Below are 144,179 nucleotides of genomic sequence, written 5' to 3'. Positions count from 1 at the left end.
GGAGGTGGTGTCTGGAGACCAGCATATGCCAGACTGTCAGGATAGACATGGCAGCAATGGACCTTGCAGGTGGTTATCCCACACACCCAGCAGGGCATAGTAAAGAGGTAACATGAGATGATTGGGAGGGAGAGGGCCCAGATAGACATAGGAACTAACAATGAAGTGGAGTGAGCTATGGTGAGAACTCAGACCTTGAATGAAAGGGTGGTAGGGGATCCTGTGGAGCAAGTGAAGGGAGCACTCCAGGGGAAGCTAATAGCAGCAGAGCCAGACTTGCAAATAGCTGAAGGAGACCTGGAGTTTCAACAGGAAAAGTTTAGGGATGTCATGGAGGACCAGCATAATTTTGTGTCTCCTGGTGGAGGAAACAGAACAGGAGAGGAATCACCTGTGGGCACAGGGCAGGAGGCATCCACACCCCTGAGAGGAAGGGTATGTGATGGGGTGTCCACCCCGCACAGGACTGGAAGTGTTTAAAGTGGTGAGACAGGCCTGCACCTGAAGAAGGATACAAGGAGCAGCCCACTGATTGGAAATGGGCTCAGCTGGGCAGGAACAGGAGGGGTCTGCAGAAAGCCCAGGAGTTGTAAGCAGCAAAAGGCTGTAAGGAAGTGAACTACAGTTACTCTGGGAGGATGGAGTTTGGGTTGACAAACCCAGAAAGACAGGGCAGCAGGTTAGTGGGGAAAAGCCCAGGGAAACACCAGCAAGGGGTAGGACTGTGCGGACCTTTGTTGCTTGTTAGAGGATCGCTAGGCTGGAACCCAGTGTAGAATGTGGGCCTGTGTTCCCCTACCAGGCACTGGGAAATGACATAGCGTGTTGCAGATACCAGCTTGTCTGGAAGGACTTTGATTTCCCTGGAAGGAGAGGACCTTAGTGACTTGGCTGCAGGACCAAGCCATGAACAGGAAGCTGCAGGAGTGAAAGGGGCCTCAGTGTGAAAAAAACAACACATACTGTGCTCCTCTGGGGGCTGTCTGCTTGGCAAGAGCAAATCCCCAGAGCTGCTAGGAGGCAGCACCCCATATGGTAAGTGGACCCCATAACACTTGGAGTGATGGAGAATTTAATATCCCTTGGTAATCTGTTCCAGTGGTTAATTAACCTCATTGCTTAAAAAATGTCCATCTTAATTCCAGTTTGAACTTTGCTTACTTCAGCTCCCAGCCACTGGATTTTGTTATGGTGGATTAAAGAGTCACTCATTAGGGCTGGGAATCTTCCTGGAGCGGCTGGCGTTACTAACATCTCAAAGTGCTTGAGAGATTTGTAAAACTTAGTTCAATTTAGAAATATTTTTCCTGTAGTTTACAATGCTCTTTTCCATCTGCAAGGCTGTGGTTTTTTAAAAGCATATTTCTAGTTGAGAGTGCCTTGCCCTGTGTATTAGGGATATGTATAAGTACTCTCCACCCTTCCCCTGGCCCAAGCTGTGTATAATGGTTATATGCCATTACTTTTTTTTCTTTCATTTTGAAATTTTTCTCATCTGTCTCCCGTGTCTTTATTCTGCTGTCTCCATCAAAGGAACACAAACCCAACTGTGTTTGAATCAAACATTCAAATCCCTGATGCTCCAGTAGATTAAAAATTAGATACACCAGGTTTACCTATGCCAGGTTATAATGGGGGAAGGGAAAATAGTAACTTCATAATTCTATATTATTACTAATTAATTTTGTTATGGTAGCGGCCAGAGGTCACGATCAAGGCTCCTTTTGTTAGATGCTGTACAAACACATAGGAACACACAATCCTTGCTCCAAGGATTTTACAATTAAAAGTGCTTGATCCCAAGCTCCTTCAAGCCGACAGACAGACTCCCATTGACTTCAGTTGGCTTTGGAGCAGACCCTAAGCTTGGGGCTGTGATCCACAAGGTGCTAAACACTCTGGCCCTGATGCACCAAATCATGTATGTGACTTCAATTGGATTAATCACATACTTAAACTTAAGGACGTTCTTATGTGCTGTGCTGGATTGGAACCAGAACATTCAGCACTGTGAGGGGGTGCCCCTCTGCTGCCGCTTGCCAGATGCCTTGCTGCCTGCGAACACCTCCTCCTCCCCAGGAAGGTGTCTTGCTGCAAGGGAAAAACAGTGAATTTGGACCTCCAGGGGTTTCCTAGAGAGGCCTCCCATGATCAGCTGTAGGCAGAACCAGTGAGACTTGGCCTTGTGGTGCCAGAAGGGCGGGCAGCAGGTGGAGGCCAATCAGGGTTCAGCACCCCAGATCAAAAAGGGCTGAGTGCTTCCACTAGAGGCCAGTTCTGGGAGAAGACAGGACAGGGAAGTCTCTCCCTGCCCTAACTCAAGTAACCCAGCCTGGACAGGAATCTAATCTTGACAGTATTTGCCTTGGGTCTCTGAAGGACTAACATTTACGTTACGGGCTTTAACAGCCCGGGGGCTAGTTTGAGTTCAGTGTTAACTTGTTTTCTGTAAGGTCTGTGCTGAGCTGATACCATGAGGTACCTGGTTCAGGTCACTCCTTGACAAGCGCCTTGTGCAATGGAGGCTTTAGTGCCTTCGTTGTAGTTCTCAAGGCTGTGTGTCATAAAGATGATGCTCACCACTCCCATGGAGAGAATTCTGCTTTCTAAAGCAAGCTCGGGTCCTGACTATGGAAGTAGGAGGGAGTTCTTATTCTGGCCTGGGGCATTATGAAACATGGCAATCAGATGCTTCACATGGAAAATATGTGGAAGCTTGTTCTTAAAAGCCCCATCCTCCTCTGCTTTGGCCCTGTGACTTATGTTTTTTCCTTGGCGCGTGGTTTGCTTGAGGGGAGGGGTATGTGAATGCACAGCCCTATAACATTTAAGTTATAACTACCACATGCTCCATTTCCTATCTGGCTAAGTATATGGCTCTCATCACTGTAGTATCTGAGCAACTCACAATCATGGATTTTATCTTCACAACCCTTCTGTCAGCTAACGAGGTATCCCCAGCATTTACAGATGAAAAACTGAGACAGAGCAGGTTCAGGGATTTGCCCAAGGTCACACAGGAAGTTGGTAGCTGAGCCAGGAACTGAAGCCAGGTCTTTGAGTCCCATGCAGGCCTTGACCACTAAACTTTCCTTCCTGAACAACTCCAAGTTGAGAAAGGGGGTGGAAATAGTTACATGATGGTCGTTAGTGTGTATAAAGGGCGATGTGTATCTGGATGAGTCTGTAGGGATGTGTCCATGTGGAAAATCTTGGTCAAGATTTTAAGAAGTGGCTAGTGATTTTGGGGTTTGTTTTTTTTTGAGGGTGCCCAACTGAAGACTCCTAGAAGGTGAGAGCTCAGCACGTTCAGAAGGGCAGACTCCTTCTAGGAGTCTCAATTTGGACACCCAAACTCATGGCTCACTTAAAATCTTGGCTTTTAATTAGAATACAGGCTTGGATTCTGCAAGGTCTTTAATGACACGTAACTTTTAGCATCTAAATAGGCCCATTGAGTTTAAAGGGATTACTTGTGATTTAGTTATGCACGTGCTTTAGTACCTTGCTGAACAGGGTCTGTAGTGAACTCAATAATTGGACAAGACATCGTTTGAATATGTTTAGAGCTTCAAAAGATATTCCATAATGCTGTTGTCTCAAATGAAACTTTGGCTTTTATCTTGAAATATAATAACCATCTGTTGACATTCACATCTGCACTTTCTTTCTTTCCATTTATTCCTGTACTGAAAACAATTATGTAAGGCTTCAGATCAGTCACCACCGCTGGGACTTCATTTACAGTCAGGACCAGTTTATATAAGGAGCAAATTCACAATCAATTAGAATAGATCACTGCTGCTTCTAATCTCTTCCTATAATCGCCCTGTTTCCTCTTCTTGTTAATGGGAAGTTCCTGGAATGGTGGAATTAAGATGCGGAGGAAAAGTCCCACATTAAAACCGCCTGACTGGCTCAGCAGGGGAAAATCATGCAACCACTGCGCTGAAACAGAAACAAGTGTGCCTCTTAATCTAGTTTAACAAAGGCACAAGAGGGCACAGTTGTTCACGTTTCCATAGCAGGGAGTTATCAATTTGTCACACCTACAGGACATTGACTTCGTTTACAGCACTACCTTGTACTCTCAACGTGATGTAAACTCCATCATAGAGTTATTCAGGGATGTACATGGAATGAGTGGAATATGACACTCTCTAAATTACAGCAGTAAACGTAAGCATTTAAAAAGCAAATCAAAAGATTATGATGTGTTGGTGTAGAATGGTGGTTCTCTCTCTCACACACACACACACGCTGAGTAAAGCCTTAAGATAGGGAGACAAGAAGGGATTGTAGAGAGAGCTTCTCCTCCTCAGGGGGATGGAGAAAGGTTGGGTTCAGGCTGCCCTCCATGTTGTTCCTCTCAGGACAGGGAATACGCCAGAGCTCAGTCGCCTAATCCCATGTTTTCCTGTTCTTCCTGCCCGTCTGACTCAGCTGGTGTTCAGGTGTCACTGAGAATGGAATTTGGATTCCGAGGAAGAAGTTTGTTGCCTGAAGGCGAGTTCTGCAAGGGGGAAAAATGGCCCTGCCCTGACTCAAAAGTGACTGATAGCCTCCATAGAATAAATATGAGGGAGGAAATCTCTTTAAAAAGACGGAGTGGACAACTTGTGTCCTGCTGGGTGAAGCATTCTGAATTTATACTGATGGTCATGTGTCTATTTGGTAACCAGCTGGACCCAATACTTACCATCTACCTTCATTTATTACTCTGTTTGCCCTCTGTCTGATATGCTGTGCCTGTACTGTTGGTCTTTAATATCTTGGCTGTCCCATGCTTTCTGACCTAGTAATTAAATGTCTGCCGCTGTAGCGTACATGCTAAATGCATGGTTGCTGACTCCCACAATATTTGGTGTGTTTTCATAAAGTCCCAGCTCCTTGAGGCAAGCAGTAACATGAAAATATCACTTTAAGCTTTAATTTTTTTTTTTTTTATTTTATAGCTCTCATGGGTTTGGAGAAAGCTTGGAAATGGTACCCAAGAAGGTTAAAAACCAGAAGGCAAATAAGATTTTTAAAAAGTGTTGTGGTTTTTTTAGAAGACAGATAGTCTCATGATTTTGGGGCCTGGCACATGATATTTTGAAAAATGTTTGGGGTTCGCAATACCATGAATGTTCTAACAGTGGGTGAGCCAAGTATGTATGTCATGTAGGCAAGAATTCTGCCTGGGTGATGGGGTTCCCTAAACTCATTGGGGCCCAATTCTGCTCCCGCTGAAGTCCAGTGGGTCATCCACACAGATCTCTTTGCAAGCTTGAGGCAATAGTATGTTACACATTCAAATCTAGTCCACAAGCACCCAGTGTTCTCACTATAAAGGCATCATTTATTATAACACGGTGTGGGTTAAACAGGAATACAGAATTCAAAACATACAAAGTGCTTATGTATTTTTGAGCCTCGTTGACACGTGCTCTGTAATAGCAGCAAGACATATCTGAGTGCCATCCTATGAAGCAGGATTTGCGACTGCAACTTCTTAGTTTGCAGGTAACAAATATTCCAACTTGAGAGTGATTATATTACTTTGTGTGAACTTTGCTACAAGTGGAAGTCATCAGCATGGCCAGCATTTAAAAGCAACACAACGGTCAAGTAATTTCCTTTTAAAGGGGTATTATATACACCAAAACAAATCCATATAAATACATACATATATAAACAATCCATTGCACAAAAATATTGTTCTAAATCACTTATAAAAATCTGAATTGCCCTTGTGAGCAGATCTTATTATGTATTTAAATAAAAACTACAGGCATTTATCCTCTAACATGCATTTAAAAATAAGTTGCACCTGAACTATTATCAAGGTTATAATAAAACAGACAACAAGAAGTCACAAATAAATAGTAATAAATGCTCAATTACATTAAAAAATTGCCTTCTCTTTAAGGGTCAAATTCTGCCAGCAAATGTATGCGCGTGTCTTGACATGCATTGGAAGGAGAATTTGACCCTTTGCTCTTAGAAAATGATCACACACGTTCAAATGTTGGCTAAAACGTTAACTGTTGAGTGGTTCTTGGGCTGGTGGGTTTCAAAGTGCTTGCGTTTCTCTTGCCCTCGTGTGGAACCATAGCCCCAAATATGTCCTCATGGTATCGCTTTTGGCTCTGTAAGAAATCAGAGACAGAACAAAAACGATCAGTCTGGATTCCCATTATTTAACAAATTGGTGACTCATTTTTCAGTTCCTTTAGGTTTGTTCTACTGACTAGTGATAGTGACCTTTTGGTGGTAGGAATAAATCCTAAGGGCTCTAGGATAAGCTGAACTTTGTAGCTCTTGTCACATGGCACCATTCCAACAACACAAGGCAGCCAGCAGAGCAGGTCTAGTATCTATGTGCAGTGTTCCTTCCCTTCTCAAATTCACTGTCCGTCCTCTCTGGGCAAATAGAGCCTGAAAATGTTGAGGTTCAAGCAGGGCTGGTATAACTACTAGGCGAACTAGGCGGCTGCCTAGGGCACCAAGATTTGGGGGTGCCTAAAAGCAGTGCCCCCCAATTTTTTTTTTTACACTACAGTGGAGTCACATCTTACCTGGGGGTTAGGTTCTAACATCAGCGTGTAAGAGGAAAATAGTGTATAGTGAAAATTACCATAAAGTACAGCGTATACAGTATATACTATAACAGGGGTCCTCAACCTACAGCATGCATGCCAAAGGTGGCACGCGAGCTGATTTTTTTTTTTTTTTTTTTTTTTAAATGGCAGGCTGTGGGTCCCAGCCGCCACCTGCTGAGCCCACTGCTGGTCTAGGGTCCCAGCCGCCACCCTGCTCAGCCCGCTGCTGCTGAGTGAATGGACCCCTAGGCTGGTAGCGGGCTCAGTGGTGTCTGGGACCCACAGGCTGCCATAGGTTGAGGACCCCTGTTCTAGTATATACTGTGTACACTGTACTTTATGGTAATTTTCACTATACACGATTTTCCTCTTATGCGCTGACCTTAGATCCTAACCCCTGCGTAAGATGTGACTCCACTGTATTCATTTTTGAAAGTTTATAATAAGCGATGCTCTGGCGGAAGGGGATGAGGGGGGTGCAAGGTGGAAGTTTTGCCAATGGTGCAAAATATCCTTGCACCAGCCCTGGGTTCAGGTCATGCTGCAAAGCCTACCATAGCTATTCGTGGGCAAATCCTGCCCCTTTGAATGTCCAGGGTCAAAGTGGGGCAGGATATTGCAAATTGGTTTAGGGGGAGAATACTGTAATCAGTACATGCATTCTGAGCATTCACAACAGGTGCATTATATAAACTGAAATAAATCACCCGCCCTTGCACTCTAATTCAGAATGTCTGAAAAATGTACACAAATTTGTTTGCTATCATTGTTGCCCTGCCCACTGCATCACGATCACTACACTGAAGTCTGGTTTAACTCACGCAGGGCTATTTAGCTTGAACCCTGACTGCAGTGAGCAGGTGAGCATGCACATCTGGCTTCTACCCCTACCTTCAGCTGGAAGATGTAGGCTTCAGCCTGTTCCTCCGTCAGCTTCAGTTTCTTTGTGAACATCTCCTTCAAGGTCTGGGCAACGTCCCTGGCCATGCGCACATCCCCGCAGACGTACAAATGCCCTTCATCTTCATGTAAGACTTGGTGCACTTCTGCCTCCAGCTTGCTTTGAAGAATGTCTTGAACATAGACCTGCGGGGGGTGGTGGGGGGAGAGTCAAATAAGGTCCACTTAATGCTGTCTGAGATCATGGGTTATCTAGATTTGAAGCAGAATTACACAACCCCATAATTCCACATTAAAGCTCTGACTCCATCAGTCCAGTCAGACTATAATCTGCCCAAGAGCAGAGGGGGGAAATGGCTTTAAGCCACCTTTTATACTACCCTGATCTTGAGGCTGGGCCAGTCCCTTACATGAGTTAGAGCAGCCCGAAGGATCTGTATCCCCCTTTCTAGAGGGCAGAGGAATGAAGCTTACTTTAGCTTGGCCAGGTTGCCGGGAGTAGGCTGTGTAGACCTCTTTCAGCACTCCTTTTCTTTTCATTTCTTGAGTTTCTTCTCTGTAGAGATGATCCATGTCTGGCTGCCGGCAGCCAAACAACAATGTCATGCCGCTGCCTTTAATTCCTGAAACCAACATTAGAAAATTGTTTTAGTCTTTTAATGTTAGCTCAATTATCTGCAATTACGGTGGCAACAGAGAGCCCCGTTTTCTCAGCAGCTAGTCATGCAAGGACAGGAGGCTATTTTCCAACCTGTGTGTGTGTGTGTGTGTGTGTGAGAGCGCGAGCGACTGAGGTTCTGCTTTAAGTACACACAGCATAATTTAACTGCAAAATGTCATTGGCAGAAGCTCAACTCATCTTATATGAACAGGCAGGGACACTGCAAAATTCCAGTTGCTTGTTGAAGTGGATTGTAAGATCACAAAGAACCTTCTCTCTATGCTACGAGCCCCTGTGAAAGAGGCAGAGATGTTTGTGTTCTGCTACCTGCTAGTGCAACAGAAGGTATCAGGCATCCCAAATTGGGTGGGAAGGAGGCAGGGCTATTGAATTTTTTTTTTTTTTAAAAGGTGAAATTCTTCTCAAAGCTCTTCCTGAGTTGGTGGATGTCTGCAATGCTTCTTGCTCTGAGCTAGCACTTCCAGGCACACATTTTTACAGCATTTGTATGTTTTTTTTTCCTCTCTCTCTCTCTCATATATCATGCTCTTTCATGTCCACCCTCAGCGCCCCATGTTGCCGAGCTATGAGGATGAATTATGTGCTGCTTGTATGTCAAGTTAGTGAAAACAGCATCTTGCAATTGACGCTTCTGGATGAATGGCATCCCTGAGGGGACAGGGCTCCTCATGGGGGTATTTCCCACTGTACCTTTCTTTTCTAAGTCATAGAGGCGCTGCTGCCAGAAGCTTCTGAATGGAGCAATTCCTGTCCCCGGGCCGATCAGAATGCAGGGCTTGGCGGGGTCCTTCGGAAGCTGGAATCCACTAGCACTGTCAATAAAATGTGAGACTGGTTAGGAAAAACCTCATGTGGAATAAATCCATTCCTAGCAAGCTCCCTGAATAATGCTTACCAATTATCTATCACTAGTGGCCTGAATTTCCACTCTGTTACACTGAAAACAACAGTTACACCAGGGTAAAGCTGGTGTTTAGAAGGTGGAGAATCAGGCTTCTATTTTCAAGGCATGGTGAAAATGCTAATCCTGCCCATTCCCCTCTGATGTAGGGAAGTGTTATTACCCCTGTTTTGCGGAAGCACACACAGGGTCAAATCACAAAGTGTTGGGTTAGAGCTCAGAGTGTCTGGCTCCTAGTCCCTGATCAATCCATTAGACCATGTTGCCTTGCAATAAATATGGATATTATTATTGTTTATTAGAGATATTGTTCTATAATGGAGCTGAGCTAAGTGCTGATATTTTCCCACTGGCGTGCAATAGGAGATGTACACTCACCTGCGCACAAAGCATGGGACTGTCTCCCTGAGATCTATCGTATTCAGCCATGTGCTGCAAACACCGTGGTGCAAAGGACCTTGACCATCTAAGAGGAGGAAGGGAAAATGCATCTATGAATACTCCAAAAAATAATAATAAAACTACTTTTTTTTAGATGTTGAGCTGATATCAAAACAAAATTAGTGTGTAAATAAATTAGCGTCTACTAACTAAAACCCAAAGATTAGCTGCAGGATATTACCAGTCCAACAGTAGTGTTCCTGATTTAGACTGCAAATTTTCATTATCCATTTCTATTCTGCACGTATCAACTGATAGAGCAGTAGCATAAAATAAACTGTTAGCTAAAATGGTATGTTTTATGCCATATGGTGGACCCAGTTTACTTAATCATTGTGCCACCTAAATTGCATTGAACTAGAGAATAAATGCAAGTAACAATTACCCCTTGTCCTGTAGTTGACCACTGCAACTGTCAAATGGATCTCTCTGGGTGTCATGTCCCCTGAAGAGCTAATGGAATAGTACCGGGGTTTCAGCAAAGGCAGCTGAGTCAGTAAAAAAGACGTGGAGACTTGGGTGGAAGGAAACTCTTTCAGTACCTCCAAAATGGTGGGGCTGTTGAAAAACTTCCACTTGTTGTACTCCTCTGAACTCTGAAAGCCAAACACAGCCACAAATGTGAACAAGGAACTTTGAGTCTCATTGGGGTTAGGAGCAGGGAGACTGGAAAGGTCACTTGTGGAATAAGTTTCAGGCTTGTGGTAAGTTAAACTAATGATTGGTATCCTTCAGTTAAAAGGAGACTCCCTCAAACCTTAGTCTGCTTTAGAATGTGACTTAGACTGGTTTGAAAATGTTGAGATTTTTTTATTTAGCTTCTAGAATTAGAAGCTCTGAAATACCTCTCAGAGGTTGTTCTCCCAGACTGGCTGACTGGGCCTGGATATGGAAGTAGAAGAGGGAGCCTATTTTTTTTTTGTTTGCTTTTAGCCCTATCTTGCCAGACATCCACATAGGCATATGTGCTCTGATCCTAAAAGCTATTGAGCAGCTGTTGAACTCAACAGTTGACGCTCATCTGGACCTTGAACTTTCAGCTGGTTATTTCCACTTTGGAAAATCCAGAAATCCCTTCTCTTTGCTTTACCAAACTGTCTGCCAGTGCCCTTGGATAACACCTTCTACTTGGTGACTTCAAAATCCTCAACTGAATTAATTCTCACCCCCTCCCCCAATCACCCCAGGGACAAGGAAGTAGTATTATACCCTTTCAACAGAGGCTCAGACAAGCTACGTGACCTGCCCAGAATCACTCAGGAAATCTCCTATGGTGGGAAGTCTTTCATACACTATTTCCTGATTCCCACTCCTGGGCTTTAGCCACAAGACCATCTGTCCTATTATCAAGGATGGTCTTGGAATAATGCAGCTTACACAGTGAATGGAAAACAGCTATTCTTCCTTATTCCATGCATTTCTATAGCCTTCATCACAGCACTGGAGGGGCACTGACCCCTCAGTGCCGAAGTCAAGTCCTAACACTCACATGACATAAGACTTCCAGTCTGTGTTTGTCTCCTTCCTCTGTTGCCAGCTGGGAGAGTTTTTTAAGCAGATGTTGGGAGGGTGGTGTAGTGACATCCAGGAAATACGTCAGGGCTTGGGAAAGTGTGCAGGGCGGAATTTTCTTGTCACTGGTCCAATAGCCACCTGGAAATGTAAGGAACGCTTGAGAACACTTTTTCCAAGGAGTCTGTCAGCTGGAAGTGCTGTGCAGATCTCTGTAGTTGAAAGGAGACTGTCTGCAGTTAACCATGTAACACATCTAGAACACAGACCTCAGTTGAGAGGAGTGTCTACTAACAAAACAAACCTAGTGAAAGATAATATTGTAGGTGATCAACACCAAAAGCTATGCGATAGCAGTGCGAGGTTTTCCTAGAGGAATTTGCTCATTAAAGGCTGTAATGGAGCTAGGCTGATTTACACCAGCTGAGGATCTGGCCTTCTGTATATGATGACAGAACACGTCTTTTAAAACAAAGAGAACTGCTTAAACCACCATTTCTCTACAAAAAGGCTATCATTTAGCAAGCTTCTGCTACAAAGCAGGGAGAGACATGGAAACCTCTTTTAGGAGACTGATTATGTTATGTAGCAATGAACACCCTGTATCAATTAGCATAATTACAGTCACTAGCCAGGTTCTGATCTCAGTTACTGTGTCAATCTAGGATCACTCCATTAGCCCTTGTGATGTTACTGTGGATTTTCTTCAGTGCGACTGAAATCAGAACCTAGCATCAGAAGAATAACTAAAAAATTAGGAGTTTATAGAGTAAAACCTTTAGCAGCAACCACTTCGTGCCTAAGAACCGACTAGGAAGACAACAGAAGAACTCAATGAATACATATTTTGATTTAATGCATTTCAGTGAGCTTTTTTGCTTTAAAAGAAAACTCTTGTGGTGGATTATGGAAAATATCTATAAAACATCCATTGCCCTGTAGCTGCGGTACTGCCAACTTACCATCATTGCAGGTTTCCAGTCTGATGGTCTGATCAGTTGGTGGTGCATCCTTAATGTGCTCAATGATGCCACTGATTAATTCTTGCTGGTTGCCTGGGAAAATCCCGACATGTTCTCCAGGCAGATAGTGCACTTCCTGATTAGTCTCACAGGAAAGCTTAAGTAAGATGGTGACACGACTAAAATATAAGAAGACGAGATCAGATGAGTCACAGTTATGTTGACAGGATTTCCCTTTGACAGTGCAGAATTATACACCTTCAAAGTGGCAGTCGGCAAGGGTTAGTTTGTGTTAATTTATGGAGACTCCGTCAAACTACAGTCTGATTAAGCTAAGCATCTTAATCAAAATGAGTAAAGTCTTCAAGATCTGCTGATCAGCATCTATGAACCCAAATAGGTGAGCCACTGGAAAGGTCATGGTGCGCCAGTGAAGGCTGAGTGGTTTGCATCACTAAGCCAGACGGCTTCCTGTACGAAGACTGTATTTAGAATAAGGAAGAAAGGGGCTTATTTGAGGATACTGGGAAGTCTTTTATGGATTCTATTTCTAACACGGATATTGTTGTTGGAAATGCTTGTAACTCATCCTTTTGAGCTTGTTTGTGCATTGTTCTGGCTCAGTTTGCATTAAAGTAAAATTACAAACTAGTTATTTGAGTTATGTTTTTTCCATTCCTTTTTTCTCCAAGGAGACACATTTTTCTGAATTAACTAGCAATTCACATTAGATTTGGTGAATTAATCAGGGAGAAAGTTTCTGTCAGATTCCACGTTTTAATGTCAAAATGCTTTGTGGCGTTTGCCTGTTAGTAATGGTCTGAAATTCCAACCTCCTTCTCAAACACCTGCAAGGTCAGCAATGCTTGAATCTCAGGATTTATTTTAAACGTCTAGCAAAAGCAAATATTAAAATACCTAAAAGATCTAGGTGCCGTACCTGGATTTTAAACTTTGCAGATTATGTCTGAACTTGAGCTTCATGGGAATCACATCTTTTGCATGTATGTTTCCAAGTGCTGTGGGGGGAGGGGAGAGGTCACGGTTAATCCAAGTTTTATTGATTCAATTTATTTTAGATGTCATCATGTAATTGTAGAAAAGACCTGAGCTGCTTTTCACCCAGGGCACCTCCAGCTTTGAGTAGTTAATTGCCCTACGATGAAGACAAATGCTATGGAGATGAGCAAGTATGAGACCCTATATAAACAAACGTATTTAGAGAACACACTGCCCCACTGTTTGTGCTCCTTCTATGACAGAAAATAGATCATTCAATCCTTGGCCTTTCTTCTGAGGCTGACAACTTGGCTGCCAGTTGTGGTGTTTTTTGCAATGTCTTACAGAACTTAAAATAAGAGAGACCATGCATTAGTCCATCTAAATCAGGGCCTTGTTGCTTTTACCAACTTGGTAGAACATCAAAGCTATCATCCTGCATTGTCAGAGCTGATCTCATTCCTAAATCCTCCTTAACCTGGGCAGAAGAGATGCAGAATAGGCACAGAGAGAGAGAGAGAGGGTACCTTTACTCAAGTCCAAAGGCTGGGAGTCATATGCTATCCTGTAATTCTTGGGATTCCAGGTTTCATTTGAGGTGTAAACTTTGGGTAACTGAATAGTATTTTTTCCACGGATGTCAAAAGTCTCACAGGCAGTCTAAAAAAAAAATTAATCTGAAGGTTATTCATGTTAACTTGCCATTTTTTAATGTTCACTGATAACATTGTGCAGCTTCTATCTCAAACCATACAAATTAATAATAGTCACAGTAATTATATCAAGTCGAGTACAAGGACCAGATTTTGATTTCACTTATTCCTAACGTGAATAGATTTCTTTGCTGACATAAATGGGGTTACTGCCAATCTGCACTAGTCTAACTGAGATAGGATCTGGTTGGAAAAAACAGTAAGGGCTGATTTCTGCCCCCCTATGTATCCTACTTCACAAGTAGTCCCATTGAAATGAACTATACGCAAGGTGGCAGAACTGGGCTCTTGGAAATAAGACAGTGTCCTAAATCACTCCTGAACTTTAGGGAGTTCAAAATCCAAACCTAGATGTAGATCCTCATTCTTGCAAATAGTTCCTGTCACTATAATGAACAGAACCAAAACCCTGGATCCAAAGCAACATCCCCAACATGTTGTGGCATTGAAACCTAGATCTGAAATGTGCAGTCGGGTCCCATCATTAGTGGTAACTGTGCATTGTAGCTTTTTTTCCACAAGTTTCTTTACAGGGACAATTTTAGCTAGTGAAGAACCAGGAAAAAAATAGATGCAGTAGGTCTCGGGACAGCTGTTCTATAGTCTAGTTACCTTGAATGCATTCACTGCCCAGGTGCGAAAGGCTTCTTCCTGTCCATTGAGTTCGTCCCCTTCACCTGTTTGGGTGAGCGGCACGGCGCCTAACTGTGCAAGTTTTTGGTCAATGGCATGAGCGAAGGCACAAAACTCTGGATACATGGTTGATCCCAGGCCAAATACAGCATATCTGCACAAAGAGACATCAATGAGTCTTGGGAGGATCGAGTTAGTGCTCCTCATTGAGCAGCATGATCCATTAAAGGCAATAGATATGATCAGATGCAAATTAGAGGATATATTACCTGAATTTTTTGTTCAGCTTTTTCAAAGTGAACAAGGCATTCTTCAGTTTCTGTATAAAATAAATAAAATGTTTCATGTTGCACAAATACTTTTATTTTACATTATCTAAAGGGTCAGGCCAGATTCAAAGATTTCCCCATTGGGTTTAATGGGCTTCAGATCAGGCTCTAACACCGATTTCTCAGTTAAATGTTACCTTTCCGTTGCCTGGAGAGTCACCATTTCCAAAAGTGCTGGTCACCACTAGAAGGAGGGTTTCTTTTTCCAGGTCACTGAGCTTGTATTCATCCATGCAGAGGACCTGGAAGAGACCAAGTTTAAGATATTGTTATGGGGCATAAATGAGGACTGGCTTTAGAGAGCTACAGTATTTTCAGGTCACTGCTGACCCAGCCTGGGTGGTGGTGTAAGCTAGCCCACAGGGCAGTGGCCATAAGTTCTGTTAGTTGCTCTGCCACCATGTGACTTTGTCAAGTCACTTTGCCTCTGTTTCCCTTCCCCACCTCGTCTGTCTTTTTCTATTTAGACTGTGAGGCCTAGATCCTCAGCAGTCTTTAGGCACCTACCTCCCATTGAAATCCATGGATGTTAGGTACCTTTTGAGATCTAGGCCTGAGTTCTCAGGGAAGGGACTCTGTGTTTGTACATGTTTAGCATCTATCAGTATGGGGCCCCCCTTTTCAGCTGTGGCCTCTGAGCCGTACATATCGTAATAAATCCTCACTGTGGTCCTCAGATCCATCTGCAATTACTGCTATTTTTTTCCCCCCCACAGCAGCAATGACCTGGTTGAAGGAGAAGTGTGAAGCTTCACTAAGTTAGCATAGAGCCCCCTGACGCAGGTAGGAACGGATGAAACAAACATCATACTCTACTGCGAGGATTTGTCATTGATCCAAATTGCATGACTTCATGTGTTAGATAGGAATTTGTGCTGCAGTTGTAGTATCAGGATATTTAACTGAGTGATGCCATTAAATGAGTGTCAGAGGATGGATAATAGTGGTTCTTATTGAAACAATAGTCTGTGATTAACAAAGAATGAGTTGGAAGGTACACCGAAAATACAGATTCTGGCCTTGGGCATCTAAAATCTCCATCTTGCGACATCTTGTAGACGCTGGTAGTGCTGCGTTTTTTAACTCTTGTTCTCTAGTGGGTAACGATTTCTCTCCACACTGCATAGACGTGCAAGGGAGGTTTCAGGTTGAGGGAATAGAGTCTTACCTTGGTGTTGAAGGCGCAGTTGAACAAGCCGCACAGGTTGTTGGCCAGCGTTTCAGATTTCCCAGTCTCCGTTGCATAGATCACGGTTGCCCTGGTCCTGGCTGCTGTCGTTTTCCGCATCAATGTAGATGCAAAGAACGCAGCCCTGGGAAAAGTCATATGCAGCTTGTCATTTATTCACTAAAACATTCTGACCCGATTTACAAAAATATGGGGAAAGGCTGACTTGGAGGATGGCCTGGGGCATTCCCTTGGGGGATTCTCCAGGGGAAATATTTGAGATTGGCCTAAACAAACATATCAGATGTGGACAGCATCATATTGTGGGTAATCTGGTCCAGATCCAAATGATTCAATTGGCCCTGATTGCTGTAATGACCCAAACAAAAAACCTGGAACTGGAGTGCTTCCACCCTAACTTTTGGATGGGATGGGATGCGATGCGATGGATCTTCATGGTTCAATCCCACGTATAATATTTAAGATTTTTATCAGAGAAACTTACTTCGCCAAAACTCTAAATTTGATCTCCCTTTTCTTTGGCCTGCGTTTCTCATCATGCCAGACGTGTGTTTTCCAAGCATCCACCTGGAAAGAGACATGATATAGGTCTAAGATCTTGAAAGAACACATATGCAATTTATCTTACACAGATCGAGTCACTCCTTGAAAAGATCAGATTACTTTGGGAATCTACATCAATGATCCATTCTGCAAACCCAAGCCTGCTCCCATCTACTTTAGAAAGGCAGGATCAGCCTCTCTGATGTGTCCATGACAGTTTGGGAGTATACCCCTAATGATCTATTCTTAACAGGAACTACTGGCCTCTCTTCCCTCCCTATCCCCCCAAAATATTAGAAACCCTCCAATGACGGTATGTAGCCATCAGCTAATTTTACTTCACGGGCACTCTGACTGGCAGTTAATGCAAATGAGTGTTTTTAGCTCTGGCAGCATATTACTTATTTAGTTATTTGCATTATTGTCATGTGTAGGAGCCCCAGTAATAGACCAGGTCCCCATTGAAGTGCCGTATGATCCCTGGATAGGATGGACCTTTTGTGTTTAAGTTGTCTGCTGAGATCGTTCTGTGGCCCTTACCTGGTAATAGTAGAAAGGTGAGAGGACGTAGTTCAGCATCTCCTGGTGAAACACGGGGGTGATGCTGCCTGATATCGGAGGCACGAGCCAGACCCAGTCAGCTGGGCACCCTCCTCGAAGGCGGTACTCGTTCTGCATGTACTTCATGAAAGACTCCGCTGCGGAGTGGTGATCCATGATGGTGACGTTCTGCTTCTAAAAGAGTTGTATAGAGAAGTCCATAAGCTGATTGTGCCCTGGGTCATGGATCTTCACAGATAGGTGCAGTAACTATCTAAGGGGTTTGTTGTGTCTATCCCAGTGGTTCCCAAGTGGGCTTTATGGAACCCCCTGCTTTTCTCCCTGCACTGGTTATATATAGAAGCCTTTTCCCTGGTGGAATATGTATGAAGGGGAACTTATGCCTTACTCAGAAGCATCCATTGCTAACAGTTATTAGAGACTGGCACTGCAGTAGACAGACCCTTGACTTGTTCTGCCGCAGCTTGCTTTATAGTCCTGAAGATCCGCATTTCCCCCCTGCGGTTTATTGCCCCAGCATCAGGCGAGCAACCAATGCCTCTGATTCATCTGCCCACCCTTCGATTTTGTTCTGGCGTTGGAAACAAAGTCGTTAAAGCCTTTTAGCACCTAACTAGGAAGTTAGATTGGGATGATTGAATTTTTTCCACCTCGTCCTGTTTTTAACTGGCAGCGAGGGGAAGAACAGCTACCCCATACACACTGCATTCATGAGATGAAAATAAAGGGCCTAGTATCAATCAGGAGCAATTACGCTGGAGTCCAATTGCTGTAAAACTGTTGCAAGGGAGAGGAGAATCAGGCCCAGGGTGTATCTGTCACTAACTTACTTGGAAACTATGAAGCACAGCAACATTAATTTCTATCACCGCTCGATCTTTCCATAACGAGGAAAGTTTGTTGGTTTCCAGACCCATCCTTCTCCCTACTTCCTACATGTGGAAAAAAAAAAATAGAGGAAAAAACAAATTTTAATACTCAGGACAAAGATCTTGGTCAAAATTTGGGGTGGGGAGAGTGTTCAGATATAGGGGAGGGGGTTTCCCATTGGGTTATATGGTATTAAAGGGAGCTGTTCTCTGTTATTATTTGTATAGTTGTTGCATCTTGAAGCTCCAGGCACGGACCAGGAACCCAATGTGCTAGGCAGAGCCATCCCTAGCTATTCTGAGGCCTTATGCAGCCCCCCCATGGGGGGGCAGGGCTGGCTTGGGGGGCAGAGGAGAACCACCCCCAGCACTCACCGGCAGCACAGCTGGGGCCGGGTCGCTCCACTTCCTGCTGCTAGTCAGCGCAGGCAGGTCTGGGGCAGGAAGAGGCAGGATGGAGTGAGGTTGGGGAAGGGGTTCAGGGCTGAGGCGGGAAGAGGCGGAGCAGGGGCTGGAGCAGCACACAGCCGCACAGGATTTCCTGGTGCCCTGTGCAGCTACCTACTTTACGTATGGGTAAGGACGGCTCTGGTGCTAGGTGCTGTACAAAGATGATCCCCCCTCCACCCCCCAAAGCTTACAATATTAAAAACCAGCCACCCCTTCACGTGGGATACTAATAACACGAGTGTAGTCCAGCAGAAGAAAAGAGTTTTTAATTTGTTTTTTGCCATTAATGACTATTCCTAATCAATTTGCATTTCTCTCGGCTCTGCGCTAGTTTTCCCACTATTGCTGCCGTCAGTGGAGCTGAACTAGCACCAGTGAGACCGTTAAGAAAGCGCTTGGTAGAGGCCAGGTCCAACCTGCACGGGGCTCAGTGTAAAACCTGGTGCTCTCCCTTGCCTCTTCTACATGAGAAGGTTTTTAATGCATCTGAAAATTACCTTCAGGATATTGTAGCGCTGTACGTCACAGAAGTCTCGCACGCCTATCTCAGTCCCCATGTACCAGCCGTTAAAAGGGCAAGCGGTAAATTCCAGGCCCCCCACTTCAAGCAGCATGTTGGCCACGGCAGGCAGTGCGTACCACTTCAAATCGAGTTCCTTAAACCATTCATACCTTTTTAAAGAAACATTTGGAACCGTTGGTTAAGAACCTTCCCCCATGTCTCCTTCTGAGCACAATCAATGCCAATCAAGGAAGAGATAAGAACAATCCTGTCTGTAACTCAGCAATGCAACATGAGCTTGCACATGTTCACCGCAAACTTTTTTCACTAGCCATGTGAAAATCAAGAATTCCATGCTGAGGAAAGTGGTGCATAACATCAAGGAATTTTTGATATCTTTGCAGTCTCGTCACAAAACAAACAAGACAAGAAAAATAGACAGAAACTGAATAAATTATTTGCTCATCTCTAATCACTGTAAACTATTTGGCAAATACTACAATAGATAACACAGAACAGGAATTGTACAAAGAGGGTAGATCAGGAAATGAAACATGCAATAACCAGCTCTTCAGCTGGCGTAAATCAGCATAATTCCACAGACGGCAACAGAGTAACATTGATTTATAACAACTGAGGATCTGGTCCTATATAATGGCTCCTCTCGTGAGTCGTCAGCAGTTTCAACCTTCAGTCCCAAAGCACAGACCTGTCCCACTAGATTTTAAGGCATAAGTCTATTAGCTGGTAGCTGTTGTAGACTGCTGTCCTCAATGAGCTGCTTGGGCCCTGATTCAGCAAAGCACTTAAACACATGCTTGAGCTGGAGGGACTTCAGTAGGACTGCTTGCATGTTTAATATTAAGGCCCCAATTCAGGCCAATCTTTAACTTCCATGTGCATAAGTCCCCTTCACTTGAGTTGGATGTGACTTTAATATATGGAGATATACCTATCTCACAGAGCTGGAAGGGACCCTGAAAAGTAATCGATTCCAGCCCCCTGCCTTCAGTAGCAGGACCAACTACTGATTTTGTCCTCGATTCCTAAGTGGCCCCCTCAAGGGTTGAACTCACAACCCTGGGTTTAGCAGACCAATGCTCAAACCACTGACCTATCCCTCCTCCAACATAAGCATATGCTTAAAGGCTGTCCCAACTAGCAGTGCTTTCCTAAATCAGGCTACAAATGCTTTGCTGAACAATGTTGGTCTTGCTTAAATGCTTGGGTGAATCAGGGGCTTGTTGAGGGCAAAAAGACCCACCCTCTACAAGTGTATTACAATAGCACTCACCTGTACACTTTTAAAAAGCAATGTACTTTTGACTGACTATGACTAAAACAGAGATGAGAACTCCCAAATACTTCCTGCAAAAATGCTATTTTCCTACATTTATTTCAATGTAATTTAGCTGCTGTAACATACATTTTTATCTCCTGGGTTAATTTAACATCATTTCACCTGAACAAAGAACTAATAAAGGAACCCGCCACAGATCACAAGCTAATAAACTGGGCCTAACAATACCGTAGTAGTCAAGGTATGGCGCAGATATGATTATCTAAATCCAGCATGCTTACTTTGGATGTTCCATTGACACTTCAAGGACAAGTTCTGGCGGCAGTTCAAATATTTCTGGGTCTTGGCCATTTGCTTGAAGAACCAGTGGAACGACATCAAAGCGGCCATATTTGGGCTTCCACCCAAGCTCGATGCACAACTGTAAGTGAAGAAAGTGGGTTTTGTTTTGGGGTTTTTTTCCCCATGGGTTTGAAGACAAAAGCATGTTAACTGTTTACATGCCGTCTAATGTTAAGACTACATTCCCCCATTCCAAGAAAGCCATGTTGTGTTCACGCAGGGCTCCATTCTATGCCCTGATCGAGGGGTAGTACAAAAATTGCCTCACCCCAAAGGTAGACCTAGGAGGCAGCGTGCCTCAGAGACAACCCTCCCGTGCTCTGGGATGGAGGGACTAATTTGCTGCAGGACCCTAATAGCAATAAATTTCAGTCTCCCCTTAGGTAGGATGTGCTGGTTGGTACATTGGAGCTAAGGCTCCACCCATTCCTTTCGCCCATCCTCATTCCTCCCTCCTGCTCCAAAAAGGTACAGAACAAAAGGTGTCCACGAAGCACAATGAAAGTCTTCCATTGACTTAATGGGAGTTTGATCAGATCTGTGGAATATTTTTGACCAATAGAATATAGAAGGCCATGTAACAAAGTACCTACATTGATTAGACAGATGAATATTTAAAATCCAATAGATGAGCTAGATAAGAGGGACGGTGGTTTGGTGAGTTCTGTTTGAACACCTACCTGTGTAAACTCCACAGTAGCTGGGTCTCCCAAGATGGACCCATCTGGCATTTGGTACCCAGCATATCGGATGAGTTGGCTGTTCCACAGACGGAAATCGTGTTTCCCATCAGTCCTCTGAGGGAAGACCGTGATGGCCGATCTACCCAGAGAGATTAACTCCCATTAAAACACAGCAAGTCATATGCTTTTGGATTATTTTGTAAATTGTTCCTGCTACTAGCTAATTTACATTTTGTAAACAAATTAAAAACCCAACAAAAACCTCAAAAACCTTCCTTTTCCAGGGACTGCAACTTACAAACCTTCACGAAATGATGATACAGGATAAAGGAGGGAATTAAGGATGGAGATGGGACCAAAACTTCTGGACACTCCAGAGTTTGTGGAGGCAGGGGGAAGGAGAGTTCTGAATGTAAACCCAGATCTGGATCCAAAGCCTGGTGTTTGGAATACCAAAGCAGAGCACATACCTGATGTTTCCATTGTTTGTGGCGTATTCAAGATGACGACAGATATGTTCAAACATTTCCTTCGCTGTAGTACAGTTACGTGCATCAAACACCTATATATTCCCAGAAGAAATACATGGAAAAAATTGATTTCAGAATGATGATTTAGAATTATTTTTCTAATGAAATTCATCATCATAATTTAAGGTTAAGGTGCAATGGCTTAGACTAATATCTGGATACAGGATTTCACTTTTAGCTCATCTAAGAAGGGTTAATCTTAATCTTTGCTATATGGGCCCAATAAACATATTTGTGCTTTGCTGTAACGTACAGGAGATTTATTTCCTCCTGTTGCTTAGCAGATTTTTAATGTGTTTTGAACCATATAAAATTATTTGATTTGGCTCTGGAATGAGGAACCAGTTTGCATTGTCTGAAATACAGACCATATCCTCAGCTGGTGTAACTTGGCGTAGGTCTTTTGAAGTCAATGTCACTATGCTGCTTTACAGAAGCTGCTGATCTGCTTGCCCCTAGATTTCTATAATCAGTAAGTCACCTGTAAGTTGGACCATTGTATTCTCCCGATGCATCTCGGAGCATTTCTCCAGGCCTGTTTGGTTGCAAAAATGAGTTCATCTTTCGTCAGCTGGTAGGTTCCTGTCATTTCTATCTCTTCGGTTACCGATTGCATTCGCTGCTGATGTTCTTCTGGTTGTGGCCTGTAGAATAGGAAACAATCATCAGGAGAAGCAATGAGCTGTGCTTTAGGCAGAACTAATTTCGTTCACAAAGGTGATTGCAGAAATATTATGTTGTGGGTCAAGAGGGTGGATGGATGTAACCGAGGGCAACATTTAAGGTGTCTGATTATAGGGGACTCCTCCATTAAGCAGAGGATTTAGACAGATGGGGTTAGCTTTTGCCACAGAATAGAGAGAGAGTGCTTCATAGGATTCACTTAGGCACCTGTGCAAGTCGTCACTGGGCACATATGGAAGTTGCAAGAGAATATCTATAGTTCAACACCTGGAAATGAAATTGATCTACCCAAAATACACCATCAACGGTGAAAATATTTGCCACATCTCACAGACATCTGCGTCCTAGAGGAAACTGCTACCATGCGTCCCATCTCCCTTCTGCTGCATCTCACGCCTCTCCCCAACGTGCCATATTTCTCTGTTGTTACGATCGAATACTTAGTATTTTTAAGCAATGGAAAGAAATGGATTATCTAAGCGCAGGGCATGAGTGTGGGGGAGACAGGGCCGCTGCTATAACAACTGAGGTCAGATCATCCTAGTTCCTTTCGGCCTCCAAATCTCTGAGCTATCCTTGTTGAGTGTGAATGGCAGATTAACTAACTCAGGGGTAGGCAAGCTATGGCACGCATGGCACTCTCACTGCCCAGGGGACTCTGCATTTTAATTTAATTTTAAATGAAGCTTCTTAAACATTTTAAAAACCTTATTTACTTCATATACAACAATAGTTTAATTATATATATTATAGACTTTTAGAAAGAGACCTTCTAAATATATTAAAATGCATTACCAGCACGCGAAACCTTAAATTAGAGTGAATAAATGAAGATCCGGCACACCACTTCTGAAAGGTTGCCAACCCCTGCACTAACTTATTCAGGAGCAAACAGTACTGGAAAGGCTAAGCTGGAATGTTTTAACCTAGGTGCAGCTCAGTCCTCCGACCACTCAGCTCCCATCTCCATGACGCATAATACATCAACGTAAGCTGCCTCTTTCTGCCTAGCTTCCCACGTTAACTTGTTTAGGAAGATGTGGACTTTCCAGGTTTGTACGTTAAAATCCATGAAAGCACTGGAAATCCATGGGTGGGAAAAGGCCTGCTTTGCAGAAAGATGATGGAGGTGGCCTAATGGGTACCTGTCCTCTCTGAGTTCTATTATTTTAATACAAAAATATTTCTTTTGAGCAAAGTGTGTGTGTGAAAAAAAAAAAAAAAGCCACACCAGAGAGGAGGTGCTGGGTAGTTCTCTTGGCCAGAGAAGCTAGCCTCTCAAATCCTTTATGTTGATAACACAGAAAATGAAGACACAATATTGGGGAAATATTTATCGTGGCATAGACAAACTGGTTTGCTGGCTGATAAACAGGATGAAAATAGCCTGCACCGTCTGAGAGCACATGTAGAATTTCACCAGGATGAAAGATCAAGGGCACCGAGTGAGACAGTGTAAATCCGTGTGATCAAATAGCCAAGTAGTGAGGTCACCTCTGAGTGACTGCAGGGAGATTTTGCAAATTGAACGTTTCTGACCGTGAAAGCTGTTTTCACCTGAGATTGGGGTTTTCAGAAGGGCTCAGGTCTCAGAAATGAAGCCAGATTTTACCAGGAGCATTGAGCTGCTTTGAAAATCTGGACACTGAGCTCTTCTGAAAATGTGGCCTTAGTCCTCCTAGGACTGGATCACCCTCTCACGTGTTAGTGTGACTTCAGTGGTGTTACTTACACTGGTGTCATGAGAAAGGAATCAGAACCATAGGATTGACTTCAGTGTCTGGCAGTGGGTTCAACACTCCTTGATGTAAATGACACCAGGGGTAAATTTGGCCCATACTCATATGTGTTTGTGCTGCTGGTGTGGGAATTTGTCATCAGTAACAAATGTACATTTTACTACATTATTAGTTGATAAAGATTGTGATTCTGAAAACATTTATGTGTGCATGGAGCTTTACTCCCGTGAGTTATCCCCTTGATTTCAATGGGATTACCATGGGAGTTAAAGCAAGCATGTGCCTAAGTGTTTGCTGCATCTGGATCAAATACAAGACCAGACTCAAACTGAGTCAATGACCTGGCCAGGGGAGTGTGACTAAGAAGAAAGTAATTTACAAATTAACTAAGATGCAATGATGCCAGGAATTCCTGAAAGTGCTTGTTTCTAACCATGAGACTAAGCAATTGCAAGTTGTTTGGTGTTATGAGATTTCAAAATCCCTTGATTACTACAAGGAGTAGTTTATTATCATAACGTCACCATGAAAGCAGAACTTTAGACGTCATAAAATTGCTGCCTGGGCAGCGTAAAAAGGGGAAAGGAAGTGGCTATAAAATGATCTGCAAATCAGTCTCCTTTCATAACAGTGAATGTGCGGCAAATGTAAAATAAATAGTGTGTTAAATTCAAGAGCATCTGAATCGCCGAAGTAGCTAACTAGGAGACCTCAGGCATGATCCTGTAAAGTGCTGAGTAAGCCCTGGATGTGCTGAGCAGCTTTAATTCCCATTGGCTTCAGGAGTTGCTCAGGATCTCGTAGGATCAAACTTTTATTTACTAATCCCTAAGGCCTTGAAATGGTGGAACTTGAGATGGACTCAAATGTTCCAGCGTTTCCCACATGTTCACCCAAAGCAGTAAAATCACCTCCCTTCACCATCTGGAGAACTATAGAATACAGCATCTGTTATGATGCTAGGAAATTCACCTGAGCGTGCTCGGTAAGCCTGATGGGGAGAGAATGAGAGTATTCTGCCACACTGGATGGCAGCATGTTGCCGAGAAGACCAGCAACTTTATAAGGGCTGGTCTACATTGGGAGTGGGGGTGGGGAGGAGAGAGAGAGGAGAGACCCCCAAGGGTAAAGTGTTTGGAAGTCTTCTGGATGAAAGTGCCACATATGTGTAAGGCATTACTAGTTATTGATAGGGATAACTCTCCAAATCTGATATAGACCAATTTAAATCAGGAGTAACTTCATTGACTTTATTGGAGTTTTACTTGTGTAAATGAGACCAGAAGTAGATCTTATCTGTTTTGTTAGTTTGTTTTTTATTTGGGCATCTCTATAAGATCATTGCTGTCTGTCATTTCCATTACAAATCCTTATTTTTTGTAATGAGTGGAGAATTTTACTTTGCATAACAAAGTTGTTTTACTTCTGTTTAATCATTAACAATTTCATATTTGTATGAACCTAGGAATCATTGATTTAACAATAAATACATTTGATTTGCTCCTTTTATTTAGGTTTTTTAAGACAATATTAATTGACTTACCATAGTCCTTATGGATTCTTGAAATATGCACACCCAAGGAAAGATTTCTATCCTATTTACACTGATGCCCTTATTGTTGTTTTTATTGATATTCTATGAGCACCTCCATTGTGCTAGACACTGTCAACGCACAGGAAGACATAGTACTTATCCTGAAGAGCTTAGTCTATGAAGACAATTGACGTACTAAGAGCTGGAGAGAGGATTACAATCGAATTATATACATTTTTTTATAATAATTAAAAATATACACCTCAAGTATACCTGATTATCCCTCAGCCTAGCCATTACTGGTTAGCCAGTTTTTGTAGAGTCACAGGAGAAATGGTTCTTGAAGAGAAGATGGAGGGGTTACAGAGAAATTCAGGAAGGTCATTTAATTTGTAGTGGATACTGTTACTCTGGGCTTATACCTGTGTAACTGTCTTATCTGTCTGCTTTAGGGATTTGTACTGCTGCCCATCACCGCAGTATCTGAGCACCTTCCAGGGAAATTTGATCACTAGTAGTGAAGTCCCTAGTGGACTGCATAGAATCTCTGGCTCTTTTCCCTTGTAACTGACATCAGAATCTGGGCTGTTGTTCACAAAAGGAATGAATTGTGCTTTATGGGATGGAATACACTAACAAAATTTCATTTGGAGGAGGAGAGCCTCTTAATTTTCTCTGTTTTTCACAGATGACTACATACAGTATTGAATTGAGAAGCATCATATTTTGCCTTTTTATTTTTGCTAAATTTTAGATTATGAATGTGTCATGGCTCATAGATAAATCCTATATAATCCATGATGACTTAGAATTTAAATAGTGCTGTACCAGAGTTTCAGTTTCTTACTCGGTTTTGACTAAGGATTTTATAACATGTCTAAGTTTAAATCAAACTGTTCTATTCTCAAGGGGAAAACTGAAACTCACTCTTAGCTTTAGCTCAGGAATGCTAGCAATGATGGTATTTGGAATGGCTATACATAAATAATGTTTTCTATCATTGCAATATGTAGTCTAATTGATAAATTGCTAGATGATGCACATCTTTATGTAATTTATTTTAAAGATTGGTTCTAATAGGGGAAGGTATATTTAGGAAACAAAGGCTATACATGCACTATAAACCCCTCACCTAAATATGTTGGCAGTTTGGCTACCAGAGTAAGTCAATGAGTTGAAATTAAAACATTAAATGCCATGATATATTGTATATAGCTAAAAGACCTGTGTATTTAAAGATTGCTAAACTAGTATTAAGTCTTTCAGAGCTGTAAATTCTGGGAAAATTTGTTTCTCCAAATATAGAAAACAGAGAAATCCAAGTCTCAGAGGAAACATTAATGCCCCACTTAAGCAGTGTTAGCCTTTCATAAGCAGCAAATCTCATTCCTCTCTGGGGAGTCCCTCCTGGAACGTAAGATAACCTACACTTACCCTTGCTTTATTCAGAGTCCGTAAAACTCTACAGCTGCAGCTGACAGCAGAATATTTAAATGATATGAACAGTGTAAATGCCTCATGTTCATTTAAATAACTGAAAAATTCAATCACTTGAATGCCAATGATTATTCCTATTGGAATTTACATTTTTAAAAAGACGGCATCTGAATCCCTGTGAGAGCATTAAATTGCTATCTAATTAGCAGTTCTAAATTACATATATTTAAAAGATAATTAAAAGTTTGCAGGCTGTTCGAATAACTGGTTGTACATATAAATGAATCACTGGAAATTTGTTAGTAATATGCAAAGGTTTCTTTTATTCTTTGCTTTCAGCTTTGAAGTTAGGTAAAACGAAGCTTGTGGGTTTAAGTCTGGTAGTGTTAAGATAAAGGCAGATGTTTTTAATTATTTCAGCTGAAACCCAAAATAATTATAACCAGCTGTCAATTTTACATAATCCCAAATAAGGTCCTGAGAATACAGATAAAATTGTAAACCTAGGGGTTTTTTTTTCGGTGAAATGAATCAAATACATGTCACTTTACTAATCAACTGTGATCCAGCTAATATTATGACCAAAAACAATGTACTGTTCACCCAGTCTTGGTAGGCATGTGAGATAAAGCTGTGTTCTGTTTCTTTGGTTCCACCTTCCCCTGTACTATTTTCATATTTTCCATGTCATCTGTTTAGACATTTTCTGTATTGTTTGTAAAACACACACATATGTATGTCTTTGAGTTGGCAGAATCCTTGAACACAGGTATGGCATGAAAATGATTTTCTTGCATTACTTAGACAGAGGAATCTTACTGAATAGGGCACATCTATTTGCCCTTACTATTTTCTTGCTTGAAAAATGAAAGTTGTACATTTCCTGCTCTTCTCCCCCCTACCCCATTCTCTCCACACACGCACCATTTTAAGTAACATGGCTACCCTTGTCAGCTTTTGCAATATGGCTGGAAATGTTACAGTATGGCAGTTTCTCACTGCCAGCTGGCATGAATGATCAGTCAGAAATAACTGATCTTCATTGCCAACCATAACCTAAGAACTTCTGGATTAACATCCTAAATAATAGACTTTATGTGTGTGTCTTTCTTTTGAAAGTGAAGTTCTTTTTCACTTGTCAGAAAATAAAGAAGTCACATTCTCTTAATCTTAATCCTAGGAGTTTCCTTTATAATCACCTTTTATGACTGAACATCTCCAAGTGCTCTACAAATCCAGGGTCCAGCAGGGCTCAATAAAAGATATTTCAAAGTCACAAAATAAATGCAGGACACAAAGCACAAGTACTGCAAGAGACAAATCAGGATCATATAGCTAGGAGAAAATGCAAATAAAATAAATGGCTTAAAGGCCAGATAGCAGAGATTTAAATGGAGAAGGGATGCAGCGTCACACTCACATCCCTAGGCGGAGTGTTTCAGGGCAGTGCAGTGCATATTAACAGAATGCTCAGTCTAGGGTGACCAGATGTCCCGATTTTATAGGGACAGTTCTGATATTTGGGGCTTTTTCTTATATAGGCTCCCATTACCCCCCACCTTCTGTCCCGATTTTTNCACTAGGGCGGGGTATCGATCTAAGATATGCAACTTCTGCTACGTGAGGGATCGATGTGCGCAGCTTCCCCTGTCAACTCCACTACCACCATTCACGCTGGTGGAGTTCTAGAGTCGATGGGAGCGTTTTTGGGGATCCATATATTGCGTCTAAATGAGACGCGATATATCGATCCCTGAGAAATTGATCGCTACCCACCAATATGGCGGGTAGTCTAGATGTACCTTAAGAAGCCCTAAACCATGGGAAATGTTGACATAGCATGTACTGCCCTTGAGCAAAGGGTGCCAGAACACAGAGACAGTGCATTGAAAACAATACCAAAGTAAATGCCATATCCGCATTATAAGGCTGGTCTCAATGGGCGTTACTCCACTCTAGCGCTGTGTTACCTTTCCCTGGGAAGAAACCAGGCCTGGAGAGACTTGTTTATACATTGATGGTAACACTGTTTTTAAAGAATCTTATTTAAGCTGCATCCGCCTCAGGAGGGTTGAGACAGTTAAAACCAGATTGCACAACAAAGCACTCAAACTCCGTTCCTATATTCACTGAGGAGGGTGGGGACCTACTGGTAAAAATAGAACCTACTATGTCAGCGCATCATTTGTACAACTCACTCACTAACAGCACATAATTCTTGTCCCTTTTTTTCCTTGACTGGATGGTGTGTGGTAAGGGAGTTTGCAGCTCATGATGGAAGAATACTAAAGAGGCATTTACATCCCATAGATAGAGCAATTAATTCAAGAGTGAAGTTAAAATGGCCTTACTCTTTAAATGAATTGTAGTATTGATTGATAAATTCAATCGCCTGGGGTAAAATCTCTTCTGGTGGGACTGGGCTGTCTCTGGGGCCTTTCACCAAGCCTTTGGGGTTCATGAGGGCCCCCTGGCACGCCTTGGCCTTGCAGTTGAGAACCTGTAAAGACAGGGAAATGTTAAAAATGACAATGACACCCTGCCAGGGAAAGTTAATAATAATAGGAGATATATCAGTCTCCTAGAACTGGAAGGGACCTTGAAAGGTCATTGAGTCCAGCCCCCTGCCTTCACTAGCAGGACCAATTTTCGCCCCATATCCCTAAGTGGCCCCCTCAAGGTCTGAACTCTCAACCCTGAGTTTAGCAGACCAATGCTCAAACCACTGTGCTATCCCTCCCCCCATTAAAGTTTCATGGTCTTACCGCCTTTGCCGTCTGGTGCAACGTGTCATGAAAGCTGGTTCCATTTCCCCAGTTTTTAATTTTTAAATGCCTCGGACACCCAGATATTTGGTTCATGGGTCGGATGCCATTCTGCGGAGGTTTCTGAGCAAAGAGAAAGCGAAAATACAAATGATCTTTGAATTCATCATGTAACGTTAAAACATTGGACTAAATTTATCTCTGGTGTAAGTGCCAATCGATGGAGTTTCATGAGTGAAGACTTTGGCTCATTCCGATTGGTAAGCAGTTAATTAGGATTTAAGGGACTGATTGTGGAAACTTTATTCACCCAAGAGAGCACTTATGCATGTGAGTGTGAAATTACCCACATAGCTGGTCCTAAATGAACAAGGAGTCAGATTTTTCACATACTTCCAAGCTTGAGCAGTATTTTACTCTGCAAGTAGTCCCAGAGATTTCACTGGGATTTCTCACTGTGTGTTAATTGTGGTGGTCCAAGGGAAACGATCAACTGGATGGGCTTAGAAATAAGACCCGCTTGTAAATAAACGCTGGGATTTTCAAAAGAGACTAAGGGAGTTAGGCACTTAAATCCCACTGGAATAGGAGTTGGGCATCTAACTCCCTTAGGCACATTAAAGTTTTGGGTTGCACAAAATGAACAATTTGGTGACACTGACATGAATTTGCAGAATGTTTTGCTGTCACTGAATCTGTTCCCCCCGGGGGGTGGGAGGGAAGAAGAAAAAAAATTCAGCTGAAAAATTTCACTCAGCTGTCACTGCAACCCCTTAGCATCCAGTACCGAAGTTAGAAATAGATTGTCTCCTCTCACTGACCTCTCCTGCAGTTATGATACGCGGCATCTCATCCTGTTTGTTGTTCAGCTCATTTAGCTTAGTGGCTTCTTCTTTCGTGAAGCTTTGAAATGAATAAGCAGAATCTGATTTAGTACAAGAGGCTTTGTTTTTAACCCATTACCGTTTACTTGTGGGGTGAGTAGGGAGATGCCTAACACAGCGTCTGAAAAACAATACCAACTCGATAAACCATGTGTTCCCAACTCAAGGGAACTGGAAACAGGCAGGGGATTGTGGCCCCGTTTCCATATTGCTCAGCCCTAGAATATAAAAGGCTGAGAACCACTGCTATAAACTAAACAAAGGAAATGCATCAAGAAGCTACAACTATGAACTAGTCGTAGGAAACCGACAAAGACAAGGAAAATGTTGAGAAGATTTGTTTTCTTCGGGGAATAGCTGATTGAACCTTTCAAATAGCTCCAACCTCACGGCGCGTTAAGCATACGGCTTGCTTTCTTATGCAGGAAATGAAGGAAGTCCATGCAAAAGGCCTGGCTTTTGAACTCTTCTTTCTTTTTAATTTGGATGCAAGGTTTGAGAAGAGAGCTAGCCTGACAATCCTGGAGAAAGAGTCTGCTTTTGACTGACAGTGATGGCCTTTAGATAATGTCCGTCTAGGGCCAGATTGTGTCCTTTGCTCTGACTGGTGAGCGGTGACTCCAGTGGGAGTTAGGTTCAAAATTCTTTATTTCTGGTGTAAATACCTTTTGCTGATAATAGTGAAAAATGGGGAGCCAGGAAGGGGGGAAGACACCAAATTTTGGTGGAATGTAGGCACCAAAATGAATGAAATCCTTTGAAACGAAGGACATTGGAGAAGCGTGCAACCTTATTTTATACACAGCCTTTCATGCAAGCTGTATCCCAAATACTTTACAGAGCTAATTAGTAAAAATTACAAGGTTAATAAATAACTTTGCCAAAGTCCACAACACACACGAGTGGATCTCACCATCCATAGCTTGCACCATTATATACATCATAGAAAGCAGAGACAAATAAAAAAAGAAATATGATACTTTAAGGCAGGATGTTTTATGTCACAGTGATGTGAGTAGGTCTCATAAGGGAAAACTAAAATTTGAATCACCTGTGTCAATTGCAGCCAAGTGACCTGTAGGAAAAGCTATTCCTCAAACTTTCTCCTTTAAAATTATTGCTTTGGCAATTCTTTACTTGTAGCTCTGAAACGTCATGGTGCTTTCCTGCTTAAAGGAGGGAGAGTGTAGGAAAGCAGGAAGGGTGAAGTTGAGAGGAGATAAATCTTACCTGTGAACCTTCAGGACTGCTTTTTCCACATTATTGTTTATATCCTCTTTGGGGGATGCGTTCTGACCTCTTTGGGGCCTTAATAGGAACTGAAAAGGGCACAGCATTGTCGGTCTTTTAATTAGCCTGCTGTTTCCTAGTCTGAAATCCTGGTTTAGGTAATGAGGGGATTCTCCTAAGGAAGGAAATAAAAGGAGGTTATACATGGTGCTTAATTTGTAATCCAAGAGGAGCTGGGGGACAAGTAATTTTTTTTTTTTTTTAAACACATTCATAACTGATGCAGCAAGGCCAGAGGTACTGGGGCTATGAACTGCCAAGCCTAGAGATGCCAGGGCTCAGCCCTGGCAAAATCCTGGCACAAATTAAGCACTGGTTATAGTTATACAACCTCCCTCTTTGATAAGATGAGGGAACGCCACAGATTTATGGACCTGCTGTAATTAATATCCTATGATTGAAAGCTAAACTGCCTACTAAGGCCCTGACTCAGCAAACACCCTAGGACTCCCTAGTTCAGTGCTTTGCTAAATCAGGGCCCTAATCCTGTGGTAAACACACACCAAATAAATTAGTGGTTTTGCATGCCAATCAGAAGCTGTAGATCTGTTTTATTCTACACCTGCTGCCTATTCCTAGGACACTACAAATAAAACAAATGTTTGCAATGAGGCTCCAAAATGCTCAGCTCAAATGAAATTCAGAGCATAATTAGAGTCTGGAAAACACACAAGTGTTCCCAGTTTAGCAGAAATACCCACTAGAGTGGGGCTTTTTTGTTTGTTTTTTAAGTTTTGTTTCTCAAAGGTTTGTTGGGTGTCACAAAAATATTTTTCTTTATTTGAATCTCTCTGTTTCGCAGGAAAACAAGAGGCAAAACCTAGCCTGCATCATTCACACAACAAAGATTCTCAGCTGAAAGTTATTCTTCCCCAGGGAATGAAACCAAAAACCAACTTGCAGCACCTCAGAGACTGCAGGGCTAAATGGAATGTAAAGTTTATGGATTCAAGGTCCTGTTCTAAATGTGGAACCTTGCACGGGTTCTACATTTTTGTAAATATAGCATATCTATAACCCATGTAGTAAATTAGTCAGAGTTTAGGATGATGCTTCACTAATTGTCACAGGCTGATCCCGATTTTTGTCTTGCTATCCTTTTGGATTTGGGCTTTTCTGCTCATCTTTGATCCTAAAGTGAGTTTTTCCTCCTTGGGAAGACAGCAGCTTGATGAGTAAAAGTGAAGCTATCACATTGTTTAAGTTTTCTGTATAAGACAAATCAAAGACTGAGCTGTAGCCAAGAAGGTAAAGAGATAAGGAAAGAAAGAAAATAAAACTCTTTTTTCCTGTTATAAATTGTTTACTCTTTTTTTATTGTGGGAATACTTACAAGCCCCAGTTGTGGCCTCTGTGTTTGGTGCTGTGCACATCAAAAAACAAAGACAGTCCTGACACCCAAAAGCTCACAATCTGAGTAGGTCAGTGTAAGAATTCAGAGCCAGATTTTGATATCCCTATTCACAGTGAGTAACTCTCCCGAAAAGAATGCAACTACTTGTGCTGCAAGGTACCACTCAGTATAGGGGTATTAGACTCTGGCCCTTAATAAAGGTAAAAAAAGGAGGAAGACAAGGGTGTGTAAGAAAAATATCTGCAGAGTTACCAGACTGGAAGCAACACTAGCAATTACAGTGTGATACAAAACTAAACTCACTCTGTCATTCGTTAAAAGCATTTGGACTTTTAGGCTAATCTTCTGATGGTATAATTATTGTGGATCGGTCTTAGAACAGCAGAGCTATCCTGGGATTTTGCCTAGGAGCAGCACCTTACACTAAAAAGTTTTAGGAAATCTTGTCATACTATCTCAGTGCAGCCTGCCTAAGTGTGCTCTTTCTTCATTTCTCTTCTCCATTAATTGATGATCAAAATAAGTCCCTTCTTTCCTTAAATCCTTTTCAACAGGGTTAATTCAAAGGATATTTGTGGTACTGCTCTTACTTGTACCAAGGAGGGTAAAGGTTTCAAGGCAGGGAACCAATTTTTAAAAAAATGCTATATTAGTAAGGGGGGGAAAATAGAAACAGCAATAAAATTATTCCACTTGCAAGCAGATATAACTGCTTGACCAGCTGCTCAGTTAAACATAAATTTGCCTTACCTTGCTTCTGAGAGAAGTTTTTCCAAGTGTGCTGGGAGATAGTCTTCTCTGCCAAAGTTTCTTTCCTTTAACCTTAGAGGTACTGTGTCCCTGTTGCAAGGCAAACACATTTTATACCCTGCTGGGGTTCCGTATGCAAAGCAGGATAACACATGGATAACATTGCAAAGGGAAATCCCTGAACCTGGGCTATTTTTCAAACCGAAAGGGAGTGGCTGATGCATGCTGTCACAGAGTGTTAGCTAACAATGCAGCCACAGTTCCTGATATTTCATCAATTCTAAAACGTATGAGCATCCCCTCCTCCACTGTCCAGTTAGCTGTCTGCTTTGGTAATCACTTTAATGTGATATAATTTCCTGTGGCTCTAGCCAGCCCTTTTACAGGAAAAGCTCTAGGGCAGGGGTGGCCAACATGGGCCTGGTAAATTCTGGCTCCTTCTCAATGTACATTGCCAAAGACCCACAGTAATGCATCAGCAGCCCCACTGATCAGCACCTCCCCCTCTCTCCTTGCACCTCCTGATCAGCTGTTTCCTGACATGGGGGAGAGCCTGGCAGGCAGGAGCGAGGGCATGGCAGGCTCAGGGGAGGGGGCATGTTGGGGTGGGGGCAGGACCTGTGGCAGAGCCAGGGGTTGAGCAATGAGCACGCCCCAGCACATTGGAAAGTTGGCACCTGTAGCTCCAGCCCTGGAGTCAGTGCCTGTACAAGGAGCCTCATGTGGCTCTGGAGCCACAGGTTGGCCACCCCTGCGCTAGGGACTCTGATAGACACTGATCATCCATCTTTAAACCAAGGACACAGAATTCTCTATGAAATGCTCTAGGATAATTTAACAATTCTGGGGAAAGGAAATTCTTCTCCATAGCTTCTAGGAGTAATTTCTAGAGAAAGTTTTTAATTTGTATAGAACCCTATTGGCGTAGGCCCTGATTCAGCAAAGCACTTAAGCATGTAGTTAGTCCTGCTTAAGATGAAACATAGTCCCTGTGCTTAAGAGCTCTGCTGAATCAGGGTCTGAGTTCCTATCGAAGTCAATAGGCTTTACATAAGAATGGCCATGCTGGGTCAGACCAATGGTCCATCCAGCCCAGTATCCTGTCTACTGACAGTGACCAATGCCAGGTGCCCAGTGGATGTGAGCCTAACAGGTAATGATCAAGTGATCTCTCTCCTGCCGTCCATCTCCACCCTCTGACAAACAGAGGCTAGGGACACCATTCCTTACTCATCCTGGCTAATAGCCATTAATGGACTTAACCTCCATAATTTATCTATATCTAGCTCTTTTTTAAACCCTGTTATAGTCCTAGCCTTCAGAACCTCTTCAGGCAAGGATTTCCACAGTTAGACTGTGCGCTGTGTGAAGAAGAACTTCCTTTTATTTGTTTTAAACCTGCTGCCCATTAATTTCATTTGGTGGCCCCTAGTTCTTATATTATGGGAACAAGTAAAGAACTTTTCCTTATTCACTTTCTGCACACCACTCATGATTTTATATACTTCTATCATATCCCCCCCACCTTAGTCTCCTTTTTTCCACGCTGAAAAGTCCTAGTGTCTTTAATCTCTCCTCCTATGGGACCTGTTCCAAACCCCTAATCATTTTAGTTGCCCTTCTCTCTTTAAAATTATTCCCCCCAGACGTTTTAGTTCCTATTGCCTCTGTTGTTTTCTGAGCATTGCCCCTATGCTCATGCCCAAGGCATGAGAAACACAATAGAGAAATATTTTGTATCTCACTGACTTGATATTGCCATGCTAGCAGATGGCAATATTTGTGAAAGGCAGAGGGATGATTAAGAGAGCGAATGGGGTTTTATTGTCCAACCAGTGAATTTCAGACTTGTAATCAAAACAAGCACACACACACACACAGTTTCTACTTGAAATGTAAATCCAATAGGAATAACAGAGCAAGCCCAGTGGCATGCAGTAAAAAGGTTTTTGGCAGGCTCCGGCAGCCAGAATCAGGAACACTGCTTTGCCTGTAAAGCCTTTGGGATTTTGGCTGGAGTTACTGCTTCGTAAGAATGAGGTATGACTAAATAACATGATTTTTAAAGGTGTTAATGTTTTAGATTTTTTTTCAAGTTCTAGACAAGCCATGACTTAAATCTTCTTAGTAATATAGCTGCCAAAATCATTAATCTGATTCCACAAGAGTGTTCCTCTGTGGATGAGAGGGTGGAGCACTGGGCTGGGTTTCAATTTTGCATCTGTCCCCATCTCATTTGGGTCACCTTGTGTGAGTTACGTTCCCTGTCTGTGCCTCATTTTTCCCATCTGTAAAATGGAGCTAATGCAGCTTTGCTGACTTCGTAAAGCAGTATGAGACCTAAAAATGAAAACTCTGTGCATGAAGTAGGATTATTTATGTAGTCAGATTTCCCCTCGAATGTAACCAGACCTACACCTCAGGCAACTCCAAAAAATGTATGTTTGTTTAGACCAATCACACATCTGGTTGATGAATCATTTTCATGCTCTTTTTCTTTGGCTGTTTGCAGATATTAATGCCTGGATGTTTGCAGAATGGCTGCCCACTCAATGACCCATATTGCTATGGGAATGGGGAGATTCACTAGTTCTGATAATACCTGGCTCTTTCAAAGTGAAGAATCCCCATTTTACAAGTAGGGAAACTGAGGCAGAGGAGGCTGAAATGACTTTCCCAAGATCACCCAGAAGGCCTATGGCTGAGCCAGCAATAGAACCCAGGTCTTAAGAGTTACATTCTAGCGCTCTATCCTCTAGGCTTTCCAATGAAATGTTCTGCAAAATAGGTGTCATTTAGTGCTAAGAGATAAGCCAGTTTTGAGAGACAAGAAAGGACCATTCTCAGTTCACATGGGTCAGATTCTCCCTCACAGCCTCTTTCCCCAGTGGGGCTGCATGAGCTGCAAGAGGGTAGAATTTGGCCCCCTGTTTTTTTGTTTTGTTTTTTTTTTTACTTTTCCCCCCCTTACTGAATTCCCCCCCAGTGTTCCTCTAATGCACAATGCCTGCTCCAGTAGGTTTGCCTGGTAGGTCTTCAGATAATGCTTTTCCTCAGCATCATAGACTGATGACTAAATCCTGCCCTGTTCTGCAGGGCTGCTCTAGGGAGGTAAGAGGGTGAGCCGGGATTCTGACCTCATCACTAGGTTGGGGAACCGGTTACCATGCTGGACTGTGGGCTATGTCTCCCAAAGGTCTACTCATCTGGGGTCAGATACAAGAAGCCATCCATGCTATTACCTGCAGCATGTTGCAAGCTTACTTAGCACCTGTGCCAGACAACGTGGTATGGATGCCACCCATGGCTCCTTTTGCCCTGTGCTATGTAGCCTGCACCATTCTACCTTGGCTCGTACCCAGAATGGCAAGATTTCACCCTAGATTCAGAGGGTTTGGAGTAGTTACTTGGGTTGGAAAGCAACACCACATGAATGGGCTTGGAAGCTTTCGGTTTTCATTGGTCAATTTCACTGTGTACACACACAAACTGATGAAACAATATTTCCAATGACAATCACTGAAATTTACAGATAACATGATTTTTAAAGATGTTCATGCTTGAAAACTCAATTTGATTTAAGGTTATTTACGGAGTATACTTTGACGTGGTGTTCACAGTTTGCATTTTAATGGTTAAAGCTTTAACTGTTGGAATCTCACCATCTACTGTCATTAAATAATGTTTAAATCCCCCTCCCCCATAATTTCCCACGAATTTAAATTGATACAAATAAAAAAAAGCATAAATATCAACATTGTCCGCCAAAATTACATAAAAATCAAATTCTGCCAAGTCTACACATATATCCTAGGTCAGAGCCTGCATTTCTTAAGCACTCAAGTCAGGGAGAACTTTGAATGCAAGGAACAGGCTCACCCTGTACTGGATTTAGCTATATCCTTCTGCCTTAAAATTCCATCTGCCTTCCAGCAGGTTTCATTCCCTGCAGGGTGAATTCCAGGGTGGAATAACATTGATTTTTTCTGTATAATATGACCCTCCCCATCCTGCAATACATGGGGAAACTTTAAGGATCTAGGGCTATAAAATAGAACCCAACTCCAGTACGATCCAGTGCTCTCTGAGCAGCAAGTGGCTTTCCTTAGCCATCCTTCTTATTCCCCCATGCCTGAGCAATGCTGAAATATCTTATCCCTAGGGTAGCAGTGCTGGCTTGTACAGAAGTGCTGGTCGACTGGCTGCATTCCAGCAAGTCTGATGCTGCAAGAAGCACATTGGCAGACAGTACCGACAAGGGGTGGCGAAGGGGAAAGAAGTGAAAAAAGGGAGAATTGGCTACACATGTAGGGTGTGTGGGGATTGGAAGTGAGAGTTCAGATTGGGTGGAATGGAAGACAGGAACACCTGCCCTTTGGCCTGATGGTAAACACAAACCTTCAGCATTTTTTAAAAGGCTGCATGAAATATTCACCCTGGTTTGGTGTTTTATTCATAGTTCTGAATTCAGCCCACATTTATCAGCTACGACCTGCTCCTGAACTAAGTAACACCAATGGCAAAACTCCCTTGATTTTAATGGAACCAGAGCAATCCCTTCATTTCACTGATGGGACTGTTTACCAGAAGTCTGAGGTCCTGCATAATATCAGATGCTCTGCTTGAAAACAAACTTACTGTGGAAAATCTCATATGGCTCCCCATATAAAGCCAAGCCTTATTCTTTTCCTTGTGTTTGGGTGCAGGAACAATACAACAAAATTCAGCATCAACTTTCTCCCAGCCCTTTACTGCTCCTACGGTGCCCTCCCCATAGGTGCTCAGCCCACGTACTAGATCAGGGGTAGGCAACCTATGGCACTCGTGCTGAAGGCAACACACGAGCTGATTTTCAGTGTCACTCTCACTGGCCAGGTATGGGGAGCTCTGCATTTTAATTTAATTTTAAATGAAGCTTCTTAAACATTTTAAAAACCTTATTTACTTTACGTATAACAATAGTTTAGTTCTATATTAGAGACTTATAGAAAGAGACCTTCTAAAAACATTAAAATGTATGACTGGCACGCGAAACCTTAAATTAGAGTGAATAAATGAAGACTCGGCACCCTACTTCTGAAAGGTTGCCGACCCCTGTACTAGATTCTTTCTTCCCAGGCAGCCATACCTGTCTTCCTTATATCCAGATGACCTACTTGCCTCACTAAATCTCTTAATAGGAAGGTGGGGGTGTATCCGGCATGTACTGCCAACCAGTAAACTCTGTAAGCATCACTACAACAAGGAAGATCAACTGGGATGAACGCAATGGAGCCACCTGCAGAACTTTCTCCGCAAAGCACCCTTTGCCATTGGAATTTGCTCATTCAGCAGCCTTCAGAGAACTCCGCAATTGTTTGGTTCAATTTTGCGTTTGTTTTGCTCCTGGAAATGTGCTGGCTTGCAGTCTTAGCAGCAGGGTTTTGTGTTGCCTCATTCAAGCAGGGGTATGCTGCATATTTATAATGCTTAGTATCGCAGCAATTTGAAGTCAAGGCAATAGCAGCAATCAAGTTCCTAAAATAAGCTGCATTGGGTAACTGTTCCCTATGGAGAAGGCAACCTTGAGTTGTAGGAGAAACACCATGCAGAGATTTACAGCCTAGATGCGAAGCTTATATACATTAAGAAATTTATTTAGTAACACCAGTTGAAACACAACTTTCAGTTGTACAAACCAAGATTTTTCCCAAGTGATGGGTAATTTGGGATGCCTCGGTTTTTAGTTGGGCAGCTTGAAATGTCACAAAGGGGCCTAATTTTCAGAAAGTGCAGAGCACCCACCTTTTGAAAATCAGACCCTTTAAAATGCCTCAGATTGGGGGCCCCAAAACTGAGGCACCTAAAATCTCAAGTCACTTGGCAAAACCTTGGCCAGAGTTCACATGCTGTCACGGTGTTGTATATTATCTATACATGTGTAAAATAATTGCTCTCATCTTCATTGTGCATTTCCATTTCATAAGGAGACATGGGGACAAATTCTGTTCCCAGTTACCCACTGTGTAATTAACATCATTGACCGAGAATAGAATTTGATCCATATAGTACCAGGATCATAGCTGGTTGCATCCAAAATTATTATGGATGGTCATTTATATTGTGGTAACACTTAGGAACCCCAGTGATGGACCACTACCCCCTTTGTGCTAGGTGCTGTACAAACACAGACAAAAGAGATGATCCCTGCTCCAAGGATCTTATCTAAGTATAGGACAAGAGACAACCGATGGGAAGAGCCAAGAAACAGTGAGACAATACTGGTCAGCATGACGGGCGGTCATCTCCGTGCACCAGCTGCCTAGCAATCTAAAGCGTTGTCACTTAGTAGTACCCTAAGGATGATTCGGAAAAGAAGTAGGATCATACAAGGCAACTTGGTTCAATGTATTGGATGCTCACATTGGGCGGGATTGCACTTCACTTTGGTGAACTGAGCACTAGAGGGCGCAAAGGGTATAACTTCGGTTTACTTGTTCTTTTAAGACCATCCATCTACTCCTTCGGGGAAATCTTAGCTCAGTTAGATTCATTTGGTATGGATGTTCGTTCCTGGTTTTAAGCCAGCTGCTACCTGACTGGAGAGGAGATATTATCCACCTGGCATCTCAGTGCCATGTATCACATTTAATAAGGTCTTTGGGGCAAGTACTGATCTTTTGGTCTGTCTCTACTGTGCCTGGCACAATGGGGCCCTGATCCCTGACTGGGGCCCCTTCACACCTCTGCGATGCAAGCGGTAAATGGTGTGCGACTGGGTAGTCATAGAATCATAGAATGTCAGGGTTGAAGAGACCTCAGGAGGTCATCTAGTCCCACCTCCCTGCTCAAAGCAGGACCAATCCCCAGACAGATTTTTCCCCAGATCCCTAGCTTAGGTGCCTTATTACGATCACTCATAATTTGTATTGGGATAGCGCCTAGGGAGACCATTTACAGCCACTGTCTTTCCATCCACAAAAGTCACCTGGCAGCATTGTGACTTTTCTAGGACAAGAAAGCTCAGCCCACAAATCTGCGCATTGAAAAGCCTCAAGGCCAGCACCGGCAATGCAGAAAAGAGCCCACCAGACAAATATTTGGACAGTTTGGAAGCCGTGTGATGAGTACTCTGTTGTATCAGGTGATATGCCCACGTGTGCTTTCTTTGTCTCATCTTTCCTCAGCCCTATGCTGGCACCAGGAGTGATCTTGTACAGGCAGCATCTTTGGCTCGTTCTGTGTGGGAGTGGTTGTGAAATGTTTCATGCTCCTGGAGGGTGGAAAAAGTGATTGTGCCTTACTGTAAACGATTCCTGCCCGGGTTGTACTCAAAGTTGAAACAATTTGTTTTGGTGATTCTTGTTAATGAAATCAACACTCTGATTTCATTGAACTGGCGTTTTCTGACGGAAATATGTTTGCTGGGAAGTTTGTTGACTTTGTTACTTTCTGTCCCAAGGATGTGTGCCACAAACTCAATGCCTGTTTAAGGCGCTCACATGGTTTCCACCCAAATTGCCCCCACATGGACTCAGAACACTACCCCTGTTTGGCAGCAGGTTCACATGCTTCAGCAATTGACCCCCAGAAAAATGAACTTGTCTGATTATTATTTTTTTTTCCTTTGGAGGCGACCAGCACAGAGCAAGGCTGTGATTTCACTTTTTAAAAATTTGCATGTAAGCAGCTGATTTAGGGCATCAATTCTCAACTAGAGTGGACCATGCCCAAAGGATGCACCAAAACCCCATATGAATCAGTTCCCATTCTCCTAATGCAGGTTTTTTCAACCTCTTCTAACAATGTCCTCCGTCAGAGGTCTCAGACTGGGGAGGAAACGGAACTGGTACTTCCTCATGTCCTGACCACAAACAAGTTCTGCCCATGTAAGTCATGGAAATGGGAGATGCCACTCCCATTACCCTGTGCGGAAGTTTTAAATATAATCCTGCATACTCCCTAGGTTCCTTGAGCTGGGCTCCATCTTGATTGGGTTAAAAAAACCAAAAGTAGTGATCAGAATGCCACCCGTCTTTGAGACCAGAATGAGATGTGCTCTGTAACCCTCCATTTTCTTTTCCACATAAAGAAAGAAACCATTGACAATGCTGAGTTACCATCACTGTGTGATTGACCTCAGATGAAGGGGCCATTCACGCCTCACCATGCTATTGTTCCAGGCTCCCTGAAGGCTTATCTTGTGGGTTACACTTGACTCGCTTTTTCAGAGGTATTCTTTGTAACCACAATAGCTGGAAGCTCATTTTTCTTAAAAACGAAAGCTGAGCGTCTGGAGAACAGAACAGCAGCTTGAGCGAGAAGCTGGTATATAACCCTGCTGAAAACCGGTTGAACGCAAACCCTGCTCTGATGTCAGGATTTTCCAGAAAACCTGCACTTTGATCTCCTGTTGCTCTTTGGCAATGGGTGCAAAGGGTAACGAGGCAGTGCAGCTGACTGGGGCTATTTGTGGGGTTCCCGTCACAGTAGTAATCCCTGGTTTATGGTTTCTGGAGGGAAGCAGTAACTGAGTGAGGGTGTGTCTCACTGCCTGGAGTGGTTCATGAGTGAGAGAACCAACCTCAGGGCAGACTGTTTAAGAAGCAAGGCAGAAACCCAAACTGGCGGTGAGGTCTGTACTTAGATTTCACCAGCCAACTAACGAGTGTAAACTCCTCCAACACCATTAAGTCTGAAGATGGAGTCCCAGACAGTCCCCTTGGGTAATCTGATCTGTCTTGCCACCCAGGCAAGCTTGACGGTGTGATAGATGGTCACTTTGCAGCAAAAATCACAACAATATTCAAGTTACTCCCAGTCTCAAGGGACCAGTCGCTTACCCCAGGTCCATTGGACTCAGAATTCAAACCCAAGACAACACCAGCAGCCAATCCTGCAGCAAACTAACTAAAGATGCATGAACTGAGAAAAGAAATGAGTTATTTACCAGGTTAAAACCGGAAACACACCCACACATGAGAGTTACAGTCTGAGATTTGAAAAGGTAAATGTCTATAATAAGCAGCTCTATTTGTCCTTTAGGGCTGACCTATGCCAAGCAGCATGGGGAATCTCTTGTTTATGTTTAGGAATATTTTCTCCATAGCGTCCAGACAGCATAAAGAGACCTCAATTCGTTCTGGTCAGGCATTTTTTTTACTCCTTCCACACCAGAATTCAGGCAGATGGGATGAGTTCATGCACGGGTTTCTCCTTCCTCGAGTTAGGAATGCAATCAACAAGATCTCAATCCTTTAATGCTACACAATCCTTCCTATGCCTTCAATGGGCCATCTTGTGTGCAGGACGAGAACTCTACCTTAATTAATGCTGCTTTTCCTGTTTGGTAAGTGACACAACTAGAGCTTTACAATGCCAACTTTATGCACTGGGATACTTATGCACTGGGATACGGATATTATAAGTCGGATTAATACGTGCAGCATCCTAGAGACATTTCATAAATTCTAAACATATTCTTATAACACAACTATCTATTTTAACTACGCTAGCCCACAAATGAGCCAGATGGGTTTTCAGCTATGCATTTGTCTGTGTTCAGTGATGCCTTAGGCATTGGCATAAGCTGACACCTGGTCTGCTAGTGTCACAGGGGGTAGTAGAGAGACAGGTGTACCCTGGACAATATGGCTTCCTATCCTTTCAGAAAGTGGAAATCCTCTTTTCTGTGGCATTATCAGCCATGGATATGCAATAATCATGTCCCTTGGGTGACAGCCTGAGTTCAGCGATTATGGGAAGTGCCATTTTAAAGGGGTGACAGTAGGAGCAGAAGAAGCCATGGGGGAAAGGCTTGGAATAAAAGAAGCCAATTCCCTAGCAACAGAAGTAAGGGAAATACAGCCGGATCAGTAGTCCAACTGGTGGCACTACACACTGCCATGCAAGAGATCTGGATTGTCTGTCGAATGCAATTTATTGGCTTTTTCCTTTAAACCATTAAGCACAGCCAGCTTTTGTTGACTTTACCAGACTCCAGAAGCAATATTGAACATCCAGCTTGTAAAAACGCTTCAGCCAAGGTTTTAGTTTTGACTTTAACCTTTCAGAATAACTTCTGCTCTTTGTTCGCGTAAACCTCGCTGTGTTCCAGAAACCTACATGGGATGACTCTTCCTGCTTCCCTGTGTTGCAGAAGGACACTAGCGAGTACGGTAAAGGGGTGGCAGCCCTGAGCAATTGCTTATTAAAATACATATAGGAGAGAAAGATCAGGAAAAAAGTCTCTGCTTGCTTTGTCCTTTATCTTTAAGCGAGGTGAGGTTTGTTGCAAGGTAGAGTCATGAAAATCAAAATGACCCTATATGTCAATGGGAATGCCAGGAGCTCAGCAACTCTGAAAATCAAGCCACAGAAGTCTCTGGAGGATCTCAGTCCCACTTGTGTTTCTTCTGGAGACCATCATTCTTCTGTCCATCAAGTTTCTTTATCTATCTATCCCTTCTTCTCTAACTCTTGCCTCTCATTGGCCTGATTCTCCCTAGATTGACTTGAATGTGGCCGGTGAAAATGTTTGCATCGCTCTGTGATGTTACCATTGTATGTGTGTTGATATTATCTGAATCAAAAACTTATTTTAAAAAACACAGTCAGGTTGGCAATGGTCTGGTCTGCTTCTCAGTTCAGAGGTTAGTCAAGGAGCTGTACCAGCCAAGAGAGGAAACACGGGTTTTATTTCCAGTCCAGAGTCACCCGCTGCACAGAGCAGGAATGTTGTGGATTGGAGGGACTACACGCCACTCCCAGATGGCCTTTTAGCTGTTCAAGGAGCATATAACCTTCTTGAGACACCCCTCCACGCTTTTGACTATGGCCTTGGAACTGCCAAAGATGGGATTTTCCCAGGAGAATCCATGCTTGGTTTTACACTGAGTCGTGAGCAGGGACGACAGGAGTTTGGGAGCATTATGGAGGCTGTGTGGATACCCTTACACTGCAAAAGTTGATCAGTGAAGCTTAGTTTCTATCTCTCACTGCTGACTCTGATTCTTCACTTGGATATAAAGACCTATCCACTAAGCAAAGATATAATGGAGCAGCGTTGATGGACTTTGAGCGGTGTCTCAGCCAAATCCTTTCAACTATAGCATCGTGGCCATAATGCGGGAGTAGAAGGGCTGTAGTGTCGCTCATTTTTTACACCTTTAGCTAATTGCTCTTTAAATGCCATCTTGGCCCTCCTAATGTCTTTCTTGCATATTGCCTGTTCTCTTTTTTGTTCCTTTTTCATGGCTTGGATTTTCATTTTCCGAAGGATATTTCTTTGGCTCAGAAACTTTTAAGTTTGTTTGCCACTTAGCCATGTGGTTTATTTCTTGTCTTCCTTTCTTTAAAGGTGTGCAGGCACCTGCTGGGAATCTCATACTGTATCTTTCAAAAGTATCCCTGTCAAATCAATAAATTCATTTCTTTACTCTTGATTTTTAGGGCTTTCTTGACTAGCTTCTGCCTCGTTTGGAAATTCCCTGTTCTAAAATGTAGTGTCACTGTGCAATCTCCCCAGGGATGTTGAACTGAATTATTGTCATCTCTATTATTTAATGTTCAACTATCATTAATTCTGAGGGGTCAACGCCTGTTGTAATTAGGACTACGTTGACATAGCCTCTCTAATCTTGATAACTAGTGCTAAAGCAATAATGCATCCTATTTCCTTGTTGGGGCAAACATTTACTATAAATATGGATTTCCTTCCCTGTGGTTATTTATTGTTCCTCCATGGTGTTAAGAGCCAAAAGGAAGATCATTTGACCGAACTGATCTCTCTCACTTTGCAGATCGACCCAATCTTATGTTTCCTGCTATGCTGCACCACTATTAGGAGGTGAATAACCTCTTTAGAAGCAAATAAAGCTGCAGAAAGCTGCAAAATCTTGAGCCTGCCTTGCAATTCAAGGCGTGCAGCTCAGCCCTGCATAGTGGGTGCTTTGGCCCAGCTTTGCAACCCAAGGAGAAGACCGCTCTGCTGCAAATAGCTATCAAGTGCACTGCCTGCACTGTGGCAATGCTTCTGCATTAGCTCGGGAGGGCCAGGAGAAAGGTGTCACCAGGAGCTCAGCGAGCAATGTGGGGAGCTCAAAGATGGAAATTCTTTCTGGGGGGACCAGTTGCTCTTGGGAATTTAACCAGAGGGAGCTTGGGAAGGATTTATATCAAAGCCCATGAATGACTTGGGGCTGGTTTGGAACAGATGAAAAGCTACTGGGGGAAAAAATATTACCCGATTGTTTAATACCCATGGAGTGCATAGGAGTAAAAAAGCTTGATACTCGGAGGCTCACGCCCTTGGGCTGGGACATTTCAAAGAATCGCTGCAGTACACATATCAGTCACTGGACTGGGAGCATCTTCAGAGTACCAAGAACAACTTGGCTTGTTTGTCCAAATGACTCCAGACAGAGATGTGCTGTTGAAATCATTTCCTGTCTCCATTTCTGGTCTCATTTCCTTCTACTCCCCAATTTACGCCTTACATTCCTCTCTCAACACCGCTGCCTTTGTCTCCTTCTCTCTCTTTCTCTTGGCTTTATACCTGTTTTCATGCTGGGGCGGTGGAACCAGGTGGGCAGGCAGGCCTTGTACCCCCGCAATGGAAAACTGGGGTGGCGCGAGATTGTTTCTGCCCTTCTCCCCTCCCCCCATTGTTTTTTGCCTCTGCAAAATCTCATAGAGGTGAGAATGGGACCTGGCTGTGTTCTGGCCTTGTGCTCATTAGCAGGTGGCAAAGGTCTATTTTTGTAAATCCCACCGGCCACCTATCTGCATCTTCAGGTGCCTAAATACCTTTGCAAATCTGGCCCTTAGTTGTTAACTAAGGAAAGAATCAGATTCCTGCAGGACTTGGCTACATGAATCAGCCCTCTAGTCTGAAGTGAAATATGTCTGGCTACATTAATTACCCATTTGCTTTATTTGTTGAATGGCTATTGCCTAGTGTAATCCGGTGTTCTTAGGGCTTGCTGCTATTGGTCTATTGTAATATGATGGCTCTTTCTGCAGTCCCAGTCCATTGCATCTGTGTTTTGAGGAGCTCAGAAATTCACAGGAAAAAAAAAAAGCCTCTCAACACTCTGAGGAGAATAATTCCCTCCACTGCAGGGACCCCTTGATGAAATTCTATGGGCCATGCTGAGCAGGAGGGCAGACAAGATGGTTTAATCATCCCTTCAGCCCTGAACATCTATGTATTCTGCACATAGAGAGACATGATGGGGAAAGAAACACTTTTATTGGACCAACTTCTGTTGATGAAATGGTGAGATGCTTGTATAAGCTCCAGAGCTTCCACCTGCAGAAGTTGGTCCAATAACCTCACCCACTTTGTGTCTCCAGTATCCTGGGACTAATACAGCTGTAAAAACACTCCTGTGACTACGTAAAGTGAGGCACAGAGAACTGAAGTGACTTGCCCAATGCCATGACGCTCGTCAGTGGCTGGGTCATCCCAGGAATCCTGACTCCCGGTCCCCTGCTCTAACCACTAGACTGCGCTTCCCAAACGATACTTACATAAGAAGGATGGACTTGGGTTTATGCTGATTCTGGCTTGAGAATTGTGTGTGACACTGTTTTATTCATGTGTTTAATGGGGGAATGCTGTTTTGTGCTCCCTCTTTGAAATGTACAGTAGGTTGAACATTCCCAGATTTAAGTCAAGCATTGTTGGAATGCCCATGTTTGAGCTTGGTGGCCTCCATTGGATTTAATAGGCCCTTGAGGTTTTGTGGTTTGACTCCTGTACTGTTTTCATAAACCTTTTAGTTTTGTTCAATTTATAAATTGTAACCATGACCCTGTTGCTCATCTTCCCCTATCGTTAGAGTTGAACGTTGGTATTTACTGGTTTGTTCACACCAAGTGGCAGTTGTCACCACTGCGTTTCATTTGCCAGCATATTGTCCATTCATCTAGTGGGGTGAGATTCCCCTGAAGCTCCCCAGAGTCTGCCCTTGTCTTGAAAAATCTCAATAATTTTGTGGCATTTGCAAATGCTGCCACCTTACATCTCATTCCCTTTTCCAGATCAGCACAGATATTCTACAGTACCAATCCTGATACATAACCCTGTAGCATCCCACTGTTAACCTTTTGCCATGATGAAAATTGACCATTCATTCCTATTCTTTGTTTTCTGTCCACACAGGAATTTAATGTGGTTTAACTAATCCACTTCAAATTGATACGTTTAGCCAATCCAGTTTAATTTTTCCTGGATGTCACTGTGTAGACAAGCCCTTAGAGAGTTTCTGGTCCATGACGGCACTTGGCTTCTCATGCCATGATGGCTACAGAATTACTTCAGTATAACTACATCACACAAGGGTGTGAAAAATCCCCACCCCGGAGTGACGTAGTTATACCAACCTAAGTGCCAGTGTACACAGAGCTATACCAAAAGAAGAGCTTCTCCCACTAATGTAGCTACTAACTCTCTAGTAGAGGTGGATTAATGTATGCCAGTGGGAGAGCTCTCTCCCATTGGCATAGAGCAGCAGTTCTCGGCCTGAGGCCCCATGGTGGGCTGCGTGCAGGTTTCAGGGGGTCTGCCAAGCAGGGTCGGCATTAGACTCACTGCATCTCAGGGCAGAAAGCCAAAGCCCCACCTCCCCGAGCCTGAAGCTGAAGCCTGAGCAGCTTAGCCATGCAGTGCCCCCTGTGGCGTGGGGCCCCAGGCAATTGCCCTGCTTGCTACCCCCTAATGCAGGCCATGGTTTTTACATGCAGAAAAACAGTTGTTGTGGCACAGGTGGGCCATGGAGTTTTTATAGCACGTGTGGGGAGGGGAGGAGAGAGCTCAGAAAGGCTGAAAATCCCTGGAATAGAGAATCTTTGTTAAAGCGTAACAGCAGTGCATCTGCACTGATGCAGCATTTTAAGTGTAAACCTGCCCTAAGTTTCCTTAGTAGCCTCTTGTAAGGGACTTTCTCGAAGGCTTTTTGAAAGTCCAATTAAATTACATCAACTGCTTCATTTTAATCCACTAGTCTATTGACACATTCTAAAAGTTCTAATAGATCAGTGAGGCACAATTTTCCTGTGCAGGAGCTGTGCTATCCTATCATGTGTTTTATAATGCTATATTTAGTCATTGCTTCAGCCAATTTTCCACAAGTCTGTAATTTCCTGGCTCTCTCTCACAGCCTTTGAAAAATACATGTGTCAATTTGCTACTCTCCAGTCCTTTCGTATAGCTCTGTTTTTAATGAGAGAGCACATATATTTGTTAGCAGTTCAGCCACTTCATGTTGAAGTCCCTTCAGAATTTTTGCATGTGGGCCGTGACGGGACCTGATCCAAAACCCACTGAAGTCAATGAGACTCTTTTTCCATTGACTCAATGGGGTCTGGAGCAGATATGTGATGGTCTTCAATTTCTAAGTTTGTTCCACTGCATCTTCTTTTGACATCTCTGAGAGTAATAGAGCTGGTAAAAAATTCAACCCCCGCCCCCCCGAAAGAAAAACGGCCTGTATTTTCAATGAACTGTTTTTCTAACTTTTTTTGTTTTTAATTCAAAACGTTCCAGTATTCTGGAAAAATCAAACAAAAACCAACACCTGAAAATGTGGGGGGGGGGGGGGTTGGCATTCGAAAGTTGAAAAACAATCCCCGCCAAAGCAGGTAGGATTAGAAGCAGCAGCCTAGAGGTGAAAGGTGCACTCGGCCATTGCTCATCCTCTGAGCCAGCTGATGTAATGCTGCACATCAGATTGTGACAGTTAGATGACCAGGATATCCCCCAAAGTGAAGATCTGTGAGTGAAAATGAAGGTTGTGACGCAAAAAGGGAATGGGCTGATTCCAGGGTGAGAGGATATTGTGTCCTCTAGAACTTTGAAGCTTTTCCCATTCCTGTCAGCAAGTTCTAAAATGCGAGCAGTGTTCAGAGATGCAGCAATAACCTAAAATCCCTCCACCAGCCGGCAAGGTTGGAATTCCCATCTGCGTAAATGCAGGCACAAATGCAGAAGTAACTGATGGAAAAAAGCAACCGTATGACTGATGATCTGGGCAAGCATCACCTCGGTGCAGAAGCACATTGGGAAATGCACTGACTCACTGTGGCTTCGCTATCCCCATTCATCATCAGCAGAGAAGGCTTAATAGCAGCAGTATAGTGCCAAGAGGTAAATGAGTGGTCAGTTTCAATCTAGGCAAGGCTAACCTGTGCTCCGTTTGTGCCAGGAATAGCTTGTGGTGTTTGTGTGTGCTTGGCTGCAGATCACCACCCTGTGCTCCTTGACACGGTTTCATCACATTTAGCTTGTCAAGGAGATGTCTGCTTAGGATTACTCTGTCTGGAATATGTGGAAAACTGGCATGAGCTGGAGAACACGTACAAAATGAGGCTGCTTCCTCTGATTGGGGAGCTATTTGTTATGGCTAATGGGGGCGATTGCTTCCCCTCAGACCTTGGTTTGCACCTCCCCCCCCAAGTGGTTTACCCCACACGCCCCAAGAGATTTCCTAGGTCTACATGCTCCATTATGTAATCTGCTTTTTGCACCCTCAGACTTTGGACCCAGTCATTAGGGAAACAATAATTGCCTAGTGTCTCATCTGTGATGCTGTTTGGGACAGAGAACAAGCTCTGTGCTGACACATTTTCCCGCCTGTCCTCAGAAATTTTCTGAAATTCAAGCTGTACAACAGCTATATTGTGAAGGAAGCTGTCACCAGGGCCCCATGAGTAAGAAGGGAAACTTTTTCCCACAGATGGTGGCTTAGAAAGTTTGGAGATGTGCTCTCTCTGGAGTAAAGATGTAAAATGAATAAGGCAGCCTGCACTGAGTCAGAGTTCATGGAACACTTCTCAAGTTTTGCACGATGAGCCGAATTTCTCATCGGAGAGGTGTCAAATCTGACTCAACAGATTTTAATCATACTTTCAAAAATTATACCCCTTAAACAAAAATGGAATATCCTAGCACATAAGGAATTTAGGTTCAGGAATGACATAAGTGTCTGTGAAAAGAGGGGTTAGAATAGAAGCTGGATTTCAACCTTAAACACTTCCATTTTGCTTTGCGTTTCTATAATGCTTTCTACCCAAAGGTTTCAAAACAAAAGTAATGGTTTTAGCCTCACAATACAAACCCCACTCCATTAGTATGTACAAAAAAAAAATTACTGCTAACCAGTTACTCTCCTCTCGATCAGAAACATCCTATTAAAATTGAATAGGGTTGAAACCAATACTATAGAAACTGCTCTAAACGTTGTAAAGTTTAATAGGGAATGAAAGGTTTTCTGGAGTTTGGTTTAACCATCCTAGGGAATGCTATAGCAAGTATATAATTCTCATATCATGGAGGCTGAACAGGACACCATAATATTTCAGAAAAACCCTTGTAGTTCACATCACATGAATTTTTGAGGCGGGGGGAAAACGTGAAGTGAAAACTGCTATGTGAGGTCTCATTGAATTATTAAAGATATTCTGAGCAATGAGAAGAGACCTGAGGTTAAGGAAGAAATGTTCCTCTAACACTGATAGCTGAAATTTGGCCATTTTGGTGGCTCTCTTGGATCCCTATTCTAAACAAATGACTGCCCACGTTTACCCCACATTTGCAGTCCCCACAGATGATCACTTTGGATGAAACACAAATGTGGCCATCTCCAAGGTTTCACAGAGATGGATAAATGCCCTGTTGGCAATAACTACAGAAAGCCACGCCAAGAAATTCCAACACATATCTGGATTTTTCAACACGTGCTCGCACTTCCTGCCACTGGCTTGTTAACCAGTATAAGTCATGATTTAGCAGTGGTGGCAGTTATAAGAAATGTTGAAAAATCACGATTTGCTGCGCAACACTGAAAAGGGAAATATACCCTCAGCGTAACATTGGAAACAAATGGCCCAACTAAGTACTCCTGAGTCAGCCCTCTGTACTGGGCGGGGTGTGTGGATGGAATTAGAACATTATTAATGTCAGGGAATATTCAATCTGTAATAACGAGAAGCCACACTGGGAAATAATGGTCAGACAGGGAACTAAGATGCATGGCAGGAACAGCTCAGAAAGCTCTAGACATGGTTGGAAGAACAAGCAGCAGCATCTCCCACAAGGATGCTTTCACGGTGATGGCTCTTGTTTCTCCAGAGAGAATTAGTGTGTGTGTTTTCACCATCACCACACTGTCATTTAGCACTGGAACACAGGCAAAGGAAACAGTCCAGGTGACTTCCCTCCTGTGGGTTGTGCTATTCCCCCTGGAACCGGGAGCAACCTGCTGACATGTTCCATTTGCCGAAGCATGGCTCCTCCTGGCCATCCTTTGCACGACACCTCACTGCTGTGTGTACTTTCCCTGCACTTCTCCTGCATTGGCATTGCTGGGGACTCAGCAATGTCAGTTCTTCTATTCTCTCTGCTGACTTGTCTCCATGACTGACCGCTCCTCTCCCACTCACTATCTGCAGCTCCTTCTACACTTAACAGGCTGTCTAATGAAGGCAAGGAGGTTTCTAGCCAACCCCCCCAAAAAACCCAGCCCTTGCTTATAAAGTAACCCAAGCCCATTTAAACTACGCCTACATAGTCCCTATTTCCTGACTCTGTGACCTCAGCTGTGACCTTACAATTTTCTGGTGCACAAGGATCATCTGGACTAGCTGGGAAATCAGAATATTAACACATCTCACACTTCACCAGCCGCAAAGTCCTTAATGTTACAGCTACGCCTACGAATGCCTGACCTGCACTTACTAAAACAGGCACAGGAGTGACGTTGTGGCTCAGTAGCAGCCATTCTGAGCTGCTTCACTATCCTACAAAATGGTAGGCGGCTAACTGCCCTGGTGTCAGCTACACTGAGTTTCTGGTGGGATTTAAACTAGAGTCACTATCATCTGGACATACATGCTCAGGATGGGAATGCGCTTTGATCCATTGCGGTAGACTAGGATAGGGGAATCCACTTGCTCACATGGAGAGAGAATAAGCTGCCGCTGCTGGTAAGAACCACCCCAAAAGTGCAGAGAACACAGAAAACCCAGGGGAATGGTCTGCTGGCTCCTCTGAAGACCACTCATTCCAGTTAGCAATTGCGACACACATTCATTAACATTTGCAAGGTAGAATATTGTAATTATTATGGCCACTAATGCTGGGGCCCGTCAGACCTTTAAGGGTCTGGGAGTGCTCCAGCTATACCAGGGCTCAGAGGCAAGTGCTGAATGTCTTTCAGCTGCTAGGCCCTATAGTTGCTAGCCCAGGTGGGTCCCACTGATCTCTTGGACACATAGCTAAGTGAAGAGGTATTTGACTAGGGCTAGCAAGCCAAGCCAGAAACAGAAACACATTCAAAATAATGTTCCAAATGCAGGGACTCTAATAAACAAAGCCAGTAGCCCACTGCCCCTCCTTTGCTTCTCTTCCCCCTTGATGGTGCGATCCTGCCAAGATGCTCATCACCATTGACTTCTCTGGGAGAAGAGGGCACTCAGCACTTGGCAGGTGCAAAGCCTCAGTGAAGAGCTAAATCTGCTATAAGGCAGGTGCGATGGCCGAGTCCTCAGCACCCACAAATGAATCTGGATTTTCAGCCCAGTTCCGCTCCCATCCAGGCACCTAAATAAGGGCCCCGTTTCCAAAGAAGGGCAGCTCCCATTGAGAAACAGATTGTAGGGGCCTTCTGCAAATTCCGGCCCTTAACGAACATGGCGTAATTATCGCCTGCAGAGGCTCATGTCCGTGTGAAGGTGCATCTAGTCCAGTCTCTTGCAGAGAGGGTCAAGACTGAGCGTGAAGGTGACTCAGCATCTGAGAGTGAAAATTAAGCGTATGCACCTCTAGTCCAGGAACTGTGCTATGTTTTGTAGGAGGTCCTTTTCTTTTATGGTCAGTGAACCACATGCTGTCTGTGTGAGACACTTGTGGGTCATTTCCCTCCCCTAGACAAATGTGTTTTACACTGGTTTGTGGAAAAATACCAACTCGAACTCCCACAGCATGTAACTCAGCATCAAAGCTGTAGCTTACCATGGCTGAGCTGTCAGCGCCATGTATTATGTGCTGTAGCAGCTACTCTGCTGAAGGTGACTAGCTGGAGTGATTCCTTTAGAGAAAGAGAAAGAGCCCTCAAGCAATTAAACATCCCTAAAGGCTCCTGGAGAAATGAGACATATGCAGAAAATCAGACGTATATCTCGTCATTTGTGCATTCACTGAATTTGCTCGTGCAAATTAAGCATGCAAATGAATGGACAATTTTTTGCATGCACAGAGTCATTAAGCTCTGACCCTTGGAATCTGTGGAATTTGTATTTGAGATGAGAAAAAGGTAGTACTGATGTAAAAATGGCATAGCTGCATTGAAGTCAATGGAGCTATGGCAATTCAAAACCACTGATGATCTGGCTCATCAAATTTAGAGTGAGAAAGTAATACAACAAAGCTGTAGTCGTTGTTAGACCCACAGATGCATTCTTCACTGTGTTACTTCATTACACCCGTGTGACATGGTTTTTAGTCTCTCAGCTATGCAGTTTTTCTATTTAAAGGATAATGAACAGTACATCTGTGTGCAGTATATTTATCAAATTACGTTCCTGATGTCCAAAATATGCATTGTAATCAAGATTTTGCTTTTGGAATCCAAATGAATCATCAAAATGCTTCTAATAGCATCCAAGGAAGAATCAGATCAGCTTTTTGTGTTTGTGATACAACTCAGAAGAGATTGACTTAAAGGCCTTGTGAATTTATGCTGGGGGTTTTTTTTAAAAGGCCTCGGAGAGTTAAGCACCTAATTCACCTGGGATCTGAAAATCTCAGTCTCACGTTCAACTTCAGATGGCTGAGATTTGGTGTTCTGGGTCACAGAGAACGTTTTACCTATGTGATCCTTGAATCTTTTAGGACTTTAAAATCCATCTCGTTTTATAAGTAAATCTTATGGATGCTAATAGGAACTAAACTAATATATATTACTCTGAAATCCTACAGAATTCAATAATAATAATTAACTCACATAGCACTTTTCCTTAGTAGAGCTCAAAGCACTTTTTACAAAGGAAGTCAGTATCATTATCCCCATTTTACTGATGGGAAAACTAAGGCACAGACAGGTCGAAATAACTTGCCGAGCAGGCCAGTGACAGAACCGGCAATGGAACCCAGGTCTCCTGCATCCAGTCCAGTGCACTATCCACCGGGCAACACTACCAATATAGAAGGCTGTGCCTTTTAAAGAACTTATATTTCATCCTGTTGAATTTAAGGGCCTATTCACCTCTTAAAGCAGGTTTACGCTGGTGAAATATCAGTGGTTTCAATGGAATCAGTCTTGATTTCTAGTAGTGTGAGTGAAAATCTAGCCCTAACAAAGAACGATATCTGTGCTAAATAATTCTATAGTAATTAAGTAATTAAGGAAATCATCTGCAGACACTTGGAAGGTGGTAAGGTGATAGGGAATAGCCAGCATGGATTTGTAACGAACAAATCGTGTCAAACCAATCTGATAGCTTTCTTTGCTAGGATAACGAGTCTCAGGGATAAGGGAGAAGCGGTGGATGTGGTATACCTAGCCTTTAGTAAGGCATTTGATACGGTCTTGCATGATATTCTTATCAATAAACTAGGCAAATACAGTTTAGAGGGGCTACTATAAGGTGGGTGCATAACTGGCTGGATAACAGTACTCAGAGTGTAGTTATTAACGGTTCCCAATCCTGCTGGAAAGGTATAACAAGTGGGATTCCGCAGGGGTCTGTTTTGGGACCGGCTCTGTTCAATATCTTCATCAACAACTTAGATGTTGGCATAGAAAGTACGCTTATTAAGTTTGCAGACGATACCAAACTGGGAGGGATTGCAACTGCTTTGGAGGACAGGGCCAAAATTCAAAATGATCTGGACAAATTGGAGAAATGGTCTGAGGTAAACCGGATGAAGTTCAATAAAGACAAATGCAAAGTGCTCCACTTAGGAAGGAACAATCAGTTTCACACATACAGAATGGGAAGAGACTGTCTAGGAAGGAGTATGGCAGAAAGAGATCTAGGGGTCATAGTGGACCACAAGCTAAATATGAGTCAACAGTGTGATACTGTTGCAAAAAAAGCAAACGTGATTCTGGGATGCATTAACAGGTGTGTTGTAAACAAGACACGAGAAGTCATTCTTCCGCTCTACTCTGCGCTGGTTAGGCCTCAACTGGAGTATTGTGTCCAGTTCTGGGCACTGCATTTCAAGAAAGATGTGGAGAAATTGGAGAGGGTCCAGAGAAGAGCAACAAGAATGATTAAAGGTCTTGAGAACATGACCTATGAAGGAAGGCTGAAAGAATTGGGTTTATTTAGTTTGGAAAAGAGAAGACTGAGAGGGGACATGATAGCAGTTTTCAGGTATCTAAAAGGGTGTCATCAGGAGGAGGGAGAAAACTTGTTCACCTTAGCCTCTAATGATAGAACAAGAATCAGTGGGCTTAAACTGCAGCAAGGGAGATTTAGGTTGGACATTAGGAAAAAGTTCCTAACTGTCCGAGTGGTTAAACATTGGAATAAATTGCCTAGAGAGGTTGTGGAATTTCCATCATGGGGGATTTTTAAGAGCAGACTGGACAAACACCTGTCAGGGATGGTCTCGATAATACTTCTTTTTCTTGTCTTGAGTGCAGGGGACTGGACTAGATGATCTCTCGAGGTCCCTTCCACTCCTATGATTCTATGTTTGAAGAGAAAAGCTTGAAAATGTGAATCAAAGGCACCCCAAAGTCTCAAAAACCAACAGGCAAATAAAAAAGAATCTGTACTGCTAAGATTTTGCAGGACCAAGGCCTAAGCAGACACAATGGATAGAGGGTTTTGAACAGGAAGTACCAGAGACTTCAATGAGAGATGAGCATCTGACAGTGGAATTTGGTTATAGCATATGAAGAATTGTGAATATGAGAGATCTCCTCACTTTGATTTCCTTCTGCAACTTCTGCCATCCAAGCTGCCCTTGTCTCTGTTAAGATGCACAGTTACATTCCCTTCTTTCTTCATGATATATGACCACTAGGAAGAAGCTGCACCTCTTGGATGTCCCTTCAGACGGCTCGCTATTGGGACAGGTCGTTGCCTAAAAAGATGATCGATTACGTGAGCCACCTCAGTTTATTTTCATAAAAAAAATTCTCACCTCACAGCTGGAGGTAAAAGTAAAGTCCAAACAATAACAGACTGTTTTACCACAGCCCAGTGAAATTGTTGGAAAAGCAGGAATTTAATTACAAGGCTTACAGGCCACAGAAGATGATAAAACATTAGTCGATGCCTCCCTCCTACGTAAGGAAATAAAAGGTAGATATATAAAATTTCTCACTTCCAGTAAAAGCATCTAAAAAGGGGGTTGGTTTATTGCTTCTTCCTCATTCCTCAAGGCAATTTTTGAGACTCCTCCACATCAGCTCTTAAAATTGACCTACAAAACCATTTAAAGATGAAATGCCTTTTATTGCCGGGACGTAATACAATCCGCTTCAGCCAAACGTGAACACGCATAGAAGACGCTTGCCTCTCAGGCTGGTTCCTGTAAAGGCCTCTCCCTCCCCTCCCAGTCATCCTTATCAAAGGCTTAGCTCTCTGTGCCATAGTTTGAGGGAGGCACCCCCCTCCACACAACTGTCGCTCCAGAGTAAGGCCCCTTTAATGCACATATGGCCTAACTGTGGTGCTATCTCAATCAGCTGCAGGTAGAAATTCTTGCCTCCGCTTCTGTTTTTTGAATGTATTTTTAATGAGAGGAGCTTTTCAAGGGCACAAAGTCAAGTGGGAGCGCATGTCTGTGTATAGATCAATGGGGGAAGGGAGTTGCTAAGTAAGGGCTTGGCTCAGTAGGAAGTATGGATCCTCAGGGTCAAATTCATTAATATCCGATTTCAAGACCCAGCCTTTAGCCCCGAGATCTTCGTTGCTTGTGAAAACCGAAGCATTTCTGTCATAGGTACTTTTCACAACAGAGCAATAGGTGCACTCGTAAGCTTTTTAAGCCTATAAGACAGATAAGCAGTGTTTGGGCAGAACAGAAGCAGCATACGGAATATGTGCATGCCCACGGTAGCCTGCCTTCATCTGAAATAAGGGGCCCAGAGAGATCTCTGGCATGTCAAACTATCTAAGCCTTTGCAGTGTCACATTGATTCCAAATGGCCTGAGACATGAGACTCTGTATCAATGTGATTGTCATGCACGTTGATCCTGACAGTCTAATGAATTTTCCTTTTTCGCTTTGTTGTTTTAAATCTGTCAGGGTAATGAGCCATTCTTGTGAAAAATACAGTTTGTTCTGCTCAGTGGGCCTCTTATAAATGCACAGAGGTGCTTTTCTTCACCTCCCATCACGCCCAGCAAACACAGGCAGAAAGCAAACAGTGACAACTGGCCAAACCCTTGGGAACAAGGGGTGGAGATCAAGGGGATGAGGGAGGAATGTGCATTTATGGAATGCTTCTTGAAATTGCAGAGATTTTGGCAGAGATGAACACTGAGCAAAAAGAGACACATGCACAACACAGTCAGTGAACGAGTGCACTGTTATGTTGCACCTGCAGCTGGATAGGAGCCACTGTCTCTCTCTCTCTCTCCCCTCATGGCCCACTCTTTCCAATCTGGAGGCTTTTACAGGTGGTCACTTGCATCTCTGATTGATGGGAAACGTGCCCTATTCTGCTCTCCTTGGCAATGCTTTCAGAGAGTCTACAAACTGAAGACTTTGTGAAGTTTAAGTCTCTGTATGTCAGGGTCCATTTATTCTAGAACCACAGTGGTAGGGGGACCCAACCATAGTATTTATAATGTAGAAATGCCCAGGGGACCCAATCAGAATCGAGGTCTCTTTGTGCCAGGTGATGCACATAGGAAGACAAAGTCCAAGACGTGCAATGCTTACAGACTAAGAAACTCAGTGTAGACTAGGACATGTTCAAGCTTTACTATGGTTCAGGGCTATCGTCCAAAAATAGTTAGTTGTCATCTCTCCTACACAATGCATCTGTGTTTTAATCAGGCTGGGGTTCCTCTGTGTCGTAACTGAGTCCCTCTCTGTGGCTGTAATTATGGTTTAAATAAGCAAATTGGAATAGGCTGGGCAGGCTGAGTTTAAAGCCTTGTAAATCAAACTTCAGGGTTCCTCTATAAAACCCCTCAGATCTCAGTGGTTCAAATCCAGGCTCCTTTTTATGCAAACCAGAAAAAGTTTGGGAGGTTTTAAAAGGAAGATTTCAGCTTCGGCTCCTCTCTAGCAAACACGAGAAGGCTTTCAACTTGGAGTTTAGTCAGGGAACTGGAAGAACAGTAGGTGGGACACATTATCCCATGATACAATGATTCAATGTCGTTATCCCACCAGCGTAGCAAAGATGAGCATTTGGTCTGTAGTCTGTACTCTAAGGATTCAGTCCAAGGTGTTTCAGAGGTTAGAGGCCAGGCAGTTGTCCACTGTCGACGAGGGTAACATTCAACTTTGATCTGAATGGGAGAAGGGATTTTTCTGAACCTACCACCCAAAAGGAGGATTAGTTAATGTTTGTTATGCATTCACGGATTCGCTGCATGTAGAAGTGACCCATGGTATAAGCAATGGTTGTTAGCACCCCACCCTTCTACCGCCATGCAATCATTGGACCTTGTGGTGGGTGAGGGCTTATTCCAACATTTCCCCCCTCCAGCTTCAATGCTTGTTCATCAGTTTTTTCTCTCTCTTACTCTTACTACATTTGCCATGCCTCATTGTTGGGCTTGCTTCAAGTTAAAAGAGAAATTCAGGGACCGCCTTCAACCTGGACAGCAAAAGCAGAGTCGCTGTATGGGTCTAACAAAGGTAAAACCTTTTCAGCTTTCCTAACCTCTAGTGCAGCACTGGCCAGTGCACTAGCTTCCAGATGCCAGAGCTGTTGGTTCAAAGGCATTGGTTGCAGATGATTATAGCTGGATGGTTTCTCAATGGCCGATGGCTATGCCACTCTGTCCTGTTCTCTGGCCCTCACATTGTTTCTTATCTGTGTTAGGTTTCTTACCCCACTGGTGGTCCTTAATGTGGTGGCAGCAGGAGAAAAAACTTACCTGCCTTGCTTCAATATCAGTGAAACGACCATACAACAGATACAGGAAGCATGCACATCCTGTAAGTGCCCTCAATTTAAGAATGAAAATGAAAGCATTCTGTTCTGAGAATATCCTCCTTCGGCCCCATTCATATTTTAGCCACCCAGTCATCTGTCATGCTCCTTAGTCAAACTGTGTATTTGTTATGCTGGGTTACCGACAGCCTGCTTCAAAACGGGAATATCATTTCAGAAACAAGGAAGCAAAACTACATAATAAGGAAGAACCTAAAAAAAAAAAAAGTTGTTTATCTAATATAAAGCTCTTACCAGAACTTGAGCACCTTGCCTCATTATACCAGGTATTTAAGCATGGCTTTTATGATTACAGTGTCATGCTAGGCACGATATCCCACTGAATTTCCATCACAGTCTGATTTTTCTCCACCGGTGCCTACTGTAGGGTGGTTTACACTGGGAAATGTTGCTGGCATAGCTGTATCAGTGGGAGGAGTGATATTTTGTCAGCAGAGCTCTGCCAGTAAAAACCCTTGTGTAGATGCAGTTATATCCGTATAAAAGTGCTTATAATTCTATAACTTATGCTAGTCAGGAAACCAGTGTAAACTATACTGCTATACGCCTCTTTGTACTGATTTAACTCTGTCTACATTAGCAGGGGTTTAACTATACCCAAATGGCAAATTTTCAAATGGAGACTAGTACCAGGTCTATACTATATGCATCTTCTGCCACAGGGGAGTGAAGAGATGGGATGTCTGACTAACACAGCTATGCTGGAGGAAGATCCCTAGTGTAGAATACAGCTACGCTGGCAAAACTGCTTTTACCACTATAGTTAGTTTCATTCCAGGGTGGTGGAATGAGCTGTACTGGTAAAAATGCCATTTCACCAGTATAGTGGTGACCACATTAGGAGCACTTTGCCAGTACAGTGTAACACTATAGTTATACCAGGTCTCCCAGTCTCAACCCTCTCTAGGACTTATTCATTGAGGACAAACTAGATGAAAATTGTGGAGCTTCTCTCTGGTGTCAAATCATAAGAACATAAGAGTGGCCATACTGGGTCAGACCAAAGGTCTATCAAGCCCAGTGTCCTGTCTTCTGACAGTGGCCAATGCCAAGTACCCCAGAGGGAATGAACAGAACAGAGAATCACCAAGTGATCCATCCCCTGTCGCCCATCCTGGTGCCTGTCCAGGTGTTGCAAGTTTTTTTGCAAGTGTTTGCCAAAAGGTTGGTGAATCAATTTCAAAGTGGGTGGGGGTGGGTTGTTTACCAAGTGTTTGCATCATTGATTTGTGATGCATGATAGGTATGTCATTGGTCATATAAGTCACCTCCTCTTTCTGCTCCTTGGCTAGAGGATGGAAACCTCTAAAACAGGCAATTAACCAGTGTGGTTCAGCAAATACTGGCTGACAAATAGCAAAAGCTCTTGCTCATGTGGCAATACTCTTGTTTGGCTGGAATGCAGAGATCCCAATGAAGAATAGGCATGTCCCTAACATTTATGCCAAGAAAAATCAATTCATGTAGATGCTTGAAAGCATTGGAATGGGGCTGAACGCAACAGCCATTTGGAATTCACGTGTGAGCACTGCTTTAGCAATATGCTCCCAGCATTATTGGTCACACAATCATGGACTGTCTCCTGCTGCCAAAAAGTAAGCAGGAGAGGCAGCCCCACCTGACTGTAGGTAGCAGCTCACTGGTTGAAATTGGCAATGATAAAATTTTGGTTTGGGATGACACCCCTGGCCCTCGGGGTGGGAAAAACCATCCAAGAGCTCCTAGGGTCATTTGTAGGTTTGTTCTGGTTTACTGAACGTTGAAGGTTTCAGAGTAGCAGCTGTGTTAGTCTGTATCCGCAAAAAGAACAGGAGGACTTGTGGCACCTTAGAGACTAACAAATTGTTTAGAACATAAGCTTTCGTGGGCTACAGCTCATGCTCAAATAAATGTGTTAGTTTCTAAGGTGCCACAAGGACTCCTGACTCCTGTTCTATTTTTTGAACATTGAAGAACTCTGAAAAGTGCCTCTGTAAAGATGAAATTCTTGTGTTGCCTCTCTGTCAATTAACAAAATAAGAGAATTTTTTGTTGAACTGCTGCAACTCACCCTGAGACTGACTATCAAACCAGCCTTTTTCTGCCTATTACACAATCCCCAATATGTAAAGCTCAGCAATCGGAATCTAGTTGACAATTGCATTATCGATGCATGAGGTAGAATCTGATTTGGTCTCTATCTGTGTGGGCTGCAATGGGCAGCTTTGATTCAGCAAAGCACTGAAGCAGATGCTTAACTTAGTGCAGGAGCAGTTCCATTGAAGTCAATGAGCATAACCATGCTTTAAGATTTGCAAAGGTGGCAATACATTTAAATTTGGGGGAGGTTGGGGACAGTGTGCTACTGTGACAAAATTGTTTTAAACACATATCGAGGAATACACAAAGTATATGTTACCCTTTTGTATTTTAAACTGAAGGCCTTTATCACTAGGGGATTTTGGACTGAATGCAAGCAAGCCAGAACTTCAGCTGATGTGAATTCCCATAGCTCCATTCATCATTCGACTTCATGGAATAACCTTCATAGAATCAGTTCCATTGCTATAAGTATACATATAAACTCTTTGGTGTGAAATGATGTCTTTACTTTCCCCTCCTGTTTGTTTCCTCATCATGCAGTGGCTAAATCTTCTCATAAAACATCCCCTTATCTTCTCATAATACTCCTGGAGCCTCTTCCCATTCAATCCAGCTGGAGGCAGGCATTGATTTTTACCTACTTGCAAATCCCCCTATAAATGAAGGGTTATGCAATATAATATTTAATTAAATCCCAAACACCGAGTCACTTCACTCCATATAAATGGTGCCTCCTATAAATTTGATCATAAACTGATTATACTTGTGCAAATTCTCACCTCAGGTGCAGCATACATTTATTGGGACATCTACCTCCTTTGTGGTGGTTGCACAATTGTTGATACTGAGGTGTGGGTGAATTTGATTCAGGTAGTTGCTGGATGACATCATCATAAACAGAGTGTTTTCTGTAGCATGTCTCCCACTATAATGGAAAAAAAAATTAGTAAGGAGATGTATGTCACAGATCATTGTGAGTCAGTGTGGTTACAAAGAATAGGTACAGTCTAGTGGTCAGAGTACAGAGACAGAAGCCCAGAAGCTGCTTTTCCTTGCTCTGCCACTTAGGGCTGGTCTGTGTTGACAAACTGACCCGCGTAGCTCTTCCAGAATAACTATTCCACACACTTAGTGTGGAATAACTCCCCACGTTGACCCTCTGTTCTGAAGTCAAAGTAACTCTATTCTGGATTAATTACTCTGCCTTGGAAATGGAGTAATTGTTCTGGAATAAAGTCACTTTTAGTCTGGAATAAAGTGTCCACATGAGGCGCTATTCTGGAATTAATATAGCAGAATTGTTATTCTAGAATAGCTATGCCAGTCATTTTCTCCCATGTAGACAAGGCCTAGCTGGGAGCATTATTAATACAGCACTCTCTTCTTGGGAGGAGTCTTCCAAAACTAGCATGGCATCAACTTTCAAAACAAGGGACACTTTGTGCCTTGGCTTGATGACACGTAAGGGAGTAGGGTCTAAGATGCGTCGAGTTTCCTGGATTCTATTTCTGGCTTTGCCACCAAGCAAAACGCTTGGGCACATCACAATGTGGCAAATCTATCTCTGGTGTTATTCGATTGGAGTCTTTGGAGTTACAGTCAGGAGGTCCTTGACCCATTGGGTATAATAATATGTGTCTAGTCAATAGGATTTTTCTGAGGGTGGATTAGATAATGTTTGCAAGGCTCTCTGAAATTCCTATAGGAAAGGAGCTGCATGAAGTACCAGCATTATAACCCCTCAAGCCTTTACTCCAGGCCTAGCACTGTCTGGACACACACAGGAATACACTATCCCTACCCCAGAAAGTGGATCGCCTAAGAAGACAAGCAGATGAAAGAAAGCAACATAATCAATATATATATAGCTTTTAACTATGTTGTGGGGGAGATTTTCAACCCACAAAGGGCAGCGAGGTACCCAGCTCTGGCTGGAAGAAGTTTAGTGCCCAAGGCCCAGATTGTCTCCTAACTTCCATTGAAAAGCTCCTAACACATCTGAGGATCTGGGCCTAGTTTCCTATGAAGGGATATGTAAACTCCAGCCTCCCACTAAGGGGTTAAGAGACATAGTAGATGCCTCCTCAGCTGTGGCTAATTGATGTGACCATCCACAGCTGGGTTAAGTGCCTGCAAAGCTGGGTTAAGTGCCTGCAGAGCTGGCAGAAAGAGGCTGTGAGGGAGCCTGAGAGGACTCTGTAGCAGCTACGAGCAGTTGGAACCTCCCAGGAGCAGGTGTGAGAAGGAGCTGTCCTGTGAAAGGGGACTGGAGGTGTCTAAAGGTAGGCAGTCAGAGAGGTAACAGTGATTCTGAGGCAGGAGACCTGAGCTGGGTAATATGGGGTCCCTGGGCTGGAAAACTCTGAGTAGAGGGAGGGCCTGGTTTCCCCTATTTGCCACCAGGAGAGGGGATGTGAAAGAGTCCTGAGGTAATGACTGAAGACCACATAAGATTATGAGACTGTTTGTTTGTTTGGACTCTGTCCACCTGGATAGGGTGGGCCTATGTATGGCTGGAGGGATGAGTTGTGAGAAGGGGTAAACTATCTCAGGCTTGGAGGGGGTCTCAAGAGGGAGCTGGACCAAGCCTGCCTGTGAGGGGATGCACTGGCTGCTGAGTGACCCCTGCTGTACTCCCACTTGTTCATATGAAAATCTTCCCCTATATACTCTTCACTAAACATGCATCAATGATACCCCATGGGCCTCTCAGTCATCCCTGTAATACCCAAAAGGCTTGGAGGTCAGTGGGATAAATGTGGACAGAAAGCAGCAGAGTCAGAGTTTGCAAACTGGTTAATCAGAAACATAATAAGCTGTAAATAGAGAAGACCTGCTGGAACAAAACCACTCTGGCCCTACACCCATGCAAGCCTGCAATTAAGGATATCCACATCCTCCTAGAATCACAGGCAGGGTAAACTGGTGCACAGAACTCACTACCATATCTGAGAATCTGAAACTACAGAACTTGTTGAGCCATTCTATGCAGACCACGCTAGGTCTTGGTTTCCCCCTGCATTAAATAGGGACAACAATAGAGTTTTATGGGATGGGTGTGTCAAGAGGTGTAACTAGTTAATGTCTGGGCAGCCCTATGAAGATCAATACTGAGTATTCTGTTCTGGAGGAAACTTGAATGACCTTGGATAGATCTTTTGTGGTCCCATATGTAGGAGTTTGCTTAATGGACTTTGTGCTTGATTCTCCCCTCTCTCTCTCTCTTGTATGAAGCAGGAGTAACTCCATTGGCATTGAGCTAGCGTAGCTGCTTTCTGAGTGCAAGCTATTCATTATTCTGTGTAAAATAAGTCCAAGCCCAGACTTTCAAAAGCAATTAGTGATTTAGAATATCACAATTCTTGAGTGTCCAACTTAACGATCCTTTGCGGTGCTTGGAGTTCCCTAACCAGTCCAAAGCTGCATTGTACATACAATGAGAGGGAGCTCTTCAGGGCAGGGACTTACAATTTAAATAGACATGACTGACCAATGGAAAGAGGGACACAGGGAGGTGAAGTGACTTGCCCAAGTTCATGTGGCAGATCAGTGATAGAAGCAGGAATACACTAGGTCTCCTGACTCCTACTCCAAGGCGTTATCCAGTAGGAAAAACTGTCTTCTGACATTCAGATAGCATTGAGCACTCATCCTCTAAAATGCAGCTCCCTCTGTGGTACTCACGTTAGGCATTTAATAATGGACAATGCCCACAATCACTTCTGAAAATCTTGGCCCCTGAGTCTTAAAATTCCACCTGTCTGGTGTGGGATTTCCTACTCTGAAGGATAAATTCCACTGAGTTCCTCAAAAACACTCCTTCCTTGCAGGTCAGGTAGAAATGGATGCCATAGAATCTGAGTTCTGTCCTGGAAATGCAATTAACTGCAGCATTGAATGACAGACACACAATTCCAAAAGCGAAAACCGATGGGAAAGCAAGACTTCCACAGTTGTGCAATTGTCAAACTTACTCCTAGCAGGAGCTGCCTTTCTACACCTGAAGTGAGAAGCCGGGAGGAACTCGCCCCCGCCCCAAAAAATAGGTATAGCTCTGTCAGATCCTGATATAACATTTTCCAGCCTGTCAACTTCTGACTAGTTTCAGGGTATGTCTATACTACCCGCCGGATTGGCGGGTAGTGTTCGATGTATTGAGGATCGATTTTATTGTGTTTTGTCTAGAGGCGATAAATCGATCCCTGAATCGACGCCCATACTCCACCTCGGCAGGAGGAGTAAGTGGAATTGACAGGGGAGCTGCAGCAGTTGACTCACCACCGTGAGGATGGCCAGGTAAGTCGAACTAAGATAGTTCGACTTCAGAAGTTGTGTATCTTAGTTTGAATTCCCCCTCCTAGTGTAGCCCAGGCCCAAAGTAGTAGCCATGTTAGTCTGTATCAGCAAAAACAACGAGGAGTACTTGTGGTACCTTAGAGACTAACAAATTTTTTAGGGCATAAGTATTCGTGAGCTAAAACCCACTTCAGCAGATGCATGGAGTAGAAAATACAGTAGGAAGATATATATACACAGTACATGAAAAGATGGGAGTTGTCTTACCAAATGTGGGGTCAGTTCTAACAAGACAATGCAATTAAAGTGGGCCATTATCAACAGGAGGAAAAATCACTTTTTTGTAGTGGTAATCACGGAGGCCCATTTCAAACAGTTGACAAGAAGATGTGAGTCACAGTAGGGGGAAATTAGTTTTTGGAGTGACCCATCCACTCCCAGTCTTTATTCAGGCCTAACTTGATGGTGTCCAGTTTGCAAATGAACTCCAGTTCTGCACTTTCTCATTGGAGTCTGTTTTTGAAGGGTTTTTTTGTTGAAGAATTGCCACTTTTAAGTCTGTTATTGAGTGGCCAGGGAGGTTGAAATGTTCTCCGACTGTTTTGTGAATGTTATAATTCTTGACATCTGATTTGTGTCCATTTATTCTTTTGCGTGGAGATGACTGGTTTGACTAATGTTCATGGCAGAGAGCCATTGCTAATGTTTGTTTTGAAACCTAGGGGTTTCCTTGTCTCATACCATGTGAGCTTCAGCTGTCTGGCTCCAGAGGAGATTACTTTCACTTTCTTGAAAGTCAGACTCTTTTCCTGTAAAGCACAAGTTTTCAATGACTCCTGGCTGCTGATTAACAGAAATATATTTGTTACTGAATAGAAAAAATAACTTAGGTGCTCATTTCCTGGTCAATCATAGGGGTTAGCTGTTGTCAGTGGTGCAAACAGAAATCATTTCCTGATGGTACTGCACTCATGGGAGGGACATGGGGGGAGGGGGGCGCATGTGATCTCTCCATGTGACTCCTCCCTGCCCCCACACCCTCTCTGTTCCCTCTGACACCCCCCTTTGTATATACAAACATCAACATGCTTAGCTACTCACTTTCCCCCCACATATGTAGTATCAGTCTGTTTATATGGAATATGGGAGTTGCGTGAAGAGCCATTTCAGCATATGCATGACTTTTTAAAAAACGAACTTTAAGTAGAACTGGATCCTAAACTGCTTTATGGTATTGTACCCAAACATTGAATTTCAATAGGAGATTCAACTTCCTTTATAGGAACAGACTCCTGAAACCCTTACCAGTCCACAAAAGTGGTCCATGGTCATGCAAATAGTTCCATTGCCTTCAGTGGGATTGATCAAATGATTAAGGATTTACAGGATTAGGTTCCAAGTTTGAAATTGCTCTGGATGAAACTAACGATGCCTGAGCTGTCAGATCAGAAGGAGCTTCATTGGAATAAAGGTGGGCAGATGTGTGATAAGTCTTAGCTCCGTTGCTAAGATGAGGAACATATTTTCAGTGAGGATCTTGGCAGATTCCTGAGGCAACAGGTTTAAGGCCATCAGTGTCCAGCATTATAATCTTCACTTAGATCTTTCACCCACAAAGCTGGAAAATGAGGCATTTGTTTTTTTTGTTTTGCTGCTCCAGTTCCAGTTAACACAATGCATGTTAGACTAGTTTGGCTGAAAAGAAGAATTCTAGGTATGCTGAGGACAACACCCAATTCCCATCAGGCTGCAGAATTGGGCTAACATCTGAATCCAAACATCCTCTGGTCAGTGCAAGCAGAGGCATTCCTCTAATGATTTGGACTTGATGTGATGCAGTATGGATGTCATGGATAATTCAGACCAATGGGGAGAAACCGAATCAAAAACACTGTTTAAACTTCCGTCCCTGCCATGCCGCCCCTCTTGAGGACTCCTGACCAATGTAACAGCACAACATATATGATGATAAACTTAAACAAAGCCTTTAAGTTTCTTAGCATCTGTATTGTGCTGTTAAAGCCATTTGAAGAATGATTGCCCTCCCTAGCTGCATTCTGCTCCTTTTAAGGAGCAGAGCGCAGCCCCACCCCAGCCCTTCAAAACTACACTGAGGGTTTCAGCAGCAGGTCCTGGATCAGCAATTATCAATAAGGATTGCTTGGGACATTTGTTCCTTGCATGAGCTTTGGGAATTCTGACCAACAAGTTTCTTTCCAAAGCAGGCAGAAATGGTGTATTTCTTTATTTTTATTTATTTATATAATATATATAAGCCAATAGCTGAACTGATGCTTTATGTTTGGGGTCATATAGGGCCAGAAATTGCTTGGGAGTTGTGTTCTTGGCTTGTGTCAACATCGTGTATGTGCTCTTTTTGGTCAAACTTTTTTTTGAGTGGTCATAAGTGGCATTGGTAGCTCCATCCAAGGGTGGCTCCAGACCTCAGCACACCAAGCGCGTGCTTGGGGCGGCAAGCCGCGAGGGGTGCTCTGCCGGTGCCATGAGGGCAGCAGGCAGCTTGCCTGCAGAGGGTCCGCTGGTCCCGCGGCTTCGGGACCTCCCGAAGGCAGGACTGCCTGCTGTGCTTGGGGCGGCAAAATGCATAGAGCCACCCCTGGGTCCATCAATCACATTCTGGGGTTCTATTGAATGACATAACTTCAAGCTTTACTGATCATGGGCCAGATTTTCCAACGTGCTTAGATTTCATTTGGGCACCTAAATGAGGGCCAAATCTTAAAATGTGCCTGGGCAGCACATCACAGCTTCCATGAGATTCTAATGGACAGATTTCTCCCACAAAGAGCTCCACATACAGTGTGCACCAACCTACCAAGAATCTGGCCTCAAACCTTTACGGTGGACCTGGGCCTGCTCCCATGGACTTCAGTGGCATAGGGTCAAGCCCTGCATGAGCATTCACACACCCCTAAACAATAGGGCTGAGATTGCCAGAGCTGGGCACCCATACCCCTTAGGCAGTTAGTGTCTCAGCCCCATGTCCTGTCCCAGCTTGCCCTGGGCTCAGTGTGAAGTCTGGAGTGGATCCTTGGTTGGTCCAACTTCCTGCTCAGGATTAAGAGTGATAGCTCCAAGACATTTTTTTTTTTTTTTTTTTTTTTCAGCTATACCATTGAGCTTCCTCCCTGTGGGTCCTCTTTCTTAGGGAGAGGTGCATATGATATTGAATTTGACACATGGCTTTTCTATCTAGTGTACCGCTATATTGGAAAAAGCTTGTTTCAACTTTCAGACTGCTATATACGTGCACTCTGGGCAGTGACGTGTTGCCAAGGCTGTAACAATGAGATCCCACAAAACTGCCTTCTTTACCATGATAAAAATCCATGTGCTAGGGATTAATGAACTGCAGAGAAGAGGAGCAGCAGGGAGGGCGCCTCAGGGTGGATGGGGGGGAGCTGCCACAGAGGAGGTGGGGCGCCTTAGGGCGGGGGCTCAGGGACGGGGGAGGGTGCAAGGTGGAAGCTTCGCCTGGGGCACAAAACATCCTTGCACTGGCCCTGGTAACAGAGATACTAATGGCACAGTGTGGCAGGAAGGCTTTAATGAGATTTAGTTTTAAAGACTCCATTGCATGATCTGGTGTAAGGAGTGTGGTGGTGGTCTACCTCCCTTAACTCTCAGGGCTGAACAGTTTCATAGTTATAAATTCATGCCTATGTGGGTCTCTCTTTAATGTTTAAAATTTAATGCATTCCATTTCCAGACGCAAACACTTCATGCTTTGATTTATTTTAAGGAATGCCATACTTGAGCAACTGGTGCTTTTACATTCACCAAGCACCTTCCAAAGCCAAATGACTAGTAGGCGTTGGGGTTACTGTCTAGTAAACAATCATGCCATCTGTTAGATTTTTACTGCCACAGACAGATTCCCAGTAAATAAACAGTGAAAACACACACTGAAGTGGCTTTCAGGACTAGGCTTTAGGGAAAACCCTGATTTGCTTTAGAGCCACTACGTCACCAGGAACAGTGAGTCAGTCATTGACTACTGACTGAACAATTCCCCTAGCCACCTTTTGCTGAGGCGTAACATGGCCCATACTCCAGATTATATCCCTGTAGCTGGGGGATGGAGGCCAATCAGAGCCTCTCCCCACCCTTGGAGTCTCTGACCCCCATTGGCTAGTCAAAGGGGGTGGGGGAGATACCTGGTATCTCTGAGCAAGTGTCTCCCTCTCTCGCTACTGGGGCTGTCCCCCTTTGCTGCAGGCCCCAATAGGGTGACCAGATGTCCCAATAAAATCAGGACTGTCCTGATATTTAGGTGTTTGTCCCATATCCCGACCGATCTTAGGTCGGGATGCAATTTGTCCAGATATTTTGCTCCGCTGGCAGCACTTGGCTCTTTTTTTTGCTCTGCTGGTGGGACCCCCCCCACACACACATGTGTCCTGATATTTTCCTGCTCTCATCTGGTGACCCTAGGCCCCAGCAAGTTGCCCCACCCACTACGGCAAGTATGCACCTGGGAAAGCCAGAATGTCTGAAGCGAGGGTCGCTTAGACTCGAGCCAAGGGACTCTCTTAAGGTGATGCATGGGGAAAACCAGCCGGACCTATATCGAAGTTAGTTACACAGAAATGAAAAACACAGGAGTGACATATGTTGCATAACTGTCATGAGCTTAATATCTCTGAATTCACTACCATAAGCTTAGCTAGTCACTCACTAGGGACACGGGAGTCAAACCAAAGCCATACATGCACCTTGAGCCTGCATTCTGCTTCTTTTGAATTACCCATCTCCATGGAGATTATTCTGTAAACTAGTAGATGCCTTCCACTCCTGTTGAAGTCCTAGAGGTATTGTAAGGGTCACACTGATCCCATTTCCTCAGATCATTCTTGTGCTGTCTTAAGTAATCACCTAGGAGCAGGGTTTTTTTTTTATATTCCTTCTTTAATACAAAAAAGAGTCCATGCAAAACACCCTGATGAATAAACGATGTTAAGGTTGCAAAGTGAAGCATTCAAATGTCAGGTAATGCTGAATTATCCCATTTTCCCCTCCTCTTCCCCCACCCCCCGGCATCATGGCCTGGTTGATCACTGTGGAAGGCTCACTGATATTAATCTGAGGCATGGTCTAGTGCTAGGACCTTCAGCCACTCAAGCCTGTTCTCTGCAATGAGAAATGTGTGCTGTATTTCAAAAATTTAAATTGCTGGGTTTTTTCTTTTACTGGTCCTGCTGGCAGGCTAGGGGCATCTGTAGGAAAGTGTGCAATCTACAGCCAGCCTAGAATAGGGTGAGGTGGCACCTGGCTGTTCTAGGAAGAAGCCTGTTTTGTCTCCCTGTTCTTATGTAGTGGTGGTCTAAAGTCTGAGCAGTGTGACACCACAACCTTCCAGCAAGAGCACTGTATGTTTCTATCCAATTTATCTGTGTGTGTCATGAACATGATGACAGGGAACTCTTGCTCCCAGGACCACTGTGGACATGAATTATCACACCATTATTCCTGTTGCTCTAGGACACTCAGCTTGCTCTGTTTCCCTGGCTTCTGAAGCCTTTTTCTAGACACTTGGACAGGAGAGAGGAGCTGTTTAGCTATATCCTGAGTAGCTACACAATCCCAATGGAGTGCACTGGGAAGGTGGACCTTGTGATGGCTGTCAGGGTACCAAGGGCCGAGAGTCACCTTGTCCCTCTCCTGCCTCCAGCATGAGGGAGATTTACCGGTTCTTACCAGGGTATCCGCTCCCTGACATCCCCTGCCTGTCAATCAACCTGCAGGGCAAAGTAAGGGCTGATTGGTTAACAATAAGTGAACCCCAGTCTCTCAGCCCCTCTGAAGTGTTCTGTGACTGCCAGCCCCTGTCACTGGCTACTCACAGAAATATCCCCAAAAGGGCAGCGTACATAGCAGCTTGTATGAGTCAGCTCAGGATCAACGCTTTATATCACAGCACTGAGATGTGTTTATAGTGACAAATCATAAATTGCTTAGTAAAGATCAAGATTTTAGAGGAAGTGAGTAAGGATAATGGAAACAGAAGAGTTGCATAAAAAAACAAACTATAATCCTTTTAAAGATGAAACTTAACAGTCTAAAGAGGTTTCTCACCCCAAATGTCTTCTGCAGCATTTTCAACTGATCCTGGCTGAGATCCCGTTTTCATGAATATAAATGTGCTCTCCATTTACTTCCTAGATGCAGGGATAACAAGGTGCTTTCCTAGTCCCCAGTTCTAGTTTCCAGTAAGTCTTTGAAGCGGATCCCCAGATAAGAGTTATTCTCCCTCTGTTTTTCTTTTACTGTTAAATAGCTCAACTTAGCTCAGACTGGTGATTGTGAATTAGACAATATTCAATTTACATTTAAACAGATAAATAGGGGAATAAACATCTCTGGTCTGGCAGGAAACAAGTTTTTTCATCTCTGCTGGGGATTAACACTTTGATACAAGAACATATTTCCAGTATATATGTACAAAACTCCTTAGACAGTAGCTATGCATACATTTTACAGTGATGTGATATAACTAGTGTGACACAGGTGTTCGTGTTTTTTTTAATATGAACCAGGATATATAAATACCAGAATCAGAATATTCTTGTTACCGCCTCATGACTAACCTGGAGGCTGCTGAGAAATATTGCCTCATGTGATAGCTACTTGCTGTATTTTGCACAAGATCTGTGAAAGCAAAAAACAATCTCAGCAATGGGTAGGAGGTAGAGATGGACAGACATTCTGACTAGCCAGAGGCCTTGTCTAATAAGGCACGCAGGATTGGAGATGCATTGTGCTCATACTTTGCAGCTAGAGCATAGTAGTGAAAAATCTATATATGGTATGCAAGGATTTTGTTATACTTTGTGTAACTTTTTTTTAAACCAAGTTGTGAATAATAACCTTTTATTGAACACAACACTGCAAACTAAAAACCACTGGAACAGTGGCAGACATGCCTAAAGTGCAGAAGTGTTTGTGCTGATGGGGTCACAAATACATGTAAGCATATCACAACATTGCCCGTGATACTTACCAGAAGAGGTCCCCTCCCTTGGACTATCAGGTTGGCTTTCAACCTAGGTTTCAGGGGTCTCCTGCCTCAGGGGTTGGCATACCCAAGAATTCCGGGCTGTTCATGGCAATCTTTATGCTCCTGATTGGGGTCTGTGGGCATCTGATTACCACGAGAACTTTGCAGAACACAGTACGGTTCAGTGGTGGCCTCCCTAGCAAAACTCCAGTCTGCTTGTGAGAGCAGACCCAGGAACCCTCGCTGAGTTGCTGTTGACCCTGGTGGCTTTATAATTCTCCTGGAGCCTCTCTGCTTCTTTGCTGCACTGGGCCATGTTCTGGGAGTGCCCCCTCTCCTTCACTTAGTCGGAGATATAGTTAGTTGGTGTTTGGCCCTGCTTTGAGCAGGGGATTGGACTAGATGACCTCCTGAGGTCTCTTCCAACCCTAATATTCTATATCTACTCACATATTCTGGTGACTGCTGTTAACATGGGACTGGACATGTTCCTCTCAAGGACCAAGGAAGTCCAGGACCTGTGCATGGTGGAAACACAGGGCATAGGTGCTAGAATGGGTGTGTGAACTCACCATGAGCTGGAATTTCAAAGGGGCACACCTGGCTGCCCATGAGAATGTGCCGTCCAGTTATGATGACCTCAGAGCAATAGAAGGTACACAGGTTAATCAGCTATGCGGCAGTTCACTGTGGGATAGCAGTGGGAGGAATACCAGAAGGGAATAGTTAATTTGACATGAGTAGGCATCCACACAAACCTTATCCTGGGTTAGCTTATTCCAAAATAGAGTGAAACCATTTCCAAAGTGGATTAACTAATATCAAATGAGATGCCAAACAACTAGGGGACTCTCTTCTCTTTTGGCCACAAAGCAGCTTATCCCACCCAAAAAAATCAAATTAATCTGAAATCTTTCATATGTAGATAAGCCCTAAGCAACTTGTCCAAGGTCATGCAGGATGTCTATGGTGGAGCAGAGCACTGACCCTGGGTCTACCAAGCCCCAGAGTAGAGTTCTGACTCTTGTACCTGGGATCCTTCATTCTATGGGATCACTTATGCAAAATTACTCAGGATTGGGGACCTCTGCAGCTAAAAATGGCAGATGCCTCTCTGGTTATGAACTTTCCAAGCAATAGCAAAAACAGCTACTAAGAACACAGCAAATATTCCTCAAAGACCCAATAAAACAGAGAGTTGGGATGCCTGAGCTGATTAAATACAAGCTGAAAGGACCCCTTGATGAGTAGAGTGTATTTCAGTTAACGCTATTTCATAAAACTGGGCTGGATCGAAGGAGAAGATAAGCTAAATCCAATAATAGGAAAGCCGAAAGGGGTGCCAGCTGGCTGCTAATCAAGAAGAAATGTCCTGCCTCTTAACAAGAGGAAGGGTTGTAACAAAAGGGAGGCATACAGTGCACGTTCTTAACACATTAAAATAGCCTTATCCGGTTGTTGGGTTTTTTTTGTTAGCACAGCTATTTGCATTTCTGTGCATGATTGTGACACAGCAGTCCAGCTGGATTCTGCTAAGCACATGTTTAATGTGAGACTTAGCCCAACATCTAAGCAATGCTGAAGTCCATCCCTGTTCAGCAAAGCACTGAAACTTGTGCTCCTGCTAAGCAGGTGCTTAAGTGCTTTGCTGAACAGGGATGGACTTCAGCATGTGCTTAAATGTCTTTTGCTGGATTTGGACCTAAGGAAGGGAAATCCTTGCACACCAGAAGTCTTATTGATACAAATTCTAAACTCCCTGATTACCATTCCTTTTCAAATCTAGCTTTTGTCTTCCAGTAAATTGTATGTTGCATGGAGATGCCTTTAAATAGCTACTGCATTAATGAAAAAAATAGTTTAAAATAAATAAATAAATATCTGAACTGTAATGACCGATGGAATCGGCTGAACAAATATTGGCCTGCTGAGCTTTACCATTAGTGTTTGTTCAGCTTCCTTACATTAATGCCAGAGACAAGGTAGGTGAGGTAATACCTTCTTACTGGACCAACTTCTGTTGGTGGAAGGGACAAGTTTTTGAGCTTCGTGGGGCTCTTCCTCAGGTCTGGAGAAAATTAACCAGCGTGCCTGAACTAAGTACAAGGTGGAACTGATCGTTAAGCATAAAGGTTTCTCTCTCTCTCTCAAGCATCATACACTGATGAGTGAAGTGGTGATATAATGTGTTTTAAAAGGATAGTCAGCTTAAAAGTCCATGTTTCACTTATGTAACATAATATACACATTCTGTTTCTGTAAAATGCTTTAAAAACATTCCCTTATTTCATTTTGATCCATATAAATAATTAAAACTGAGAGTTTCTCAGTCCAATTTGCCTGTTGCCATTTATGCTGCTTGTTTCTTTTTGCATCTCCCTCAGTTGGGCGGGTGAGGGGGAACTAGTTTAATTTCACATTTTGTTTCTATTTTTATTTGTAAAGTGCCTAGTGCAAGAGGCCTGTGATCTCAGTTGGAACATCTAGGCACTAATGTCATACAAACACAGCCCCTACCGTGCAGAACTAAGGCCTTGTCTACACAGGAGAAATGGACAATCTTAATTATTCTGGGATAGCTTTTGTCCAGGCTGGCTATTCTCACATGATTCAGGAATTCCAGAATGACTTCTCCCCCCATCCCAGTGTGGACACCCACTGTTCCACAACAGAGCTATTCTGGAATAGCAACTGCAGTCATCTATACAAGGAAACAAAGACCCCCTACAATCTAACTAGACAGGAGAGATGCAGAGTAGGAGGGACAAAGCAACACAGTAGGCAGTGGTATTGCTAGGAAGAGAACTCAGGTTTCCTGAGTCCTAATTTCTTGCCCATCTCATTAAATCATGATACCTGATCTCAATGAGATGACTCAAAGACTTCAATTAAGTACATGCTAGGCTAGGGGAGGCCAAGAACTTGGCACCTTGTAGGATTAAACCCTAAGAGAGCCATTCTTTTCGTTCAAGTGGTGGAGGGCCATGCTGTGGTTCTGACAGTCTGGGATCCTCCCTCTATCAGTATTCCAGGGGTGCTGTTCGGTTCACATGTTCTCAAACTCTGCGTAGGAGGGTGCCCTTGGCTAATGAAGGGAAGGCCAAGTTCCCAGCTGTTGACAGACAAGGAACTGCTCTCTTGAGAAATCCTTTCAGAATTAGTTTTACTCCTTTGCAGAATGAACAGTACGTTTGCATGTTCCGTGAGATGCTGTGATCAGGATGTTTCAGAATTTATCTTCCTCCATTCTGAAACTGGGGAGGGAGAAAGAGGTGGGCATTGCATGAGGTGTTTAGTATCAACAGCTAGCGCCAATTCCATATGATGAGCCTGGGAGAAGAGACATCCAAATTGGGGCCTTTGACATATACAAGTGTGACTAATGAGCCACGTGGAAGCTGAAAGATGATTTGGGGGTATGAGTGGGGGGGGTGGAATAATCAATTCATGGTCAAATGATTGAATGTGCTAAGTAAGCTTGTAAATGATGGCCTGTTTCATATGTTCCTGGGGTCTGCTCCTGCTGCTATGGAAAGCAATGGGTATCTACACCAGAGCTTTCAGTGGGAGCAGATGCAGATCTTTTAGCCATGTTAAGTCAGAAAAGAGTAAGGACATTCCTTGTGCTGTGTTCTTCAGGACCTTTCTCCCACCTTGCCATAAAGACAGGAAAGGTAGTCATGATCCCTTGAAATCATGGTGGGAGAGGGATAGCTCAGTGGTTTATGCATTGGCCTGCTAAACCCAGGGTTGTGAGCTCAATCCATGTGAGGGAGCCATTTAGGGAACTGGGGTAAAAATCTGTCTGAGGATTGGTCCTGCTCTGAGCAGGGGGTTGGACTAGACGACCTCCTGAGGTCCCCTCTAACCCTGATTTTTCTATGATCATTGTGCTCCAACCCAGAGGTCACATGTTCTAAGTACAACTCACTAGCACAGCAGTTTTTAACTTGTGGACCCCTAGGGGTCTGCATACTGCCTAAAACATCCACAGCTAGAGTTCTCATATCTCAAGTTCCCAAACAGATGATGAAGTTGAGGGGACACTAGGGGACAGGGAATGGGGGGCGGAAATGTCAGATGTGTGGGTACTAGGAGGAGGACGGGGAGCTGGGGCTTGGCTCTGACGCCCGTGCCAGCCAGGGTCTGAGGCCCCATGGCAGGGCAGGTGGCCTGGCCAAGAGGCACTTGGTGGCTCCAATTACCTGGCAGGCCAGGGCAGGCAGGATCTGGCAGCTGTGGATGCAGAGGAGGGACCAGTCAGGGTGCAGAGATGGCTCTTTCTGATCTGCAACACCTGCTTCACACTTCCTCTTAGTTGGAAAGTCCACCTGGACGGAGGGCAGACTACCAAAAAAGAAGTCATGTCCGGGACGTATAGTAACCCTATCCATACCTCCCATTTGCAATTATTTTAGGGGTCTGCAAATGAAAAAAGGCTGAAAAGCACTGCATTAGCTCACCACTTAAATCATTGCTCCACTGCTTTCCACACCAGTCACTTACACAATGGTAGGATTTTGATATTTCCCCTTCACTTTCACTCTTAGAGTGACTCCATATGTAGGAGAGGAAGTTTGTGGTCTAGGCATCAAGCTAGGATCCAGAAACTCCTGAGCTCTGATCCTCCTTCAGATCTTAACTCATTTGTGACCTCTGGCAAATGAAAGGAAACTTCTCTCTCCTCATTTTCCACATCTGTGAAATAAATATCAGTTAATACTGGTGAAGGCTTGAGAATTAAGGGCATATCCAAATTTCACTGAAGTCAATGTAAAGATGTCTACTGACTTGACTTCAGCCTGTTAGGGAATGAACCCAATCTGTCTCTGTCAACTTGGACCTGTTTGTGGTACGGATGTAGCCATGTTGGTTCCAGGATATGAGAGACAAGGAAGATGGGGCAATACCTTTTATTGAACCAATGATTTATATTGTCTGTCCCACCTTCCCTCTCATATCCTGGGACCAACACAGATAAAATCATACTGCAAACTGGTCAAAGATGACAGAAAGGGTGGGACAGACAATATCAGTCATTTGGTTCAATAAAAGGTATTGCCTCACCTTCCTTGTCTCTCTCATATCCTGGTGTGTGAGACCAACATGGCTACAACAACACAGCAAACAGTGGAAAGTTGAAAGCTTCACTGAACTTTTGTTCCTGGCTGGGGCAGGTAACCAGAATGTCTGAACTGCTAATTCAGTTGAGTAATAGGGAAATTCAAAGAGAGATCTTGGTGGAGTTGGTGCCCCCAGGCATTAGACTAATCAGCTAAAATTCCAGGAATGTAAATATTATAATAACCATGATAGTGAAAAGAACCCTCAGGCGCAATGAAAGGCCAACTGGCAACAGCCCATGTTGGAAGTGGTGGTGAGTCAAGACGGTTGCAGTGTTAGATTTATAAGGGCATGTGGAGTTGTGCCTCTTCAGGGGTGAGTGTCTACTGTATCTTTTTTTGCAGTCTCCCATTGCAATAACTGGTTCCTTCCGCTCTGGAGCTTCAATGGTGGAAGCAACATTGGAAGCAAAAGTCTAGATAGTCCACTGGTGACCAGTAGCATCTTAAGCACCATGTTTTCTAACCCTGTTCAGAGCTGATCTAAGCAATAGTGCTTAAAAGGTTAGTCTCCTATCTGCACTAGCTGCCTTACTGTCAATACCAACAGCGGACTCAGATAAGTATTAGCTTAATTTAGGTAAGACCTTCAAGGCCCAATGGACAAAGGGACTAAAAATGCATCAGGACTACCATTAACTTTGTATCTGGGGCTGGGATTCAGAATCCAAACTGGCCCCTCCCTTTATTTTCAGATCTGAACAGTGAAATTCTAGGGGTGTTTAAAGGCTGGCTCTGAATTTTTTCAGATCTGTATAACAAGGGCTTGCCTGCTAATATCTCTTGACCTAGGAGGTTGAAATCTCCATCTTGAACAGAAAGTCTTTATAACAAACTACCTCAAAAGGTCTAAACCCTTCTAACTCTTTTTTCCTGGGGATTCTGTGAAATACTTAGAAGAACACCAAAGTTAGTTATGCAATGAGATTAGGGGAAGATAAGGTTGTGAATTGGACACAGTACGGCTTGTTTACTTCTCTTTAGGTTCTCCTAATGATTTGGAGTGATTAAATTCTGTCATATTGTGGCGTGGAGGGGGAGACTAACTTGTGCTACTTCAGACATCCCTTCTGCATTTGGCCTAGTCCATTGTGCAGTCTCCAAGACCCCCACTTATCCTCATAAAACCTCATACATGAAAGAAGCTTTCCATCCCATTCTAGCTTTGTTGCTGCATGTCATCAGATATGCAGGACTGAGTAGTGCGCCTTCAGTACACACATGGTGGATTGCCCATGGCTTGCCCTGGCTCTCTTTCTAAAAGACATGATGTAGCACCAACAGAAGTCCTGGGCAGATACAGAAATTATTGGATGAGATTTTGTCTTGCGTTATGCAAGAAGTCAGACTAAATGATCATAATGCTGATTTATGGCCTTAAAAAAGCTTATGAATAAGTGGTCAGTTGAAAGGAAGAATAGTCTTGGTTAATAACTGTACTGAGATTCAAAAGATACAGGTACAATTCCCTGGATCTCCTACAGACTTGCCATCCTGTTACATAGGCCAGATTCACAAAGGTATTTAGGCATCTAGTGGGATTTACAAAAACATCTAAGCAGGTTAAAAGCCTGCCTCCATGAGGTTGTCTATGGGAGTTAGGTGCTTAACTTGGATGCTACAGCAATTTAACTGCAAGATTATTCTTGTCCCTTTCTGTAAAATGGAGGTATCAATTTTGGAGCAGGATAGCTCAGTTGTTTGAGCATTGGCCTGCTAAACCCAGGCTTGTGAGTTCAATCCTTGAGGGAGCTATTTAGGGATCTGAGGCAAATATGTGTCTGGGGATTGGTCTCGCTTTGAGCAGTGGGTTGGACTAGATGACCTCCTGAGGTCCCTTCCAACGCTGATGTTCTATGAATACTCTGTCTATTTAGATTGCAAGGTCTTTGGAGCAGAGACTGCACAGTGCCTAATACAATGGGACCTCAAGCTAGAGAACCCAACTGAGATGTCATTGTAATACAAAAACCAGAGAGTGAAACACTCACGCCCCATGTAAAGCAGAATTATCTGCCATTAGTTACCACCAGCATAATATGCCCTCAGAGAAGTAGATTCACCAGGTTCAGTAAAAGAAACTGACTGCAGGCACAAAGCCTTTTAGGTGACTTTCTGACTTGGCATCTTCCTTTGGGGGGTTCATATTTGCCAATGGTGGTTGCAAAGCGAGTGACCACGGAAGCCTGCACTGCTCGTAATGCAAGCAAGGGTTCACCTCCTCTCTTCATACCCTTTCGCTTCCTTGCCTACTGGATCTGTAGGAACCATTGCGTCCTCTACTGGCAGGGACAGCTGGCTCTACCTTGGGGGTGCAGGAGGGTCTTGAGAGAATCTTGTCCACTGTTCTGCACCCATTCTGTCTTTTTCTAAGTGCCTGCCTGCATGGCAGGTTAGTGCACTGTATAGTCCCATCCTGGCTTGCCACACACTAAGGCCACATCTGTACTACCTGCCGGATCGGCGGGTAGTAATCGATCTATCGGGGATCGATTTTAACGCGTCTCGTCTAGATGCGACAAATCAATCCCTGAATCGACTCCCGCTTGGCAGGAGGAGTATGCAGAGTCAACGGGGGAGCAGCGGCAGTCGACTTGCTGCCGTGAGGACAGCCAGGTAAGTCGAACTAAGATACTTCGACTCCAGCTACTCAAATAGCGTAGCTGAAGTTGCATATCTTAGATCAATTTCCTCCCCCGCAGTGTAGACCAGCCCTATGTGGTCACATTGACCTGCTTCCATGCACTACAAGTTCCACACATTCCCACCCTACCTGGCCATGCACTAAGTGACTCTGTAGACAAGCCCTTAAGATTCTGGATAAGGGACTGAAGAATCAGCTGTGCATTCGTCTGTTTGTTTGCAAATGGCTCTGGGGGCATAGAGTCAATGGCATGCTCCTTCATACACGACAGGGACAAAGCTATGCGTGCAACAGTACTAAGATCTCTCTGCCATACAGACTTGCTCCAGTTACAGCTATCAGGGCAGCCACACTTGTGCAATCCCTAGTATTACTTTCATTGTTGCAAGGAGGTACATGGTATTTGGATGAATGCCAACCCATTGCCAAGAAAATGACTTGCGTCATTTCTATATTTGTTCCCTTTCCATTATTGTGGGAGCTAACTATTAACAGATTTTGAGCACTGAAAGTCAAGTCACAACCCCCCCCCCCATTTAAACCCCCAATTAAATCAAAATTAGCAAACCCAGTTATAGAGGAAACATTTGTGGGGGGGGAGACACACAGATACCTCTGATCAGTCTCAATGTTCCCAATTGTTGCAAGCTCAAAAATGGATGCTGGATGATTGTGTAAAAGACAGAAATCCACACTCTGATTCCTATCCTGCAGTCTGGTCTGCACAGGCATATCCCCAGTTTAGGGCTGGCATGACACTTGACCGCTCTGACAGCATGCCCACTTCAGCTGCAGTTGCACCTTTTGTTTAGTAGAAGCCACTGTGGCATCTGCCATCCCGGCAGTCAGTGCTCTCTCTTGCTGCTCCACCTACTGAATTTGGAGGTGTTTGTCCATAATCTTTGAGACTATGAAAATATGCACACATGCAAATTACCATGTCAAGCAATTTGCATAAAATGTTCACATGCTGCGCAAAATGTGGCCACGATTCCCCAAACCATTGAGGGGGTAGGGAGTGTCTGTGTGCTTCTGACTGGAAAAGCAGACCCTAAGATACAAATGGGTCTTCAGCCATTGTTGTGTTCAATGGGTGATGGCTGTTCTGGTTATGAAACTTGTTTTAGGCACCTCCCTTTTCCAGAACAAACTTCTCTGAATGACAAGCTGGAACTTGACAGGGTACAACAGTTTGCTGCCCTTTATGATAAGTAGTGCAAATAGGGATGTCTACAGTTAATGATGCCTGACATTTTCCATAATTTATATCTTTGCAATGGGCAAGAAAAAGAATCCTCCTCACCCCTCTTCTCGAAACACTCTTGGAAATCGCTGAGCTGCTTTAGCTGAAACTTTCCAGAGGAATTCATCCAAAGGTAAACACTCAGCATGGAAAGCTTCAGCCTGAACAGTTGCTGTTGTTTGATTACAACTCTTTGGTTAAGATGCTCTAGCATCTTAGGAAAACATTTTAGCTGTAAGCAGATAGGCCATTGGAACAGAGGCCTAGGGAGGTTGTGGGAGCTCCTTCACTGGAGGTTTACAAAAGGAGGCTGGAGCCAGCTGTCTTGGATGGTGTAGATACGACAAATCCTGCCTCTTGGCAGGGTTTAGACTAGATGACCCTTATGGTCCCTTCTAACCCTGTAGGTTCTAGGACTCTAGTGCATCCATGCTAGAACTTCACATTTGGCCCCAGTGTCAGAGCTGTGCCTTTTGTTCCTGTAACTCAATAACGGGTGCTGAAAACCAAAGAGGGTGCATGGGTGGCAGGAAAAAAAAGGGCAGTTCCTGAAATCTACTAGTGTGCTCTCTTTCATAAGCACCAGACAAATCTTCAGCCAAGTCCTGATAGCCTAAAACTTGCTCCTCAGTCCAGCCCTCCTGTGGTACCCAATAGCCCCAATGTATTATTATCATAGTCCCCAGGAGCCCCTCGTGACGGGTTGGATCACAGAAACCCCCTTGGGAACTGCCATGTGATATGCCAAGACCACTCCTGCCCCTGCTTTCCCTGCCAGCTCGAGACCCCAGCACCCTGTCTTGCTGAGCCAGACAAGCCCGTCTGCTCCAACACAGACCCAGGGTCTGAATTACTTGCCCCAAAGCTGCCGACTTAACTGAAAGCAGCTAACAGAAGTGTTCTTGTCTTTAACACTCAGATGCCCAACTCCCGATGGGGTCTAAACCCAAATAAATCTGTAAATTGTTCACCCTCTATAACACTGATAGAGAGATGCACAGCTGTTCCCCCTCTTCCCCCAAGTATTAAATCCTACTTTCTGTATTTAATAAAATCACTTTTTACTTATTAATGAACTCGGGGGGGCCGGCGCCGCGTTCAGACCGACCCTCGGCCCCCCACCCCGGGCCCCCAGCCCTTTCGGGCAGAGGTGGGGGGGGGGAGAGGCGGAAACAGCTATGCATTTCTCTCTATTAGTGTTATAGAGGGCAAACAATTTGAGTTTACCCTGCATAAGCTTTATACAGGGTAAAACAGATTTAACGGGTTTCAAGTAGTAACAGACAGAACAAAGTGCATTACCAAGTAAAATAAAATAGAACACCCAAGCCTACATCTAAAAACCTTCATACAAATAACACCTAACCAGTTCCAGTAAGCTTCCTGTTACAGACTAGTCTCCTGCTAATCTGGGTCCAGCAATCACTCACAACCCCTGGAGTTATTGTCCTTTGTTCCAGTTTCTTTCAGGTATCTTTGGGGGTGGAGAGGCTCTCTACTCAGCTGAAGATCAAATGGAGGGCTCTCCTGGCATTTAAATAGACTTTCTCTTGTGGGTGGAGACCCCCTTCTCACTCCTATGCAAAGTCCAGCTCCAAGATGGAGTTCTGGAGTAACCTGGGCAAGTCACAGGTCCATGCATGACTCCAAACTACAGGTTGCCACCATGGTTCACATGCTACCTTGAATGTCCTCAGGTAGACTTATGTGGATTGGAGCATTCCAATATCCATTGCTCAAGTGCTTCTTGATTGGGCACTTAACTTTGCAAATTCCTTTCTAAAGAAGCTGACCAAATGCCTTACAAAGTTTACTTAGAAACCAAGCAAGTATACAGCCAATATTCTTAACTTCAAGTACAAAAAAGTATGTGTACAAATAGGATGAATAGTCATCTTTCCATTAAAGCATCATGGGATACAGCACCACACCCCAGTCATGGATCACTGCCCCCTGTACCAGGCGTTGTACAAACACAGGACACAAAGATAGTTGTTCCTCAGTCAAGCTTTCCGGTAGTACACAACGGCCCTGTCCTCACTCCTCAGTGTAGATATCTTGTTGCTTGAGCCATGTCTAAACCCTTGCCTAGCGTAGAGCTTTTAACAGTGGTGCAAGCCAACGTTAACACCAGGGCAGCTCACTTACACCAGGCATTTGCACTGGTTCAGCTACATTAGCGTGGCCGAGGTCTAACAAATCCAGTGTAGACAAAACCTAAGATTGCTTGTTTGATTTAATTTATTTCCTTTGCAGGGTTATTACTGAGAGAAATAATCTAAGGATTTGGAGTTAGGTTTTGGCTGGCTGGTGTGTGTTTGTGTTGGGGACAGTAATGGTATGTACATGTTGCACTGCCATCTAAGGACAGAAGAAAGAAAATGCACCTAAACACAGGCTTGCTTCAAATAAACATTTTTATTTCAGACAATTGGCTTTTCTCATGTGCTTCCTCCATAGGAGGCTTATCTGATGGCAGTAGGAGGAGGCCAGCTTTTTAAGACCCTTAGGAGGCTGTTTTTGTAAAGAAACACTTACAGCATGTTAAAATAAACAAACTGCAAAGGCCTTTATAAATTGGCTGTACTGTGAAATATACTATTTTGTATTACTGTGCACTGCCTCACACAGTAGCCCAGTGTGCACACGGGTGCGCACACACACACCCCTCCTAACTGAACAGACTGTTTTCTCCCCAAAACTAGAGATTAGGACTAAAGGATTAACACCCACATCATCTCTCTGATGGTTTGATTCAGCAAGGCAGCTGCCTGTGTACAGTACTTACATTTAAGCATGTGCGCAGTCCCATAAGTGCTATACTGAATTGGAGCCTCGGTATACTTACATCCACTAGAATTTAAGCAGTTCATTGCTGAACATGGATCAATCAGCTTAAAGTTAATAAAATACTTACACGTTTTGCTGAATCAGGGCCCATGTGTCCAATCCAACCCGCACTGAAATCTATCAGTCTACCAAGAGTTTGCTATGGCCTACAGTGGGTGTCTGTCAGTCAGTTCCATCTTAAATCATATATATTTATGCTCGGTCACATGTTAAATTGTCTGGGGCAAGAGTCTGGTGATCTTTTGTCCATAACGCAGCACGTATGCCAATGATTTTCAATGCCATAATGTGTGCTTATTATCAAGAAATTCCTTAATCTGTATTACACTTCAAAACACAATACTTTCCGCTGTTTTATACTGCAAATATACAAAGGCAAGGCTGATACAAATGAATCTTGTTCATACAGTGTTTGTTTTATTTTTCCCCACAGGTATTAAATAAAATTTATACGTCTCTCCCAACTTCCAGGTACTAGTTAGGCGAGACATGTTAGTGTAACCGTTCTGACCATGCAAAGTCAGGTTCCTGTTTATTGTCAAACTTAAGGGGAATTTGTAGAAACACTGAGGATAACTAAAAGCAACCATCAAAAAAGGGCATTCACATAATCCAGCAGGGCACGACAAACCCACAAGGCAGAGAAGTTCCATCCTTCCTTCATTTTCCTGTCTCTGCATGGCAGAAGCAGCTTCTGTCTGCTTTCATTGAGGTGGGGGAGTGAAGAGAATTTTAGATACCCCAGGCCAATTATTTTGCCATCAGTTACATGCATGTAAGCCTCCCCCACTGGCGGGTGTAACTGGGCACACACACTTACTCTTGGCAGCATGTACTGTGCCAGGTTATTAGAACTAGTAAAGAGCTAGACTTTGAATTTCCTTGGTGTAGTTGGTAGATTGCCCTATTTCTTCAGTCTGGAGCAAATGCTGGCATCCAGTGTATTTACCTCCTGGTAGGCCACTGATTTATAACAGCAGTGCAGGATTGCGATTATTCATAAAAAAAAAAAAAAGATGTTAGATTGTTTGGGTCCGGCTATTATTTATAAACAGTAGATAAAACCCCCAACCCTACAAAACTTTGATGCATTTTAGATCTTGATCTAATCTTAGGCTCTGATGTTGCAATAATACCCACTAGCAGGATAGGGGCCTCAGCAGCCAGCATGAAACAACTCAAAACATAGATCTGAAATCCCTCTGTGCTTCCTACCTTCCCTCCCTCCTCCTCCATTCTCCCCAGCCAAAAAACCAGTGGACAAGTTTAGCTCTTTAGCCAAGGTTTAGTTTTTTGTTTTTTTTAATATAAAACGATCTCAAAGAGCTTCAGAAAGATGAATTAACCCTCATGACACCCCGGTGAGGTAGGTATTATAACAAACCATTTTACAGTAGGAGAAGCTGCCGGTACAGTTTACAACATGGCACTGTTACAAACAACTGGGTTTATTTGCCTGGACTCTGTCTGAGGATCTGTACTGATGAGCATCTTCTTTCATCCCCTTCTTTCTACTTCTGTCTCTTATACTGCAAAAAACAAACCGCACATGATACAGGAGCATATTCAAAGTAACCATTCACACAAGGAAGGATTCTTTTTGGTAAAACCCTTCCAAGCACTCACCATCAGGACCCTGTGTCTGATCCACCTAAGGCTGTGTGAATTCCTTTGAACCTTCACAGAGTAATATGCCAGGTCTGCCCCTCTAAGAGATGTACAATACTGGGCATTAGTTTGTTTCTGCATGGCCATTGGGAATGAGTCGCCTCTTACCCATGGTGTCAAAAGTGGAATAATTCAGCTGAAGCCAGTGGAGTCAGACCAGTATCTGGGGTGAAATCAGAATTAGGGCCTTCACCAGGCACTCAGAATAGGGTTTGCAAACTGGGCTAAAAGTGCCAGAGATCTGGATGCTGCTGAAATTTTATAAAATCGGTGACTAATCTCTGCTGTGGTGACTAATCCATAGCTTTTCCTGGTGTTCACCCTTTTCTGGATTTCAGAGTGATATTTTTTTTTCCTCCTCCAGTGATAAATATTTTTAATATACATTTTTTTTAAGGCAGCTGAATTTGACTCCTTTTGGTACGTTTGTTTGCTTACTAGTCAAACTTAACTAGAGCAAACCAGAAGTGCACCTCATGGCTCAACAGATCAGAAGAGATCTGCATTCCCACACTTAGGAATCTAGTTCTTTCAAGCCATGTTATTTTGTGCTGGCTGCACGGAGACATGCCACATCTGCTGCCTTGCCTGCGCTGACAACTGGAGGAAAATCTAATGCTGATGCAGCTGCAGTGGCGATAGCGAGGGTAAGACCGCGTGGGTTCTCGCCACAGTGTCTTCTAGATTCTAGCAGTACAGGCAAGCCCATGAGATGAGCATTCTGGGAGGGTAGGTGAGCCTGGTTACAAGTGGATGGAATGTTAGCAGAGGGAGAGTCGATTCCTCTCAATGTTGAGCCATGGGATAAACGGTGGCTTTCTTGTTTATATTAGGTATCTACATAGCTGCTGATACACTAGTTCATGGGTAGGCAACCTGTGGCACACATTTGCTCTCCTGCGTGAGCGTATCCTTGCAAAACCCCTGTGATTCATTAGTTTATAATTTTGGATTTTCTGTCAGCAAAGAGCTACTTTTTAAAAAGAGTCCCTGAAACCATGTCTAGTTATTAGATACCTCCTCACTCATAGATCTCAAAGCCCATTGCAGAGGAAGACAAGTCTCATTTGTTTTCCAACATCCCAGCTCTTGAACTGAATCAGCTAAGAACAGGACTCGGACAACCTGATGGGGAGGAATATAGCTGCACTTACTTTATTCATGACCCAGTCAGCATCTTCAATGGCTCGCTTAATAATCTGCTGGATTCTCTCAGGACTGTCTTCATCTGCGTGAACTCGGAAACTCTATGGGGTTTGAGTAGAATGTGAAAATGAGTAACCCCAGTTAATGTAACTGCTGATCAGATCCTGCTAAAATAAGGATTTAAAATCCTGAAATAAACATTTGATCAGAAATGTATACAATCTGAAGATGGAGAAATGTCTATTCTAGCAAATAGGCAGAGCTTTGTTCAGAAGAGGTTACAGCAGTGGCTCTCAACCTATTTATCATAGTGGACCACATCCAATTCTACCTGTATGGCCCTGAGGATGTCACATGGGCAGCAGCTGTGTGTTGATTGGGCTGCAAGAACCACTGGGTTACTGTGAACATACTTTCATATTCGCTGTTCTAACCCTTCAGCAGCAGGGGGTCTTGCAGAAGTTTGTGCTAACAAGGTTAGGACCAGGGCTATTTACCTGGTTGTGTTGCACCAGCTGGAGCACAAATGTTCCATATACTCAACGCAAGCCTTGCTGACTTACGTTAAGGACTCGTATGTTCCGGCATAGATCCCAGAAGTGGTGCATTGTAGGATGCTTGGAAAGGCCACCCAGCACATTCATAAACAGGATTATCTGACAGACTTGACTGCACTTGCAGGGGGCTGGGCTCAATAACGCAGAAGGTCTCTGCCAGTCCTATGTCACTATGTATTCTGGAACAGCCATGAGAGAAGTAACTGAACTGCTTCAGCTAGTTTGTGTCCACTAAAGCAGTTCAGACTGAAATAGCATATAGCCCTGCAAAACTTGTATGTTCCCATGTTAACCACATAAAGCATTTTATGTTGGATGCAAGGTATGCTACAATCATTTTAGGAGGAACAGTACCTTTTGGCTAGCAGAAACAAGGCTTGAGTGAACTGCCACAATAGGGCATCAGTGATGGAAAAGAGATTCTAAAAGTTTAACATGCTCTTAGTAAAACAAGTAAAGAAACTTGGTTTTTAACTGTAGGATCTTTTTAACCTGATTTTGTTTTTTCTACTGGCTTGAAAAGACACAATTTTTCCAATGCTCATCACTAATCCATTACGAATAGCTTCGAACTTTAATAATCCAAATAAATGGGGAAACCAGTTTTCCATCACCAAAAAGAGCATCTTTTTACCTGTCTGATTGCATGTCTGTAATGCTGTTGGATATTTTCTGTAGGTAGCTGCTTACAACATCGAAGCAGGTAGCGGTATAACTGCAAAGGCTTCTGGACTAATTCAGCCCCCCGTAATGGAGTCATTGTCATGTTAAGATTTCAGTTGCTAAAACAAAAAACGTGTATTTCACAAAACTGGAAAATGCACACTGCAGAAGTAAAACTCAAGGCTAATTTTACAAGGAGAGCATCAGGTTTGGTAGGCTGAAAACTAGAAGTAACTTGAGTAGTTTGCGGGAAGATGCAGGTTTAGTATCATGATTTATTTTAATTATGCTTTGAAAGTTCATCCCAGAATCTGCAAGTGTTTATATACTCTCCCCATGGGATTAGGAGAAAATGAGGCGTGAAATGGTTAAGTAACTTGTTCAAACTATTGAAATTGCTTATCTGAGGGCAGCTGGGGTTAGGTGTCATTAATCAAATCTATAAATATAGAAGTGTGAGAGAAAGAGGGGTGAGTGAGTGGCAGAGTTTACATACCACCCCCCCCCAAGTATAGAAGCTTTTTTTTTTTCCTCCTCCCCCTATGTAAATCACTTTGTATTAAGGACTGATCTTGATTTTGGGGGGGAACGTCTCACATGTGTAAGTCTTTGCAGGAGTGGGGCCTTCAAACAGCTCTTTGGGGAAGGGGCATTGTCTTTCTCTGATGTTTGTAGCGCACGTAGCAGAATGAGGCCCGCGTCTGAGTGCTATGGTAAATGATCCTCATGCAGTCTGCCAGTCTGGAAAAAGAGGTCCTAGCCCTTGTACCTGTAGTCTGATCCCCATGAGCTGACTTCTGGGTCCAAGCTGCCCCTCCCCAACACGCCTTTATTAAGACCCCATCTGGGCACACTGGACAACCCCCATGGCTGATATTGCAGGATCAGGGCCTTAAGTGGCTGCTACTAAGGTTATGTGAGTTGGCCTAGATTTCCTAGAGCTCTAATCATTTCAGGAGCACTACGTGAAAACTGGTTTGCAAGTTTCAAGTTCCACCTTTTTAAACAAGCTGCATAAACACAGCAGGACTCGTGCACAAACATTAATAGCTTTGAGACTCACCATGAACATCGCAGTAACAGGGAAAAGAACAACATCTACCAAATGTCCCCCACCAGTACACTTGTATATTGTAACAGAAAGTCCACCCAAGCTATATAAAGTGCTAATCAGATATTTTAAATGACTAGTCATTTAACAGATGGCTGCCATCTGTGGAAATCTAAATTAACATTTTGGAGAAAGTACAGTTTTTACATAATTACTCATTAGAGTCAAGAAATACATGAGTAACTAAATAATCAAGTAGGTGTGTGATATAATTTTAGCATCAATTAAGGTATTTAGCCTTCATAATATCTTTTTATGGGTTTTCTAAACACTTCACGTCCTTGGGCCAAATTCATACGGGAGTGTAACACCATTAACTTTCCACAGGCGGTGGCTGCTGAGTGATTTCATGACAGCTCCAGTCCTAGCAACTCTTGCATTTCACAGCTCTATTGCAGCAGCCTCCTCTTCTCGGAAAATCATGCTCTGAGGCTAACAGGACCACAATTGCCTGCCAACAGTGACACTATTGTTTGGGTGTGAGAGCAATGGATGCAGGCGAGTCTATTTTCAGTTTCCAAGTACTAAGCCAAATTGTATTAGTGAACCAACCCTCTCCATCTCAGCAAATACACAGCAATCAAATACTGCAAGCTTTTGGCTAGAGTATTAAAACAGGTCCTGGAGGGTTTTATGGCTGTGTCCGCTATACCCCCATACCCTACCCCTCAAATGCCCTTCCTTTTAGCACTGCTGCTGCTACTATTTTTGGGAAAATCCTAAACTGCAAGGGGGTCTGTGCATGCTCAGTTCATGGCAGGAGGGGGCTCCAAGGTGTAGACTAGATCTAGGACATAGCCCACAAGAATAGGGGCATGAGTAGCCTGATGACTTGGCCAAATTCCCACTGGGGTAACTTCCTTCCCCTTCTCTAAGCCCCCCCCCCCACCCCTCCTTTCACCCGGAGACAGGGCTAATCTTCACTTCTTAGTCTCAGTAGGTCTGTGGGTATTCACCACAGCTGCTGGATTTCAAGCTGGAGGTGGCTGCCCGTGAGTGATGGGTAAGGCTGAGGGGGGCACTGCTCTGGCATGAAAGGGGCACGAACGTGCCCTGCAGAGGTGCCAGCCGGACTCACTCCTCGGTGAATTTAACCCCCCCCCCCCGCCCCCAGCTGGTGCTGCCAGAAGGCGGGCACAGGATTAAGCACCAGCCCTCAGACACCACCCCACTGCTGGAGGCGGGCAGGGGGTGTTAGCACTGGGACCCCGGCACCCCTCTGCCCGCAGCTGGGGCCCAAGCGCGGGGCCCTTCTCCTGCACGGGGGGCAGCTGATGAAGCGGGGGGCTCCGCCTCCGGCCGGCGGCGCGGGGCAGGCGGACAGGGCCAGGGCCAGGGCCAGGGCCAGGGCCGCAGCGAAGCTCGCGTCGCCCCAAGGGCCGGAGCCGGAGAGCCCCGCCCGGCTTCGGGGGGAGGAGGCGGCGACACAGCTGCCGCTCAGCGCTTCCTTCCGGCGGCTGCAAGGTTCGGCTAGAGCCGGGAGCCAGCCTCAACCCCAGTATCCCCGCAGCCCCCTCCCCAGTGCACTGCACCCCTCCCCCAGTGCACTGCACCCCAGTATCCCCGCACCCCCCTCCCCCAGTGCACTGCACCCCAGTATCCCCGCAGTCTCCTTCCCAGTGCACTGTAACCCCAGTATCCCTGCAGCCCCCCGTCCCCCGAGCACTGCACCCCCGCCCCCAGTGCACTGCACTCCAGTATCCCTGCAGCCCCCTCCTCACTGCACCCCATTATTCCTGCACCCCTATCTCGCTACATCCCAGTAGCCCCTCGCCCCCTCTCCCTAGTGCACTGCGCCCCAATACGCCTACACTCCAATATCCCTTAGCACCCCCTCTCTCCAGTGCACTGCACCCCACTAGCCCCGCAGCCCCCCTCCCCAGCGCGCTGCAGGTACCTAGCACGAAGCCCAGCCTGTCTGCCCCCAAGGCCACGGGCTGCCACACGCTGCTGCCTGGAGTCCTGTTCAGCCAGGCCCAGGACGGTGAGCAGCGCCCCCTGCCGGGAGAACTGCAGATCACACCCGCAAGACGCTAAAGGCGCAGCATCGACCCTTGATTTTTCTGGACCAGGCAGAGGGTGACAGCTGTGTTGAGAACCGTCCTTTGGTTTGCTGCCTCCTGTCCCGTCCCAAGGCGAGGTAGCATAATCTGATCACTGAGGCATAATCACGCCAGTGATCATAGGCTTCTGTACAGAGGGCTACTCCCTGGAGTGACATTTGGGGGCGTACTGCCCCCCAAATAAGCTTTTTGCTGGATATATCGACACAGATCGACCAATATTTCCTTGCAACAGAGACAGTCACCTTAGTTCAGCAACTCTGGGGGTGGGGTGGGGAGAGGAGGGTGTTGTAGCACCTGCATTGCCACAGCTTCACTGCTACTGTTGTTTGAACTAACTAGCACAGGGGTGGCCAACCTGTGGCTCTGGAGCCACATGCGGTTCTTCAGAAGTTAATATGTGGCTCCTTGTACAGGCACAGACTCCGGGGCTGGAGCTACAGGCGCCAACTTTCCAATGTGCCAAGGGCTGCTCACTGCTCAACCTCTGGCTCTGCCACAGGTCCTGCCCCACATGCGGTTCTTCAGAAGTTAATATGTGGCTCCTTGTATAGGCACCGACTCCAGGGCTGGAGCTACAGGCACCAACTTTCCAATGTGCCAAGGGCTGCTCACTGCTCAACCCCTGGCTCTGCCAGAGGCCCTGCCCCTACTCCACCCCTTCCCACCCCTGATCCTGATCCTGCCATGCCCTCACTCCTCCCCCGTCCCACTCAGAGCCTCCTGCACCCCGTGGGTGGGAGGCGCTGGGAGCTGGGTGGAACAGCTGATGCGAGGGCAGCTGATGTATTACTGTGGCTCTTTGGCAACGTACATTGGTAAATTCTGGCTTCTTCTCAGGCTCAAGTTGGCCACCCTTGAACTAGATCAAAACTAGCTTGAGGATGTCCACATGGGTTACAGTCACACCTGCGACTGCAGCATAGACCTAGTGGGGAGCGTGTTGCAAGCTCATGGAAACGGCTCTGGCAGTATCTCCATTGGTACTTCTGCTGAACTCCTTGGCCATCTGGCATGGGGAGAGAGCCAGTCTCTGGGTAACCTGGTCCCAAGCTATTTAGGGCCTTAAGTTAAGCTCAATACCTTACATTCCTCCTAGAAATTCATTGGCAGCCGGAGCATCTCATGTGCACTGAGCATCAAACATCACTAACAATGAGCAGCTGCAGTTTGCACTGGGTTCCGTTTGGGGGGTGCTTTCCTGTACACCCTCATGTATAGGCAATCTGTCACAAAGGTGTGGACACGTGTAGGCAGGCGCGGGCTGATGAGAGAAGGCCGCACTTGAGCTCAGGTGAAAGTGAGCTCAGGCCAGATTAGCTCAGCAGTTTGTCCTATTGGCAGAATGGTGAGATCCTTGAATGTGAGCTCTTTAACGTTTTTCTTTCCTAACCTGTCTCTCATGTTCCATGGAGCAGACTTCCTCATTCTCTTCAACTACAAGTATTGACAGGAATTATAGGTGGACAATTGGCTTCAAGGGCTGGTTTTTGTGCGAGAGCTACATTTTGATTCATTTCATCAAATTACAGTCCCATAACACATGTCAAAAAGAATAAATATGACAGTAATGTAAGTACCAATCTTTTCAGACCAATCCAGACTGGTAATGCAGAAAGGGAATGTTGAATTTAATTGGAAAAAGAGCTACTGCAACTGCCATTGTCTCTAAGTGAAATAATGTTTATTTTATTGAATAGCCCTCTCTGCTGTAGTGTAGAGAGCTAAAATGTTGCTCTGAATTGATCAAATGCAAGCTTTGTATCCAGAGAGGAAGAAACATTTAGTCTCTAGCTAAAACAAACCATAACAAATGGTTCTGTCAATGTTTTATAATGACTGGAGTTTCCAGCTTAGTTGTGATAACTGGTTCTTTCATAATAACAGTGACATCCAGTGCTTATGTAGCACTTTTCAGATATTAAAGCACTTGACAAAGGAGGTCAATATCATCCTCCCCATTTTATAGGGGGGAAACTGAGGCACAGGGCCACTAAGTGACTCTCCTAATGCCAGCCAGTGGCCCAGCTCTGGGAGTATAACTCAGATCTTCTGAGTCCCAGGCCAGTGCTTTATCTATTGAACCACATTGTCTCTTTAGAGAGTCCTTCACTTCTTATTTTACTGAGGCTATTTGTGATTATGGGGCAGGTTCTCCAAAGCTGCATTGATCTGCAATGGAAGTTAAGGTCCAATGAGTCCATGGAAGGAATTCTGGACTCAATTTCAGTGGGCTTCGGATTAATGGGAAGACACCAACTGATTTTAGTGGGCTTTGGATCAGATTCCTTAGGAAGTGCTAAAATATTTCAGAAGCCTATGCATGGAGAACAGGTCTGATGGAGTCAAAGGCTCTGTTACTAAAGTTAAAATCTTGGGTTTGGTGTAGAAACAAATGGAACCCTCAAGCACAGAGTGAGTACAGAGAGAAGGATTACATTAGATCTCATTCGTCCTCTGGGTGCCAGTACAGGGTTGTCCCAACACCATATTCTCTAGTCCTCTGTCCAACCTGGTTTTAAATATGCCAAGTAATGGGGATTCCCCCACTGCCTTTGGGGCCTAAGAACTCCCTGTCAGGACATATATTCCCGAGACTCGCTTACCTTTATCTTTCCTTTTTGCTGAATTATATTTTGTCTTCAGACAGCTCCTCGTCAAGCTGTTCATTTCTTCTTTTAAAAGGAAATGCCTTTTCTCTTGGACAAATTGGGGATGAGCACTGCAGCACCCCACAAACCTCCCACATTGTGCAAACAGGTAGCAACTGTCCCAGCTGGAGAGGCACAAAATACAGGGGGGTGGCAGAAAGGTTCAGATGGGGGGAGGTCACACAGAACCCTGCAGCTCCTTGCAAACTGCAGCGCCATCTCCCATTGTGGTCTATGCTATTGGAGCACAGGGGCATAGTTATGCAGTAGTGCCCCAGGGATGTCTTCAATGGGTCTGTGAACTGCAGAGAGACACTTCTGGACTCAGCGGGGTGAGGAGACCTCCAGTGAGCAATGGCTAGTCCCACAAGTCATGGACCCTAACGGCAACATCAGATTGCATGCTGGAGTACCCCTGTACTCTGGTTGTCAGGGGAGGGGGCTGGATTCCTTCTGTTCTCCCTCCACCTTTGCACCCCACGCGAAGTCCATTGTCTCAGGCTTTGGATGGGGAAAGATTAGAATTTCAACCAATAGTGCTCCGGAGGGAGACAAAGTTAAGCAAATGCATTCCTGACAACTAACTACATAAAAGAGACGAGGCATTCGGTGGCTCACGTTCTTCGGGAAAACTTTCAGAGCTGCAGCTTAATCCCATCGATTCAAATGGGAATTTTGTCCTTGATTTCAATTGTGCCATGATGTACCTCATGGGTATTGTTTTTAATGCTCTAGGAAATGTCAGTCAAGCCTATAAGTAATTTTCTCCTTCAATACTTCTATTTTTTTTTTTTAAAAAGGCCAAGAAACTGTACCTTTCAAGGATAAGTTCCTGAGTCCATTTTTTCCCCCTTCAAAATTAGGCTCTTATTCTTCAGTGAATTATCAAAGGAGGACTGAGGAGAGTCACTCTTGAGCCAAGTCTGTTCTGTGCTGTGCAATTTATGTCCCCACTTTCAGTGCAATCTTGTGGCGATCAATATTTCTAACATGTTGAGAGCGTTTTTCGATTGGTTTGCGTAGTGTACTAGAAGAGAAAGGGGCACCCTCAAGATACCAAGCATATCACTTTTAAACAGTCCTTACTTGCATTACTAAGAATATTTTAGATTACCGATGCCAGAAGAGAAATCTAAGTGCCACCATATGATCTACGGATGCTTTCTGCCTTTTCCTCAGGGTGCAATTAAGAAAGTCTTCCTGTTTAGAAAAGCACTTAAACATAAAGCATGTGCTTAACTTTAAGCATGTGCTTAAGTGCTTCCTGCAGTGGGGTGATCTCTTAGAAAATAAAACTAGACCAGTCAGTATCATTTTCTGGTTCTCCTGCACTAGCATAGTTCTGCTGCCTCTGGGTTTGCAACATGCAGGGACATACCTAACTGAAGAAATTGTTTTCCTCTAGAACATTGGTTCCCAAACTTTTAACAACCTGTGAACCCCTTTCACTAAAATGGTGTGTCTCGTGAACCCTCTGCTAAAATTGAATATTTCCAGGGAGTTTCTCCTTTACCTGAGTATAAATTATAAAAGCAGTGACCTTGGAAATATAAAATTTGTTTTTCTGACATGCTTATTGCACACTATTTATTTATCATTACAGTATTTTTATTACGCTATGAAAATGGCAACGCTCGTCCAAAATCTCACTTGCATAGCTTGTATCACTTTGAATAAGCCTGTTATAAGACGAGGCTCCTATGTTTCATCAAGGAGTATCAAATGTGAAACAGCATGAAGGTATTTAAGAAGCCAACCCAAAGAGTTCCTCCTACACAAGCATTTAGGTCTTGAGCAGTCCAGGCAAACAACTCATGTTACAACAAAGCTTAAAGTTGTTCTTCATAATCATTTTAAAAACACTACTAGCTGCCTATTTAATTTTAAAAACAGCAAAAAATGTCCACCTCCCTTTCCATTTCTTATAAGGAGTCTTGAAGCTGAAATCTCCTCAATGTGATAGATACGGTTGCTTTGATCTGCTTAGGTCTTGGAAGTCTAGGGACTCCGTGCTGCCCAGCGGGGTCCCTAGGGACAGCTCTATCCGCCATTAGGGATTTTTTCCTGAGAACCCCCTGTAACATTTTGCAAACCCCCAGGGGTTCACAAACCCCAGCTTGGGAACCACTGCTCTGGAATAAAAAAAAAAAAGAAAACAAATTATCTTCATTTTAGGCCCTGTGAAACCTTCCTTTCCCTTTCCACAACACTCTTCCCCTACATTTTGCACCTTTGACAGTGAGTATCTCTTTAAGAGCTTTTGTGCACTCACACAAATCAGGATCTTGTTTGGGCCAAGTCCAGACCTGGTGTACATGGTTGCTACTCCAGCAGCCTGAATCTGATTAGCATAACAACATTGGTGCAGAGCCCATCAATAAACCATTAGTCTGCTAAATTATTATATGGGCCATTCTGAATTGATGGAGACCACGGTTTCTATTTCTGTAGGTTATTTTTTTCCATCAGTGGAACACCTAGTCACATGCCTGTTTTGATCGGTTTGGTATTTTGAAAGGAATTTAGAAATCTGTTCTCTGGTATCCTCCATTGTTTGCTCCGAGATCATTGTGTTCTGGAAACACAGTGTCCTAATACCTTTAGCATTCATAAAATATTCATTCAGACCTCACACTGCTTTCTTCTAGCCTTGAAAAGGTCGCCCCTTGGAGTCCCTGAACCCCTCCTAGCTGCAAAAACACACGCAGTCCTTGCCATTCACAAAATGCTCTGCTAATTGGAAAAAGCATTGCAAATGCATGAGGCCAGGAATATGTCAGTTTAAAATAAAACCCACACAGATAATGGACAATGACATGAAAACTATTATAAAAAGAGAACAGAACAAGTAGAAATCTTCTGTGCCATTGCAAATAGTTTCCTCTCCATTTGTCATTGAGTTCAGCTTTTCTCTAGTTTAGCATTTCAGAAAGCATTTTGCAGTATAACAAGGTAAAACCTCTAGCACAGTAGCATCAATAAATGGTTGAATTCTCTTCCTAAGTATCTCTATTCTGCATCTTTACTTAAGTTGTCACTTTTTCCCGGGGGGGGTGGGGAATCTTTGTTATGTATGCCTACAATGCACAGCCCAAGGGGGCAAGGGGCTGCTATATACCTTCAGTAAGTTAAGCTAGGTGTAAACAGGTGCTAGTTGTAGATGATGGGCTAGATCCTCAGTTGGTATACAATGAAAGGAGCTACGCTGATTGACACCCGCTGATGAGGTTGCTGAAAATATTTACCGTTTCTGGCATAGACATCTGTAGGCCGATGCTACTGAAGATTTAGGGCTTGCTGAAGTTTTTAGTTATGGTAGCTCTGTGTCCGGACAATTAAAGGACCATGTATGGAAAAATACAAGATAAAAGTTGTTCTTGAAGGATAGGATCCCACAATATTGTTGTATTCACGGTACAAAGTCATACCTAGTGCAAAATTGTGTATTTTATCTTCTGCCAGATAATTGCTGAAGTATAGGATAAAGTAAATGCTGGATTGACTTGCTATAGGACATAAGGTAATTAGACTCAAAATAAGCCACATCCATTTAAATAAGGGACAGTTCACCATAGGGCAGATTTTTGTATCTGCCGGAGGTGGGTAGAGAACAGAGCCCTGCAGTTTTATAGTATTATTTGTACTGGAGTAGCACCTGTTAGCTCCAGTTAGGGATCAGCACCCCATCGTGCCAGGTGCTGCACACACATAACGAGAATGTCCCTGGCCCAAAAAGTTTACACTCCAAGTCACGAGACGAGGTGGAGGAGACAAACGGGCAGAAATGGAATTGACAGGGAGAGACAGTAATAAACTTGTGCTTATGCAGACTAACCATGCACACAACATAGCTCGCCACAGGCAAGTTTCATACCAAATATTTTTTTTAAGGAGCTGCAGAAAGGGTGAGTCGTGACTGATACTATAGAAACCCCCAATATTGGCCTTTCTCCCACTTTATAAGGAAAAAAATCTGTTCCAAGCTTCCACAGGGAAAGGATGCCTATTTGAATGAAGTGATTTTAACCAGGTTATTGTCTCATGGGCTGACCATACAAACGATTAACATTAATTCATCAATATATATTTTATTTAATAAGCATTGTAAACCTTTGAGGAGCACACTTCAGGGGCTCGAACACACTTTCTCTTATCTCAGCCAGCAGCGGGGGTGGAGGGGGGGAGGTAAGGCAATCAGATTATGCCAAGTTGTTCTCTACCTTCCTAAACACTGGGTGCCTTTCTGTGATATAAAAGCAATGTCTAAAAGCAGGAGGGAGAGGGGGCTGGACGAACGGAGGCTGAGAAAATAGGAAAGCACGTGAGCACGTTTACCCATTCTGTACCAAATTCTTCCTTGCTCTGATTCTGAAGTCAAAGCAACTGAACACACGCATCCTGAATTAGGGCCCAGTCTGCTGCTCGTTGCAGCCAAAGGGAGTTTTTTCACTTACTTCGGCACCTATTGGCGCAAGTCCTCAGTGTCTAAACTCAATCCCTTTCAGCAGTTTGTCTTTATTAATAGACTTCAAAGTGATAATGCAATGTGGACTTCTCTCCTGAGCTCAGCCGTTCCTAGGGCTTCTCTCCAGGATGTCCTCTGTCAAACTGGCTCCTTCCTCTGGCCCAGGGTAACTCCGCCCTCCTGCCAGCATGACTTGGAGAAAGATGCAGTCCCTGCCATGAAGAGTCTCCCATTGACTGTTTTGTTCTGGGGGGTTTTATTTGCATTACAGTAGCACCAAGACCAGGACCCCTATATGCTAGGCAGTCTACAAACACACAGTAGGAGACTTTCCCTGCCCCCAAAACATGCATTTTAAATAGACAAGGCAGCCAACAGATGTGAGAGGGAACTTTACTGCTGTGGGAGGGAAACTCTCAGAGCGGATGTCACTTGAAGAAAGTCTGTGGAAAAAACGGTGGGTGCTGAGCAACCCCCAGCAGCCCCCCATCAGCACCTCCCCCGCCCCTCAGTGCCTCCTGCCTGCTGGCAGGCACCGCCGATTAGCGCTTCCCCCTCCTTCCCCATGCCTCCCACCCACTGCGATCAGCTGTTTCACGGTGTGCAGGAGGCTGGGGTGAGGAGGGAGGAGCAAAGACGGGGCGTGCTTTGGGGAGAGACAGGAAGAGGTGGTGCGGGGGTGGGAAAGGACAGGGCGGAGTATGGCCTTGAGGGAAGGTGTGAAGTGGGGGCGGGGTCTGGGGCAGAGCCAGGGGTTGAGTCCCCCCGCACAACGGAAACTCAGCGCCTGTGTATGAAGCACTGGTCTTCTCCTAGAGTTATCTTCTTCCTGGACCCTGATCCAGACTTGCATGATAAAGAGAGGTCAGTGATAACTGGTTAATCACCTCCAGCTACTACATCTTCCTTGAGTTGTCTGAAATAGGCAGTGGTTTTCTGCAGAATCGCACTGTGCACTACCTGGGGTGTGCTTGCTTTTGAGTATTGTGGATGTGTTGAGTCAGATAAAGTAAGAAAGTTGAGCTAAGGGTTTTTTTTTCTGCCAAGTTTCCCTCCTGGGAATTACTCACAGCCCAAGTATGATTTCCATTAGGGTTCACAGCTGATTAGAAAACCATTCTTCCATCATGTAGGTAATAAGTGGCTCTCTACTGTTACAGCCTTGTGTTTGAAGGAGACATTTCAAATTCCATGCTCTGATATTTGCTTAATAAAAGCCATCCATCAGCACTGATGAGGGCTTTGAAAAATTGACCCAGAAATAACACAGATTTCTCCACCCAATAGAATTTACATAAGGAAAAGAAATGTTTCAAAAAGCCAGAGATGCAGAGCAAGAGATGATCTTTCGAAGCAGTTTCCGCCTGACCTCTCTGTCTGTATACCCAGATTTTGAGCATACCAATTTTAGTAGACGTGGGGTGCAGACTGCGAAGATCAGATCCAAACTCTCCCAATGTTTTGATCTGGCCCTGTCTTTTTGTCTCTGAGGACCATTTTCTGTATCTGAAGTGAATCCCACACCAACCATCCATGCCATTGCACTTTGTCTTGTGTGTTCTCAAATCAAAAAAAGATCTCAGATCTCAGAATTGTATGTGCAGACAGCATTGGCGGTGTGTGCATATCAGATAGAAAGGGATCTATCAACCTGTCTTGCTTATGAAATTTTAAGGTATTAGAATCCATAAACTTGTGCACTCAAAGTTACACTTGCAAAGACGTGACCATGTATTTTTGGGACATGTAAATGTACAGCTTGAGTTTGGAAACTTGATCCCAAATATCTTCACTGGACTAATTTAGCTGCTTAAGAACTTCACCTGTGTGGAAAACTGACCACGTCCCTTGCTTTTCAATGGGCACTGAATAATAATGAAACCAAATCAAATACTGTGTATTTTGATATGCGAAGTCTGGAAAACGGTATTAAAATTGTCATCTATCACTCTAAATGCTTAGAGGATTCCTGGTCCTGACAACGAGCTAGAGGGCTCTGCAGGGAAGCATGCAAGCAGCAGAACAGCAGAAGGATAGTTTACAGAAAAGTAGGATGAGTGGGCCTCACTGTTTTAGGGAGTAGCTTGCGTTGTCTCTTTCTGGTTTTAGTTCTTGTGGTCTTAAAGACCTAGATTTTAAGAAAAAACATAGGGATACGTTGCAGCCTTCCAGGAAGAATCTCTTTCATGGGTTTTTGTTTTGTTTTGTGTTTCAGACTTTTCTGTGTGTAAGCTGTGAATGTAACCCAAAAGGCTTGGGCAAATTCTCCCGAATGATGTTTAAATGATTCACGTTCTTAATTTTATTTTATTTGGATACATCATGAAACAGGCGCGAATGTCAATGTTGATTTATTTCATAAGGCTTGAGAGCTTTGGGCCTTTACATTCTGGATCAAAATCTGGACTTTCATCTGATAACTAGAGGACAAAAAGTGCAATAACCTGCTAAACTCTGCCTTTTTGTTTTTCAGTCTTAAGGGTTTTTTATTATACAGTATTAGGCAGGGGAAGCATATGCACATCTCTAAAGTGTGGCTATTTGCTTTCTGCCTGACACCGTAAGCGTTTCTGTCTTACAGGTGTCCCGCTCGATTCATTTTCTTCTCTGTTTGATGAGAGTGCCTGCCTTGCTGCAGTTACAGAGGCCAGGCAAGAAACCCTTCTGCAAAGCTTGGCGGAAGTAAGTCATGTCGCATCCCAATGACTGTCAGGATGTTTTCTTCTGCCAGCAGATTAAAGCATGACTAGGCAGGACATTTTTCTAATCTAAAGCCTACCATCCACTGAAGTCACATCCAATTACTGAAGATAATGGCATAGTAATCGGAGGTGCTGAGCAGCTCCAGCTCCTCTTGATTTTAAATCTAGCTCTCTTGGGTACTTCTCTGGCCTCATTACCATATTAGATCTGAGCACCTCACAACCTTTCAAGTATTTATCCTCACCTCGCCTAGGGCAGTGCAATTATCCCCATCATACAGGCGGGGAACAGAGACGCACAGAGATGAAGTGCTCAGTGAGGTTGCAGGTGCTCATCACCTCTGGAAATCAGACCACAGAGGTACTAGAAGGAACGGCACATGGTATTTTAGTATCCGTTTGCCTGGTATTTTAGCCCTATAGCATTTAGTCAAAATGACTGTTTGTAATGGATGTCGTCAGCTTAAGCCTGTGAAACTGGGCTGTCGTTTTAGAACACTAAGAGGTAGACGGTGACTTGGCCACAGGGGAATCTGAACCCGTTTCAAGCCCCTGCATGGGACACTCAGACCTTGGGGTTGGATTCACTTGCTTACTCCTGCAGAGCTGGTACGCTGAGAACGGCTGGACGCTTCACTCTTCATCACAATACTTGGCCAGAACCACTGAGCCAGCCCAGGAAGTGTCATAACTTGCTGCTAGTACAGGCCAGCAGCAAATTAATCCCCCTTTGCTCGGGGTAGGGGGGTGGAGACAGGGAGGGGAGGGAACAGTGCCTTAGAAGTGCGTGTCCGAGGCACAATGCCTCCTAGGGGTCATGCCGGGATGGTGTAGTTCACATACCATTACTATATAATTAAATCGGAATGGTGAACTAGGCAGTGAAAGAATAATGTCTTTAGTCTGCAAAAACTCTGTCTCCAGTTAGTGCAGCTTCCTAAAATACTAAAGAAATCAAATGATTGGGGTGGGGGGAAGGAGAAGGGGAATGTAGCTTTGAAAACAATACATGCATTGGTGCTTCCCTACTGAACAGAGATGAACCCCTGGTTAACTTCCTCCTCCTCTATCAGACCCCTCACTTGCTCTTTACAGGGAAGCGTTTACCTTTGCCTGGTGGGTGGGTGTGTAACTGCAAACACAGAAGATGGGCCCAAACCATAATATTTCCCCAGCCCTCATTTTGATCTGGATTCGGATGCTACCTCTCAGGCTCATCTTTGTTTAAAATGATAATTAAAAAAATCTGTATCTGTGATATGCTGAAACTCCCTCATCATTAGGGTGACCAGACAGCAAGTGTGAAAAATCAGGACAGGGGCTGGGGGATAATAGGAGCCTATATGGGAAAAAAAAAAGGCCCAAATATCGGGACTGTCCCTATAAAATCAGGACATCTGGTCAACCTACTCGTCACATCAACTGTGGGGAAGAGTTGCTGCGAGCTTGAGCCCTAACAGAGTATCAGTTAAAAACAATCTTGCACGTTGAAGATGGTGGAGTGGGCAGTCTCATTCACACAATAGATTGTGACTTATTACTCCACACACAGTGTGAGGTTACAAATAGGAGCGGAGGCTAAGCGTCATCTCTGCAACTTGAACTAGTCCCACATAGCTCTCCCGCTCAGCTCCCTGACAGAGTAAAAAAATCTATATAGGGTCTGTTTGCTCCCACAGTCTTTGAATTCCCCTGAACTTCCATAGATTGAATAGTCTGAGTGAGAATGCATGCCATGTGCTCTTTTTGGGCCAGATCCTCAGCTGGTGAGCACCCATCGTTCTCCAACGACCTCACCTATTCATGCCCCTTGAGGATCTGGCCCTGTATCTTTCATAGTCCCACAAAATGCAATAAAACCTCGCAGTCCAAGGCAGATCTCGTAATGCGCTATGGGACTAGGGCCAATTTGTTGAGTTGTTTCTAGGCTCTGATGTGTAAACTCATCAGTTGTCATTGTGTTCTAATTAAACCTAAGTGCCGCAATAGATTTCCTGTCACAAAAGCAAAGATCCCTCATGTGTTGGGAATGCATAGGGCAGCCTCAGCAGAAAGACACTCAGCCACTGGAGAGAGCAGGATACTAGAATGGCATAAATAGACGAATATGGAATGATGCACGCAATCAATGGAGGTATAATGCTGCTGCAGAGATCCCGGGGGGGAGAAGATAAAGGACGACGTCCTAGTTCTCAGCCTTTTACATACCAGGACCTCATATTGCAAGAGAAAAAATGTCTCAAGTCCCCTCTGCCATAACGAAAGGCCAGGATTTTGCACTGTCCCTGGGCTGGCTTGAAACTTCATTTTTCAGAGCAGCTCATTTCCAGGGATTTGTAACGTCATCAGCAGCTTGTGTGCAGCACTGTAACTTTGGGGCTCTTTTTACAGGCTACTAACTGCTTCTGGCAGCTGTTGTGCGCCATCGTAACAGATCAGTTAATCAGCAACAACAGATGTTGGCCTGTGTGTTGCCACACCGTAACCTGGTAACACATACCACACATGACACAAGACTTATGCATCTGAGAGAATTCAGACCTTTTAATTGTCTTCAGACCTTTGTCGCCCCTACAGAGGCAGCAGTGTCTCATAGACAGCACAGGGGATTGGAGTCAGACCTCTGGGTTCTGTTCCTGACTTGGGGCCAAATTCTCCTGTACTTAATTGAGTCTTATTCTCATTGGCATCAGTGGGAGATTTGCTTGATCAAGGGCCACTGAATTTGCTACACAGGTACAATGACTTTCAGAAAACCACTTCATCTTTCTGTGCCACCATTTTTCCACCTGTAAAATGAGGGTAATGCTACTTACCTATTGCATGGGGGAATTGTGACGATTAACATCTGTAAAGTGCTGTAAGTTCCTACCATGAAATATGCAACCAAAGGGCATAGGCTATAGAGGGGTGCTGCAATGGGTCACAGCTACTCCAGCACTGGACCCTACCACTGCCTCGGTTTCCCGTTCTTGGGATTCTCAAAACCTGCACCAAGACTCTTTGTTACTCAAACAATACCCCTTCTTGGGATCTGGATTATTAAAACACCATTGTTCAAATGTCAACTTAAATCAAACCTGACCTTTTCCCTTACTCCATAATTTCTTTGGCCCTCGGTGGGCTTGACGGCTCTTCCCCAAAACCCAGGCTGTGCTGCCTGTTGTCATCATCTTAAGGCTCTGCCTGTCTCTGCAGGTAGCTCCAGCCAGGCTTTTTGCCATGATCCAGGCGGGTCTGCCTTGTAGCTGTACGTCATTTGGGTCTTCCCCCATGCTGTCATTATCACTGGAAATTTCAGGATCAGTGTAGCTTTACAGCTTTTTTTGCACAAAAGGACCAAAGCAAAGCTGGAGATCTGCCCGTGTTCCCAGTAGCCCAAACCAAGGTAAACCCCCCAGCGTTCAAATGTAACACAACACCCCTTGTTGAGTTAGCAGCAGCAAGAACCCCTACGTCCAAAACCGTGCACCTCTACCACCTGAACTAAGAGACTCAGGTTTATTAGTCCAGAGCCAGTAGCAGACTCATAAACCACTATGTGATGTAGCCACTAGAGGGGGACAAAGAGCCATGGTCAGCAAGTGTGAGTTAACCCTACTCCTCACCCCAACTTCCAACACTGACATTTTTCCTGTGTTGAAAGAGGAGTGCGATGTTCTGGAAGCTCTCAACCTATAAAACCAGAGGAAACCCCAGCAACTGAATTATTTCAAATAGAAAGCAACTGCAGTCTGCAGATATTAAACAAACCAAAGTTATTTATGATTCCTCTTGTGAACCATGACAGTACAAGGAAGCCAAACAGCCATAGACTCAGTGGCATCAAGTGTAATTCCTCACCTTTGCTGATGTGTCAAAGGCTGTGTGTTAGTCATGAAAGCAAACCCCACTAATCACTATGCTTTGCTTTCTAAACAGGCAGGATCAGCTGTTGGTTAATCTGGCTGCTGTTCAATAGCAATGAGTGCATGATAACCACAGAGCAGAATTCTGGCACATCGGGCATTACCTACATGGCCAGAGCTGAGAACCGTCTCAGAACCATGCCTATGGTAGAATAGAGGTGCTCCTTTGTATCAGTAGGGTCTCTCTTCTACCACCAGCCCCACCCTCTATTTTCAGGGATAAAGCAGAGAAGCTGGAAATTTTGGCCCAGGGATTTTACCACTGATCCCTTGAACCATTCAAACCACCTCTGGCTACCAGGATGCGGACAGGTTGGACGTGTCCTAGTGGTCATATGAAGTTGAAGCTAGTATTTTTATTGCTCCTGAGTGGCAGGTGGTGCCCCAGGCAAGAAGCGTCTTTGGCCCCCCCACCCCTTCCATTTGTTAAACTTTTGAATATCTTATTTTTTTATTACACTTGTAGCCATTTCATGACTTTGATGCACAATTTGCATGCTTCTGCCTCTGTTCCTTGCTCTGTTCGTGTGTGGAACATGTCCCAATAAATCCCTTCCTCCACGCACCATTGCACCCCCTTGCTATGGAATTTTTTTAAAATGCTGTACATAGAGGCTCGTGGGCAGAGCCAGCCTTAGACCAAATGGCTTCCCCTCCTCAAGCCTGGCACCCCAGGTGGTTGCCTGGGTTGCTTGCCCCTAAATCCGGCCCTGGTGGCAGTAAGTGGCATGGGCCAAGGTGAAACAAATTTTCATTTTTCAGAATAAAAAGCCTTGCGCTCAAGCCTGCCTTTAATTTAATCCTGGAAGGACAACAATAACAGAAGAGCACCGAGGGAAAGAAGATGGGAAGGGATAGTGCGGAGGGGAGGAAAGCTGGCTTTTGCTACCCAGGGGATGAGGTTGGGGCTGGAGAAGGCAGATTTACTGGTCTCTGGTCTCCAGAGGCCTGAATCATAACTCATTAAAGCCACAGACTTGCACTGACTTCAATGGGCTTTGGATCAGGGCCCCGTCCCCAGCATGGAGGGGAAGCGATAACGGATTGTGTGTCCTGATAGCCTTTCTCAACCGCCTCCTCTCACCAGTGACAAAAGCCTTACGCCATTCGCCCTCTCCCAGCACTTTCCTCCTTGGTTGCCTCACCTATTCTTTTGCATTCCTTCTAGTGAAAAGCCTCCTGCCACAGGCTGCCAGAGGCCAGTAACCTGAAATCCTCTCGCTTTGTGCTGTAACTCCCCAACGCAAGTGGCTCCAGCCCACTCCTCCCTCTTCCGGGTTCTTAGTAAGCTGTCAGAGGCCACGCAAAACCTCCAGTGACTTTAGTACTAATTTAGTTACAATTCAGTATTGGGCCAAAACCTTCTGGACGTCTCCCATTCCTTTTAATATGATTCCTCCACTTGCCTAAATAAGTAGCCCCTAAAACGTCTTAGGGCTAAATTCTTCATTCAGTCACCTCATTACCTCAGTGGAGTTGCATTGGTGTAACTGAGAATGTCCCCCTACATTTGCAATATAAGGACAATGAAGCATCGTAAAAATTTTGAGTTGCTGCTTTTTGTTCTTAAAAAAAAAAAAAAAATCCCCTCTAAAAATCCCACAAATGTTGCCATTTTTATCTGCTCAGATTATTTTTTTCTTTTGCTAAAAACCCCTCAGAAAATTTTGGCTGCAAAATTCGTTCTCATAATGCAAATCTGCTTCTGATCACTTAAGTATCACGCACAGCACCACAAACGAACTTTCTAAACAAAGAACTGTTGAGTCAGAAATAAAATAATCCCCTAATTGTGCTTTTCTGCAATGGATGACTGTATAATGTCCTAATCAGAAAGCTGAAATCACATTTGCATTTAGATAAAGGCTTGTTTAAAAAGAGACGAGTATAAAAGGAGACACGGAGACTATTGTGGTATTTCTCTGCATAGCATAATCATTAACGTTACTGATAAGATATTCAGATAGTGAAGCCTGGGCTGACCAAAGCCAATTAATCTTGCACTCTGCATTAGCAAGCTTGTCCACTGACCCCAGTGTATCGCCGACCCAGCGATGCTGATATGACACCATGCCACTGCTCTCAAATGCATCTTGCGGCTCCTCAGATTTATTTCTCTCTGCTGCTGTGACTGGTTTTCAAGCCAATTCCTATCATTAGATTCTCACTCCCTCTAGGCTAACTGGAGTCAAATAGCCTGAGAATCTGAGCTCCAGGGACTGGAAGGGCTGATAAAAAGGGTCAGCGAGTGCTTTATAATCCCTCCCTGATTCCAGTTGCTTATCAACCTTTTTGTTCTCTCCACATACTGCAAATAGCAATGGATCCTCATTACGGCTATGTGTCCCAATATTGATTCTTCAGGGTTCTGACTAAGGTACCCATGTGGCCCCCTATTGCTTTAGTATCTGGGCACCTCATAACCTTTACTGTATGTATCCTCACGACACCCCAGGGAGGTAGAAAAATGCTAATACCCCCATTTTATAGATGAGGGACTGACTTGCCCAGTATCAAACAAGAATCAAACCTGGGTCTCCCACCACCTGGGCTAGGACTTTAATCTTTGGCTCATCCTTTCTAGACTCCCTTCTCAATGGTGCGCTAAGCTCCCTTTCCATAGCCTAACAATGAGGCTCTCTGCTGGGGTGGCCTGCACTGCCACTGCCCGCTTCACAAGCAAGTGTGAGCACACACAACAGAGCCTGAGGTTTAAGCAGACCACGCTCCATTAAAGAGCCCAGCTGTCTTTTCTGTATGGGAGATGCTGTGGTCAGATACAGCCAGCGTCTTCAGGGCTAATCCAATGGAGTTAGGAGAGAATTGGATGGTGAGTTGCTTGTCACTCTAAATTCTATCCCGGGGAGATCGAGCCTGTCGGTGCTTTTGTGGGGTACTAGCTGTGAGCTGTTGAGGCTTCCGGCGTATCTCAAAGAGTAGAACATGATCTTGCTAATACTTCAGGCAGGCTTTGGGGGTCTTTGTCTCGTAAACTAGAACAGTTGGACAAAATAGTTAGGGATTTTCATTAGAGCCTTATCCTTCAATATTTTACTTCCATTTTCTGCTTTTTAATCCAGTGATTTATCTATTCATATTGTGGCGCTTGACTATGGGGTGGAGAACACCTCCCAAAGTGTTCTGCTGCAACATCTTGTGCATTTGCTTTGCCTGTGTCCACAGCCCCCTTGTGTAGCTTTCCAAGATGATTCCAGTACCCTCGTTTATTGGCAGGAGCACTTGCAGAAATAGCACATTTTAAGCAGACCTTAGAGCATATTCCCAGAAAAGCAAATGTTGAACTGATAATCACAAGAATGTCACCAGAAACATGACTAAGAGTTGTGTTCATCCAATCAGGGAACAGAGATATAGCATGTGACTTATGTGCCCAGTCCAAACTAACAAACTTAGCTCAGACATTGAATGTCAAGGTCCGTCCAAATCTGGATTGAGAGGTGATGGTGGGGGAAGCTTCCTTTTTGCTTCTTGTGGAGTATCTGCTCTACGGATGAACAGTCTCCCAAGCTGCCAGTCTGATGTCTTTCAAGTACAATGCATTCACAGAATTTTCTTTTTAAATTGAAAGATAATAGAAATCCCATAGGGAAGTCAATAGGGTTGATTAAGTGCAATGGCAAGTGAGCTGTAGACACTATCCAGTAGCTAGAGGGAGAAAGCATGTATGATTTATACAGAGACTGATGCCTTCTACATGAACCAGTTCCCTACCTTCCTTTCATATAGCTAAAGGGTTAAAAATGGCCTGTGCTTTGTGATTTCCAATATCCAAGGGGTACAACACAGCTGTTTAGTTCTACTTTTTGACCTGTCAGCTGTCACTAGAGATATAATGCATCAAACACAGTGTTTCAGGCAATGCTTACAACACAGAGACATGGCTGTCTATTAAATCCTAAAGCTACATATAATCATCCAACTCTGGAGAGCTATAATAATAAATGATTAGTTTGCTGCTGATAGCCAGTCAGAGAGAGAGTTTGCCAAGCATGTGACCGTTTTATTTTGATGAGTTGTTCAGACGCAGCATTTGACAATCAATTTGCTGCTTCCTGTTAATAAGGAAGGGAAAAAAAAAAAACAACCTCTGACTCCTTGGCTGTTACTATGCTTAGCCTTCATGGATCCACAAAAATGACTGGGAGATGCTCATTGGATTTTGCAAATGAGCAAGAGAGCAAACCAATGCGATAAGAAAAATATCATTAAAGGAAAGGGAGGGGACAAAATGCATAGAGTTTATTGATTGGGACACGAGTAGGTTAGTTTTAATTAGGGCAACACTTCAAAGTATTTCCAGCAGTACGATTACCCACATGACAATGTAGCACTCCCTACCTCTTCAAAAATGACTTGTGATGAGTATCCAACTTGACACCTTCAGCAGGCCTGATTTTCAGAGGCTGAGTGCTCAGCTCTTCCGACCACCAGTTCCCTTTATGGTATCTCCCACTGGGAACCCAAAATCACTTGTCCTTTTTGAAAACGTCGCTCTAAATATACTGCAGTAGACTTTGTAAGGGAAGACAGTCTGACATGAAACCTCGCTAGAACACTTCCTGCTAAATAGTGAGAGATCGATTCTGCAACCTTCACTGGACTGTGTGCATGAATAAGGGCTGTGTGATGCAGTAGGGAGCAGGGTAGACTGACCTGGGAATGTCGTTTAGTTTTACTGAGACTGTCTGCATGGGGGATGGGAGAGCAGGGGATGACTTTAGGTGAGGGACGGTACCTGAGCCAGGAAGGGGAGTGGGGCAAGTCAACCCCCTTTGCCTGGGAAACTGGACAAAGGGGGAGGGGGAGAGAGCCTGCTAGAGGGGTTTTTTGGTTTCAGTTTTGGGCTGGCTGGGAAGAGGCAGGGAACCCCAAGTCTGGGGTCTAAGATCCTTGTCCCCCTGATGGACGTGGCTGAGGGGTCCTGGTTGTACCTACAAGCCCCGCTTGGGACTGTGTTCCTGTCGTCTAATAAACCTTCTGTTTTACTGGCTGTCTGAAAGTCACGGTGAATTGCAGGAAGTAGGGGGTTCAGGGCCCTGACTCCCCCACACTGCGTGACAGGCTGCAAACTGGGATTTACGCAAAGTGAGACTGCTAGGCATTTGGGGCGGGTGGGAATGATCAGCTGAACAAAATGAGAATGGACAAGGTTCTGCTGAAATTGGAAGTATCACTGAAACGTCTCTAGTTATAAAGCATCTAGGTTCAGCTTCTGGCACGATGCCTGAGTGTATTATTGTTACACAAGAGAAGGCTCACTCTCTTGTGTCTTAATAGTTAGGTATGTCATTCTTCACCTGCATATTTCATGGGAAAGCCCTATTGTGACCTCACTCTGATCTCACACAAATGAAGCACTTGTGTAATTCGCTGCACTAGAGTTACTCCGAATTCACACCACTACAACAGAGAAGAGAATCAGGTTTTCCTTCTATTTCCATGAATACCTGCCTCCCTCTGTGGCTGTCATATTGTGACACATTTTCTGCGTCCCTTACTAGGTCACAGGAGAGTGAATCATGTACTACGTTCAGAGCCAGCTCTCTGGGTCCTGCTGCCCTAGGCAAACCAGCAAATGTCTGTCGCTTACAGAGCTACTGAATGTTTCGCTGCCCCTAATATTTTGCTGCTCCAGGCAACTGCCTGCCCTGTAGATACACCCTTCGTGGTATATGGGTGAGCACGTACAATGCTGAAGTCACATTCTAATAAACGCGTCTCTCCTGCATGCTGAGCTTTTATTAGGATCTGCTGTTTTGATGTGATCATTTGTGACAAGCTGTGGCCTGTCATTATGGTGGATTTGGTCCTTTCTAAATATGCTCCATAATGTTGTATTGCCTGTGTGATGATGCCAGACATTCTTGTTCTGTTCTCTTCTATTTTTATTCTCCCCCCTGCTTTCTGCGCCGCTTCGAGCCTGAGGTAGAGAAGCAATGTCAAATGCCATGGTGCAGTGACATGACCGTTTTGAGGCTCAATATAAAATCTGCATTATTCGTTATCAATAGACCACACACTCAATGGATTAAGAACTGGTTAACCGACAGATCTCAGAAAGTCGTTGTCAACAGCAAATCATCATTGATTGGGGATGTTTTTAGTGAGGTTTCCCCGGGGCTGGAACTAGGGCTAATGCTGTTCAATGTTTCCATAAATGATCCACAGTAAATATAAAATCTCTGCTGATTACAATTTGCAAATGAGGCAAGGAGGACAGGGCAATCTGGATTGCTTGGTAACCAGGGCCTATTCAAACAAAATGCCTTCTAATACAGCCAAATGTGGAGTTATGCCTCACGAACAAGCAACGTAGCTGATTCCTATATAATGGGGGGGGGGGGGGGGGGCTCTAGCCTGGAAAGCGGTGACTGTAAAGGATTTGGGGTCATAGTGAACAAGCATCTAAACCCGAGCTCCCAGCATGATGCTTTGGGCAGAAAGGATGAATGCAATCTTTGGATGTACTAACAGGGCAGTAGGGAGATGATTTCACCTCTGAATACAATGTTGTCGAGACAGATAGTGGAATTTTAAAACAGGATGTTGAAAAACTTGGAGAGGAGGCAGAAAAGACCCTCAAATGATTCAAGGGAAAGAGAAAATGCCATTCTAGTAAGAAATTTAGAGCTCAATCTGTTTAGATGATCAAAGAGAAGATCACAGTGTATATGGACTGTCCAAGAAAGAAAATACCACATATTAAAAGGCTTTTTAATCTAGCAGAGAAAGTCAGAACAGGTCTCTCTAGCTGGAAGCTGAAACCAGTTCAATTCAGATTAAAAATTAGGCACAAATTTTTAACAGTGAGGGCGATTTAATCACTGGAACAAATTAATAAGGAAAGTGGTGGATTATCCATTTCTTGAACTCTTCAGATCAAGTCTGGATGCCTTTCTGGAAGAGATGCGTTAGCCAAATGCAAGTTCTGCTTTGGTCAAACCCAAGTCATAGGGCTCAATAGAATAGAAACTGCGTAACATTTAACAGCCTTGCTAAATATGGAGCCTTGATAATGCCAGAGGGTGCAAAGGGAACTCAGAATCAGCCCCTTACTGTCTGTGTGTTAGGCTTTGACTGCAAGACAGGGATGGGGGCAGGGCTGGCTTTAGGCCTATTCCACCAATTCTCCCGAATCGGGCCCCACGCCTAAGAGGGCCCTGCTTCCAGTGAGAATACCTTCCCTAGGTAGAGGCGCCTTTTTAATTTTTACTCACCTGGCAGAGCTTTGAGTTTTCAGCAGGACTTCAGTGGCGGGTCCTTCACTCTCTACAGGTATTCGACGGCACTTAAGTGAGGGGTCCTTCGCTTACTCTGGGTCTTCAGCGACACTTCAGCAGCAGGTCCTTCAGTGCCACTAAAGACCTGGAGCAAGTGAAGGACCCACCGCCGAAGTGCCGCCAAAAACTCAGAGCACCACTCGGTGAATACAAGCCCCACGTGTTTTTTTACACTTTTTTTTTTTTTTAAGTCATCCCTGCCAGGTCCCCATCGAAACTGTTTGAATTGGGCCCTGCACTTCCTAAAGCCAGCCCGGCCCTTAGGAACTCTAATCCTAAGGCGGGAAGCCCTACTGATAGGAACCCTAAACCTAGCTCCAAGTGCTCTACCCATAGGAACCCTAACCCTGGATTCAAGTGCCCTACCCATAGGAGCTCTAACCCCAAGGTGGGGGGCCCTACCCCTAGGAACCCTAACCCTAGCTCCAAGTGCTCTACCCCTAGGAATCCTAACCCTAGCTCCAGGAGCCCTACTCATGGGAACTCTAACCCTAGCTCCAGGAGCCCTACCCATGGGAACCCTAACCCTAGGGCAGGAAGCCCTACCCATAGGAACCCCTACCCATAGGAACCCTAACCCTAGAGCGGGGCGCCCTACCCATAGGAGCTCTAACCCCAGGGTGGGAAGCCCTACCCATAGGAACCCAAACCCTAGCTCCAAGTGCCCTACCCATAGGAACCCTCACGCTAGGGCGGGAAGCTCTACCAATAGGAACCCTAACCCTAGCTCCAAGTGCCCTACCCATGGGAACCCTAACCCTAGCTCCAAGTGCCCTACTCTTAGGTACCCTAACCTTAGGACAGGAAGCTGTACCCATAGGAACCCAAACCTTAGCTCCAAGTGCCCTAGCCATAGGAACCCTAACCCTAGCTCCAAATGCCCTAGCCATAGGAACCCTAACCATAGGGCGGGGCACCCTACCCATGGAAACCATAATCTAGCTCTAAGTGCCCTACCCTCATGGGGGGCAGGAGGGGAGACTTTAGCCCCCATCTAAATCAAGGTATTATGCACAGCACAAAATATCCCTGGATTCTGTCTGCATCACAGAAGCTAGCCTTTGAAGGGGAGTCAGGGATCACCCCACCAAGGACAAGCCCCTATAAGGGAAAGGGAATTGACTCCAATTTACCTGGAAGTAACTAAATCCCTAGGTGGTTGATTGACTGGCAGCTAATGAGTTTGCTAAAGGGTTGGACCAGAAGGGAGATCACAGAGACAGGAAGCTTCTGAGAAGAAGCTGAGCAGAAGAGCTCACCAGACTCAGCAAGAAGGATGCTCCTATGGACGGGAACCCTCGAAGAAAGCCCAACCTGTCAGAAGCTACCTGCTGCCCCACAGAAGAGCTGCAGCTGACAGATCACTGCAGATGCCTGGCTCTGAGCAAGGATTCTTCCCAAGTAGTAGCAAGAGATCTGAGACCTTAGGTTTGAAACCTGGTGTCTGAGACCTTGTCTAGTTTCTCTCACTCCTTTTAACTTTGATGCTATCTATTTCCTTAATGGCCCTCAGAAGTTTCTTCTGAATCCTCAGAGTGTCCACAAAACTTAACACAGAGGTAATGCAACTGCAAACTCTGTCAAAGTGACATGTGACATCTGGCAGGGCAGTACTTAATGATCTGTGGAATATCGAGAACATAGGTAAATTCTAAAGGCATTCTATTAAAATGAAATTCCCCCCATGGCAAAAGCAGTTGGGGGTTCCTTTGTTACCATCACCCATTTCTAATTTCCAGTGGCTACTAGTTAGATAAATGGCACTGATGTAAATGATAAGGAGCTGATAAAATGTAGTGACAGGACTAGTTTGCACTAAAGGGGTATTTTCAGTTTAATATAATCACAAAGAAGGCTTTAGCTCTCTTTATTCCTCTCTGCAGACAATATATTGATCAGTCAGCTTCAGTGCCTCATTGTTCTGATTTCAACAGACATTCCACCACTACAGATGTCCATGGGCCACATGTTCTGTTCTGCCAACAAAGAAGTGGATCCTGTGGTACTTCCTTAACATTTATTTTGTGTTAGTCCTGCTCCCTTTAAGCTAGAAACCCAGGACCCAATTCTGCCTCCACCAAACCGTGGTGAAATCCCCATTGATTTAAATGGGAGCAGAATGAGTGCCCCAGTAGTTGGGCAGATACAATATAAAGATGACGTAAAATATAACTTTAAAAAAAATCAGTGAGGCAAATCATAGGTCCCCTGTTAACCTCTCTAATGAGCCAGAATCCAAACAATGAAATTGCTCATGCTCTCTTTCTCCAACTTTAGATGAAATACAGGTCAGATTCTGCTCCCCGGCTATGTATGTTACTCCAGGAGTAGAATCCAGCCTCTGTCTGGGCTGTATGTATAGAATCCAGCCTCTCTAGCTGCAAGTGACTTTTTTTTTTAATTTAAAACCCAAAATAAATTTCTCAGTCTTTAATGGCAAATACATCTCTACCCCGATATAACGCAGTCCTCAGGAGCCGCTGTGGGGAGCCCCGGGCCCTTTAAATCATTGCCGGATCTCCGGCAGCGGGGCTTGGGCGGGGATTTAAAGGGTTCGGGGCTCCCTGCAGCAGCCGGAGCCTCTGGCCCTTCAAATCACCACCTGACCCTGGGTGCCAGAGCCCCAGCGGGAATTTAAAGGACCTGGTGCTCCAGCTGCTGTGGGGAGCCCTGGTCCCTTAAATCACTGCCAGAGCTCTGGCAGCGGGGCTCAGGCAGTAATTTAAAGGGCCCGGGACACCACACAAATTCGGATATAACACGGTAAAGCAGCAGGGCTCGGGTGGTGCTTTAAAGGGCCCAGGTCTCCCCGCTGCTTTACCACGTTTTATCCGAATTCATGTTATATCAGGTCACGTTCTATTGGGGTAGAGGTGTAGCTGCTCTCGTTGTTAATGCAAACAAGATTTAGCACATACAACTTCAGAGCACTTTGCAAACATTGACTATTCTTACCATGCTCTGTGGGAGGTCGGCAAGAATTACTAGTCACATTTTATAGACATGGAAACTGAGGCACAAAGAGGTGAAGTGACTTGTCCAAGGTCACCAAGTGAGTCAGTATCAAAGTTGAGATTAGAACAGGAGTGCTGAGCACATCTTTCCTTGCAGTAAGAACCTTGTCCTCCACAGTAACCATGTAAAACACACATTTCCATCTTCCATCTGCATCTTCTTTCTTTTACCCTAAGGCAGGGTATTAACCAGACCCTACAGGACAAAGTTACCGGAAAACTCAATGGCTTCAATTAGAATTTACTGTACCATTATATATCCCCTCTTACGTAACTGAGCTTCAGTGTCTCTCCTGGGGAATACTGCAACCAGTTTAGTGATTAATGGTATCTGGCAAGTGCTCTCTCATGGATCATAATTCCACAATTAAAATGGCATAGTCCAAGAATGCTTCATTATGGCATAATCAGTTTGTTCAAATGGACAAGAAATCTATTTCTTTTGGGCCCTCCTGGGCACACAAAGGCAGTAATAGAATAAGTGATCTATGTATAAATGATCTCTTGTAAAATTATGCACTAAATTTGATCTACCAGGAAGCCAGCTTTTTCCATTCCTTAAGCTGCAGGGAAGCAGATGCGCACTCTGTTTTTTTTGCTCATTTAAAATGGGGACCTGCTTCACAAGTTTATAAACTCAGGCCATCTGGGCACAGCAGGCAGTTATAAAGTAACAAGCTCTACAGCATGGGCTCAAGAAGGCATGCCCTAAGTAAGGTGTCAGATCAGTGCACACAGGTTTAAAAACCAACTAGAGGATAAAAGAATAGGAAGAAAACAGCAGAAGTCTCATGTAACAATGCCCCCCACCACCATACCTACTGAGAGTCAGCTATGCAGCAGTATCAACCCCACATCTCCTGAGGAACTTAGACAGATGGCATGTGGTGGAACCCCCATGGTATGCCATCTTGGTGGTCTCCATTTCTTTACTGCCCTGGGCTTATTGATGCTTCTTTTATGCTGTTTATGAGGTCCTCTCACCACACCTCTGCCTAAGTTTCTATATTGGAGGTCATCACTGTAGTAACTGAAAGCCTCCTAGTTAATAGATTAGGTGCCAGTAGATGGCTTTGAGCAGGGAGTTGGACTAGATGATCTCCCGAGGTCCCTTCCAACCTTGATATTCTGTGATTCCATGATGGCACTCAGGAATATGCATTAATCCTGGGTTTTGTAGGACCAATAAAATGTCTTGTGCACTGGACATGGCTTCTTGTGTGAAGCTACTTATATGCAGCGCTTAACACTGCAGTGCAGTCTTCAAGCCTTTGTCTGACTGCTTAATGCAGGCTAGGAGACCCTATGTGCGGGGAAGACAGATGGTAGGGCTAATACAGGGGAAGAGGGACACTTGTACCAGGGCCCTGAGTTTGTCCCCCACCCCCCAGCGTCTCTAACTGGGGTGATACGGGCAGTGGCGGATGAATGATTTTGGCGCCCCCTAGGCCCTGAAATAATTGCTGTCTCCGGCCCCATATGAACTTGTTTTAGTTTTTTTTACAAATTCGTTTGAACTAAAATTAATCTAAATATCATTAAAATAATTCAACATTTACAAGTTTTATTATAAATAAAATTACAAGCACAGCAGACCCTCGCTTGAACACGCGTCTGGATAGTGCGGTTTCACTTATACCGCGGGACCGTGCATGGTTCCAAAACTGAGAACCGATTAATTTCTTCCTGCTGATCATATTATTAATGTTTAGGATTCTCGCAAGCATGTTTACTAAGTGGCGCCATGCCGTCATTGGTGGTTTCAATACGCGCTATGATTGGTAGAATCGCAGCGTCACTGATGCCGCGATTACAAAAATGCTGCTATTATAAATTTGCTGCCCCTGCAAATTTGCCACTCTAGGCCTAAGCCTTGTTGGCCTAGGCAATAATACGCTGCTGGATTGGGAGAGGGCGGAGCCTCAGCAGACATGATGTACCAGGGCCCCAAATTTGTCTCAATGGACCTGACAGGTTGTCATAAACAGATAGCTAAGGGTTAATGTTTCTTTTACCTGCAAAGGGTTAACAAAGGGAACCAAACACCTTACCAGAGAACCAATCAGGAAACCGGATTTTTCAAAGCTCAGGGAGGAAAGTTTTGGGTGTGTGTCCTTTGTCTGTCTCGCCTGTCTAGTCTCTCTCGGCTCTGAGAGGGATCTTTCTATCTTCAAGCTTCTAATCTTCTGTTTCCCAGTTGTAAGTACAGGGATAAGGAAATATACGTTTTTATATTGTTTTTGTTTTTACATTGTGTGTAGCTGCTGGAATGTTTAAATTGTATTTCTTTTTTGAATAAGGCTGTTTATTCATTTTTCTTTTAAGCAATTGATCCTGTATATTGGTTACCTTGATACAGAGATAATTTTATGTCTTTTTCTTTCTTTTTTATATAAAGCTTTCTTTTTTTTAAGACTGTTGGATTTTTTTCCTAGTTAAAACTCGCCAGGGAATTGGTGGGGAGGAAGGGAAAATCTTCTTTGTGTCAGAGTGCAAATCTATCTTGCAGGGACTCTTGAGGGTGAAAGAACTTGATCTCTCTGTTTTGCAATTCAAGGATTGAAATAGGGTATCGTCCAGGCCATCCAGGGAGGGGAGCCGGGGGGAATAAAGAGGAGACAAGGGGAGAGGGTTATTTCCTTTGTTTGTAGACTCAGGGCATCTGGTCTTGGGGTCCCCCAGGGAAGGTTTTGGGGAGACCAGAGTGAGGCAGGCACTGAAATTCCTGTCTGGTGGCAGCGCTATAAGATCCAAGCTGGTAATTAAGCTTGGAGGTTCATGCAGGCACCCACTTTTGGACGCTAAGGTTCAGAATTGGAAATTATGCTTTATGACACAGGTGGTGCTAATAAGTCTGGTAGCAAGACATACAAAAAGAACCACTGGGTTTGTCAGTATCCAGCAGCCAAAATAAAGACACCCCCTTTGTACTCAATATAACTGAGTCCCATCTCTTCTCTTCATGGGGGACTGAGCTGCCCAGTTCAGATCTGGATCTAGATCCAAATCGGAGGTTTCCTGATGTCCAGGGATGTTTCCAGATTGTAACCATTAAAGTGAGAAGCCCAAGCCATGCAGTCAGCCACAGGTGGAGTCGATAGGCTGGGGTCTTTGAAGGAGAAGAAAAAAGGGAGGAAATGGAGGAATAAAAAAATACCTCCTTAATATCAGAGTTTATGCGCTAAGCCACAAGGACAACACGGCCTTAATAATCTTAACTTTTACAGCCTGCCTGAATGAATATTTACCCAATAGCGTGTGACAGTTTGAAACTTAAAAGATACCAAGAAAATAAAGGAAAACCAAGTTAGCTCTAAGCCTGTGTCCCTTCTCAACCCATCCCGGTGCTGTGCCTGGGGAGATAAGAGATTGTCTGCCTTAACTTTTCATTTCCTGGATTTTGTCAGTGTGTGTCACAACTCATATTATTTAAATGCAGGTTTTCAGCATTTAATAATAATAATTTACTGGATTAATCTTTGGGAAACAGAAGCGAAGAAACCAACAATGCCTTTTCACTGACTGCAGTCAGAGTTAGTTGTAAAACCTCTTTCACTGACAGCTCTTGAGGAAAAATTCAATTGCTGAAAGTTTAAAGTATATGACAGCAGCATAAAAGTTAATGCACGTAAGAGTAGATGGCTGTACAGCATGAACACATGGGTAACCTGAAGCTCCTTGCTCCAGGTAGCTTCTGAGAGGCTAGAATTCAGCTTTATGCAGCACCTTTAATAATCAAAAGTGTTTGAAAGCACCATATGTTACACTTTAACATGATCTGCAAAGGTTATGACAGGTTTGTAACCCTTTATGCTTATGATATAGAAAGGAAGCCTGTACACTATATCTGTGTAGGCAAACATGACAGCCCTTATGAGCTCAGAATCTGCTGTTGCTAACAGAGACCTGGTGATGAATTTGCTCATGATGTTCACTCCAGTCCGTCCGTTATTAATCATGGTTCGTAGTCAGTCTTTTGCCACCTGTTTTTTTTTCACACTTTGTGGCCATGGACAAGGAGGACTGAAGCAGGTGGAAGTTTCTTCTAGTCGCACTCAAGACAGGCACATTGTGGTTGTGCCCTCCTGGCTTACCTCTTTTTCAATAACAGGCCAACAGGTAAAGATACCTCATTCAAAACAGGGCACTTACCACTTGGCTTAGAGGTGGCTCCTCTGAAAAAAATGCTGAGATAGAATGGAAGGACCAAGGGTAGGGAAATCACCTAGGGAAGGGAAAGAGATGGGGGAATGCCAGGGAAAAGGTAAGAAAAAGAGATCATGGCCCACTTTGACTTTAAGGGGAATGCAGAAATTATTTGCCCAAAGTGCTAATAACCCCCGAGTCTTCCCCTTAGCATTTTGACACCCTTTTGAGGAAGACTCTGTACTTGCATTAGTAGGGAATGGATCTCATGGTATAACAGGGATTTTCCACTGCTCATTTCCTTGATCCAGTGTGGTATGCGTGACATTAGCCTGGGTACAATCTGGTCTGTTGGACAGCTGTGTCCCCTCAGTTCTCCAATCTGCCTTTTACATGGCTTTGCTGTGAGAGCAACCACTCCAGGCCTGCTAGTCTTCAGCATGTAAATTACCTTACGCCAGCCAGCCTGCCATCTTTGAATTATACTGCAGAGCGACACTAGCCAATTTCCAGTCCCAGACTTTCCCCTAGAAATGTGCATCTTGTACTGCTCAGGAGCCTCCTGGACAATACAAGCTCAGATAAACATCCTTCATTTCATTAATAGAGAATAATATGCACAAACCTGGTTATCTCAAATGGAGTTCCCCAAACATTTCAGTCCAAACACACTGGCTTAGCTAAAACAATAAAATAAGTTTATTAACTACAGAAAGATAGATTTTAAGTGATTAAAAGTAATGAGGGGTAAAAGTCAGAATTGGTTACAAAGAAATAAAAGGTAAAATGCAAACTAATGCCTGACTTAACAAGCTAAGTGAACTTAAAGCAAACGGGCTTCTCTCACCACATGTTCTTTTCCAATCTTACTGGCTGCCTGGATGCCTTTTAGTCACTACCCCATTCCCAGTCCAATACTCCTTTTCTTATCCTTCAGGAGTTATGGATGTCCTGGGCAGAGAGAAAGGGAGGAGAGAGATGATGTAGGGAGTGTGTTCGCTTTTCTTACAGCATTTCCCTTCTTTGAGAATCCGCTCCATCTGGGGTTCAAGCAACCAAAACTCTGTTGGACGGGAACTTCCAGCTGTTCCATTGCCAAGATGTACATTTCTCAATCACACCCTTCTTCCTACCAAAGAATGGCCACGTAATCAAGTGATAGTCCATTGATGATATTGACACCTGGCTGAGATGTCAATTTGCCTTTTGTCTCTGAGGAACTGGTCTGTGCTTGCTTTTCAAAACTTAGAACATATTTCAGCAATGTCATATAGTAGAATCTTGTAATTTTACATACAGTGTTGCCACACATGTTTTACCAGGACAATAATGTTCAGAAAATTATGAGTTTTCTAATGATACCTCACAAGGCATACTTTGAACAAAATTTATCATAGTCTTGTAAAAGAATTAACATAAGGGGACAGACTGTCACAATATGTTCCTCTCAGTACTAAGTAAATGTACATAATCCTTTGGCTAATCTTGATGGTACTTGTAGGATGTCCTAATATCTATAGTTCATCCTTATAATTCCCCTTCCCAATTTGCATCATCCTTACGGCAGCATCAAGTGCAATTTACCATCTCACATCACACCACCTGCAACATAACATCTCCTTGTCCTGTGCCCTCAATCCAAGCAATAATCACACTGAGTCAAAACCATCCCTGGTGTAAGCTCTAGTTTTGGTGGAGTTACACTATGGATGAATTTCACCCACTCTGTCTTGAGCAAAGGGTATGCCTATTCGTAGAGGAAATGCTTATAAGCAGTAGTATTGTACATATAAGTCTTTAGCCTCTTTAAAAGGATTTTAACGTGCACAGTTCACTAATCAGGGTTTGTTACCATACCAACAGTTAATCACGTGGACAGATGCCCATCGTGCCTCAGGAATAGTGTGCTGTCTTAAAGCCATAGCCCAAGATTTCTCAGTAACTTTGATGATGTCTCTCTGTAGCTTAGCTAAAATTGGATTTATTTTAAAAGAAATAAGGAGGTCTGGCCAGCAAAGAGCCTTTCATAAACTAAGGCCCCGATCCTGCAACTGGATCCACGTGAGAGGACATCTACACGGAACCTCCTGCCTTCAGTGGGACTCTGGGCAGGCACAGAGATGAACACAGGTGGAGTCCGTGTCAGGATCAGAGCCTAAATCGGCTGAGATTGTGAGATTTAAATGGTCTCCATGATTTAGATGGGGAGGGGAGTGGTTCCCCCTCTCAAGAACCTTTCCCTTATAGATGCTATAGATCACCATCATTTTTAATTTTCTTGGGTATGCTATAAGCATGTAAGGAAAACCTTCATGGACTTCCATAACGAATTTAATTAAAGGGAGCCTGGCTCTAGACAGAACAAGATCAAAATGGAGTAAATGGCTTCAGAATTTGACCCGGTATGACGACAGAAGTAATGGAAGCCAGATCTGATGTACTGGTAGCAGATGGCAGTTAATGCAGTGCATTTAAAGTCTAGGCCTAAATGCTGCTTGAAATGCTTTAAACGGATGATTAAATACAAGTTGTTGCCTGCATTAGCGGAATCCTTCCTGCTCGGTTTGGGTTAGATACAGGAATCAACATGAAAAGAGGAGCTGTTAGAAGACAGTTGTGCAAAATCTGAATGAAACAGTACACTAAATAGCCATCTTGAGCCCAATCCAGTTGAAATCAATGGCAAAAATCCCACAGATACCAGCTGGATCCTCAGCTAATGTAAATGGGCATACTTCCACTGACTCCTATGGACCTGTTTCCATTTACACCAGCTAACTAAGATCTGGTCCAGTGGGAGCCGGAGCAGGCGCCTAATTGGTGCTGAAAAGCCTCAGCTCCCAGTGACAGTCATGGGAATTAAGGGCACACAGAAGCTTGGGGGAGGCATTTCGCTCCTTTCAAAATTGGACCCTTTTCCAGGGGGGACTGGGGCCTTGGTCTGGCATCCCCTCCTATGTACTAACATTGCAGGCTTCACAAAAGCACTTGTACATCAGGCGACTATATGGGGAGGGTGGAATTGGGGATGCACCCTTCAGATTTGAATACAAATCAGACGCTGTGAACGTCTATGTTTGTGATATTCGTTCTCTTTCAATTCCGCATCTAGCTTTAAATTAACATGGAATAAAGCATGGCAGCTTGAGGTATTAATTAAAAAAAAAATCAGAGTATGGGCCATCAACCGTTTTAAAAAAACCACATTATTTAAGATCTGAAATTTGTCTCAGTGCTTACAATTGAACCACACTGTTCTTCTGCTTACATCAGATTATGATAACCAGCCCATGATAAGTAAATAGCACTGCATTATGCAGTGATACAGTATGTGTATTATTGGTAACAATGCATTACAGCTTTCCAAAACAACGGTTATTTCATTCTCTTCCAGCCCTGCATCATTTGTACTTAAAGGGCCAGAATGCTGGCAGTGGAGTCACTCCAGTTTTACACTGGTGTAACTGAGAGCAGAAATTGTCTCCGGATTGTGTAATGATTTTTCGGAGAGCAAGGTGGGTTGACATTGTCTCGTCTTCTTCTACAAGTAGTCTCAGAATTCAAAAGTGTTCTGTTGTTCAATAATCCTTCGCACTTTCCAACCATAGATGTCAAAGCACTTCTCAAAGAAAAGTAAGCATCATTTCTCCTACTTTCCAGAAAGGGAAATGAAGGCACAAAGTGATTAAGTGACTTGCCCAGGGGCAGACAACGTGTCAGTAGCAGCCGGGAGTAAACCACAGGTCTCCTGAGGCCCAATCTGGTGCCCTATCTGCTGGATCATGCTGCATCCCTTCAATGGACAGTTTTCCAGTAATTCAAATCCATCATTCACATGTTTGTTTGCTTTTACTGAAGTTGCCCAAGATAATTTTGCTGCTTGGGTCTGAACATTACAGGAGAAAGCCACCTACATGGAGCTTTAGATCCTGCTCTTCTTTCAGGATTCTGTAAGGTTGCAGGCTGTCGTAAGATTAGATTAACTCCACAATGATGCATTTTCCTGTCAATGTTTTTTTGTTGTTTCCTGAATAATCCTTACTCTCCAAGGAGCATCTTTAAGTGGATCCTGTCCTTGATCACAGCTCACCCCATGTTTTCAGTAGAAGTCTAATAGAGTTTCAAATGAACCAGTGAGAACGCCGCCATATAACATCTTTGTGGGTAAAGAGCATGGAGTACTCTAGATGGCACGGATGGTCTTGCTGCTGCTTGGGGCATAGTCCCCTCACACGCACAAGGCCCAGTGAAGTCCAGCAGAGTGTGGCTGTTGATTTTAGGACTGAGCTGGTATACCGTGTGCTAAAATCTGAGACGCAAAATCTCAGCTATCATCTCTGAAGGACAGATTCAGAGGACGATTAAAATTCCCATTAAGCCCAAACCAAAACCCTGGATCTGAGTTCCCAAATTCAGAGCTGTTGCTAGAATGGCCAAACCCAAACACCCTGAACTTTGGAGAAAGTTGGTCTCAGATCTGGATTTTGACCTTCAGGTTCAGGGAGTGTGGAGCCAGAAGTCTGTTTTTATCCATTACAGAAAGATGGTGTAGTGGGTGGGCTTAAAACAACCCAGGAGAGGGCTGTGGCTGGGGCAAGAAGCCTGTGCTGGTTGGGGGAAAGTAGGCTCAGCTGGGGCCATACCCCAGTCAGGCCCAGCTGGCCCCTATAAAAGGCTGTGAGCCGGAGGCCCAGACAGTCTCTCTCTGTTTACAGAGGGAGATGGGCCTGGCTGCAGGGAGCTAGAGACAGGATACCTGAGTGGAGCAGGGCTGGGGAAAGGCAGAGGAACTGGGGAGCTCCAGCCTGGAAAGCCCCAGGCTGCGGCCCAGCATAAGGGCAGCAGGTCCTGGGGGGTTGCAGAGGGCAGCCCGGGGTAGGCAAAGGCAGGAGGTCCAAACCCCTTTGCCTGTGATGAGTGGCTTATACTGCAGTCTGCCCCAGTGAATGGGGGCTGGATGGAGACTGGGAAGTAGCCAAGACTGAGGCGCAGTGGGGATAGTAGGTGGGGGTTCCCCTGGGAGGGGGAAACCCAGAACTGTGGGGTTACTGCCAGGGGGCAGCACCCCAGATAACAGGGCACCGGGTCCTGGGAGGGATATGGGGGCCAGAGTGAGGTAAGGTGGATCACCGGCTTGCAGAAGGCATTCCAACAACTGGAGAGCTAATTCCCAGAGACAATCAGCAGGAGGTGCCACAGGGGTGAGTCCCACACCCTTATAGATGGGGTTTACGTTCTGTCCATTTGCATTTGGAGCCGGACAAGGTACAGGTTTGGGGTCCAACTCTGATTATTTTTTTCTGGGAGGCCTTTGCTATCCTGCTGGAGGCCTGAGGCTCTCCTTTGCAGTCTGTCCTCCTTTAGTCTTTCTCCACTTCCAGGTCAATAGCCTCTGGGCAAGGAACTCATAAACTGCTGTTGTGTAACACAAGGTGCTTGAGCCCAGCCTGGATCGCTGAAGTGGGCTCAGACCTGACCCTTGACCAGTGCCCCGTTACATGGTTCATGCTAGGGGGAGGATTAGGGGCCAAATTGTGAGCCCAGTCTTGGTTAGGAGTGGGACTTTGTTCAATGAAAAATACACACACACAAATTTGGTGCTAGTAGGAAGGATAGAAAGAATGACTCCTTTCTCTCCTCTGCCACATACCTCCCAAGGATAGGCACACTCAAGCCTTTACAGTGCATGGAGGATCAAAAGTATTACGTAGATTTTAAGTCCTATCATGGTTATCAATGTTACAGTAATACCTTGAGATCCCAGTTGGTATCAGGACCTCACTGTACTAGACACTGCACATACACATAGCAAAAGACAGCGTCAACCCCAAACAGCAGGCAATTGAAAGAGACAAGCCAGACTGAAGAGGAAACTGAGGCACAGAGAGATGAAGTGATGTGCCTATGGTCACATGACTGGTCAAGGGCAGAGTCAGGAACAGCACCTGGGAATCACCACTGATTCCCGACCTCTGCCCTATCCACTGAATCGTGCTATTTATTGCCTCCTCCATGGCAATGCAGAGCCACAGCCCTAAATCCAAGAACTGTCCTTTCCTTCTCTGGGAATTTGTACTCTAAGTGCTCAGGCCATGGGTTTGCCAAGCCAGATCCAGTATTCAGTAGATGTCTAAATGTTGGGTTGTTTTTATTAGTATTTCTCTTTGTCCTATTTTTGATTGATCCATTCTTGTGGTGTGTTAAATATATTTTCATCCTGTCTCCCGAACTGCCTGGGTGTTGACACACAAAGCCCGGGGATTTTTTTTCTCTTGCCTGCAGCAGACAGCGCGTTTATCAGCACCTGTCTGAGTGAATGAATGTGGCAGGACCGTTCTTCAGCCTGGCAAAAGCTCTTGATGGAAAGGGAGCAGCCCTCATTTTTATCCGTGATTCAGATTTGTTTACATTTTGTAAAACCTAAGGGAAAAGAGGATAAAAGCTTCAGTTCAATGGAAGTCATGTTGCTAACCTCCAGTGCTAATAATTAACTAAATTATGCTGAATTAATTTGATGTAATTATTGGTGATGGAGCAAAGACAGTCGCCCAGAGAAAGTTTGAGAGACAGGAGAAACAGAAGTCTTAACAATACGAAATACTCCATAAATAGTGTCTCTTTTTGCCAAAATGAGTCATAAATACATAAAACAAGTTTATTACAGTCATCTGGCTTCACTCAATCCACCAAATTACCCGAATACCCAGACAAATAGCTGCAAAATGGAGCAAGTGAACTAGAATTAAAAGAAGCCTTGATGAATTCGACACAGCTCTCAGTACAAGTGTCTTTCCCCGTCTTATTATCTGAATAACGTAGATTTAATAATACATTTTCAAGAGCACCACAATGCTTTTTCATTAGACAAAGACATTAATTAAGAACATGCTTTTGTTACAATGGTTTTCTGTGACTAGACAGGCAACCTGGAGAATGTTTGTTTATGGAATCTCTTCATTTGATTTGTATTTTTTACAGATTCAGTCCAACAAAAAAAAAAATAAAAGAAATCATGCGCTGCACCAAACAGAAAATTGCTATGATTGGTTTTGGAAAAGTACCCAGGGCTTTAATTTTTTGCTGTTAAAATATGCAATGCACTGGAGATTCATAAGTTGTTTGTTTAGGATGGGGGGGTTGGTGTTTTTTTTAATTCTCTGCCATGAATCAGAAAAATCATGGGACAGAAATCAAATTGCATGTGTTTGTTAAAACAAATGGGAAATGGACTAAAAAATAGATGAAAAATTCTGACCAATGCAGGAAAAGTGGTGTTATTCTCTTCTCATCCCACTACACAAAGGTCTGCACTTAAAGATATTGCCAGCGTTGCTCCATTTGTAATGCATCCAAGTGCCACAGACGGCAGGCACAATTACTAGATAAATTCACAAAAGATAGGATCCGGCAACGTGGACCAAGCCCAAAGACATGGGTCTTTACTACCTGAGTTAAAAAACTTAACTGCCAATAGTACGTTCCTTATCTCATTTGTGAGTCCCTTTACCATGCACACGGGCATACACACGCACCCCAATACCGCAATTCCTTGTGTAAAGCCATTGTCTGGTTACTATCTGTCTGCATTGGATGGATGGATTTAGCACCAGGGTGGTTGTTTTGCTTTTGTATAAGGAAAGTTTACAAATTAAGGCAAAGTTTAGATAATAGCATCGATATATTGAGTATTTTACAGCTCTGAGGGGTTGTTAATATTTAACTGTGAATGGCTGGGCTTATTCTGCCTAGCTGGAATTTGAAATGCAGTGTTTGATTTACATCTGTCATAACCCAATAAATATATGTGCTTTCAAACGTCTATTGCATTTTTATTATCCTGGGTGACAAGAATAAAAATATTACCTAAAACATCATCAGTTATTTCAGAGGCAAGACTCTAAGCACTCGGCTATATTAAATGAATGGTATTTTTCTAATTTGATAAGTAGGTGCTGCTGTACGCCTACAGATCATATCTGCATCAAGAGTTCTGCTGATTCTAAAACAGAATTGATCTTTCAGAGCTCATGTTAATTTCCATCAGCCTCCTATCAGCCTCGTCATTCCAAAGCAAGTTCTAGGACATGTATAATTTATGCATTTGATTTCAATAGATCATTTTCTGCCAAGTTCTGAGAGAGGCAAAATAAAAGTCTGTTTTCCGTAGGGAAAGTGCTAATATATTTTCTGAACAACCAAGTGAACTCTCCTTGAGACTAATTTTTAAAATGATTGGGGGGTTGGAGGGGAAATTACTCAAAAACCAAAAGAGAGTATGATAGATTGACTGAGGTCTCTCATCTGTCCACAGGCACTGACTGGAAACTTCTCCCAGGCTGTCCCTTCCATGTGATTCAACCGAGACCCACAGGGACTGAACTCTGGAGGTGAGTTAAGTCTCCACAGCCTATTTGGTTCTTGGCTGCTCTATTGAGACTTGCCAGTTTATGAGAATGGCTTTTGTGACACTTGCCCACTAGGGACCGACCAACTTATTTTCCCTAAGCAAGCAAAGAGCATGAAGAAAGTACTGGCTTTTGGTATTGTTCCGGAGCTGGATTTTGATCATTGCTGCAGTAATGAGAGATTGTGTCCCATGGTCAATAATCCCGTATTTGCGTTACTTCATGGGTGTACCAACGTCACATTGGGCCAGAAGGGGTTAATGACAGCTTGTGGGCTCAAACACCCTTGCCCCACTACCCTTGCAATAGAAGGAGGAGTTAACAAAGGGATGAACCTGGCTCAGTTGGGAGTTGGTTAGGAAAGGGCAGCAGATCTCTGGTTCACTCAGGGAGAGAAGCCTGGCTAGAGCCAGGCCGCTGAGTTGTCCCGCTGACAGACAGAACCTGCCTAAAGGAAGGTAGCCTGCAGCTGGGAGCACCACGCAGCGATGAAGGAATGCTGGGAGAAGGAAGTGTGCCCAGGGTTCTGTGCTGGCAGAGAGGAAGGTGCCTGCAGGGTCAGGGGAGGGGAGAAAACGCACCTTCAACAGAACCAGCTGGATGGCAAAAGTGTGAAGAAGCTCTGTGGTGAGCCTGGAGAAATGGTTAAGAGAGTGCCATGCTGATGCATAGTAAGCCTGGGAAGAGGCTTAAGAGGTTGTGTTAGGAAGCCATCCAGGGAGGCAGCAAGGGGTTGGGATAGCCAGGCCTTGACTGCTCATTAAAGGGTCCCTAAACTGGAACCCAGAGGAGAGGGAGGAGCTGAATTCCCCTAGCAGCCTCCTGAGGACGGTGGGGTGGAAACGTCAAGACTCGTGAGGTACGGACTATTGAAACCCCTCATACCATGCTGTCTGGAGTTGGACTGAAGGCCTAACATGAGGTCAATGGACTATTGTTTGTGGCACTATTGGTTTGCCCTGGAAAGGGAGGGACTTTGTAACCTGGTCAGAGGGCTGAGTTGTCAGAAGAAGCAATCCCCACAGGGCTGGAGAGGCTGTCAGGGAGGGGCAAAGAGCCTGCTGCTGCAGTGCATCCAGCCACAAAGGGGTGCACAGACCAGTGAGTCACACTTGTCCATTTATTAAGAAGCCCAGATCTCCAGAAGGGGACACATTTGGCTTACGTTCAATGTAGACTGTTCAAGGCAGGGTGAGAACATTGCCTTCAAAGCTTTCCTGCCTTCCTTCTATTTCTATTCTGATCTTCTCTCACCCAGTTAACAACCTACAATACGAAGTCTTTATCTACAGAACAGGTAGTAATAAGGGCAGTCAGAATGCAAAATGCTCAGCCTGCTTCCAACCTTCCTTATCACTTTATCAGGCTTCCTTTCACTCTCTTCTACCATTGCTGCCTCTAAACCTTTTACTACAGTTCTCAATTATAGTCTAATATTTGTATTGGGGTGACCCATAGGAGCCCTAGTTGTGGACCAGGATCTCATTGTGCTAGGAGCTGTACAAACACAGATCAAAAGGACATGGGGAAAAAAATAAAGTTGATGGGCCAGATTCTGATTTTTGTTTGCATAGGTGTAAATCTCAAACAATTCTATTACTTTCAATCGAGTTATTCCAAATTATACCAGTGTCAACTAGATTGCAATGCGGCTTTCTATTTCTGTCTCCATTAAATCTCTATTTTCTCTGCAGGGTGTGGTTTTTTGTTTTTTTTTAAATAAATAAGTAAATAATTGTGGTGCCAGGGATCCTGATCTAGCATGATTTTAAAAAGATCAGAGCACATCAGCTGAGTCTCCCAGCAGACAGTCTGATGTGTTTACTACAAGATGCCTTATTTCACACCTAGATATGCAAACAATAAGCATAATATTGACTTTGTCCCTGTGACAATGTCATGGTGCCATTTCTTTAAAGCCTATTTAAATGACAACTCTCCCCACTACAGTCTCTCTGTCAAAGTCACTTTTACATTTCTGCCGCACAGTGAAATTAAAATGTTTTTATTATCTGGCTGCTTTAAAGCCTTTTGCCAAACACCGACTTGAGATATAGGTGGTTTGCAAAACTACTTCTGACTACTCTCACCCGAAAAAAAAAAATCAAACATTTAGACAGAGTCTAATTGTAGTTCTTACAGAATTGCCTATCCCAAGAGAAAACAAAATTGCTGAAGTGACACAAGCTAAAGCAGAGAATGGGCATATGAATAATAGTTACAAAGAACCTGATCCAAAGCCCATCGAAGTCCATAGGAGTCTTAGCCCTATTGCCTTGTTAACAAAGGCAACAGTCAATGAAACTATATTATATAGTCAGAATATAACACAAATGAACTTACGTCCAACCTGCATAAGAATCTGGACCCATTTTTAGGGCCAAATTCTACCAGCTATACTCTTGTAAGAAGCAACTTACTCCATGAGTAAATGCATTGGCATCAAATTTGTTCTCAATGGAACTACTTGTAGAGTAAGTTGCTTCTCATCTGTGTAAAGGTGGCGTGATCTGACCCTGAATCTTTAACAATGGGACCTCTCCTGGTCTAATGCATTGTGCATAGGACAGGGACCCAGGAACTCTTGGATTCCAATTCTGGTTCTGATACTTGAGTTTGGAGCACTTCAGCTTTCTGCCTCAGTCTCTCATTTAACTCAGTTACACCAGTGTAAAGGCTTTATTAAAGTCATTGGGCCAGACTCTCTGCTGGTGTAAATCAGAATAGCTCCATTAGGATCTCTGGTGTTAGAGTGATTTACAGTAGCAGAGGTCTGGGTGGTGGTGCTAGTCATTTTGTAACTGCAGTGGAGCTAACTCCAAATTTATAGCAGTGTTACTGAGATGAGAGACTAGACCCAACTGCTTCACAGGAGTTTTGCAAGGTTTAATATTTCTGAAGCACTTTGAGGGCACAAACAGAAGGGAGAAGGAAAAAAAATCTGCTAAAATAAAGAGAAGGAATGGGAAAGGGAGGGAGGCTTACAGAAGGGGCCTAGCCGAAGGTCAACTGAAAACCGCAGTGGAAAGTTGCAAAGAATCATGACCCAGCTGTAAAGTACCATCCCGTTTTATTTTTTCCCATTCCTTCTCTTTATTTTAGTAAATATTTTTCTTCTCTCTTCTCCTTTTCTTAAACTTTAATTTTCTTTAGTTTTTCAAAGTACAATAGACTCCCATGTTGTGCCTGAAATGGTACAAACAGCACAAGGTAAACAAGGAAGAGCCATCATGTGCTTCCTGCACATGGAACTGCCTTGGAAGGCAATGGGAACCCTGGAAGTGGGGCTGGTACCCAGAGCCATATGATGCAAGAGCAAATCATTCCAACCTTAGGAGATCAACACAATCATGGCCTAAGCAGGCAGAAGTCCACTGAAGTCAATGAAGCTGGGCCTGCTTGCACCAATGCCAAATTTAGCCTTAAGATCATTGCTTAGAGATGGAAAAGATCCTATTGACCATCATGGCCAGGACACAATTTATCACCGAGGACATGTCAGCTAATAGGCCAATATTAATCCATTACGGTAAACTCTGCCATATAACCCTTGGGTCTGTTCCTACAATGTAAAATTTGAGGATGTGCAGTTCAAGCTCCCTTCAGTATATGGAATTCATTACACCTGATTCTCACTTTATATCATTCTGGCAGTGTAAATGAGAATCAAGCTGATCCACTTTTCCCCTGACACCTGCCTACTCCAATACCTCACTTCCCTTCTCCCCTCACCCGCAGCCCTGCTTTCCATTTTTGTCTTCACTGACTTGACTTTTCCCTTTCACGGATTATTGCCTGAAACAGCATTGCTACCTTTCTTATCTATTTTCAGACTGTCCTTAAGAAAGCCCTTTGGTTCCATTTGTAGCCCACATCCTGTTTCTGCCTCCCCCTCTTTTCATTCCTAAAAATAAAGCTGATGCAATTCAATGTGACACGACAAAATAGCACCATGCATTGGCAGAAACTCTCTCAAGAGCAGTAATTAAAGAGCGTAGATGAGAGTGTGCAAAAGCTGGCCTCCTTTAGGCTGGAAAGGAGGCAGCTTAGAGTGGACTCGATTGAGGTGTTTAAGATTGTGAAGTGGAAATTGATCAACGCTTCCCTTTTATATATCCTTAATGTAAGAATGTGGTCACTCAACCGAACTAATTACAAGGTACATTTAAAGCAATATATATGGAAATACTGTTTCACAGAGTGTAAAGTTAGCCAGTCAAAATCGCTTTTACTTACTTCTTTGAGTCACATATTGTGTCAAGACACTTTTTAGTTCAGCATGAGAAGACAGGCTCATTGAGTGTCAAACTTACAGAATGTTTTGCTGTCGTAATGTTTGATGCCCTGTCCTGCTGTACAGTAAAGCCGGGGCTTTTGATCCAATATGGCAAGCCTGGCAGGATCAGGTCTGACAGGTGGGTTCCGCTGTATTCCATTATGGCAGAGGTCTAAACCGCGCAGTGTGAGGAAATGTATGATGTATATTTATGGTGATGAGTCTCTGGACACAATGAAGAAAGGTCCACAGCTTATACTCCTGAGGAACTGGGATAATGTGTGTACCTTCTGTCTCTTCTGCACAGTGGAGTAGTCTAGATGCCCAGGCAACAACCGAGATGGCAATTTTGATTACACAGGTTGAAAAAAGGCAAGAATTTTTGTAGCATATAGAATTTTCTTCCTGGGCCTTTTTCAAAATCAATGAAGTCCTGGAGTGACAGAGCTCACGTCCTAGACAGATACAATACTGTGATACTTCTGAGGGGTGCAGCTTTCACTTCAGAGATGTTCACCTTTTGGAAAAGAGAGAACATTTATGAAGGTCTGTGATTGCTGCTGGTTTAAAAAATGCCTTTAGATTACTCAGTCCATGTACAGCATTCCCATGATGGGATGGCGGGCTGGTAAAAGGGGAGAGAGGAGGAGAGCATTCGTTCATGTTCCAGTTCCCACAAGACCCAAAAGAAAGTGGGTGAGAAAGTGCCTTAAAGTGAAGCTTCTTGCCAACAAGAGAGTCTTCTTTCTGCAGAAGTATCAATTCCTGTCTTCTTGAGGCTATCCTTTCAAATCCATCTGTGGTTGGCACCCATGCCCTGTTTAAAATTGGCAGACCACCTTCTGAGCAGGCTCAGTTCTATCTAACACAGATGGCATGAGTGTGGGCATGCCAGAGAAGCAGTTTGCAGATCACGCTTCAGCTTTATGGGCCAGATTACCATTCAAGCCAATCAAAATGGCAATCCATATCTGCCACCAGCGTTAAAGAAATAAGCCTTCATGAACCCTTTGTTAGTTATCAAAGTTTTGCTAAACTATCAGAGCTTGATTAATGATCAAAGTCCCCAAATAGCTTCCATTCTGGCAAGGGTCTGGCACAGGTGAAGCAGTTATTCCTTCTTTCCTCCCCTAGTGAAAAAAAACTATAACGAAGTCTCTATCCCTAACCAGCACAATGAGAGAGGTACTTTTGGCAAACGTGGTTCAGCATCCAAGCCAAATATCTTGCTGAATATGTCAGCCAGGTGCACATGTCAGCTGCACAACTTTCCATAACTTCTTTGTGAGGGAAGCCAGCACATGGTTTCTATGGCTTTTGGGGGCACTTTGAATTTTGAGTGTTTTTCACCATGGTTGATTACAAGAATATTAACCATTGATAGCAATGTCTGTAGGAATACAGGACATGTCATTAGCAGCAGTATTATTAATGGAGTTGATAGAAAATGTCTCTTGTGGTCTCTCCATCAATGCAGCTAAGCTCATTTAGGCAAATTTTGTGCAGAACGACACTGCAGCCTCACTGTGGTCAGTGTGAGTAAATCAGTGTAGAATTTGGCCCATTATTTAAATGATGAGCACACAATTTGAGCGAAACAATATTCCGGTTATGTAAAAGTCAATTCACAAGCCAATTTTGGAAGCAATTACTACCTAGCATAGCACTGACTGCTTTGAGCAATCCTTTGATTTCACAATAGTAAGCACTATACTTGGTGGTGTTTGCAGAATGAAGCCTTTAGCTTGCTGTGTGATTAACATTAATGGGGGATTTCAATCACCCGTCAAAATTAGGAGTGCCAGGGCTTCTCAAGAAGAAGGAAGGTCTTATGGTTAAGGCACTGAATCCACATGTCAGATGTGAGTTTCATTCTCAGCTCTGCCACAGACTTCCTTCGCACCTGAGAGGTGTTGTGAGGATACATGTGCCCTAGAAAAACCTGTAAATTCATAATAAATACCCCCTCCACTATTCTGAGACACTCTAAAGCATTCACCGTTGATTTGTGCAGAAAGATGAGTAGGAACCAGATCCTCAAGCCCACTCAAGTCAATGGGAGTCTTTCCATTGAGTTCAGTGAGCTTTGGATCAGGCCCTAAGACAACATAATAAGGGTAAATTTAGTACCTGCCTGATGACAAAGATGTGCAAGGTAATGATGATAATGCCAGCCATGGGGTATACCCATTATGACTACCATACTAAATAACCTCCTATAATATTTGGAAGTACACACTTGTTTGAGTGTGTACATATCTCCAGAGATCAGACTTAAAGCACATGTTCAGTTTGTTTGTTCTTTTTGCACAGGCCCAGAATATTGCCCATGCTTAGTATTCTTGAGATTTGATCAATCATCAGTAGAACAAATTGCACCTGTGGATGTGTTCGACACTGACGGTAATAATACCTTCCTTTAAGTGGGCAGGACGTGTTCTTTATCTGTAGGCACTTCAGCTCATCGGGGTGAAGTGGACGTGAAAACATTCTGGCTGTTCAAGACTCTAGCAAAACTGCAAATCCTATAATTGCATGTTCATGTCCTTGTTACCTGAAATCCTGCAAGAGGCATTTCTGAGACAGAACAAGCCTAAATATTTATTAATGATATTCTTATGTCAGGTGACACTTTTGTCTAACTGTAACTGACAGTGGAATGCTAGTAGCTGTTCTGAAATAAATGTAATATAACAGCAAAACCCATCTACCATGCTGAGATAAATAATCCATCTGTAATCCTGATGAAAGTATCCTTCAAAATATTGTTACATTTGCTATCTTTACTGACAATTCACAATTAGAACTGTGCTGTTCAATTTGTCAACAGGGTTGGGTTTTTTCTCTGGCTACAAAATGCCGTTAAGGAATCACTCACAACATGTGCAGTTAGATAACAAATTGGCGCTCGCTTTATCATTTTTGCCACTTGCTTGTGCTTTGGCAGTTTCACTTTTCTCCCTGTATAGGGCAAATAGGCTCCTAATAAGTTTCATGAAACTAAGGATAGGTCTACACTAAGCACCACAGCATAGCATAGACACTTCCTACATCAGCTAAAGGGTTTTTTCCGTCAATATAGTTAATCCACCTCTTTTTCTCTAGAAGAATTCTGCCATCGACCTAGCCTCGACTATAAAGGGGGTTAAGTCAACCTGACTACATTGCATAGGGAGTGAAAATCTTCCACAGCTTGGAGCAATATAGCTAGGTCGATTTAATTTTTAAGTGTAGACAAGACTCCACTTCCAGCAATCAGAGTGAGGGAGCTTTAGGTTAGGTTTGTCCAAGTCCAACAGTAAGTAACAAAGACCCACAGAGAAGAATCAATTGTTCATTATCGCCTCTTCCTCATCTCAGTGCTCAAAGTGCTGTCAATAAAGCAGTCCATATAAGCCTATGTCGGAGGAAAACACAAATTCATCAGCATATGATCCTTCACCCATTCTTAACTAGTCACATTACATGTGAATTCATGGCCTTGAGATGAATAGATTAGTGCTTTCAGTAATCCACCCAGAACAATGCATTTTAATACACCACACTACCTTAAGCTCTAAATAGGGAGTAATCCTAAAACACTCAATGGAACTGAGCCTTTCAAACTTTCCTGATGCTACGCTTTTCAGAACATGTCTCAAACATTATAAAGAGCTCTGGCAAAACTGTAGCCTTCAGAAGACTGCAGTGCTAGTACTGATTTCAGTGGGAGCCACACTTGTGTATCTGACAGTAGAACTTAGCCATTTCATGTGCTGGGAAAAGTATGAGTCCACTTTGGGACATGACAACCTAGTAGTTCCCTACACTGCTCTATAGAAAGCAGCAGGTGGGATTCTCAGTCATTCGTTTCCCATCACAGTTGTGGAGGGAGGAAGTGCTGGGGAAGTGGTTCTCTCTTGGCGGAGGGGGCTTAGTAACCCTGCACGGGAGAAGCAGAGGAAGTGCTTATAGAGCAGCGCTGTACTTGCACTGCCTGAGATCACTCTCACCCTTATAGTTGGACGTAGGCTGTAGGAGAGCTCCATGCAACTGAAAAGATTTAGCTAGAGAATCACTGTTTTAAGTGAAAACAAATGATGCACAAACAGCCTAATAAACCAATATTTAACAGCTCTACAAGGCAGGCACTAACCCAGACAGTTTGATTAATAGGGTTCTTCCCTTTATTAGAGGTTGTTTGCAGGATTCAACATTTGGCTGCACAGTTTAGTGAAAAATCAATAAAATAGACTCCCTCTGTCACTGTAACTCCAGTGCTAACTTCTTCACTCAGGGCCCAATCTAAAACCTACTGAAGCCGATGGAATGATTCCCATTGACTTCCATGAGCTTTGGATCAAACCTTCTCTCAGGGCACTTAATAGAATCTTCTAAGATTTTTTTTCAAAAGATAGACCTTATTAACAAAAACAAGGAGAAGAATATGGTTTGCCTTCCCTTGCAAGATATAGACACTTGAAAACCCACAGCAAAATTCTGATCTCATTGACATTGATGTAAAACTGGAATTGACATCAGTGGAGTTCATCTGGAGTTTTACTGGTGTAACTTAGATCAGAACCTGGCCCCCTTGAGTACAATGAGGCAGTAAAGGTATAAGTAAACGAGGGCATTATTTGTGTTTGGCAAGACCTACTATAGTTTAAATTGAACCTAACACACTTCTAGTTTATCATGTCATACTATGAGCTTTAAGTAGAAAGATTATTCCTTTGATTCTTCCAGTGAAGGACACAACATGGTATCATCAAGAACTCATATACTGCACTTATTGTGGTGTGACAACCTGAATAGAACAGAAATCTGAAGTACTGTGTGAAGCTCTTTAGATCTGGTCATATGAGGCTATACAAAGGTAAATGTCTCATTTAAGTCAATAGAACATGCACTTCTAAGAGAGACTAAAGTAAAAGTAGTTGTGGCCCTCCTAAACAACTCTAGAACTGGCCCAAGAACGGCAACATAGGGCGTTTGAAAGACACCTTATAATTGTAACTTTGTCAGTCATCTGAACTCTTTTGTTCCCCCTTTGATAAGACATTTCAGGGTCTTCAATATCCATCTTACTTTTGGAGGAAAAAGAAAATTTAGGATTGTTCATTAACTTTGTTGAAACACCTGCAGTTACTCGTCCCATCAGGACCATTACAATGCCCTTTCAGGAGCACATTGTACTTTGTTGTTAACATGTGGTTTACATAACAGCCCGAGTGCAATGCAATTAACTCTTTCCCCTGCTGAAATTTAAACCAGCAATTGTTTTTATAATTTACTTAGCAAAGCATCAGGTACCTTTGCTCAGAGAACTTTCCAGCTCTGTTCAAAATATGCCTGATTTAGCTTTATGGACAAGATAAAACAATACCAGTTGCTACATTTAATTGTTTAGTACTGAATGTTGTCTAGGGCCCAATTTTCATTTAGATTAGGCCCCTTTACAGGCTACAGCAATATAAAGGGGCCTTAAAGGGCATGTAAGAGTAATTTACATCCATTTTAAGGCTCCTTTACGCTGCTGGAGCTTTACACTATCTTAGTGAAAAAGTGATTCAGGCTCCTAATTAGGCCTATTTTAAAATCTGTTGTGGGCCATATTCTCAGCGGGTGTAACTAGTGTAGACTCAATGATCTTGGTGGAGTTGCTAGCTAAGGAACTGGCCCAGTATCTCCTGCTGACCTCAGAGTACAAAGCACCCAGCTGATCTGCATCTCCTCATCAACTCACTTCTTACTGAAACAGGCTGATATTGCTGTATGTTCAGACACGTACTGTTGGCAGTCACGTTAAGCCACTGACTTGGAACTAGTGCAGCCAGGAAGAGTATCTGCATGGCACCATGTTTCCTCCTCTTTAGCATCCAAACTGTTTTTCTTAAATCCCTAACTATCCCTCCAAAATGTATTCAAGTTTCAGAATATGTGGAATTGTCTTCCACACACAAGTGCAATCCTTATTTCCAAATAAAACCCTGAGCCTGAGTGTGACTATTGTGTGTGTATATAAAGGATGATAAAACACAAAACAAATTCATATTCTCCTAAATTTTCCTTTTCCATAGGGCATGCTGGTAGTTTATACGGACAGATAATCCAACAAAAGACTCCCATCGCTCACACTGAAAGAGTTAATTTCTGTGACCCAAATATGGAGACCCATTTTAAATTTCCTGGAAATTGCTTTTTAATCCTAGCTCTCGAGGATTTCCTTTGAAACCATCTGCTGTGCACTCTGGGTACTCTATTTCTGCATGCAGAATTACTACACGATAGACCTTCTTTTGTGTACCCAATACTTTTCGGCACACTCCTGAAATAAAAGCCATAGTTTTAGTATTCTATTTTTTGTTTTCTGACTTCAAGCACAGATTAAAGAGCAATTATAAAGGTCAAAAGCCGTTATAAATGTATATCAAGAGCAAATAGAACCACAATTCTTTTCCCTTTGAAATAAATGTGAAAATATAGATATATACACTCATACTCCAAGTCAGCAAAGCCTCCTTATTTATGAAAGCTTTTACTTCTCATTGGAAAGTGCTTCCTTCTTTCTGGAGTCAATGGGACACAAGCACGTGACTAATTTTAATTTTCTGAATAGGGACGAACTTCGTGCTTTTCTGAATCAGGGCCACAGTTTGGGTGTTGGAAGTAATGCTAAAATGCATCATAACTAGAGCTTGGTACATATAATAAAATAAATGTTCGCGGCTACTCACTTGGATTTTTAAATGATTTATTTTCAGTCTCAGTGTGAACTTTTTGCATTTGCTTCCTGGGAACATTTTTTCGGCTGAGTTTTACTGGCACAAATGTTGGCAGAGAGTGAATTTTAAAGTCACTCTTACAAATACATTCGGGGGAAACAGAATTCTAAATTGTCATGTGCAAGTGCTTGTTTCAGAAATGTTTAATCACAGCAAACCAATACCATGGTTTTTTTATCTGACCAATCACAGCTAACCGAAAAAGTAGGACTAGCTAAGACTCACAAAGGTCTGTTTTCAAGCAGTCAATTGGATCACTCCATAGAGTTCAACAAGAACAACAACAACGGAATGCTTTCAGCAATAAGTATGTTTGAGGAAATTGCAGTCTGTCTGCAAGCGTTCTGAGAGCAGAGAAGGATGTGAATTATTTGATTTGTTCTAATCATATAAGATGCAATTAACTTGTGTGAAGAGGACCAGCTTAAAGCCTATGCACCCCTTACGTCTCATGTGAGACTGAGGTCAGATCCTCAAAAGTATTTAGGCAGCTAAATCCCACTGATTTCAGTGGGTGTTGGGTGCCTAAATACCTCTGAGGATGTGGGCCCTCTGCATAGGGATGTAGATCACCCACCATGTTCATTTTTGTAAACAATAATCACCTGGCATGCAGCGTAGGTGGATAGGAATACAGAAACTTTAATCTCCGACCGAAATATTCAATTGCCTAAATGAAGACAGAATTCCATATTCTTTGATGCATTATTCCAGCATGTGAGCAATCAGTGTTGGAAATGATTAATATACAGGAGAGAGATACACATGCAGATGTTAGAAGAATGTGAGAGGGAAAAAAACTCCAAGCAAATCATTTTTTTCAGCAATAACAGATGTTGGAGCATCATCCTGCAGCCATGTAACTTCTAATACAAAATGGTTTTCAGAGTGAGGGGGTGGGGAGTGGAATCAATGCCAAATTACCCATCTATTTCAGCATTTTCATTTTAATGAGATCCTGTATCGTTTTATCTTTACAGTTGTCCTTTGCTAATATTCCTCTGAAATGAGGTTTGTCTTAAGCATCAGTGAAAGAGAATCAGCTGTTTTAAAATGTATTTTTCCCTCTTCTATGTCTGTCTCTAGTACATTCTACAGCAGAGACAAATTCTGCTCTCACTTACACCAGTGTAAATCCAGAGTAATGCCACCGAAACCTGTGGAGTTTTTCTGGATTTATACTGGCTTAACTGAGCAGATTCAGGCCCTGTTACCTTTCCTTAAAGTTGTTGGCCGACCCGTGCCCTACCACACTGAAGATCACTGCTCTGATACCAGGGCCTGCGTCAGCCTCTGAAAGTCTGCAGGATACAGGGATCACAAACATAGCTTAAAGCCGCCTTTGCACCCTGATCCATTCCTGGGCTCAGCTCAGGAATGGATTAATGGAGGTCTGGCTGCACTAGAAACTATGGCCAAGGTAGTAATTTTGTTTGGTGGGAGCAGGGGTGATTTTGTTTTTTACCATACTTTAATACCAGCAAAACCCTAGTGTAGGCAAGGCAAGAGAGTGCTTTTGTTGGTATAACTTATTTCACTTGGGGGCCCTGTATAAACTGCACCAGCAGAAACACCATCTGCACTAGGAGGGTTTTCCCAGTATAGCTACACCGGTGTAGCTATAATGACAAACCCTTTCTAGTGCAGGCAAGGGCTTCACAGTCAGGGCCTCTGTCTCTTCACTGAGATATGAACGATCTGACATGCCCTGATTTCAGCTCAACACAGTGGAAATTGCAGGGTCTCTTTGTGACGTGACGCCCCATATTCTTCACAGAAATATAGTTATGGCACAATAGAATATGGATCAGGTGGTATTCGCTAAACAAGCAAGAGGAATATTTAAAATTGGGGTCATATTCTCAGCTGGTGTAAACCAGCATAGCTTCGCTGATAATCTGGCCCATGGGCTTTATAGTCACAGTAGGGATGGGAAGTTGACACTGAAGTCAACAGAATAACTCTAGATATAGCTGAGATAAGGTGCAGGGTTTCCAACCCGTCTCTCGACTTTGCATTACCTGTACTCAGTCCTGGGCCTCGTGTATACTAGGGATTTGCCATGATTACATTAGGACAGCCACACTGATGCAAACCCCTAGCATAGACACCTTATTCACACCGGTGCTGCTTACCCTGGTTTCAAGCAAGAGGAAGCTCCTCTGATCCAAACAGTGGCTTTACCCATTTGCACTAGGGGTTTACCAGTGCAGCTACAGCAGTGTCTGGAACGGGCAAAGTGTAGACAAAGTCCTACTCAGGGCTAGCCCTAGCCCTGTCTTTTCTATTCCATCTCTCTGGGGTCTCAGAGATACGTTGATGAGCTAACCAGGAGTGAAAGGGGATTTACTGAGGACCAGAAGCATGCATTTTAGTCATTATGGATGCCTTTTCGTCTATATCTTTTTGCCATAAAATGTCTAGAAATTTTGTTTCAATGAACTACTGTCTCTCTTTGTGAGCCGCTCTTTGATATATTTTAAAGTCCATTGAAGTATGGTTAGAAATCATTTTTCTCGTCTCCATTCATGAAGTGTCTGCAAAAACATGAGCTAAAAGCAATATCCAGCCCATGGAAAAGAGGTATTGTCTGCCTTTCTGAAGTTCCCTCCATTTACAGATATAACTATATAACTCACTCTCTCTGTATATAACTCTCTATGTATTTATAGAAACAGAGGTCACCCCTGGAAAGTGGGATGCTTGCTAGGGAAAAATGGGACATTGAGCAGCTGTGAGAAACCACATCCACAGTCATTTGTTTTAGTCGGATGGCGGAGGGGGGCATTCACTCTCTGCTCTCATGCTGCACAAATAAGTGCAGGAAAATTGCACTAGGAATAATTTTGCAATGATTCTGACTTGTGCTACATTGAATCCAATCAAAGTAAATAGCAGAAGCTTCATTTCATTGATTTCCCTCCCATCTTTGAGAAATAACCACTGCCTGAAGGTCAAAGAACCTGAAAAGTTTCTTCTGACCCCTGTTTCTACCATCTGACCTAGTCTATGTTCCTCATTAGCTCTTGAAGGATCCAGTATGCCCTGTCTTACCCTGTCTCCCTAACCTTCTCCTTCTGTCTTTGTACATTCAGCTGCAGATCCCAGGAGCTCTTGGCAACATTTCTGTTGGCCTCCTGGGTGGAATCTACTTTAGCTTTCTCTCTGCACTGTGCTTCCTTGTGTACATCCTTTATGCACTTCACAGCACAAGAGATTTAAATTCAGTGGTGAGTGCGGCTTTAAATAACATGGATGGTATATACAAATAATCACCCAGCTTGGGAGATCAATAGGGTCTGAAAATATATGGGACAAGGTTGTGAGAAGAGACTTGCTGTAAGATAGGGCCAGATGGGGCGACTTAGGAATTGCAGGTTAAGAAGGATGTAGCTGGGGATACGTCGAAAGTGAAAAAACATTGCCATTTTGGTGAGTTGCGGGGGAAGGAGGAGAGAGATGGAAATGGCTTTATAGAAACTCAAATTAAAGTTTAGTCGGAGGGATGTATGAAGGTTCAAGCCATTATTTTCTTGTGATCTGATTAATCTGACCCTGGTTCTAGATCTAGTCAATTTTTACCTGACTAATAGATACAATGGAGAGCATGTTTAGCCACTCTTGATAGCAAATATGCAGTGACATAGCCTGGTTGGTTTGTCATTGACAGTGCTACTATAATCTATAATACAAATATTGTTATGTGGGGAGCTATATATTTACATGTATACAACTGAAGATTTAAATAACATTGATGGTATATACAAATAATCACTTAGTCTAATGCCTATTAAAGTCAATGGGAGTCTATTCTCTTCTGTGGGCACTGGATTGGAGCCCAGGTGAAGGGCTGGGCATTCATAACATTAACTGACTCACT

The 144,179-nt window shown here is 43.8% G+C and overlaps 2 protein-coding genes and 3 long non-coding RNA genes across 6 annotated transcripts; 1 reads left to right on the top strand and 4 right to left on the bottom strand.

The window, feature by feature from the left end:
- Nucleotides 1-5,829: 5,829 nt before the first annotated feature.
- Nucleotides 5,830-29,495, bottom strand: NOS2 (nitric oxide synthase 2). The gene is made up of 23 exons (XM_032779298.2): nt 29,371-29,495; nt 22,107-22,269; nt 21,566-21,657; nt 21,093-21,234; nt 20,352-20,491; nt 18,766-18,940; nt 17,780-17,881; nt 16,929-17,123; nt 16,330-16,412; nt 15,825-15,969; nt 14,794-14,898; nt 14,597-14,646; nt 14,307-14,481; nt 13,509-13,641; nt 12,923-13,001; nt 11,983-12,161; nt 10,992-11,161; nt 9,894-10,095; nt 9,446-9,533; nt 8,857-8,978; nt 7,959-8,107; nt 7,476-7,670; nt 5,830-6,131 (listed from the first exon to the last, which is right to left on the bottom strand). The coding sequence occupies exons 1-23, from the start codon at nt 29,478-29,480 to the stop codon at nt 6,015-6,017; spliced, it is 3,111 nt and encodes a 1,036-aa protein (XP_032635189.2). The 5' UTR covers nt 29,481-29,495; the 3' UTR covers nt 5,830-6,014.
- Nucleotides 29,496-85,005: 55,510 nt separating this feature from the next.
- LYRM9 (LYR motif containing 9) lies at nt 85,006-96,262 on the bottom strand. Of its 2 annotated transcripts, none has more exons than XM_075074082.1 (4): nt 96,131-96,262; nt 89,462-89,609; nt 88,279-88,371; nt 85,006-86,985 (listed from the first exon to the last, which is right to left on the bottom strand). In XM_075074082.1, the coding sequence occupies exons 2-4, from the start codon at nt 89,591-89,593 to the stop codon at nt 86,968-86,970; spliced, it is 243 nt and encodes an 80-aa protein (XP_074930183.1). In that variant the 5' UTR covers nt 89,594-89,609; nt 96,131-96,262; the 3' UTR covers nt 85,006-86,967. The 2 variants fall into 2 exon arrangements, with proteins under 2 accessions (XP_074930183.1, XP_032635316.1); XM_032779425.2 differs by lacking the exon at nt 96,131-96,262 and adding an exon at nt 92,499-92,574.
- Nucleotides 92,657-125,646, top strand: LOC142047998 (uncharacterized). Its single transcript, XR_012657348.1, has 3 exons — nt 92,657-92,741; nt 94,083-94,236; nt 124,246-125,646. It is a non-coding gene; the product is annotated as an uncharacterized LOC142047998 (long non-coding RNA).
- Nucleotides 115,508-124,249, bottom strand: LOC142047997 (uncharacterized). Its single transcript, XR_012657347.1, has 3 exons — nt 121,699-124,249; nt 116,647-116,901; nt 115,508-115,667 (listed from the first exon to the last, which is right to left on the bottom strand). It is a non-coding gene; the product is annotated as an uncharacterized LOC142047997 (long non-coding RNA).
- Nucleotides 125,647-127,184: 1,538 nt separating the features above from the next.
- On the bottom strand, nt 127,185-138,601 carry LOC116824254 (uncharacterized). Its single transcript, XR_004373591.2, has 3 exons — nt 138,518-138,601; nt 133,493-134,049; nt 127,185-127,271 (listed from the first exon to the last, which is right to left on the bottom strand). It is a non-coding gene; the product is annotated as an uncharacterized LOC116824254 (long non-coding RNA).
- Nucleotides 138,602-144,179: the final 5,578 nt, after the last annotated feature.

Source organism: Chelonoidis abingdonii, chromosome 20, assembly GCF_003597395.2.
Source record: "Chelonoidis abingdonii isolate Lonesome George chromosome 20, CheloAbing_2.0, whole genome shotgun sequence".
Taxonomy (NCBI): Eukaryota; Metazoa; Chordata; order Testudines; family Testudinidae; genus Chelonoidis; species Chelonoidis abingdonii.
The sequence above is the reverse complement of the archived record's forward strand: the minus strand, read 5'-3'. Positions and strand labels throughout refer to the sequence as shown.

Coding starts and splice junctions, on each gene's coding strand:
- LYRM9 (XM_075074082.1), bottom strand. CDS start 89,593: ATGACAATGACTCCATTACGGGGGGCTGAATTAGTCCAGAAGCCTTTG. Junction 88,372..89,461: donor ACAGACATGCAATCAGACAG/GTAAAAAGATGC, acceptor CAAACCCCATAG/AGTTTCCGAGTTCACGCAGA.
- NOS2 (XM_032779298.2), bottom strand. CDS start 29,480: ATGAACCCCAAAGGCTTGGTGAAAGGCCCCAGAGACAGCCCAGTCCCA. Junction 14,899..15,824: donor ACTGCGCCTTCAACACCAAG/GTAAGACTCTAT, acceptor GGTCTCTTCCAG/GTCCTCTGCATGGATGAATA. Junction 14,647..14,793: donor ACTCTCCAGGCAACGGAAAG/GTAACATTTAAC, acceptor TATTTTATACAG/AAACTGAAGAATGCCTTGTT.